Source organism: Heterocephalus glaber, unplaced genomic scaffold (assembly GCF_053883595.1).
Source record: "Heterocephalus glaber isolate CG9 unplaced genomic scaffold, H.glaber_assembly_v1.0 deba00001504, whole genome shotgun sequence".
Taxonomy (NCBI): Eukaryota; Metazoa; Chordata; class Mammalia; order Rodentia; family Bathyergidae; genus Heterocephalus; species Heterocephalus glaber.
Genome location: NW_028258324.1, coordinates 22,534,276 through 22,678,454, shown reverse-complemented (window position 1 = coordinate 22,678,454; position 144,179 = coordinate 22,534,276). Strand labels below are relative to the sequence as shown.

Below are 144,179 nucleotides of genomic sequence, written 5' to 3'. Positions count from 1 at the left end.
ACACCACTTAAACAAAACCAAGTACAAAAACACATAATCATATCAATTTCTGCAGAAAAATCTTTTGACAACATCCAACACCCATTCATGTTAAATACCCTGAAGAAAATAGGTATAGAAGAATTATACCTCAACTTGATAAAAGTCAATTATGACAAACCAACAGCCAACATCATATTAAATGAGGAGAAGCTGAAAGTATTTCTTCTATATCAGGAACAAGACATGTATGTCCACTATCACCACTCTTTCTCAGGGTAGTACAGTAGACCCCCACAATTCATGGGGGTTAGGTTCTTACAGCACTTGAGAATTGTGAAAAACCACAGATTTTAGATATGGTCAGAAAAATGCCTATAAATGCCAGTTTTTATAGTTTAAACCTTATATATGCTGTTTCTTGCTGTTATGTAATTTAATAAAATACTGTATTAATAAAGCTTTAGAAGATGCAGGGCATTGTGGTGTCATAAGAAGGATCTTAGGGCTTTAAGAAAACAAAACTGGAGCCTGCCGCAGACAGGCAGGTCTGTGGACGCCATACCAAGGTCACAAGACGTGTGGAACACGCCGAATCGGCCCGTGCCCTGGCAGCAATCCACTGGACACCCCCACACACACACACTCCTCTGGCCTCTTCTCTGTACAGCCACCTGGTTCCACACTACAAAGACTCAGAGAACACCGGACCACCAGACGACTGTACTGCTGAAGTTGAAGTCATCTTCACCTCCCATCAGGACCAGGACTATCTTCAGGGGAAGGGCAGATGGAAGCTGCAATACAACTCTGCAGAGTTCAACCCTACAGGAGGACAGGGAGCTCAACTTGGAACTTGCAGCCAGAAATCTGCCTGAATCACACGGGTCTGCGACTAGCTTGCTGAGACTCATTGACTTATATCTGCACACTGCTACTCACGTTGTCTATTGTGACAGCAGAGACATACCCTGAAAGAGGCCCTTCATCTTCACTGTTATTTTTTATTCCCAAAATTAGTATTATTAGTTTGGTTTTTTTTCTCTTTTCTTTTCCTTTGCTCCTCTTATCTTTAATTTTTTTTCCTACTCTTTTTGCAAATATTTATTTTTCTGTTTTTTCTTTTCCTTTCTTCTTTCTTCTCTCTTCCCTTTCTCTCTCTCTTACACTCACTCTCTTGCTCTCCCACATTGTTCATCTTCGCTTTTTGTCCCTGTTTTGGTCCTCATTTGCAGTTCTTCTTTATTTTCCTATTATTCTCTTTTTCCTTCTCACCTGTATCCTCTGGCCACACTGCTAACCTTCCCCTATCCTTCTTCCCATCTGTCCCTCCCTCCCCAACCCCTTCTAACTCCACATCCCAAAGGGTAAAGTTGTTATATTGAAGAGTTTATTCACTATATGTTGGGTTGGTCCTCGATCTTGATTTAATTCACACAGCTAAAGCTAATAGATTAATAACTACTACAAAATGTCATTTTCAGAGATGTACTTGATGCAATGGTGTTGCTGATTGTATCACTTGGGCTAAGGTGTTGTTATTGATCTAGTCAATGAACCTTCCTAGTATCAGGAAAATGAGATAGCCTTAGAGTCATTAGAGACTCAAAACTTAAAGACCAGCTATATCTGGAAGACACCTCTGAGAAACAATCATTCCATAAGGGTTCTAGTTACAAGCAACAAAGATACCTACAATAAGCAATTTCAAACTATTAACCCAGGAGTTAAACCAAGGACAGTACCAAAAACAAAAATGAGAAGACATTTAAGCAAGCCACAAACTCAGACTTCCACCCCACCAAGGGTAAATCCTGGGGGAAATGAGGTGGAAAAGTCCCATAACCAACCACCTGGATACCCTGAACTGATAGCACAGGAAGTAACAAAACAGATGAATGAGGCTCTAGAAAAATTCAAAGCAGAAATAATCTCCCAGATATCTACAGAGATGGTGAGCAGAGTGAAAGACATGATTAGAGGATCAAGAACAGAAACAGATAAAAAAATTGATGAGCTCAGAAACATGCTGGAAGCCATGAATACCCAGCATAAGAAAGAAATGGAAACTATGATTGCCCAACATAAGAAAGAAATGGAATCCATGAAACAGATTCAAACAGATATTCAGGAGATCAAAAACTCCATTGAAAGTATTCACAGCAGATTAAGGAAATCTGAAGATAGAATATCAGATATAGAAGACAGGATCACAGTTAGAGACCATGAAAATAGAGATTTCTTAAAAATAGTAAGGCACCACGAGAAATCAATCCAACAACTGCTAGACGATGCAAAGAATAACATAAGACTGATAGAAGTCCATGAAAAAAACAGGAGAAAGCACAATTGACATAAAAAAACTGTTCACAGAAGCAATAGTGGAAAACTTCCCAGACAGAGGTAGAGAATTGGACATACAGATAAGTGAGGCATATAGAACTCCAACTAGCTATGATCAGAAAAAATCTACATCTAGACATATAACAGTTAAGATCCCAGAATCCCAACAGAAAAACAAAATCCTACAAGCAGGTAGAGAAAAGAAACAAATCACTTACAAAGGAAAGCCCATCAGAATCACAGCAGACTTCTCAACATGAACCCTCAAATCAAGGAGAGCCTGGACTGAAGTATTTCAAGGCCCAAAAGAAAATAACTTCTGACCTAGACTGTTGTCTCCTGCAAAATTATCTCTCAAAATCGATGGGGAAGTTAGATACTTCCACGACAAAGAACACCTGAGAAATTTCATGAACACCAAACCAGCACTACAAGCAATTCTAAACAATAGCCTAGAAAAAAGTAATGAAGGCCACAACTCCATGAGGCCCAACAGAGGGAAGCCACCAGGCAAGGTAAGACACTAAAGGGAAAGGGGGAAAAAATAAATAAAAGAGTCAACAAAAGTAAAACATCATGACAAGGATAAATCAATATCTATCAATTATAATCATCAATGTGAATGGCCTCAAGACACCAATCCTAAGAAACAGACTGGCAGAATGGATTCAAAAGGAAAATGCAACAATATGCTGTATACAAGAAACAGACCTAACTCAAAAAGAAACTCACACACTGAAAGTAAAAGGATGGAAAACAGTTCTCCTCGCCACAGGAACCCAGAAGGAAGCAGGGGTAGCAATCTTATTTGCAGACAAAGTAGATTTCAAACCAAAACTAATTAAGAGAGACAAAGATGGTCACTACATCCGTGTGAAGGGAACAATCCAAGAGGAAGAGATGACAATCCTAAATATATATGCACCAAATACGAATGCCCCCAACTATACAAAACAAATATTGACAGACATGAAAAACCAAATAAACACTAACCCAATTGTAGTGGGGGACCTCAATATACCCCACTATCACAAATAGACAGATCATCTAGACAAAAAGTTAACAAGGAAATTCTAGAACTGAACCAAGCTATTGAATAAATGGACTTAATAGATGTTTACAGAGTGTTCCACCCCACAAAATCGGAATACACATTCTTTTTGGCTGCACACGGGTCATTCTCCGGAATAGACCACATGCTAGCTCACAGGACATGTCTAAGTAAATGTAAAAGAACAGAAGTTAACCCCTGTATATTGTCAGACCATACTGCAATAAAATTGGAGATCAATAACATAAGAAACCGCAAAACCTCAACACGCACATGAAAACTGAATAACACCCTCTTGAACAACCAATGGGTCACAGAAGTAATTAAAGAAGAAATTAAACAGTTTCTCCAAGTAAATGAAAATGCCAGTACAACATACAGGAATCTATGGGACACAATGAAAGCAGTTCTACACAGGAAATTCATAGCAGTGAATGCCCATATTAGGAAAACAGAGAAAACTCAGATAAATAACCTAATGCTGAACCTCAAGCTCCTAGAAAAAGAAGAGCATAATGAATCTGAAGCTCATACAAGAGAGGAAATTATAAAGATCAGGGCAGAAATCAATGCAATGGAGACTAAGAGAACAATACAAAAAAATCAATGAATCAAAGAGTTTTTTGAAAGAATAAATAAAATTGATAAACCTTTAGCCAACCTTATCAAAAAAAGGAAAGAAAAGGCTCAAATATATGCAATTAAGAATGAAAAAGGTGAAGTCACAACACATCCAACAGAAATCCAGAGGATCATCAATACCTACTTCGAAAACCTCTACTCCAATAAAATGGAAAATACAGAAGAAATGGGCAGATTCCTAGATACATACGAATTACCAAAGTTAAATAAAGAAGACATAGAAATTCTAAACACCCCAATTACAATGAGTGAAATTGAAAATGTAATAAACTATTTACCAACAAAGAAAAACCCAGGTGCTGATGGCTTCACTGCTGAATTTTACAAGACATTTAAAGAAGAACTAACACCATTACTCTTTAAGCTCATCAAGGAAATTGAAAGGGAAGCAATACTTACAAATTCATTCCTGGAAGTAAGCATGACTTCGATTCCAAAACCAGGGAAAGACCCAACCCAAACAGAGAACTACAGGCCAATCTCCCTAATGAACATAGATGCAAAAATCCTCAACAAGATACTGGCAAACAGAATACAGAGGGTCATCAAGAAGATCATACACCCTGACCAAGTCAGATTTATCCCAGGGATGCAAGGATGGTTCAACATTTGTAAATCAATAAATGTAATACACCATATTAACAGAGTCAAGGACAAAAACCATATGATCATCTCAATAGATGCAGAAAAAGCATTCGACAAAATCCAGCACCCATTCATGATACAAACCCTACAGAAAATTGGAATAGAAGGTCTTTATCTTAACCTGATAAAGCTATCTATGAAAAACCAACAGCCAACAACATACTAAATGGTCAAAAATGGAAAACTTTCACACTAAAATCAGGAACAAGACAAGGATGCTCACTATCACCACTCCTGTTCAATACAGTTCTGGAAACATTAGCCACAGCAATTAGAAAAGAGAAAGAAATAAAAGGAATAAAGATAGGAAAAGAAGAAGTTAAACTGTCAGTATTTGCTGACAACATGATACTTTACATAGAAGACCCAAAAAACTCCGCCAAAAGACTTCTAGACTTAATTGACAGATTCAGTAGAGTAGCTGGATACAAGGTCAACACTCAAAAAACAATAGCCTTCTTGTACACAAATAACAGACTCACTGAGAGAGAAATTAGGGAAACAATTCCTTTTACAATGGCATCCAAAAAAATGAAATATCTAGGAATCAATCTAACAAAGGAAGCAAAAGACCTCTACATTGAAAACTACAGCACTCTGAAAAAAGAGATCGAAGAGGATAAAAGAAAATGGAAAGACATCCCTTGCTCCTGGGTAGGAAGAACCAATATAGTGAAAATGGCCATACTTCCAAACCTACTATATAGATTCAATGCAATGCCAATTGAAATTCCAACAATATAGTTCACAGAACTAGAGAAAACAATCCAAAAATTCATTTGGAACCATAAGAGATCTAGAAGAGCTGAAGCAATTCTAAGCAACAGAGATATGGTTGGGGGTATCACAATCCCCAACTTGAAACTATACTACAAAGCTACTGTGGTAAAATCAGCATGGTACTGGCAAAGGAAAAGACCTGAGGATCAGTGGAATAGATTTGAAGATGTAGAAACAACTCCAGACATGCTCAGCCACCTCATCTTTGACAAAGGAGCCAATCACCATCATTGGAGGAAAGATAGCCTATTTAATAAATGGTGTTGGACAAACTGGATCTCAACCTGCCAAAGATTAAAACTAGACCCATACTTATCACCATGGACTAAACTAAGATCAAAGTGGATAAAAGGTATAAATATTAAGACAGAAACACGAAACTTGCTGGAAGATAAGTTAGGTAGAACTCTTGACTTTGGCATAGGAAAAGACTTCATGAACAAAACCTCAGCAGCATGGGAACTAGCAGAAAGAATCAACAACTGGGATCTCATCTTACTAAAAAGCTTCTGCACTGCAAAAGAAACCACCAACAGAGCTAACAGACAACCTACAATATGGGAAAAAAATTTTAGCAGCTGTACCTCAAAGGACTACTATCTAGAATATATAAAGAACTGAAAAAATCAGACCCCCCAAATTCAAAGACCCAATTCAAAAATGGGCATCTGAAATGAACAGACATTTCTCAGACAAAGAAGTAAAAGCAGCAAACAAATATATGAAGAAATGTTCAACATCACTCATCATTTGAGAAATGCAGATGAAAACAACACTGAGATTCCACCTCACCCAAGAAAGAATGGCTGCTATCAAGAAATCAACAAATAACAAATGCTGGCAGCGTTGTGGGGAGAAAGGAGCTCTTCTACATTGTTGGTGGGAGTGCAGACTGGTGCAACCACTGTGGAAGTCAGTGTGGAGATACCTCAAAGAACTAGGACTAGAGGTCCCATTTGACCCAGCTATTCCCCTGCTGGGTATCTTCCCAAAAGAATTAAAAGAATCATACCACAGTGACATATGTGCACCCATGTTCATAGCAGCACAGTTTGTAATAGCTAAAGCTTGGAAGCAGCCCAAGTGCCCATCAACTGGAAACTGGATAAAGAAAATGTGGGGTATTTTTATAAAATGGAGTACTACTCAGCTACAAAGAACAAAAAACTACAGTCATTTATAGCTAAATAGATGCATATCGAAGCCATACTCTTAAGTGAAATAAATAGGACACACATGTGTAAATACCAAATGGTTTCTCTAGTGTGAGAAACTGATAGTGTAATCAAGGGTTAAAATGATTAAAATGAATAATTCATAATTGAAATAGGAAAAAAGGTCCAAAGATGAAGGAGTGTAGGGAGGGGAAGAGGAAAGGAAAAAAGGGAAAGGAAAAACTATGAGAAAAGAAAAAAAAATGGAAATGATATCTATGCAAATAGGGAAGGGTGGAGGGGGTGAAGGGTGCACAGGTAATGGGGAAAAAAATAAGAACCAAGATATATCATGTAGAGCTACAAACACCCAATGATAAATGTAAATGGATTGTATATCTAAAATGTACCAATAAAAGAACTAAAAATAAATAAATAAATAAATAAATAAATTTTAAAAATTAAAATTTAAAAAAAAGAAAACAAAACTGGGAATACTAGAGATAGCTACATGTGGTACAGAAACTGTTATGATGAGGGAATGCTAGTGCATCTGTAGGAGATGAGTTACAGGGCAGCAGCTAATCAGCAGCAAGGAGAACTGAATAACTCTCTCAGATTGGCTATTTGCAAATCTTCCAACAACAATAACAAAAAATTGCAGAGGATATTTGCTGTTTTCATGAAATTGTGGGGTTTTCTGGGAACAAATATTAGCTTCCAAGGAAAACTCTGCAAATGACTGAGGCTGAGAACTCTCAAGTGCAGCTCCGTGGGGGTATACTGTACTTGAAACATTGTATATCATATCAGGCAAGAGAAAGAAATAAATGGGATAAAAGTAGGAAAGAAAGAAATGAAATTATCATTTACAGAAGACATGATCCTTTACATAAGACTAAAAATATTCCACCAAAAGTCTTCTAGAATTATATTCAAATTCAGCAATGTAGCAGAATACAAAGTTAACATGCAAAAATCAATAGTGTTTCTGTGCAATAATAATGAATTCACCAAGAAAGAAATGAGGAAAACAATACCATTCTCAATAGCGCCAAGAAAAATTAAATACTTAGGAATTAACCAAACCAAGGAAGTGAAAGAGTTTTACAACAAATACTGTAGTACTGTAACAAGAGAGATCAAAGAGATTATTACAAGATAGAAAGATGTCTCCTGTTCCTGGATAGGCAGAACCAATATTGACAAAATGGCTATATTTCCAAAACTGATGTAGATTTGATGAAATCCCTATCAATACCAGTAACATTCCTCACAGAACAAGAGAATTCTAAAATTCATAGAAAAAGACTCAGAATAGCAAAAGGAATTCTGGGCAACAAGAGCAAAGCAGAATGCATCACAATCCTGGATGTTAAGTTGTAGTACAAAGCTACAACGAGAAAAACAGCATAGTACTGGCAGAAAAACAGACGCATGGATCAGTGGAACAGAACAGTGAATGCAGAAACAATCCCAAACACATTTAGCCACCTGATTTTGCAAAGGGGTCAAAAACATATGTTGGAGGAAAAAATAACCTCTTTAGCACATTCTGCTGGGAAATCTGCTATACATATCAGAATTCTGAAGCTAGACCCCCATGTCTCAAGATGTACTAAACTAAAATCAAAATGGATCAAAGACTTAAGAGTAAAACAAAAACATGTAATATGCTGGAAGATAAAGTAGACTTTTGAAATCTTAGTCATAGGCAAGGACTTTCTGAACAGAACTCCAGTGGCACAGAAAATAATAGCAAGAGCCCAAAAAGTAAAATCCCTTTGTGCAGCAAAGGAAACAACCAACATAGTGAGGAGACAACCTACAGAATGGGAAAAATTTTGCCAAATATATGTCAGGCAAAGGATTAATATCTAGAAAATATAAAGAACTCAAATAAATTAGACCCCCTCAAATAAAAGACAATCAAAAAATAGACAATTGCAATGAACAAACACTTCTCAGAAGAAGAAATACAAATAGCCAGTAAATTCATGAAAAACTGTTCAATATTGCTAGCCATTAGAGAAATTCAAATTAAAACAACACTGGTAGGTCATCTTCCCCCAAGGAGAACAGAAATCATTAAGAAATCAAATAATAAATGCTGGCAAGCCTATGGTGAAAAAGGAACCCTTCTACATTGCTGACTGGAATATAAACTTCTACAACTATTATGGAAATCAATATGGAGATTCCTCAAAAGACTAAAAATAGAAATTCCATTCAACTAGCTATTCTCTTTCTAAGTATTTTCCCAGAAGAGTTAAAGACATATTATTAGAGTGATATATGTCTACCAATGTTTATAGTAGGACAATTTACAATAGTTAAATCTCAGAAGCAGCTCATATGTCCATCAACAGACAATTGAATAAAGAAAAAGTAGTATCTATACATAATGGAGTACTACTTGGCAATAAAGAAGAATAGATTTGAGTCATTTGTAGAAAAATGAATGGAACTGGAAAACATAATGTGAAGTATAATAAATTAGACACAAGCTTAAATACTGCATAGTTTCTGTCATGTAGAAATTTAAAATATAAATAAAGAGCAAGATGAGAGAGAGACAAAAAGAATCAAGAAGATAGATCTTTTGCAAATGCAAAAGAGACCAAGATGGGTTGCATGTTGAAGAAGGAGGGGAAGTGGATATAAAAAATTAAGATGTGTCATGTGCATGTACTCACTATGTACTATGAATGTAATCATTATGTGTTGTGAATGTGAAGTAAAAAATAAAAAGTGAAAATGGAGGAAAAGAATCTAGAGATGGAAGTGGGGAGCAGTAAGAGGAATGGAAAGAGAACAAAAGGAATTAAGATGCGTTAAGTACATGTACCTAGTCCCTAGCATGAATGTAAACATGATATAATCCAGATATGTACTAACTAAAAAATTATAAAATAAAAAAGAAATGTTTACTTTCTTTGAGTCTCTATCTGCATCTAAGCTCAATAATGAAGTTTACCTCATTACACATATGCTTTTCTAAGGTGTAAACAATGACCAGATTTCATTTAAAAATATATCCAAGCATAGATAAATTATTTAGATATAATAACCTAATTGATTCTAAAGGTTTTTGTATGCAGGGCCTATTCCTGTCAGTGTATAAACACACCTACTTCTCTGCAAGTGCCATCTTAAAATTTGGCAGATTGCTAAACTTGACTATATATAGGAAGGGGACAGGAAGTTCCCCATCCTTCCATTTGTTTCTTTTCCTCTGGCTCTCTGTATGACTCTCTCTCTCTCTCTCTCTCTCACACACACACACACACACACACACACCCTCCCTATTTGAACATTCAGTGACCTTGAATTTACAGTCCTCCTGACTCAACATTCTCAGTGCTGGGATTACAACTATACACTCAGTTTCTCTCTGTTGATTCTCAATTGTACCAATACTTTCCACTCATTTTTTTCCCGAAAAGGAAGGGAGCCTGTAAAACATTGTGATTAGGCCCTATCTCAGTAAAGCAACAGAGTCATTTTGCTCTTGAGTGATTCAAGATGTATGATTGAAGAAATTCTATTTAAAATTCATTTATCTTTTTCCAATTTAATCTTTCATCTACTTGCTTTTTCCACTAACATAAACTGTCCCTAGTTCAGAACACAATGCTGTATCAAAAACTCAAAATGTTGTAGAGCCCTGACAATCAACACAATGAGAGAATTGGGATGATCAGCCACTATAGCAAACTCGAGAGCACACATGGCATCAAAAAGGAAGCTGGTATTTAGTACCAGTAGATTTTCCCTTTCAAGCATGTGGAACTTAAATATATAGATTTCCAGTCAGGATAGGCTAAGATACGTGGTGGTAACAAACAATACCAATGTCTTAGTGACCTATAAGAACAAAGATTTGCTTTCTCCTTCTACTATATGTCTGGTACAGGACATGAGGACAAGTCTGTTGAACACATCCTAGTCCCCATAATGGGAAAGACTCCATCATAACTCATTTTCACAAGTGTAAGGCAGAGAAAAGTGGACAGCACAGCTCTCAGATTTACTCTTAAATTTTCTGCCCAGAAGAAATGTATCTTATCTCTAGTTATAATTTATTAGCCAATGTAAATGTAAACCAAGAGCTGCCAATAACATCAAATGACAAGGTGTGACATTATGTTCCTGGAAGGAGAGATAAAATAACTTGTAAATAATATTAATGTTTACTTCATGTATGTTGAGTTTGGGGGGATACTAATTACCTTCTAAAAACATATTCACAGGAAAATAGTTTCCACTTTCTCATTTATTATTTCATATTTACCAATTTAAATTTACAATTTGTTTGGCAGTGAATAACAGCAAAGACAGGTCTGAGAGTTAATGGGAGAAAGATAATTAAAATAAACACAGGTAAGTTGAAAGATATACAGCATTATTCCTTCTTATGTTTCATGAGACAGCCACAGACATTTTTACATACCATAACATGTAAATGACTGTCAACCTAAGTGTTAGTGAGGATGTAAAGCAACTAAAAACATCATCAACTTCTTTAGAAAACCATATGAAAATATTTATTAAAACTAAATATACTCTTAATATATGATACAATAATCCCACTCATAGGTGTATATACAAGAGAAGTGTTTCTATTTACCAAAAATGAGCCTTAATATTATAGCTGTTGTATTAGTAATAGCCCAAAAATGCAATTAAAGATTATCTTGAATGAAACAAGCTCAAGTGAACAACATACACACTGGATGACTCCATTTATAAAAAGCTCAAGATCAGAAAAAGCTAATCTATATTGATACAAGTCAAAATAGTGATTACTTCTTTGGGAAATATTAACTGAGATGAGATGACAGGAAGAGAACATTGTGGGAGTAATAGAAATCCACATGTATCTGTTTGTGTACATGTGAGTGTGTGTATAATATTGCAAAAATAATTGACCTGCTCACTTAAGATTTGTTCACCTACTGTAGTTAATTCTTAATTAGAAATGTTAAATATAATTTGCCTATTTATTGATATTAAAGATGGATCTGGAGTTCAAGTGGATTTATTATACTAGTCTGAATAATTGGGCTAATGTTTGAAACATATAGTCAGTGAAAATATAATATGATTGGCAGAGGAAACACATAAATCAAAGGTTTTAACAGTGGATTTTCCTGAAAAGTAGTATTCAAGGCATCGATATTTATTTTAGATGCTTTTGCATTGGTTGAATTTATAAGAATATTAATTTCATAACTAAAAATATTAAAGATAAACTTTTAAAAGTTTCCTATTCCTGAAAATACTTTAGGATGCTATCTCAAAGCTGGAATTTAGGGCTCCTTTCCCCTGCAAGAATACTAAAGTTTATTGAAAGCTTTTTAGAACATCAATACAATTGTCTTTCCCTTGAATATTGATTTTATTGTTCTGGGATGGGATCCAGGCATGAGTGTTATCTAACGTTCTCTGAGTGTTACGTTTAATTCAGGTTATGAACCATTGAGCATCAGTCACCAGTTTCTTGCTATTACACATGAAAGTCACCTGGCATCCTCTTCAAAAACCCTGTACCATGGCCAAATCCTGGGGCAACTGCACCAACATCCAGAGATCCTCAGACAAACTTAATATACAGCCAAAGTTTGGAATATCTCTGTCAATACCTGACAACCTCCAGAAAACTTTTCCCCAATTTACATGTAAGCCAATGAAATAGATTATCTTGTTCTTTAAAAATCTATATTAACCAAGTTGCTATATTAAGTAAAAGATGTTTGGTTAAATGTCAGTTTTAGAAATCAATTTTTAGTAAAAGTGTGTCCCATAAAATATTGGAGATTAAGTTACATTCAAAATAAAATATTCACGGCTTATCTGAACATCCCCAAAGAAAATACAATTTAATTGGGAGGCCTCCTATATTTTTATAGTATTTTTATTTATGAAACCTGACAACTCTATAGACAAAATGCAATGGTATTCTAAACATTATTGGGGGCAATGTGAATTTTTTCTAAAAAAAGCACTAAGGATATTGAATATTTGAGGATAAAGCAAAGAAAAATTATTTAATGTACACTTTCCCCTCTGAAAAGTCTTTATTCATATCTCTTCCCCAGTAGTCTTAAACTTTATAACTGGCTCAATGTCTATGCCTGATTCTTTACCCATTTCAGTAAACAAGGAAATAACTTCCAAATTCCACTCCAATCATTTCTACTCCACCCTCAATTCTTCCTTTTTTTTTTTTTTTAACACCAATTAAGGCTATTTGGGTTATTATTAGCCTACTTTTCTAAAGTCACACAAAAAAGTTTCTAAAGACAATAACAGATGGGATACCCAAGTGCTTGTGTGTGTAGAGCTATGTGTGTATATAGAACTATGGAGATTAGCGCATGGCAAACTGGCTGAGAAAGTGGGAGTGACCTGCTGTTCACAAAGTTTCAGTACATATGTATTATGGGATGGGTCTGAGGGTCCCCAAGGCTGAAATAAGGAACTTAACCCACCCTTTTAACATTTAAGTATGCAGGTTCACTGACTACCATCAGGGAAAAAGAATATTCAGGATACATAAATAAAAGAGACATGAGAAGGATTTATTAAAGGTAGACATAGGATGTACTCAAGAGCAGAGTGCAGGTGCTCCTAGAAATGGGGCACAATACAGTTGGGAACTGGGCATCTTTTATGTGGTTTTGGAGGTGGAAATCTGTGTAATTCACTAATCTGTAATCTTCTCAGTCTCACTCTCAGTCTCACAGGGTAGGAGAGGATGGCCCACTCTTAGTGAGTGTTTCCTACAGGAAATGCCACAAGGGTGGTCCCTCTTACATGAGTGAAAGAGGTCCATTTGCAAGTAAAATAGAGCAGACCTGTTTGCAGCTGAAAGGGAGTTGCCCAGGTTTGCTATTTTGGGAGAAGAAAAAAAGTAAATAAAATGGGCTTGTTTTCTGAAGCTGCAGTCTTTTCTTTAAAATACAATTTTTAAATTTTTTATTTTTTTTCTTTCTATTTAACTTTATTTCTTCTATCCTACCTCACATGCACAAACACTTCCAAAGGCCTGCTCTTGGAACCAGTCACTATCTTCAATACTTCTAGCAAACTCCTGACATCAGCCTAAGGAGTAAGAGATGGCCATCATTGAGTTCTTGGCCACTGTACTCTCAGCCACTGTAGTCAGTCTTTCAGTGGTCTGCTCTCACTCTGTAGAGAGTTCTTCTTTTGCTACTTTTAGTTGTCCTGAACTTGCTCTGCAGCACACGCTTCTTTTCATAATTTTAATAAATGTAAAACTTCAATGCCACTCATGCTTGTATTGACCAATTCTTTGTTTAGGAGAGAAAGAACCTAGAAACCAACTCTAGGAAACTCCAGTACACTAAAACCTGATAACACTATAAGGACATTTCTTCATTGTATTTTCCTGCTGTTATTCATATGGAAATGAAAGCTTCTGAGTATAGTTAGCACTGTTTTGCTAGGAATTCAGATAAGTTTACCTCCTGGCTGCTACTTTCAGTATCAGTTTCACATATAACCACATTGTCTCCTTTTAAATGGCCAATTAAAGAGAATGGCCTATTGAAGAAAAAGGACTATTATCACAGCCAACTGGTAAACTCCATTTTCTTGAAATTTCTACTAACTCCACAAATTGCTATTACAGGTAACAAACATGATAAGAAAATAACAAATGCTTACACTGTTACAGTGTCTAATTTTCAGTTGGGAATGTATATATCTAGTAAGTATTTGAAGTTTAGTAGAGTCACTGTGAAACATTAAAAAGAGTGTATTACAGTTTGCAGGGACTAGATACTGGCTTAAAGCCAGACCTTCCTAAGTGACTTTAGGCAAGATGTGAAGCTCTACTCTTCCACTACTGCATCTATAAAGTTAAAGCCATCCTGCCTGAACTGTTTTGACAATAGTGCTATTGTGACAATTTGAATAAATTTATGAATGTAGATAAGATTGGATTTTGCAAACCTCAACTTAGTCATCTAGATAAAAGAAACAAAGGACATTTAGCAACTGGGGTTGCTTTTCTCTATATAAGATAACTTAGCCAGGCTCTTGTACAGTCTCTGATGAGCTATCAAAGCAAACTGACCCAAAAATACCCTCAAGGGATAAAAGAAATGCCTAGTTAGCAGGCTGACTGTAAGTACTGATTTTTTTTTTAAGGAAAAGAAAAGATGAAAAGTGCCAAGCCACAAGATTAGACTCCTTTTAGGCTCCTGGCATCCTAACTGGGGATCATGGATTTGTTAAATAATCATGTTCCTCTCCTTTGATTAAATGAAAGCATTAAGTCATCTGAAACTAAAGCTGAGTCACAGACAAACTTACGGAAATATCCTCAAAGTCTGAGTGGTAAGTGAAATGGGGAAAAAATGTGTAGTTACCATATTCCCACATGTCTAGTGTAACTAGTTTTATGTTCTCTTTATGAACTAGAACCTATTTATATTTTTTTGAGTTCAAGGATACTTTGGGCTAGTCTAAATATGTGACCATATGGGCAAGCTCCAATCACAAAAACACTATTACAATTTTCATAAAGAATTTTTTAAACAGATAATAAAACAAAATTTAAACATCCAAAAAGTAATGTGGGTAATCATGTTACTATAGACAACTAAGTTAGACAGAAATTAATAGGCAGTCAGACAGGGGTGCGCCCTCACAGGAGTCAGTGAAAGCCAGAGACCATTTCTGAGTGTGAACAACCACCTGGAAACTGCTGTAACTCATAGAAGACTTAAAGTTCTTGTTCAAAAAGAAATTGGCACCTCCAGATAAGTAATCTAACATGTTATCCTTAGCCCTTTTACTAATTATTTTCACAACAGTTGGAGGAAAGTCCAGTTGCTTTCTATGTGGGCACAGTAATATGCAGAGTCATTACAACAAACATCTTATTGAATATGTGGACTGCTCCACTTGTCCAGAGCATCAGGACAATTTGGTGGGTATCCCCATTCAAGGAGATGACTGGAATAAGTTACAAGACTCCATTCATGAGACATGAGAAAGCTCAGCAGTTCATAGTACAGCCCATCATTACAAGGTAATTGAGTATCCTATAAATTCCACTCTTCATAACCCTAGACATAATTAGATTTTTTCTAACAGTGTCACTGAAGCCTCTCTATGGGCTGCAGCAGAACCCCTATTTAAAGTAAAGAACCTGTGATGAGAGTCAAAAAATCATAGATATAAAAATGGCTACTTTCACATATGGGATGACTATATGTAGTTTACTAGCATTGCAGGATGTCTTAGTAGGCCCTCTATGTTGGGGGCAAAGAAATTCCTTTTACTCCTATTGGCCTAGTTCTATTAAATACTTGAGTGGACACTGTAAACAACGTACAAATATAGTAACTTTGCAGGTTGAGGACTTGCTTGCAACAGACTGGTTTAATCACCCTGGAATTAGATGGGGAGCCCCAATTAGATTGGTTCCTGCAGAATCAATCTATGGCCCTGTCTATCCCCTAGGTGGATAGGGAGATGCATGCTGGGATTTGCATGACTACAAGGAAGGAATATCAAAAATATCAAGTCTCAAATTTACTCCATCTTCAACATTAATGGTTTAGGAATGTGTTTCACTAGTATGATCATTTGGCTATTATCATTGTCCCTTCTCTGAAATTAGAGGATATCATGCGACACACTGAGGGCTTGACTAACTATACTCAATGAGCCGTAAATGAAATCTTGACTGGAATGTCTCTTCTAAATGAACAAGTCCCATTAATGAGAGCTGTCCTCCAAAATTGGATGGCTTTAGACATCTTAACAGCAGCACAAGGTGGAACCTGTGCAATAAAAAACTGAATGCTGTGTGTAAATTCCTGATCCTTCTGCTAATATCTCAGTGGCTATTCAAGATGTTAGATGGAAGGTAATGTCATGTCAGATTGTGAAGCCCCTGAACTTTTTTCTTACCCTGTTTGTAGGAAGTCATCACTGGCTCTTCCCAGTAGAAACATTTGTTGGCCATATTAGTAATACTTATTGATCTTATAATCTGGCCTATGCATACTTAACTGGTTTTCTGGTTTTGGAGGATTTTTAAAATCTCCTCTAGATTTAAAGCTATACATCTACCCAAGATGAGAGTGTCTGATATCAATTGAGGGCCTCTATATAGACCCTAAGAGGAGTATTGCTGACTGCCAACTATGACTACGACCCTCTCCAGCTGGAAGTAGCCAAAATGTTCTTTGTCAATTATGCCCTAATGGCAGTTAGGGATACCTCTTCAGAGGGGAGAATATTATAGATAGCTAAGCTAGATAGAAATTAACAGGCAGTCAGACAGGGATGGGCCCCCAAGGGAGTCAGTCCAGAAGATGAGAACAGATTAAAACTGTGGCTGGAGGTGCATCTGAAGAAGGTTAGTCCTCAAGATGAACACACAGTAGTCAGGCTTGCATGCTTCCCTAATGGTAACAGCAATTTGAGATTATATTGTACTTAGAATCACCTGATCCAGTAAATCCAGATAGGCATCAGACATCCAGGTGGATGACTAGAACATTTGGACCCATCCTTCTCCAAAACTGTTTTTGTTCTGTGTTATAAGTTGTAGATAAGCTAAAATTAATGATACTAGCCATATACACTTGCTCTGTGCCTTACTTTTCCATTAGATCATTATTAGCTAAGTGTCTATATTTGTAATCTTATTGGTTGATTGTACTTTGACCCATATTCTGTCCACATTGTGATTTTGCTCTATAAAACATTCTTGGAGAAGTAGCCTCTGTGGCAATCCCTTTTGGGATGCCTCTCGTCCCTCTCAGGAGCTTTCTCTCAATAAACCTTTCCTACTTGTAACAACCATTGTCCCTTGGAATTAATTCTTTGGTATTCAGGCTATACAAACTTGGCACATATGACATCTAGCAGGTTGGAAGTTATTTTTTTTTTCCATCACAATGCTATCTATGGATAAGTCACATATTCAGTTTTTAGACATCATAAATCATTAACAAACATAACTGCCCTTTTAAATCATTTTCAAACATGTACTGGAAATTGAACCCCAGGCCTTCACAATGAACTACATCCCTAGCACCTCACCCATTTTTAGACAAGATCTGTTTAAGTCATCTAGACTGGGCTTGAACTTGTAGTCCTCCTTCTTTGGCCTTTCAGAGTGTTAAGATTACAGATATGCGTCACCACACCTGTCTGCATATTCATTTTTAACAAGATATTTACTTATGGAAAGAACTCAATAGTGGTGAGACTGGTGAGAGTATGACCTGCATGGCAAAGTGAGACTTTAGAAATTAGGTTTCTTTTTACAAATAAGCAATTTCTCCAAACTTCCTCTTGCTAAGTACATAAAAAATACCTCCTCCTCTCCTCAACCTAGATGAAGTAACAGAATACGCGGGTGCTGGCCCCAGGAGGTTGGGGCCCAGTTTCCTTTCCACAGGAAAGGAAGAGTGTTAGATGGCTAGAAGCCATAAAACAAGCTTAGAGATGTATATTATTCATAGTGATCTTCCTCTTCTCCATTTTTTACTATAAATAATATAGTATAATGGGTTTGAGACAAAGTCTCTCTCAGAACAAGCTTTTAATAAAGCTTTCTACTTTTCTACAAAATAAATGAGCCCCTTTGATTTGGTCAGTGGTGAACATATAAATCTGAATGGCTGGCAGTAAGATGGATTTCCCACAACCTCTTTTGCTAATATAGTTTTGGAAATCATCTTTTAGGAATGTATCCCCACTCCTTAAACTGCAAAACTCAGTTTATACAAGAAACTCTATGACTCATTTGGAAGACTCACCACACTCACCCACTTATCTGAAATCCACTTACAGGGTTTTACGAAATTAAGTTGATTCCCCTTGAAAATTCCAGTGGCTTTCCATTTACCCTCATGCATTAAACAAGCTGTTTCCCTAAAGGGCCCTAGATTATTCTTCCCCTATTTTAAGATAGCTTACTTCTTCAAAGGTCACCTCCTCAAAGAGGTGCCATGGTCCCTCTATGTAAAATATTTTCATACACGTATGAGACAGAACATGGAGTATTTGTCTTTCTGTGTCTAATTTATTTCACTCAATGTTCTCTAGTTGTGTTACTGGCTAGCATGGGTCCTTGCTTTAGAAGAAATAGAAACTAAAACTAAAGCACAAATTTATAGACAAAAAGCTTTAATTGAAAAGTTGGAGAAAAGATAGGAAAGAATTCCAGTTTAAGTAGCTGGAGGGAGGCACACTGATCAGAGGTTTAGGCTGGCTCACCTGAAAAGGTGGGAAGCCAACTTATTATCTGATGGGCTTGGATTAAGTTAATCATTATCTGAGTCCTGGTGTTGTAGCTCTGAAATTCTCATGGCTGGGAGATGGTTCCATTTCCAGGGAAGAACTGTCTCTGTGGTGGCTTCAGTCATGTGAGGTTCTCCCTTTCCTGGAATTTGGTTATCACAGTTTTAGGACAATGGCTGGAGACTTCTGGGTGCAGTTGAATGTCCCTGAAAACCTCTTATCTTGGTGTTCTCAATTTTGAAAGGAGATGAGATCATATAAATATGGGACTAATAAACCCTTTCTGGCCAGCTCCTAGATAGAGGGCCCTTCCTAAATGATCAGCATTTCCCTATGTACAGCTGAGAAGAGACCTGGCCTAAGATTTACAGTAAAAAGGGTACAAAATGAAGGTTGAGCTTTGTTTTACTTTTAGTTTTCTATTGGGCATCTGTAGGTCTAAGTGCAGAGTCATGGTTCATAGTGAAAAGAGCTTTTAAGTCCCTGACTGTTTCAGAAGAAAACACAAATCATGTTGTTAATGAGTAGCAGGTAAGGGTCCAGGGTTCTGCCTGTTCCCCATCTCTATGGATGTCCCTATGTCATGGCTGTGAATTCCTCCATTTTGCAGCAAATGATAACATATCATTTTTGATATCCAGCTATTGCTGGATACTTTGTTATATATTTTGTTATTTCTTCATTCATCCATTGATGGGTATCTAGGTTGATTCTATATCTTAGTTATGCATAGTGCAGCAATAAATATGAGCATAAAGGTTTTGAAAGCACTGATTTCATATGGTATGTTGATTCTCTGATATGCTGAGATCTCTTTTGACATATGCCCAGAAGTCGCACATGTGTGTACCAAAAAACATTGATCTAAAGGTGGAATAGTGACTGCTAGAAGTTAAATACAGTGAGGGATGAAAGTAGAAGGAGGTTTCATAACTGACACCAAAATATAGTTAGATAGAAGTATTAAGTTCTAGTATTCTATAGTAGTCTTTACATATTTTTTTAATAACTAGAAGAACCTTCAAAATACACAAAGTAATGATACATTAATTAACCTGGTAGAAACATTAATTACCCAAATTTCATTAATACATATTGAACACATGCACTGAAATATCCTACTGTACTTCATCAATATGTACAATTACTGTACTATGTGTTAGTCCAAAATTTTTAAAATGTAGGAAATAGAAGTATTAGCCACCTGATTTGATCATCACACATTGTATACATTCATATCAAATTATCACACTATACAATGGACAACTTCCCTTCCACTCACCTGAACCTGGGCAACCAGGATCAAGTGTCATTACCCCCTTCCCCTTTGTCCTGAGGCCCATTCTCTGGAGGCAGGGATGAGAAAAACAAAGACCCCGGAGGCTGCCCTAAAAAAATCCCCAAATCCCTAACCAGGACACATTTCTGCCAAATCCTCCTGCATGGCCTACAGAAACCTTTCTTCACCTGGAATGCCTTGAAGATTCATGCATATTGAAGGACCGTATTTCACACATCCAATTATAACAGAGTGAATTATGGGATAGGACACACACAGTAAATACAAGTTGACATGACTCAGCACCCTATCACATTGTCAGTCGTGCTCTGGAAGCCCTGATAAGAGACTTCCAAAGACTGGTACAACACTTTAAATTCCTAAACCCAATGCCTTCAATGCGCATGCCATTTTCCTTTCCCTGGTGCAAATCTGCTCATTCAACATACTGTTCTCTGATAGTGCGGCTTTTCTACAAAATTTGATACTGTTTTCACAACTCCTTAATCTCTTTTGAAATGAGGGATTCCTCTGCCTTTTTGTCCTTCTCCTCTGCAGACGAGATCACTCCATAACCTCTGTTGGGAGAGGATCACTCCATAACCTCTGTTGGGATAAAGGGAGGGAGAAAGAGAGAGAATATGAGGTGTGGGGGGGAAGAGGCATTGGATGTTATGATCATGTGATATTCTTATATGGCAGGACCTTGTTCATTTATCAAATTAAAATTTATTAGAAATGCTTGCACACCTTGCAGAACACTCACAGAACAAGTTACTTACGTCCAAGGTTTTACTGTATCTAGTTTCAATTCTTGCTCTTTGGCTCTTCTCATCCTTTCAGTAAAAGTCAATTCTTGGCTAAAGTTTTTTTCAGGCAGTACAAATCTGGGAAGAATTTTTCTCCTAAACAAGCTGCTCTGCAGAGCCTTCCTGCTTTTGGAAGCTGGAACTAGGAATCTAACAGGTGTCTCAGTAGTAGTCAGGAACTCAGAGAGCTGTTAGTTGGCCTGTTCTATCTTGTGACAATTGGATATTAGTGAGAGCAGGAATCTATTACATGGATTTCAGGTTATTTGTCCCAAACAGAAACCCAGAAGTGACCTAGGTTGTGAAGTGGGCAACTTAGTACCATCTTAACAGTTTCTGCAAGGGATGATTGATAATTACTGTGCTGATAGCAAATTTTCCTTATCTTCCTTGCTGTTGTTGTTGTACTAGGATTGTGCCTTGGTGGAAGATGGCAGGATCTGGTTTTATAGAGTAGAGGTTTTGTTGTATTTGAGGCTTTGGCTTTTAGGTTTATGGACAGGAGCAGACAGTGGATTATGGCTTGTATCTAAATGTCCCCCCAAACCCTCATGTACTCATAGGTGGGGCTTTTCAGAACTGGCTGGATCTAGGGTGTGTGATGCTGGAATTATGTGTGTGGTACTAAATTAGTCCTTTGATTGGTTTAACATAGTTCTGTGTGTGGATAGTGGGAAGGCTCATCCTGGGTGTTGGTGGCACCACCCAAGAGGCTGGTAGACTGGCTAGAATAAAAGGGAAAGGAGGCTTGCTTCACTTTTGCTGTCCTCTGCCTGCAGTAAACTGTTTCTCCTCTGCGATGCCCCTCTGCCATGCCACCCTGCCTTGGAGTCAGCCAACTATGGACTGAAACCTCTACAAACTGTGAGCTACAATAAACCTTCCTTTAATTTGCGGTGTAGGTTATTTTGTCCCAATAACCAGAAAAGTAGCTAATATACTGTGACTTTGTATCTTTGTGAGCTGGAAAGTCCTTTCACAAGGTAAAGTTGAAAGAAATAACAACAAAATTTGAATGGCAGGCTTCTGGCAGGGGTCTGATAAACTTAGGCACAAGAGATCTCTATCAAGACTAACTTAACTGACTTCAGAAGAAAATATAGATGAAATGTAAATTCCTTTAGAGAATAATGCCCATGAGAAGTAGGCTAATTCTTGAATTGGAAGTTGTGACAGAAAACTGATTCTATGTACAACCACAGTGTTAATTTATATGCATGGTTTCACAGACATACTACATACAAATGAATCATAAAAAAATCACTTACATAGTGCAGGTACAGCACTAAAAGGAGCCTATCAAAATGTAAATTCCAGGGTCAGGGATTTAGCTCAATGGTTTCAACCACCTGCCTCACAGGTGCAAGGTCCTGAGTTCGATTCCTGATACCAAAAATAAATAAATAAATAAATAAATAAGTAAATTAAAAAATGTAAACTGTAGTTACTTGCTGTTGTTGGATTATGTGATTTTATTTTCTTTACTTCTAGTATATGTTCTCATTTTCCTTACCAGTCTTCCTCATTGAATGTCTTCATACCCACCTCTTCTATCAAAGACCTCTTGAGCTTTCTGAAGCCCAACCAGGCTAAGCCTCAACTTGTCCAATTTTCCTTGTGATTCTTTGAGCTCTGAAGCCTTTTGCTGCTTCTGCTTGTTTCCCATCTCTGGGTCTCAGCCAGCTGACAGGATTACACTGTTCTTTCCCTTAAGGTACAGAGTTTCCTTTTCTAACAAATGGACACAAAATTCTGAGTATTCCTATCAAGAGGTAGTGTATGGGCTGGGGATTTAGCTCAGTGGCACCGAGCCTGCCTCAAAAGCACAAGGTCATGAATTTGATCCCAGGTACCAAAAAAAAAAAAGAGGTAGTATCTATGCCTCTTTCCTTGTGATTGTGACAGTGTCAAGAAGCTGAGTAAAGGAGCAACACTGTGTAGCTTATGAAGCTAAGACATGAAAGGTGATGCCATTTCTAGGTTGTTTCTAGGTGTTTTCTGAAACACTCTAGCTTGGAGCTCTAAGTGACATGTAAGGCCAGTCTAGGAAGCCTGCTATGTTGTGCATTAGCTCACGCCCTGTAGAACCTATATGTAGCCACTGAACCCAACAGGAGCATGAAGAAGCCTTCAGATGACTCCAGCTCTGTTGATTCCTCTCAGTCTTTGAACCTTCCCACTGGGGACCCTCTACATGGAGAAGAATCAAGCTATTTGTAGTGTGTGTGCCCTGTCTGACTTTCTGATGTCAGAGTCTGTGTGCTTAGTAAAATGAGTATGGTAAACTGCACTGACAAATTTAGGGTAATTTGCTACACACCAACAGTAACCAAAACAGAAAATTTGAACCAAATTTTAAAAAGACTTTTTACAAAATGCTGAAGGCAGCTATTTTTTTGTATTGACTTAGAGCCAAGTACAATCATTTTTCAGGCTGAAATATGTAATACTTTTTCTTTTGTTTTTTTTTTTTTTTGGTACCGGAGATTGAACACGGGTCCTTGGGCTTACGCAGCAGGCGGCAAAATCACTGAGCTAAATCCCTGGCCCTGAAATATGCAATACTTTTTCCCGTATTGCAACAACTCAAGCATCCTGAAGGAAAAACTACTTCCTGTTACAGAGATGCTCAGGGAGGCTCTTGGAATACTTAAGTGATTGCTCAGGTTTAGTCACAGCCTTTCCTTAATAAGTCATATCCATCACCTAGGAAACTTGGATTCCTGGGATTAAGGAACTCATTTACACTGCCTCCCAAGTTGTACAAACTATCACTTCCTATAAAAGCATGAATTAGCTTATCTCTTGGTCCTCTAATTTGGACTTAGCTGTAGATCCTATCTGGAAGCTTTTCTTCAGTCAGGACCTAAAGCCACAATTTCCCTGAATTTCAGAAGCCAGAAGAGGACACACAGTATAAAGAACATGGATATAAGTTGAAAACACAAAGAGGAAATTAAAAACTAAAGGAAATGTAAAAAGCAACTCTCATTGGTCATTCACTGCATGTATGTTCCATGTATTATGCCATTTCACTACCAGTATGTTACATGCATTATTATGCATTACTGCATATATGCATTATTATATTTTAGTATGACAACAACCCCAGTGATGTATTTTTTAAGCATGAGAAATGGAGGCAAATATTTTTCTCAAGGTGGGAAGAGCTGGTAAGATTCATACTAGTCTGAGATAAGATCTTCCTCCCTTAATCACCCAACTACACTGGAAAAAATCAGACCTATTTTTATAATAATATTAAAGCATCCTTTATCTTTTTTCACTCACCTCATGAGTGTGCAATGGAATTTTCCACTGTACATTTCAAAGAGGTACATAATTCAACGAGCCTATTTATCTCAAACTCTCAATTCACAATGCCACAAAATCATAGATGGGTAGAACATCTTTTCAAAATACAAAAGTGGATTTTAACATAACACAGGATCCAATACTCATTGACATCGTTTCAGATTGAGCATAACTAAGCTTCCAGTAACTGCCACTTTTTGAATTTTGATATGTCATCATCCAAGATAATTATATTATCTGCGTTATTAAAATCATTTTTTCTGCTATGTATTTAAATGAGCCTTGACTTTCTTTACATAATTAATCCATAAAGTGAAAACATCATAATATATTGAATGGAGATGTAAGTATAGTGATATCCTATTAAGCTAAATATTAAAGAATTCTGTCATTTTTTTCATTACTTTTATCAAAAATATAGATATTTTCATAAAATTTCATTTATGTTGACATTATTTTAAACTGAATGTATATTAAATTTCTTTTTTTTTGAGCGTGTGTGTGTGCCATGGATCAAACCCAGAGCCTCATACGTGTTAGGCAAATACTCTTCTCGCTGAACTACATAGATGGCCATCTAAAATGTCTGTTTTAACTTTAAATATGATAAATATCACTGAATATAATGCACACAAATAAAACATCTTTGGAACTTTTAAATAACAGTATATGACATACTTTTTTTTTTTTTGGTACCAGGGATCGAACTCAGGATTTTAAGCTTGCTAGGCAGGTGCCGGAACCTATGACATGTACTTTTAAAGTATGTAAGTGTTCCTAAAACAAGAAAGTTTGAAAATCCCTGGCCTACACCTTACTTGAATGGGTATGTACGACCAAGAGTAGATCTTTTACTTTCTCCTACAATAAAGTCTGTACTGTATTTAAATACTTCTAAAAATCTGCAAGTAGGGAGAAGTGCTGAGGTTATAGAAGAGAGGGCTATTGATAGAAGTGTATGGAATGAAGCTGAAAGTACTATATCCAGAACACAGGTGGAGAAACCCACCAGTTAGAGTCAGTAACGGCTATTAAATAAAGGAACATCTATACCTGGAATAACAGCAGTAGGGAGAGAAGGTAGCTCAAAACCTTTATATGCATGACTTCCACTTTTCCTATTAAGTAGGAGACAGTTTTTTTTTTTTTTTTTTTTTTGAGATTATTGCTTGCATCTTGAGTAGAAAACTAAAGAACTGCACAAGCCAATATAGTAATGAGAGAAAGCTTCTCGGTAGCACAGTCTTGTTAGCAAATGATGATTTCAATTCCTGACCCTTCTCATGGAAGAACTTAATGGTTTGTTGTTGTTATTGTTGCTGAGTACTGTTCATTAAGATCGTACTTAGCATGCCAGGGATTTAGCTCAGTGGCTCCTCTGCCTGCCTCACAAGTGCAAGGACCTGAGTTCGATCCTCAGTACCAAAAAAAAAAAAAAAGAAGAATACATTAAAAAAAAAAAAGATGTAGTTAGCTCACATGAAGAGAAAATAATCGGGAAAAGGTTGTCTTACAAAAATAAAAATAACTTGGAGTTCAATAAGTGAATCTCACACTAAACAGAAATTAATATTTTAGTCTAGGAAAGTAACTATATTCTTCATTTCTACTACAGATTACAAGCATTCTATTTCTAATATAATTTTTCCTGAAAGCTATGCAATAATTTGAATTGTTCAAAATTCACACTTCATTAAAAATCTTTCCTTCAAACTAATTCCTTGATATAAAGTTCTCTGAGACAGAATTGCACTGATGTAACTTTAAAAATATGTATTGTGCTTTAGCCTGCTTCTGTCTCACACAAAGTTTTCATAACCTGCCCAAGCAATTTTATGAAAATGTCAAATAATGTTATACCAACCTAATATACTGTTCAGTTTAATAAAAATGTTTTAATGAGGCAGGTGAAAGGCCTTGGGATAGACTGGGTTCCCAAATGTGAAGGGGCCAGAAGGTGCAAGGAGGCACTTTCTTATGAGAATTCACTGGAGAAGAAGATCCGAAGGCATAAAAAGTGATTTCACACATCATTATGGGATCATCTTACTTTTAACCTGTTACATCCCTATAAGAGACTATCAGTGTTTTGTTGCTGAAAGGTATGAAGTGATTAGTGACATCAATGATGTAAATTACATTAGCAGAATCTTGTGTTAGTTCAGTGAAATTTAAAACCCACACCTAACATTCCACAACTTCTTCATGATATGATGAAGCCAAAACAGAACTTTATTCAAATGATACAGCAAAAAGTCATATAAGATTTCTTTTATAGATGGCCATTTGAAAGTTTCATTAACACCTGACACAAGTAAAATATTGACTTGAATTGCCTTGATGGTGATTGTAAGTACCTGGCTCTAGTATTCTGGATCATCTACCAATTTATTGTACAATTGGAACATTGATTTCTTAAACTTGAAAATTGTACTTTTTTCAATTTTTAGAATGTATCTTCTCATAATGCAAAGAGCAAACTTAGGTCAGCTCTAAACAAATAACAAGCTATGTGTGGACCTTCTCACCTGCATCAGCTATTAAAATCACTCCAGGAATAACTCCGGATTGAGTTTAAACAAAGGAAAAATCGCCGCCTGCCTTGCAAGCGGAAAGATCCAGGTTCGATCCCCGGTACAAAAACAAAAACAAAAACAAAAACAAAACAAAGGAAAAACTGATTTCTGTTTATTGTAAAGATCATATATTTTGAGAAATAGCTTTTGTTAAAACTGATATTGAATTTGAACCACTACTGTGGTTAAAACTTTTGATTCCAGTAAAAACTTTTGATTTAAAGCTAAATAAAATTTATGTTAAAATAATGTAAATATACTCTACAGGTTTCAGAATATTTGAGTATAGTTACAAATCATGGATGTCTAGAGTTGTTTAGTCTTATTTTATATAACTGGATTTCAAGTTGTGGTGATGTCTTTATATTAACACAGTATGTATATAGTTTATGATCCTATTTCACCCATCACAAAACTAACCAGGAAACAATGCCAGTCTTCAGAGTTCTGTACTTCTCACTGTCTGGAGATTGATAATACATTATTAATTGCCCATGGACTACTACTGCCCTTAATATTAAGCTGTGGGGACTTTAAAAACTTGAAGGTTTCATATTACTTCTTTATGAGAAATTTTTGAAAAGATTTATTTTCTATTCAAGCTTTAAAATTTTATATTATAGAAATTTTAAATTTAAATTTTATTAAGAACACTTTTAACGAAGCTATCATTTAACTTAAAATGTTCCCTCTAGTTTTTATGTGCATAAAACTTATTTGTACTCCATTTATAAAATCTTGTGCTTTCAAGAAGACTGTGGCTTTTTCATAATGCATGCTTTGTACTACTTTATTATCTGTGAATCTCCTTGGCATTATGTGAGCAAATTATTTTAAGTATACATAGAAACATGTTTTATGCTATAAAATCCTTTTTTTAGTGAAGATATTTTTTGTAAAATGCAAATACAGGATGCATTCTTTTTTTTTTGGTACCCAGGATCAAACTCAGGACTTGCACTTGCGAAGCAGGCGGCAGAATCACTGAGCTAAATCCCCGGCCCTAGGATGCACTTTTATTAAAAAATTAAGGCACTGTTATCTGAATACTGAATGTGAAACTTTAATTGAAAACACATGGCACTTGGTAATATTTTATTTCCAAAGTTGGATGCTTCCCTGCATTATTCTCAATAGGTTTTTATATATCACACATAAAATTGATTCACAATATTTATAGATACATTTTCATTCTCTCCAATTATGACAATGGGCAGCTCAGGAACATTATATAAATATACTTTCACAATTAAGCAGCTATTTCTAAATATTTTAGACATTTTGTACCAGTACAGCTAAGGGTGTCTAAATTGACTCTCTGGCATTCCTTGTCTTGACTATATATAAAACCTTCTTGCTGTGAGGAGAAATTGTAACAACTATTGAAATAGAATTATTTCTTAAAATTATTTTCTACCATAACAAAAATAAACAAAATTTTATTTGATTATTTTTTATGGAAAAAAATAAAAGGAATGAGTTTTTGCTCTCCTTGGACTGTATCCAAAAGTTAGTTATCAAAGGAGGAACCAGAGAGGGGGAGGGAGAAAGGATGAAAAGAAAAAGAAAAAAATGAGAAAATAAGGAAAAAATGGAAACAGGGCTTTTGTAAATAAGGAAGGGGAAGAGGGGTTGAAAGGAGGGGAATGGAATGGGGAAAAAAGGAACCAAGATACATCATGTAAAGGTACAAATTCTCTATGATGACCATGATCATTATGTAAGTCTAAACTGTACCAATACAATTAAAAATTAAAAAAATTGAAATGTGTTATGTACCAATTCCTACAGTGAATGTAATCATTCTGCACTCCAAACACTTATTAAATAAAACTAAGGATAAAAAACCAACCAAAAAACAAAAGTCTCTGATTCACTCTTTATATGGGAGATGGAAGATTATCTTTCAAAAGCAAATCTAGTCATGTCCCTCTCTTCAAATTGTTCAATGATTTTCAATTTACATTGCTATAAAGGCCAAATCTCCTCTGCCAATCACAATTCCAGCTCCACTCCACCCCATTTCCATTCACTTTGTACTCTGCTCATTAGAATCAGCAATGAGTACTTGTTCTCCTGCTTTATGACCTTCTAATGCCTGAAATACCTTCCCCCTAACTTCTTTATCTAGCTAATTTACTTGCACTTCAGATCTTTGTTTAAACATTTTCTTATCAAAATCTTCCCTAAGTTTATCCTCCATACCTACCTACATCCAGGCAAGTTGTCCTTCTTTTCATCATATTTACCATGCATGGGACTCTTTTATCACCCTTTTCTTCTCTCATACATTCCAGGAATGACCATATGTGCTTCTGTTTAGGTCAACATACTCTATCCTGAGTACTTAGGATACAGACAGTGACCAAAACGTAACAAATTAAGTAATGCATTTGTTATTTAATAAACTATTAAAATGACTTGATGAAAAACAGTCATCTAGTTCCTAAGAGTTCATGTACTGGTTTAAAACTCAGCACACTGCATGTCTTCAAAAGGTAATCATGAACAAAGTAGGATAGTTTAACTGGAACCATAAATATGTCCTTATTAGGACATAGACTATCTACAAAGATTTCTTTAAAAATATTTTCCCCAGATCACCACCTTCTCACAAATTGAGTTTAAATTTTATCTTGGTATAAATACATCGATACATTAAAATGAACAGATCTTACATGTGATCAAAAGTATATACTTACATTAACAGCACACCAAATTAGGATTCAGACATTTCATCCTCACAGAGAAATCCCTCTTATTCCTTTTCAGGTAATTCTTCTTTTATCCTAGAAATAGCTACTCTTCTGATTTCAATTCCCAGGGGACTATTACTCAACAACACAAAAGAAAAAGCTGTTGATACAGGGAGTCATTTGGATGAATGTCAAAAATGTTATGTTGAGTGAAAGTGGATGGACATGAAAGAGCATGTACTAGGATTACATTTCTATGATTACCAAATTTTAAAATGGTTTCTAGGGCCAGGGATTTAGCTCAGTGGTTCCGCCGCCTGCCTTGCAAGTGCAAGGATCAGAGTTCGATCCCCAGCACCAAAATAAATAAATAAATAAATAAATAAAATGCTTTCTCAGTGCAACTTTGACTGTCACCCTGTGTTGATAAGGGTCTCTTCTGCTTCTAACAGACACAGGAAATTATAGTTATACAGGCTTGGAGACAGGAAGTCTTAAAATTTCAAATGCATTATTTTAAAAATATAAACAAGATGGAGAATTTTAAATTTTATTCATCAGATTGTAATTATTTTGGGCCAGGGGTTTAGCTCAGTGGTGCCGCTCCTGCCTCACAAGTTCAAAGTCTTGAATTCAATCGCTGTTCCCAAAAATAAAATTGTAATTATTCTTTCAAATTTTATCCAACATAATACTTCTTTTAAGATTTTTCTAGTTGTATGAATACAATTACTCATATTATCATGTGTGTGTGTGATGCACACAAAATCTACTTATCTACAACAAAAGGAAGCCAAGTAAATGCTTATCTAAATTCCAGGTGCCCCAAGTCAATTTTTATTTAATTCTTCAAAATAAACAAGCTGTTGTCTTATAAAAAAAACCTGACAAATCAAAATCCTAATAAAATGGCACATATTTTGTAATAAGATATACATAAGAAAATGAATGTTTTTTGATGAAATTATATTAATGATGTTCACACAGATTAACTGACTTTACAAAATGTTAATATGTATTTCATTAACATAAAATAAATGGTATTATAAGCTGATTATAGTGTTAAAATTGGTTTTATAGTTGCTATAATTCAATGTCATAAAAATCAAATTCTCTTGTTTTCTATTGACTTCTATTACCAAATAAGAGAGGTACTCTAATAAAAGCATTTTGGTTTCTATTATATACTATTATTTCAAACTAGGTAATACACCAAATTCATTTATTTATTTTTGGTACTGGGGATCGACTCAGGAACTTGTGCTTGCGAGGCAAGTGGTGGAACCACTGAGCTAAATCCCTGGCCCAAATTTATTTTTAAATAACACTTACTAATGTTTTTTTGAGACAGGTTCTTATTATGTAGTCCAGGCTGACCTTAAACTCAGTGATTCTCCTGCCTCAGCCTCCAGGGTGCTGTGATTACAAGTGTGTGGCACCTTGCCTAGCCAAACTAATGCTTTTTTGAAATGTTTAATTATTAATTTGAATAAAATTCACAAGTCACAATATAAAACTGCAAAGTAAAATTAGTTCTCACTTAAAGATTTCAGAGTTGTCAGGAAAAAATGTGGCTCAAATGAACACCTCTCACTGGAATGAAAAGATCTAATATATAGTAGTGACTCTTTTCAAATAATGCCATGTGATGGCATGCAAGACTTTATTATTGGCTCAACACCAACTTTCTAGCATTGGTGACCAAAAAGAAGTGAAGAAGCAGAGATTCTTATATAATGATGCCACAAAGAGAAACAATTTTAAAAAGGGAAATGCAATTAAAACTTTTAGATTAGGAATTGGGGTTCAAAATTACATTAGGAGACTCATTTTTATTGATCATAGTATAGTAAGCAAAATAGGTATGTTTCAACTGCTGAACCCTGGGTAGAAATGACAACCAATGAATTGGGTCTTTGTCTTTGAATACATTTAACCCCACAGAAAAGAGTGGGGTTAAATGTATTCACTCATTCATCACCTAGGCATGCATACCTCCAGTATAAAGACACTCTGCCAAAGCTTTTGGGGAACACAAACATGAAGCAGACATGTTGCTGCCTCAAATTCCTTCTTATGTGAGGAACTACTTGTAGCCTGAGATAGGAAGTGGCATTAAGGGATAAGGATGATGAGCAAGGCAAAGCAAACATTAAGGGATTTTTTGCAACTGCAGAGATCTGAGAACCCTTTTAGTAATAAAATTAACTGTTTTAGTTTTTCTTATAGAATGTCAAACCAACTTTTTTTCTTTGTGACTAAGTTCATTTTGTTACAGTTTTTTAAAAATCTATGTTTAATATGTTGATCTCTCAGGTTTTATATATAGGTTTCAGAAAGCTAAAAGCTGACTACCTACAAATAGACATTCCAGTAAGAAACACAGAAATTCTTTTTTTTTTTTGTACCGGGGATCGAACTTGGGTCCTTGTGCTTGCGTAGCAGGCGTTGAAACCACTGAGCTAAATCCCCAGCTAGAAACATAGAAATTCTTGATAGAAAGTCTATCCCAATGTGAACAAAATACTTTGAAATGTGAGGGTAAATGACAGGGCTACATACCAAAAGATTGGTCTAAAGTCTATGCAGGAAGATGTGTGGGCCTCAGATCTCCTGTCCCACTGGCAAGGCCAGAAAACTCTCTGCTACGGTTTATATCTAGATGTCCCCCCAAAGCCTCTTGCACTCAGAGGTGAGGTTTTTTGGAAAGTGATTGGACCACTGGGAAACTACAGCTAAATGCAATGTTAGGAAATATGGCCTGGTCAGAAGAGGCAGGTCAGTGGAGAGACATGACCTGGATCCTTCCTTGCTCTCTGCTTCCTGGCTGCTATGAAGTGAGCAACTTTTCCTACACTATGTCCCTTTGCCATACCGGTCTGCATTTGAGCTAGCCAAACATGGACTTTATCAGTGAGCCAAAATAAACCTCTCCTCATTTATGTTGTGGGTGTCGGGTATTGTGTCCCAGCCATGGAAAGTTACTAAAACACTCTCCTTCCATTAAATCCACTGCCCAGTAACACAGAGGTTTATTCCTTGTATAATACGGAAGAGAATAATTTGCACTCAGGAACTCACACAAAAATCAATGCAACACACCTCAACATGACAGTTAAGTGAATATGTACACAATGAATAGTAACACCAACATGATTCTTCTACCCTCTTCAGGAACAAGAATACAACAACCAGTCTTAAAGGTCACACCTCTCCTACATTCAGGAGACTGGAAGTTTCAACTATAGAGAAATTAGAATAAGAAGAAAAACTGACACTGACATCTGAAGTTTTTCCCAGACAAAATATTTCAAAATATTTGGTTCCCTCTTTTCATCACTTTACATTGTCCATGGGTTGACAACCCCCCTATGCACATAGAATTCTCTGTGATCTGAGCACTTCACTCACATAGGAACAAAAATTTGAGATAAATCTACACATAAATCTCCACATAAATGTTGTCACCAAAACAAAGAGACTGGAAGAAACAGTGCAGGTATGACATATACAAAAACTACAAAAAATGTATTCATAAGAGTGTTTGTTTAAAGATAAATGTTGAGAAAATAAGATTTCCTAAAATTTAAATTAAGACATCAAAACTTTCAGAGTGGTACATAAACTTAAGGAATTTTTGAGGAAATTAGAATAAAAATGCAAAGAAAATTAAAAACAGGAAGAACAAAAGGAAATTAGAAGATCAGTGTAGGAAAAAAAAATAGACTGGAAAGACTTTCAAAGAAAGGTCATTGAATACATACAGCAAAATATGACAAAAGACTTACCTCAGAATGCATCATGTCACTGTGAATTTTAGATCATTATAAACAAGATGATTTTAGAGCGAGAAAAGAGAGGGAGAGAAAGAAAAGGTTCTAAACACAGGATTGATAAAAAGTCATTGAGAAAATGTGGCCATCAATACAAAATTATGGAGGAAAATGACATCTAATCTAAAATTCTGTTATGAAATTGGCATTTAAAATATGACAGTGGATCGAAGAAAGCTTCAGGCATGCAAAGTTTCAAAAGACCTTTCATGCATCTTCTCACAGGAAATTAATGACTCATAGGAAATTAATGAAATTAATGACTCATAGGAAATTAAAGTGTAGTCCATGAAAACAATGGAATAAACCAAGGGGCTAAGGATCTAATATACCAGCAAGGTTAAGGCATTTTGAAGAGTGTGGTGAACAGGGGAGTAGAATAAAGGTTTTCTCTGGGAGAGTTATCTTTAAAAAAAAGAAAAAGAAGTTGCCTGATGTGATTGACCACACTGATGAAAGTTTTACAGTTCATCCCTCCTAGTGAATAAAGGTGCAGTAATGACATATAGAAACTAAGCAACTTAGCACAGCATGGTGGCACATGCCTATAAAGCCAGCACTTAAAAAGAAGATTCAAGAAGATTAAGAGCTCAAGGCCAGCTTGGGCTACATAGGGAGTTCCAGGTCAACCTCTACTATAATAAAGAATTTAATGATAATTTATTGAATGTTAGGCAAATTATTAGAAATTATTAACTCCAGGAAAAGCAGAAAGCATACAAGAAAAGAAATTAAATTGTAATGAATTATTCAGTTTACATTATTTTTATAGTCATAATCATACAAGCCCTACATATTAATCTAAATAACACTGTACACACACTGGGAGGATTAGAGATACTGTGATATTTATTGTGTGTGTGTAAGAGCACTGGATCCTCCTTAATAGGTAGTTAACAAATCAGTAACGGACTTGGTTACCCAATCACTTATACATTCTTCCAATGTAACCTAAATTGAATTGTCTTTAAGTATCCAGAATAACCTCTCTCCTATCTGATTTGGAGAAGAGAAGGTTGGCCCTGATATACCCCTCCAGAAAAAGTGCTGAATAAGCTGAACGTGACTAACAGGGCCTTCCCCTGGTATAACTGGTTTAGGAATGTCCATGTAACCTAGTTCTGGCCCACAACAAAACAGCAAGTCTTTTGGACATTTTCTGGGCAAAGACAGGACTAAAAGTAGTTCCCATCCTTTTTCTACATAAGTTCCTACTGACATAATGCCAAGAACTGCTACAAGCATGTTAGTACCAGTCCATGAAATATGGGATTGTTTTTGGGTAACTGAAATAGCAAAATTAATTATTTCCTTCATTTGTATTATACTTTTTTTTTGGGGGGTGCTGGAGATCGAACTCTGGACCTTGCACTTGCAAAGCAGGTGGCGGCACCACTGAGCTAAATCCCTGGCCCTAAATTATACTTTTAAAAAAACTGATACTCATATTTAACATGAGCGAAATAAAATGGCACAAAGAACAAATTCAATGATTGTTTACTTGTATACCAATTTCTAATAACCTTATCATAAAAAAGAAATAACAATATTTTAAAGGATAATTTAAATTATTTTATCTAATAAACTGAAATATATTTAACATATTCTACTATCTAAAATTGAGACTATTTTTCTCTAATATTTTAGAATATTGTAAAGAAACAATATGATTTAATATATTACTTAGCAGTGATTTTCTTGTGCAAGAGAGAACTCTAATTCATCTTGGGATCCTGAAAATATCTAGAACATAGCGCCTGTATTTGTTGACTGAACAACCACGGGTGGTATGAAGAGAAAAAGAGATTTTCTAATTCTATGGTTGACTCTTGGGCAATCTTGATACGGGAAAATTAGTCACAACCATTATTTTTGGGGGGTTAGCCAATAATTAATCATTATTGAAAAACTGAATAATTTAAAGGAAGCACAAAAATAATCACTTCCGTTATATTTCCCACTTCTAGAGATTTAAAATTCTTAAGGAAAAACAGTTTTTGTTTAAAAACTTGTATATTTGCCTTTTATAGCATATATGTAAACCTCTTTTTTTTGGTAGATACCTTTTGGTATCTTTTTGGGTAGATACCTTTTGCACTTTTTTTTTATTATTTTGGGATAAAGTTTGTGTTACTATCTCTAAATTGTGATTCTTAGGATTCAGATTAATGGCTGAAAAAATAACAGGACCTGCACACATTTACAAAGTAACAGGACAGCAGTAATTAAGCAAAACACTGTGATAATATCAAAGATAAATTAAAGGGCAGTCTCCAAATATCTACTTTCTGATGCCAATCTGGTGTGATGAAAATGTCAAGAGATCTTTACAAAAAGTGATGCCTCCAGGGAGGTCACTGAACATTTCCCATTTCCCATGAAGTAATTAAAAGGGCTGCATGATCATTATGGCAAACTTCAAAAACATTTAAAATGGTTCTGTCCATTGTGATCTGTGCCTATAATACAGAAAATTACACCTGGCAAAATGTATGCCTTTTGGAAACCTGTAATGGAAAATACTCTAAAGAAGACAACACAAAGCTCTAACGTGTTGTATTCAGACTGGGCAAGGCAAGGCATAGCACACTGGCCAAAGTCATGCTTTTCTGTACTAGCAAACCTTTAAAGTAAATTCTTCTTCCTTTTAGTTCTCCTGAAAAAATATTTTTGTATGCCACAGAATGTGTTACAGTTAAAATATAATATGCCCCTCCAAAACTCATGTATTGAGGGCTTGATCCCCAACAGAGAAGTGTTCAGAGGGGAGGCTTTTGTAAGGTGATTAGATCATGGGGCTGCCATTGATTAGTCCATTGATGAGCTTATAGCCGAATGTGTTGTTAGGAGGTGGGACCATCTGTAGGAAGTCACTGAGTGCGTAACCTGAAAGATACTATTTTTTGTCCCCTACCCCTTCCTCTCCCTCGGGCTCTCTTGATAATTTTATTTCCTGGTTGCCATGAGGTAAACATCTTTGCTCCACCATGCTCTTTGACCATGATGTTTCTGCATTGGCATGAACCGAAACCTTTGAAACTGTGAGCCAAAATAAACATTTTCTCTTTTAATTCGTATGTCAGGTATTTTTCCCAGCAACAGAAACATGAATAACACAGAATGCATATTTCAGATTTTAGGAACGATAAATTAAGGACAGCATTAGTACTTTTATGGCATATATCTGAGTCATATCCACTTTCCAAAGACCAAAACTTTATCATTTTCTATTATTTTATCCTTTTTGTTATTTTTATAACATCTAATATTGTAGTTATTGTCTTAGTCATTTTCTCATCCATGGAACACAATACCTGACACCCAAAACTTAAAAGGACAAGAAGTTTATTTTGGCTTATGTTTTCAGTTCGTGGTTGTCTGGCTCAAAGGCAGAAAAAGGATGGCAGAGCAGCCTGGTGGAGGAAACCAGATGACAAAACGGCAGCCAGGAAGTAAAGAGAGAAAAGAGGAGGCTAATGGATATACCCTTCTAGGATTAATCTAAGGATGAGTGTAGTAAATGTGTTAGGAGGCGGGGCCTGGTTGGAGGCCGTCACTGGGGGTATGATTGAGAAGCGTTTATCTCGCTCTCTGGGTCTTCCTTTCTCTCTCGGCTGTCCTGATGTAAGCAGCTTTACTCTGCCAGGCCCCTCTACCATGCTGTTTCTGCCTTACAGCCAGCTTACCACAGACTGAAAACTCAAGCCAAAATAAACCTCTCCTCCTTTAAAATGCACGTGTCGGGTATTTTGTCCCAGTGACAAGAAAGTGACTAAGGCAGTCGTTTACATTTATATTATATAAAGCATCTCTTATGTTCTTAGGCTATATTTCATTTCAAGTCAGCACCCTTAGAGATTTCACCAAGGGGCAATATAACACAATTATTTGATTCAAACTATTCTGGCTGAATCACACTATTATAATCAGTTCAGGTCTGCTATAACCACTTCTCCCAGAGTAAGGATGTACAGAACTATCAGACTATGGGTCATGGGTCAGGGCACATAAGGAAACACCCAACAGGAGGTGGAATTATTTGTAGGCAGAAGGCCTTGAGGACATTTGGAAGTTCAGAGAAGCCACAGATCTCCAGTCTTTGGAAATTTATGTGGTCAGGAGAGATCTCAGCATGAGATGAACTGAGTTATCAGACAAGGGCCCAAGACAGTGACTACAAAACTTGACCTAAGGTGTAAGGAAGCACTTACTTACAGAAGAATAAAGAAACAATACCATTATTGAAAACTGAATATACCCTATAATTACAGCTGACACAAGAAGGTCCAATTCAATGCTGAAGTCAGGAATTATTAATCAGAGAATCCTTATATTCTCAATACTTATGGAAAAGCTTAGTTGTATATTCAAGGACAAGGGGTCAACCAAAGTAAAGGGATTTATTGTTTATACTACTTTAGAGACAAGGGGTCAACCAAAGTAACGGAGTTTATTGTTTATACTACTTTAGAGATTGTTAAAAATATCATAAGTTATAAACAAATATGGTAAAAAAAAAGTACTTTTTTCGGGAAGTAAAAGAAAATGTGGCAGTGTACTGTATCCATGGAGCTTAGGCTTTTTCTTCCTAACATCCCCATCTTAACATCTCTTCATAAAAGGCCAGGAGTGGTGGTGGATGCCTGTAAACACAGCACTTGGGAGGCTGAGGCAGCAGGATCTCTGAGAGATTAAGGCCAGCCTAGTCTACATAGTGAGTTCAAGGCCAGTCTGAACTACATAGTGAGACCCTGTCTCATAAAACCAAAAAAAAAAAAAAAAAAAAAAAAAGCTTTGACAAATGCTTTCATGACTTTTACTGATTACAACCTACTCTAAACAGGGGTTAGGTGGGGGCCTCTTGTTTATATTATTTTACAGATCTTTAGAAATGTTATGAGTTATAACTATAAAATCAAGTAAAGACACGAGTATTTAGGGTAATAAAAGAAAACCTAACACTTTACTGTATCCCTGGAGTTTAGGCCCTTCCCTTCTAATATCTCTGTAAACAGTTTTTGAGAAATACTTTCTTAAAGATGTCTCCTGACTACAACCTGGTCTAAACCTAGAATACTGTACAGCTCCCAGCTGCTCCTAACACTCACAGGGCTTTCACTGACAGATTAACTTCACACATTTCAGAGAAAATATATCTTTGTGTAGTGCTGAAGCATAAGAATGAGAAACTATAAGATCAGGAAGGCAAAAAGTAGTCATTAGAAACACCCGTTGAACAAGAAAATGTTGACTGAATATTGTGGTTTATCACAATTAATGGCATTCTGGTGTAACCTTTGTCAACAAATACGCTGTAGCATAGCATTTTAGTAAAACATGTGGAAGACTGACTGCAGACGCCACAAGTGTCTGCTGCTGACCATGTAGGGTGACTCACGGACTAGACTGCTCTGTCCCAATCATTTCGACTAGTCATTAAACATCTGCTAGAATCATCTTCAGAACACTTACACATTCTCTGGCTGCCTCTGTCATCCTGGCCTTCTCTTCTTATTTGAACTTGGCTGACTTTAGTTTTACATCTGACATCATTTGGTAGGTCTAAGGATTTCATAAATAATATAACTGAGGCAGGATTCCATATAAGCATGCTAAGATGACAAAAAATAATCAAGGTTAGAAAGGAAAGATATTTAATCTGGAAGTGTTTAATGAGAACCGTAATATTTTTAAAGTAGGTTTTTCCCAAAGACAAGAAACTAGAGAAGTAAAAACTTCATGCCATCCCTGATAAATAACTGGCTTCATTGCTGAAGAAAGTTTGCTTATCATATGTTAAGCAGTTTCTCTTGCTTTTTTTAAAAATGATAGTCAACCTTGAAAAAGTCACCTGGTAAATTATTCTCCTCAAATAATGGCTTAAAGAACTTGAAAACTGGGCTGGGGATTTAGCTCAGTGGTTCTGCCGCCTGGCTCGCAAGCACATGGACCCAAGTTTGATCCCTGGTATCAAAAAAAAGAACTTGGAAACTACTAGAGCCCACGGAATAGTACAAACCTCTTATATATAAAGAGCAGCTTCAGCTTTGTGGCAACTTGTTCAACCTAAAATTAGAAAGGCTGCACCCTGACATCAGTAGGAGAGGGCAGATTTAGACTATGGAGTCAAGTTGTAGCATGAAAATTTGCTTCTTCATGTCCTTGTCACCACTTTCAGTTGTTTTACTATAGTTTCTGCTCCTATTTAAAATTATCATCCTAAATGTGTATCACTAATGTTAAATTCAATGACTTTCTCTCAGGTTTCCTCCTGTTCAAGGAGATAATTATCTCTCTGACTTTATCAGTCTCCTTTGTAGACTCCTTTTTCTTCCCTCCTCAAAAGGGTATGGTTTGAGTTTTAGTTCTTGGCTGTCTGATTGATTTTCCTGTTCATGTATTTCATTTAACTCCCCCCCGCACTGGCCCCCTGTCTACTCCCAGGGTTATGATGTGTTTCCAAATCATTACTTCTCATTCATTCAACAGATATTCATTGAATAAACATTTCCAGATCTTTTTTTCTTACACCCATATTCAAACCATCAAATTGTTTTGGCTGTATAACAGAATTTATCTAGAAACCTATTCTGGTTGACTGTTACCAACCTGGTTAAAACTACCATCATCTTTCCTGGATCACAGCATTAGCCTCAAATTATTCTCCAAGCTTTGTGTTTTATTCTCTCCAGCCCCCTCCCCTAGTTCTTTGTCTAATCTGGCAGCTGCTATATGATGCTTTTTAAATCCTACTTCAAATAGTGTAAACCAAAAACCATTCCAATAATTGTTCAATTCATTCAGAGCGAAGGACAAAGTACACTCATTGTATTTCTGCTCGTTTGCCTCTGCCCTATTTGCCACCTTTTGGGCTTCATTTTGTACTCTTCTTGCCCTGTTACTGAACTCTCATTGCCCTCTTGCCTTTTCACAGTACTCCAGATATGTTCTAAGGTTAGGGTCTCTGCATTTCCTGTTTCTTCTACTTGGAACACAGACTCCCCGTGGCATCCGTATCTCTTTCTTGCCAATTTCAGGTCTTTGTTTAAGTACCATCTTTTCAGTGGAGTTTTCCTAGAACCCTTTACTTAAGGCTTCAAAGAACCCCCTCCTTCTTGGTATTTTCTATTTACCTTTCATTTATTTCCCTGTATCACTTATTACTATTGCATGTTTATTATCTCTTTCTTCACTTGAGAGCAAAAGCTCTACAAAGGAGGGTTTTCAATTGTTATTTAAAAAACTGCTTGATAAAAAAAAAAAAGGTCCAGCAGAGAGGTATGGATAAGGATTTAGCGATCATGGAATAGGGCCACCTACCCTGACTGAGGTTAACAAGGTACTTCAATAGGCTGTTGCAGAGCGTATGGCACCTATACAATAGAAATTAGAAAGGGAGGAATGTAGGGGAATAACATGAACAAAGGCATGGTGACTTAGCTGATGTGATTGATAATTCTCTTATTTCTCCTCACATCTCTTTAACATTTCTAAGCATGCCAACATGACTTCTTGGCATCAGGTTTACATTATTATTGGATGGTGGCCATATCTTTTTGAGCACATGAGAATGGGAATGCCCAGGAATTAACTAGTGTCCCTCAGCCCTCAATTCAGAGACTGATGGATGTTGGGGATATATTTACCTTAGTTCTCTCTTGGCCAGCATATTTATGATAGGCAAATGTACATCAATTTTGTGGACTACACTCCTCACCCACTATGTTAGATATATAAATGCACCTACTACTGGATGTCTTCCCTTTCCTATATCACTTTACATTCACCTACCTTGTTTCAGTGAAATACCTCACAAACTGCTGCTCACTGAATGCTGGTTTAGAGATGGCCTTTGGAGGAACCCAAATGAAGACAAGGATTCCTTTACAAACTCTAGAGAATAAAAAATGTCAAAGTATTTGATCTGCTTTGAGAGATGATACAGTAAACTATATTGGTTGGGTATAGCATATAGAGTTAGTTTAGTTTGATAGCAAAAAATTTTGAATCTAGGTGAAGTAATTTCGATTATTTTCAAACCCTTTATAAAATCTTTGAAGTTTGCGGTTGAAGAAATCAAAATGCTATCTGAGCATCATGATTTTAGTGGTAGTGTACGGCAGTATTGTGTTGGGGCAGGGAAAGTCTATATAGAAGGTGGCCAGTTAGAGACCTGCTCAAATAGCACCATTAGGATATATTCAGGTGTGTGTTACTTGTGAGCTAACAGTGAGAGTGAAAAAGGACATGTGGAGATGAAAAGTGAAGGGAAAAAAAAAAGAGGACAAGATTTGGAAGCCAATTCTGTGAGTTGGCAGGTATGAGGGAAGAAGAAAAGTAAAAAACAAAATTAAAAAAATAAAAGCCCAAAGCCATACAAATTAGAAAGGAGTAGTGTCACTAACACAGATGAAAAGCTGGGAGTGGGAATTAGATTTGATGAGTTAAAGACATGATGCATTTCAGCCAGTGGAACATCTAAGGGGAAATGTTCAGCAGATGTCTGGAAACTAAGAAGGCAAGAAAGATTTGGTTTCAGAATGAGGGCACTTTCAGACTGCAATTGAAGTGTCTGGGTATTTTGAAAATCCCAAAGAAACACTCACTTTATAGAGTCCTAATCTCATGACTCAAAAGAAAAGAAGGACTATCATAGTAACCTGCAATTATTGGTGGACTGCGCAGTTTACTCCTACACACTTGCGATATGGAGAGCCCTACATGTGCATGGGGGAAAGATAGGGGACTGGAGACTAGAAATTCATGCAGATTCTTGAAGATACTGGAGAAGCAAGGAATCAAGTTCAAGGAGTTTGTCAGAGGCAGGTTTGGAATTCTGCCACAAGAATAACTAGGCCTATCAGACTAGTATAACTTTGAAGATTGATGCTGTTTGCTTTTTGCCATTTTACGGAACTGCACTTGCCACCACTGAAAGACGTTATTCAAGAATCCAATTCTTAACCTTTTCTTCTTCAGACTAAATAGACCTTGTTTTAATCTTCTCACAGGTCATACTTCCCACTTCTTTAATATTTCTCGTCTTCTCTGAATTTTCTCCAATTCTCCTTTTCTTTAAAAAAAAAATCGAGACCAAATCTTCAAAACACAGTAATAACTGGCTTAGATCTGGGCACAAGAAATGATTTTTCTAAAATGTCATACCCCAGACGACATTTTTCTCCCTTTTAAAAAATCTTATTATGCAGTGCTTATCATCATGCTAATTTTAGACAAATGTGATCATAATGGAAATCGCTTTTTAATAATTTTAATTTCAAAGGTTCCGAGTTGGATGAGTATTTGCCCAAACACTTTTGTTTTTCGTTGTTATTTCAGGAAGATTTAGATGAAGGATGGCAGAATGCTACTAAGGTTGATTCTCACTTCTTCCATAAAATAATTCACAATATGGAATGTTGGAGGCAAAATTGTTAAACTTCTGGCTTAATTTGAGCTTTTGAGCCTGCTTATTTTAACAGATTAAACCACGGGCTATCTAAGATGTGAGAATATTTAAAAAAAAAAAAAAAAAAAAGGATTTGTTCAGTCAAAACTGGAAGCAGCAAGGGAAGGGCCAAGGAGCCAGAGATGGCTCTGGGTACATCTTCGCGAGTAATTTTCCATGTGGACTGGAGTAAGACCTTGTAAGGCACAGCCTCAGGTTACACATGCTGGGCTCCGATTCCACAGGATTTACAAGCCTCGTTACTGGAAAGTGTACAGCTCTCCCTCCTGGCTGTAGCTGTGGAGGAAGAAATGTTCACTGGACAATAAAAACTTTCTATTTGCATAGTAAAATAAAAATATGGCCTTCCTTTCATAGGGCGATAAAACTTGCCCTCTGAACTAATGCGGGCAGGGGGATCCATTTCCAAGGGTTAAAAGTCTAACTAGACACCATTCAGCCAAGACTGTCACGGAACTGCAGACACTTCTGAAAGGGAGGAGCAGCCCCGGACCGGAGAAGCAGTCTCACTCTCTGGGACAGCGGGGAAGTTCGCGGGGCTCCGGCGGCAGAAAGGATCGGAGAGAGGAGAACCGCCGCCCGCCGGACGCCAGCGGCCCCTCCTCCTGTGCGGGGGCCCTCACCCACCACAAGTAGCTGTCCCAGCCAGAAGCGCTGCGTGAGCCTCCACACGTAGCCGCAGACACTCCTTAAATAGGGGCTGCCGGGAGCAACCTCGGACGTGGGCCCCTGAAGGCTCGCGCAGGCAACCGCCCCGGAGCCGCAGCGGCGTCGGGCCAGCTGGCGGCCAATGGCCAGGGCGCGACCCGCCCTGTCACTCCCCTCGGGGAGGCTTTAAGGCCGCGGCGCCCGCCGCCCCGCTCCGCTCCTCTCCGCACCGCCGACCCTGCCTGGCTCTGTCCGTGCGCCCCGCGTGCGCTGCTAGCTCGCCGGCTCCCTCGCCGTTGTCCCCCGGGACGAACCTGGGGGTCGCCGCGCTCTCGCGAGAAGTGCGCCGCCGCAGGGCAGGGGGTGTCCGAACCCGCTCGGGCCGCCGGGGGCGGAAGACGATGGGGTGGTGCGCGGTGAAGCCCCAGCTGCTGCTCTTGGCGCTCGTCCTGCGCCCCTGGGGCCTTTGCTTGGGCGAGGACGCGGAGAAGCCCGCCGGCTTCCCCACAGGTGAGCGTCCCCGCCGCCCGGGCCGGGCTGGCCAAGTGGGCAGGGCAGGGCCCGGGCCTCTCCGGGACGCCAGGTGAGCGCGGCCGGACTGCTCACCCGGGCTCCGTCCTTGGAACTGCGCCGCGCGTGGTCCCCGGGGAGGTGTGGGTCACCCTCGCTTGGGTTCCCGGAGTTCTCTGTAAACTGAGCGCGCTCAACTCTTCCTTCACAGTAAGTTGGGGATTGTTTTTGATCTTGCAGGTCGCTGGGGACCAGTACTTTTCCTGTAACTCTCCTTCTACTTGGTGGCAGTAGGCATGCTTTATCCGTGATGGACGGGGCAGGATGTTTTCTGTTACCTAAACACAGGCTCAGTGTGGCTTTTGATTAATGGGGACTCATTCCTTCTAGCAGCCCAAGAAGCAGCTCGTAACACCCACCTCTCGCCAAAAGCAGCGCTCCAAAACCTCGGTTGTTTTCTGTGTGGGGGCCTGAGCTTAACACCCCTTTCCTAAATCCCAGCTGTTTCTTGGATCCTGAAGCTGGAACCACAGCAGATAGTCTAGTCAAGATCATGTAAAACAAAGCTTTTTACAGTTAGCCAGATTGAAGAGCCTCACCACATGTTTGTTTAAACACATACTTTGCTGCCATTGGCCACACTTGAGAAATCCTTGGAGTTTTTCAACTTTGTGCCTTTTGTGACCCCTTCTCCGAAATTGGATCTTGGATTTAAATGACTTTCTGATGTATTGTCTTCTTGTTATTGTTAGGGTTATTTGGTACTTTTTTTCTCCCCATTAGTTAACTAAGTGCTTTTCTGCTTGAACTTTACTTAATCCTGACGGCAGACATTTGTACTTCAGGATTAAATTCAAGTGACATTTGCCAAGAGTCCAGCTAATCCATGTAGCATGTTTTATCTTTAAGTGTTTCAGAAAAATTTCAGTGGACTAAACTGCTCATCCTTCTGAATGTCTCTGGAATGGTGCTTGCTTTGTTAGCTTGGGAACCTTCAAATTCAGATGAATTTCTGTCAATTACAGGGTGCTTTTCTTTCTGTAAGGTGTTCTGGTGGTTTAAAAATGGCTGTCTGAACCCTTGTTATTCCTCTAAATTTGAATCGAATTGTGTCATAATTTAAAAATACTTCTTTTAGGATAATACCTAAAAAAATAGACAAGTGCCTTCGGCAAATGAAATTGATATATATCTTCCCCAGAAAAATTTCTTTGTTGAAACACCCAAGGAAACTTTTACTGGGAAGTAAAATAACCTCAAAAGGCTTTGTTAGTTTTAGAGGGACCTCTCCAACCATTGTATATTTTATTCCACTTCATTACCAACACTTTTTACTTTTTTACAGAAGCGTTTTTGGCTGTCCTTAAGTTTATAGTAAAATCAGCCTTTTCCCTGTCTGGTTTATACAGTTCATGGAGTTGAACAGTAAACTTAATGGATTGTGACATCAGAGAAAGGGAATTTCAGAAATGAATGTTTTACTTTCCAAAAGGCCACACAAAACCCACTGTTGAGATCTGGGGATGGGTTACTTTTGGTATGTAGCCATAAGGAGTTCAGTTATGGCTTAAATGTGAGAAAATAATAGATTGTAAAGGGGAACCAGCAGTTGCCAGTTTGATTGCAAACTGCTGCATAGAGTATGAGTTCTTCCAAATTACGTGGTGAGCTAATAAGTGCACAAGGTATGCAGTTTGATAACATGGCCAGCATCATGGACTCCGTTCTATTTTATACCTTAAATATTACAATGAAAGTTGCTGTATAAATATGAAGCTCTTCTTTAGCACTCTTAAGTTGTCTAGATTAAGAGGTTTTTAAGAAGAATGTTAGTCATCTCTGACCTGCTGTATTTGACAGCCTGTCCCAGTTAGTCGCTAAGGAACGGATTAGGATTAGATCAACATCTCTTGACTCTATTGACATTTTGACCCAGAGACTCCTCTGTTGTTGGAAGCTGTCCTGTGCATTGTAGAATGTTAATTAGTACTCTTTACCTCCACCCACTAGATGCCAGAAATACCTGCCTCCAGATTGGGGTGGGGGGTAAAGGAAAAGTGGCCAGATGTTCCCTGAGAGGCATATTGCCCAGACTTGAAAATCGCTGCGTTAGATAAATCTATGTTGGAGGCACTATGTCATTATATTGTTACTGGAAGGACTGTAGCAACTCCCTCCTCCCTCTTTTTCTTTCTTTTTTTTTGAAATGAGTTCTCACTATGCCTCTCAGGCTGATCTTGAACTGTTGAACTCTTGAACTCAAGTAATCCTCTGGCCTCTGTCTGTCTGTCTCTCTTTCTTGAAAATATTTATAGTGATTTTCCATTTTTCCACTATAATAGGGAATGTGATCTGTGAGTCACATTTATCAATATTTGGAGAATAGCTGTTCCCAGCTTTGGTGCTGTGACTAGAGCACCGAAGAGTTTTTCCCAGCTTTGACTAGAGTTGAGGACACTACTTTTTTCTTACATTTACTGAGTTCTGCAGTGAGCTGTGTTTATTTCCTCACTTGCCATTTCATTCTTAGCATGGAGTAAATCTGAACAAGATTTCACTTTGAAAACAATCATTTTCTCTTAGAATCATTTATTGGAGTTTTCACTGAAGATTATGTCCTTATAGGAGCTTTCTCAGACAAAACTGTCATCACTGTCAGAGAGGTTATCACCTTGATTTATCTTTTCTCCACTCTACCTTCCAATTGAGAGCAATAGGGGTTGTATATATTCTTGCCAAGTCTTTACATCCAGGTTTCCAGAGCTAGAACTGTATGTGCTGTCTGAGGCACCTTGAGTATTTTATGATCTAAGTTGGGTAGAAACCAAGTTTTGGGCAAAAATGAGGGAAGTGGTTTCAGATGTTTCTGTCAAGACTAGTATTTTTCAACCATGTTCATTTATAAGCTCTTTAATTTACTGTGGTACATTCAAGGAGAAAGGAAAGGTTTGTCCCTATCTACTGATGCAAACTAGCAATTTACAGGGTGGAGAGGGAAAGAGCAATGTCCCAGAGAAACTGCTGGAAGAGAAATAGGGGTTTGTCTTCTGTGTACTTTCCCTGTCTATCTTTGACATTCACTCACTGTTTTAAGTCTAGCTCCTTGGAATGGTTCCCTTTATTACCTTATTTGGGTCCCAGTTTTTCTAACTTTTTAATGGTTTTGGTCTATACAGATCAATCCTTTTTATCATAGGTGTTTATGTTTAATAAATTCTCTGAAATAAAGGATGGATTTTTGTGTGCTCTTTTGAGTGTCTACTCTGTTTTTATGCCACAAAGAGATTCTCAGCTTATATTTGGTGAGTTAAAAGCCTACTGTGAAAAATTGCATGAAGTAAATGAGACTACTGGTTGCTCCTTTTTCTAGAACTTGAGCTAACTTTGCCACGCTTCCTTTTTCTCCGTGGGACCCATATAGTGCCATAACCTAGCAACTTATAAATGAAAAATGAAAAATCAGCCCATCCTAATTGTAGCTGGAGTCTTCTGTAGAAGTTAAGCTTTTCTTTCCACATATGTGCCTTACTTGATATTAGGTGGCACCTTCACTGTTGCCTTCAGGTGCTTGGGTGTGGTAACCCTCTCTACAAGTGGTGAAATGGAGATTTGGGATGTTACATAACTTTCACAAGATCGCAGCGCTGGAAAGCAACAGAAAAGGAGCTTGTGCCCTTCAGGCTTTTCCCTGTGTCTTTTCTGACTTCATTATTTTGGTGGACTTTTGGGATCTATGGGGAAGAAAGAGACCAGGCATCATGGCTTAGATAAAAAAAGGAATACTTTGCTAAATGGAAAAGCACATCATTTATAGGTTTATGTGGATAGAGTACAGTGTTGGAGGCTGAGGGCAAAGTAGGCTCCAACTGTGTGTCTTTGTCAGCCACAGGCTCACAGTGATTCTGCCATTTTTAAATGGTGGGAAAATATTAAAGGAAAGTTAATATACAGGGACATGTGAAAATTATATGAAATTAAATTTTATTGGCTGATATACACATTCAGTGTCTTAAATATTTAGTCTTTTTCTGTGAGGAAAGCCTTTGCTGCCCCTTGGCCTTAGGAAATGACATTCCCAGTTAAGCTGTGGCTCATGCAAATCTGCTGCCCTGTTGGAAAGAGCCAGATTTTGACAGTAGCAGCTGGCTCTGGCTAAGTCAGAAGCCTGTTTTTCATTTTAGACTTTGCCAGTGATTCCTTGTTGTTCTGAATTCAAACATAGAGTTTCTCAGTTGCATCATTTAAAACACAGCCCTTGGAGCTAGCTAGATATGTTCTTTGGTGTAGTAAAAAATGAATTATGTACTCTGAAGGCCATTTGGAAAGAAGATGCATATTTCAGAGCTTGTGTATATTCTAGATACCTGTTCTAGAAACTTGGTTATGAATTTGTGGCTTAGTGGCTTGGAGGAAATAATTAGTGCATTTGTCAGTCAGCACTTTTATTCTTCTTTAATTGTTTATACTTTGCTAGTGTACATTTACTGTGTGTATTCTTGCCCTCTATAAATTAAATTTTACATAACAAGTTTTTAAAGCTATTGAAATTGTAGTTAACTAAGAAAGTTATTTAGAGTTGTAGAATTATAAGCAGTCCTTTATTTATTGTCCTCAGTTGACTACCTTGAGATATAAATGTTGCCATCTGTGTTTGGTAATGATGCTGCTGAAGATGGTATATGGTGCTACTGAGTTGATTATCATCCTCCTGAAGCATCACTGGGATACTTTTTGTACTACTTATGATTAAAAATATTAACTTCAAATATATTTTAATATTTTTTATTCAAGATAACTTAAAAAATTCAATGTGGAGGGATGCTGTTTTCATACAAAGAGGGAAGACTTCCATGCTGAACAAAATTTTTATTTCTTTTCAATAATGCTAATCTTTGAAACTTGTAGGTATATATAATGATGTTCAACCTCACAAGTAATCAGGAGTATGCAAATTAAAACAACAAGAAATATTTCACCTATCAAATTGGATAAAGGATACCCAGGTTCCGTTTTTCTTTGAAGAAATAGGCACTAGAATGGGAGTGGAAATTGGTACAGCTTTGTAATAAAGTTTTATTAGTACATGTTTGCAGTACATATTGATTACATTCATTGTGGAGACTTGGTACATGTACATAACATAACATGTACATGTTAATTCCTCTTCTCTCCCTCCTCTCTCTTCCCTCTCCCTTCCCTCCATCTCTTGGTGAAAGAGGGAAGGTTTTTATCACCTATTTTATTTTACGTGAAAGAGGGAAATTACTTCTGTTAAAATTTTTAGGTTAGTTTTAAAAAATATAGATCTTGGGCTGGGAATTTAGCTCAGTGGTTCTCCTGTCTGCCTCGCAAGTGCAAGGTCCCGAGTTCGATCCCTGGTACCAAAAATAAATAAATAAAAATACAGATCTTATTTAATTAGGTTAGGACATTTACATATTTAGTTACCTTTCATGCCATGATAGTTTTAGTAACATAGTGTAGCAGTTTTAGGAAAATAATAATCATTTAAAAATTTTATTGACTTACAGATAGGTCCTCTCATCCTTCTTGAATTTTCTTAAGGAAGATATGCTATAAAGAATCTGGTTTAAGGGCCGGGGACTTAGTTCAGTGGTTCCCCAGCCTGCCTCACAAGTGTGTGGTCCTGAGTTCGATCCCTGGTACCAAAAAAAAGAATCTGGTTTAAAATTTAGTTTATATAGCCTTAGAAATAAATTCTGACCAACCAGGGAGAAACCTATGAGTGAATGGATAATCTTTGCTTTTCCCTTTAAGAGCAGTCAGCACTATCTTTACTTTCACTATTCTTTGTTATTGTTACTCTTCCCACAAAAGTATCAGTTTCTATGCAAGTTTATGAGTAACAGGGGCACTCCCAGTTGTGTTACCAAGGCAGGGTGATAGAGGTCTGCTGTATCCCAGTGTTCTCCTTTCCAAGGTCTTCTATTTCTGAAGAACCACTGTGTTTATAATCAAAATCCTCACTGGAAATGAAAAAAATAATAGAATGCAATTGAAAGGACATGATTATTACTGTAAATATACTTCATAAAACTTTTAAGTACAAATAGATCTTTACATGAATATACAGATAAAATGAGTGGCTAGATGAAAGCATGGCCAGACAAACATGGATGAGTTTCTAAAAGAGGCTAGAGTTAAAATTAAATCTCATTTGTTATAACCATTGTTTTAGATTTTTGGGGGACAGGGTCTTGCTGTATATACCATGCTGGCCTTAAACTCACTATATAGTTCAGACTGAACTCAAACTCATAGCGATCCTCCTGCCCCAGGTTCCCAAGTACTACAGGCATATGCCATCATGCCCAGCTCTCTTTAGAGATTTTAATATTATTTTCATTTCTTTGGATATAAAAACATCTTGATGTTTAGTATATTAATTGATACGCTTATTTTCCTTAGCATTGCATTCACAGATTTTTAGGAGGAATGTCCCTATTTGCTTTCCACTTACAGCTAACCTTTTCTGTTCTAAAGACCTGAGAGAAATAGGATTTTCTTTCAATTTAAATGCTGTGGTTCTGCTCCTAGGCTTGAACAAGTAGATTCTTTATGGGACAAAAGATCTTTCAAGCAAATCACTTATTGCTCTTACTACTAACTTTGCTTGATCAGTCCCAAACACCTAAGTACTAATGAAAATGCACCCTATTCTACAGCTTGGCCCTTCCCCTGGCTCACCACCGAGTACAGGTACATGGATCCTGGCAATCTTACCTTCCTGGTTCTAGGATGTCATTCTGGCAGGTAGAGGGAAAGCATGCAGAGCCCCAGCAAATAGTGTTCCATCAGTAAATCTCTGTCATTGATGTCTGTGCTTTAGTTGAAGTCACAGATTTTACTGGGTTTAAGGTTGCTAATTACTTACAGATGCTGCACACAGAGATAACAAGGGAGTAGTTACTTTTTAAAATGAATTCTCTATTAGGTTTTTTAAACATTTAAACCTTCCATCCTGGTTCTAGCAGTATACGAAACATCAGCAGGTATTTCATTTAAAAAATATACAGATGTAGAATTTAAATCATTTCTTGGAGAGAGGAGGAGGAAGAGTTGGAGGAGGAAGAAACTGACTGACAAGTTTGTGGGCAAACTAAAACCTCCCCAGTTCAATCTCCTGGGGAAGTGTTGCAGAGCTGTTATACAAAGGGCAAATTGGTTCATTGATGGGATTTTTCCAGTGCTGCCCAAACCAGCTCTGAGGCCTCCTGTCTTCTGAGGTCCCCTTCTCTGGCCCTAGCTGTGCTGTTCTTTCCTGGCTTCCAGCTGGCACCACAACTGACCAGAATGGCCTGCTTGTCCAGACCCTCCAAAATTCCTGTCAGCCACGTCTGTAGAAGGACAGTTCTCCTTTTCTTCTTAGTTTAGTTTAGACGAGGTTGGAATTTTTTAAACAGTGACTTTACTAGGTAACCAAGAGCAAAACAAAACAAAACCCCAAACTGAAAAATCACCAAAGCAAAGAAATGGACAGACTTACAAAGTAGACAAGAGTTTTTACTCTTCTCAGACTTCAGCATAGTTATAGATTCAGTATAGTTACAGTTATGGCAGTTCATAAAATCTTAGTCCTTGCCCTAGCTTTACTTTCTTTGCTTTTCCACCTCACTCTTCACTTTTCCTTACCACTTTCTTTTGTACAAACAACTTTTCCTCATGGTTGACACCAAGAGGCCCATAAGAGTTAATAAATGGTGTGGGTATATTTTTAGTTTCTTGGGGACATTCACACAAAACTAGCCATTAGGCACTCCGCTTTCTTTAGTAAGTGAAAGTTTTTGTGCATTTTTGCCCATAGTATTTTTGGGGTGCTATTGATTTTTGGTTTTGAGTATAGTAATTTGCATTTGCATTTATAAATATGTATAATTTAATACACATTTTAATAAATACACATTTAATTAAACTGTAAAAATTCTGTGATTTTTTTTCTAGAGGTAATTAACAGTATATTAACTTCTTAGATGTAAATGTATGCCAAAAATAATTTACATTGTGCAATAGTCTGAAGTATGAAAATTAATATTTAAAAATTTGATTTAGGCACAGTGGCTCAGGTCTAATCCCAGCAATTTGGAGACTGAGACAGGAGGATAACAAGTTCAAGTCCTGCCTGGGGATCTTAGTGAGACCCTGTCTTAGAATAAAAAATAGAAAAGGTTGGGTGTGTAGCTCTGCCAGGGAGTGCCCTTGGGTTGAACCCCAAGTACTACCAAAAAAAAAAAATTAAATATTTAATTTTGAGTATTTATTGAATGGCTAGTCAAATAAAAAACACACTGGGAGGGCTGAAAATTTAGCTCAGTGCTGCCGCCACCTGCCTCGCAAGCGCAAGGGTCTAAGTTCGATCCCTGGTACCAAAAAAACACACTGGGTTCAGTTCCTGCTTCATACGGAAATTTTGATTTTTAACAGGAAAATAATGTGTATGTGAAACTGAAGAAATGAAACAGTCTCCTAGCATGAAGCAGGAATCAAAATAAGTCTAGAGGAAGCTTACTATTAATTTATTTGTTAGGCCAAAGAAAGCAGAATCATGGTTGTTTTACATTTTGAATTCTACTTTTGATTCTAGTTATTGTTACAGGATTTGGATTTGGCTAGGATTTGATGTTTTTATTAATTATTAATATTTAATTATTACTATAATTATTAATACTTAATTATTTTTTGATTTAGATGTTAGAAAATAGAGCCAAGGATAACTTATTAAATTTACATTTTAAAATATCCAAGTTTTTATAAGTGAGGAAAAAAAAGTCCTGTGTTTATATAAAGCTATTTTCTATCATCTGAGAGTAATCATATAATCTTTATACATTTAAATATTGTAAGTTGTTTTAAAAGATAACTGCATATTCTTTTGTTTTCCTTATTTAAATTGTATGGATTAAAAATTATGCTGATAACTTCAGAAATTAAAATAAAAGTTTTCATGATATGTACCATTTCAAAGTTGGTGACCTATCTTCACATAGTTACTGAACTATTTATCAAATCTCCTACATGTATCTTTTAGATTTATTAAATATCTTTAAAATAAAATTTAGTGGTTTAAAACCATAGTAAATAAAATCAGTTTATTGGAGAAAAGCTTTTTAGTGCAAATGTGTATGAGGGTGTGTGTGTACAGTGTTTGCTGGCCACAGGGTCTACTATTAAGCTTTCTTCATCTAGGTTTTTCTTCTTTGATATGTTTCTAGGTCATTATCCTAGTTTTATTTGTTCTACATGTGCTTGGACCTCCACAATTTTGGTAAAACTTTAGACCCATTGCTTGGAGGAGATTGTTATGTCTAGTGCTTTTTCCCTTTTTCTGGCTATTTTTCCTGCTATTTCTAGAAGGATTTTATACAAATTGAAGGAAGCAGCTCAAGTAGAACAACTGGAGGGGAAAGATTATAGCTTAATTTTGAGAACATATATAATTGTTACTTTTTCAAATGTAAAATTACAAGAATCCCAGAAGCATTTAGGTTAAATATTGTTGTGGGAATTAACCATTATTCATTGAACAACCAAATAAATAGCAGTTGTTTCTCCTGTACAGTATATTAGGTTAAAGAAAAATTGGTTTATTAAAGTGATAACTAATCTTTATATTACTATTTAATATCATGTGCTTGATATTTTTATGTACCTCAAGCATAAACATGCTTTTATATAGGATATAACATTCTCAACAGCCAAACTGACTTCATCATAGAAGTCATTGAATAAATCTATTTTTATGGCTAAGGGGATTGGCTGACATTAATCAGATTTAGGTAAAAAAACTAAGAAGCCAACTTAAAATCATATACACAAATTTAAGAAATAACCATGACTGATGGTTATACCTTCTTTCTATAACTACATGTTAATTCTTCATAGTGCTTGGGGTGTACCCGATACCCGGCATGTGAAAGGAATGCTCTGGGTTCAGTCCCCAACATCACACATGTGTATACACATATGCACAGACAAATTCATTAGAGATGAAAAGTAAGAATTTTTCCTAATTGTTAGAATAGCTCACTTGTGAGTAAATTGAAAAGCATATTTGGATTGTAGGAAATCCTTTTGAGTCATGTGAGAAAGTGATGTAAGATAGAGGGAAAGTGGAAAAGAGGAGAGGAAATTGATTCCAGGTGTGGAAGAAAATTGCAAAATATGTAGTTGAATGGATTAAAACAACTAAGAAAAATCTGAATTAGAAGTAACTGGGTTTGGTGGTACACTTCTGAAATCCCAGCACTTGGGAAGCTGAGGTAGGAGGATTGCATGTTCCAGCCCGGATTGGGCAACCTGTCTCAAAAAAAAAAAAAAGGCTGAATGTAGCTCAGCACAAAGGCCCAAAATTCAATCCCCAGTACAGCTACTACCACCACTAACAAAAAAAAAGGAACTGTCAAGTGTTGGAAAAGGAGACTTTTGCGTATAATTGAACACCTAATTTTGCCCTGTTCAGAAATATGTTTTGTCTAGTTTCATCATACAGATTTGTTTATCTAGGTTATGGTTAACCATACCAAATGGAATATCCCAGCTGCTCTTGCCTTCCCATGACATTCAGCCTGTGGTTCAGGGTGGGTGAACCCTGGCCTGACATTTACACTGAGATAGTGTGTAATACTGAATTTACTTTTCATTTTCATTTACTTGCAGGAAATCACTGGTTGCTTTAGTAATCTGTAGAGGTTCAGAAACATACATACTGTGGAATCCATGCATGCATAGATGAGTTCTGTAGTGGATAAGGGCACTTAATATTCCTTGGTGTTTCTGATAAATTGATGTACAAGTCTGTTGTACTTTGAGTTATCTGGAGAGCTATGTTGGGTCCACTTCCATTCTGATTAAACATATTACAAAAAATTTAAGAGTCATATTAGGATGAATGCAGAAGCAATACAGAGGACAATATTTTTTGGATATACCAGAGTGGGTTACTGTAAAGGACTTGAGACTAGAAACCTCTAAATGTGAGTTAAAAGTACAAGATCTTGCCTGGATTACTGGTACATGATTTATTTTAAGGGGAAATGCTAATAAACTGTTTGGATGCTAGTTATGAAAGATACACCGTGGGAGACAAATTTTAGAACCAGTCTGAATTTAAATCTCATCTCTACCACTTGGAAAATGTTACTTAAGCTCTCTGAATTATTGATTCTTTATAATAGTAATAGCTTCCCAAAGTTGATTTGAGCATTAAATGTGATAATGCCTACAAAATCTTAACACAATACCTGTAAACATAAGTTGTTTGATACGTGCTATTCTTGCTATCATTTTAAACAATAAAATTCTAATTAGCACTGTTTTAAAGTGGAACCTAAATGAGTGGAATTAATTCCTCTGTTCTGGGCATGGGAAGAAAAATATAGACCATCGATAAATTCTAGAAAACGTTTGTAACAAGTTAAGTTATAAAGACACTATTTCCGGGGAACTCAAAGGAAATAAATAATCAGTGGATTCATGCAGATGTAATCTCTCTGGTGATAATGTTCTTTGCTTACTCAAATTCAGAATTCAGAGCAATTTTTTTCTCGTACACATAAATGTACATTCATATATATATATATATATAATATTAAATATGTTGAACAGGTAAGGACATCTTAAAAATATAACACTGTTATTTCACTTAATGGAGATTACTTATTGTCATCTAGTACCTATTCACATTGACTTTTGCAGTCATTTTTCTTTTATATATATTTTCTATTCCAAGAGGTACGAATTCAGTCATACTGTACAACTTCAAATAAATACCAGCCTTATATTTTTTAAAATTAATTTTATTGGTATATTTTATTGGTACATTTTAGGTATACAATTCATTTACATTTATCATTGGATGTTTGTACCTGTACATGATATATCTTGGTTCTTATTTTTTTCCCATTACCTGTGCGCCCTTCACCCCCTCCACCCTTCCCTATTTACATAGATTTCATTTCCATTTTTTTTTTTCTTTTCTCATAGTTTTTCCTTTCCCTCTTTTCCTTTCCCCTTCCCCCTCCCTTCACTCCTTCGTCTTTGGACCTTTTTTCCTATTTCAAATTATCAATTATTCATTTGAATCATTTTTACCCTTGTTTACACTATCAGTTTCTCACACTAGAGAAACTATTCATTATTTACACATCTGTGTCCTATTTATTTCACTTAAGAGAATGGCCTCGATATGCATCCATTTAGCTATAAATGACTGTAGTTTTTTGTTGTTTATGGCTGAGTAGTACTCCATTTTATAAAAAACACCACATTTTCTTTATCCAGTTTCCAGTTGATGGGCACTTGGGCTGATTCCAAGCTTTAGCTATTGCAAACCGTGCCGCTATGAACATGGGTGCACATATATCGCTGTGGTATGATTCTTTTAATTCTTTTGGGAAGATACCCAGCAGGGGAATAGCTGGGTCAAATGGGACCTCTAGTCCTAGTTCTTTGAGGTATCTCCATGCAGACTTCCACAGTGGTTGCACCAGTCTGCACTCCCACCAACAATGGAGAAGGGTTCCTTTCTCCCCACACCCCCGCCAGCATTTGTTATTGGTTGATTTCTTGATAGCAGCCATTCTTTCAGGGGTGAGGTGGAATCTCAGTGTTGTTTTCATCTGCATCTCTCGAATGACCAGTGATGTTGAACATTTCTTCATATATTTGTTTGCTGCTTTTACTTCTTTGTCTGAGAAATGTCTGTTCACTTCAGATGCCCATTTTTGAATTGAGTCTTTGAATTTGGGGGGTCTGATTTTTTTAATTCTTTATATATTCTAGATATAGTAGTCCTTTGTCTGAGGTACAGCTGCTAAAATTTTTTTCCCATATTGTAGGTTGTCTGTTAGCTCTGTTGGTGGTTTCTTTTGCAGTGCAGAAGCTTTTTAGTAAGATGAGATCCCAGTTGTTGAATCTTTCTGCTAGTTCCCATGCTGCTGAGGTTTTGTTCATGAAGTCTTTTCCTATGCCAATGTCAAGAGTTCTACCTAACTTATCTTCCAGCAAGTTTAGTGTTTCTGTTTTAATATTTATACCTTTTATCCACTTTGATCTTAGTTTAGTGCATGGTGATAAGTATGGGTCTAGTTTTAATCTTTGGCAGGTTGAGATCCAGTTTTTCCAACACCATTTATTAAATAGGCTATCTTTCCTCCAATGATGGTGGTTGGCTCCTTTGTCAAAGATGAGGTGGCTGAGCATGTCTGGAGTTGTTTCTGCATCTTCTAATCTATTCCACTGATCCTCAGGTCTATTCCTTTGCCAGTACCATGCTGATTTTACCACGATAGCTTTGTAGTATAGTTTCAAGTTGGGGATTGTGATACCCCCAGCCATGTCTCTGTTGCTTAGAATTGCTTTAGCTATTCTAGGTCTCTTACGGTTCCAAATGAATTTTTGGAATGTTTTTGATAGTTCTGTGAAGTATATTGTTGGAATTTCAGTTGGCATTGAATCTATATGGTAGTTTTGGAAGTATGGCCATTTTCAGTATATTGGTTCCATTTTCTTGTATCCTCTTCGATCTCTTTTTTCAGAGTGCTGTAGTTTTCAGTGTAGAGGTCTTTTGCTTCCTTTGTTAGATTGATTGCTAGATAGTTCATTTTTTTGGATGCTACTGTAAAAGGAATTGTTTCCCTAGTTTCTCTCTCGGTGAGTCTGTTATTTGTGTACAAGAAGGCTATTGTTTTTTGAGTGTTGACCTTGTATCCAGCTACTCTACTGAATCTGTCAATTAAGTCTAGAAGTCTTTTGGCGGAGTTTTTTGGGTCTTCTATGTAAAGTATCATGTTGTCAGCAAATACTGACAGTTTAACTTCTTCTTTTCCTATCTTTATTCCTTTTATTTCTTTCTCTTTTCTAATTGCTGTGGCTAATGTTTCCAGAACTGTATTGAACAGGAGTGGTGATAGTGAGCATCCTTGTCTTGTTCCTGATTTTAGAGTGAAAGTTTTCCATTTTTGACCAGTTAGTATGTTGTTGGCTGTTGGTTTTTCATAGATAGCTTAATCAGGTTAAGATAAAGACCTTCTATTCCAATTTTCTGTAGGGTTTGTATCATGAATGGGTGCTGAATTTTGTTGAATACCTTTTCTGCATCTATTGAGATGATCATATGGTTTTTGTCCTTGACTCTGTTAATATGGTGTATTACATTTATTGATTTACAAATGTTGAACCATCCTTGCATCCCTGGGATAAATCCGACTTGGTCAGGGTGTATGATCTTCTTGATGACCCTTTGTAGTCTGTTTGCCAGTATCTTGTTGAGGATTTTTGCATCTATGTTCATTAGGGAGATTGGCCTGTAGTTCTCTGTTTGGGTTGGGTCTTTCCCTGGTTTTGGAATCGAAGTCACGCTTGCTTCCAGGAATGAATTTGTAAGTATTGCTTCCCTTTCAATTTCCTTGATGAGTTTAAAGAGTAATGGTGTTAGTTCTTCTTTAAATGTCTTGTAAAATTCAGCAGTGAAGCCATCAGCACCTGGGTTTTTCTTTGTTGGTAAATAGTTTATTACATTTTCAATTTCACTCATTGTAATTGGGGTGTTTAGAATTTCTATGTCTTCTTCATTTATCTTTGGCAATTCGTATGTATCTAGGAATCTGCCCATTTCTTGTGTGTTTTCCATTTTATTGGAGTAGAGGTTTTCGAAGTAGGTATTGATGATCCTCTGGATTTCTGTTGGATGTGTTGTGACTTCACCTTTTTCATTCTTAATTGCATATATTTGAGCCTTTTCTTTCCTTTTTTTGATAAGGTTGGCTAAAGGTTTATCAATTTTATTTATTCTTTCAAAAAACTAACTCTTTGATTCATTGATTTTTTTGTATTGTTCTCTTAGTCTCCATTGCATTGTTTTCTGCCCCGATCTTTATAATTTCCTCTCGTGTACGAGCTTCACATTCATTATGCTCTTCTTTTTCTAGGAACTTGAGGTTCTGCATTAGGTTATTTATCTGAGTTTTCTCTGTTTTCCTAATATGGGCATTCACTGCTATGAATTTCCTGCATAGAACTGCTTTCATTGTGCCCCATAGATTCCTGTATGCATTTTCATTTACTTGTAGAAACTGTTTAATTTCTTCTTTAATTACTTCTGTGACCCATTGGTTGTTCAAGAGGGTGTTATTCAGTTTCCGTGTGTGTGTTGGGGTTTTGTGGTTTCTTATGTTATTGATCTCCAATTTTATTGCACTATGGTCTGATAATATACAGGGAGTAACTTCTGTTCTTTTACATTTACTTAGACATGTCGTATGAGCTAGCATGTGGTCTATTCTGGAGAATGACCCGTGTGCAGCCAAAAAAAATGTGTATTCCGATTTTGTGGGGTGCAACACTGTAAACCTCTATTAAGTCCATTTGTTCAATAGTCCATTCAGTTCTAGAATTTCCTTGTTAACTTTTTGTCTAGATGATCTGTCTATTTGTGATAGTGGGGTATATTGAGGTCCCCCACTACAATTGGGTTAGTGTTTATTTGGTTTTTCATGTCTGTCAATATTTGTTTTGTATAGTTGGGGGCATTCGTATTTGGTGCATATATATTTAGGATTGTCATCTCTTCCTCTTGGATTGTTCCCTTCACACGGATGTAGTGACCATCTTTGTCTCTCTTAATTAGTTTTGGTTTGAAATCTACTTTGTCTGCAAATAAGATTGTTACCCCTGCTTCCTTCTGGGTTCCTGTGGCGAGGAGAACTGTTTTCCATCCTTTTACTTTCAGTGTGTGAGTTTCTTTTTGAGTTAGGTCTGTTTCTTGTATACAGCATATTGTTGCATTTTCCTTTTGAATCCATTCTGCCAGTCTGTTTCTTAGGATTGGTGTCTTGAGGCCATTCACATTGATGATTATAATTGATAGATATTGATTTATCCTTGTCATGATGTTTTACTTTTGTTGACTCTTTTATTTATTTTTTCCCCCTTTCCCTTTAGTGTCTTACCTTGCCTGGTGGCTTCCCTCTGTTGGGCCTCATGGAGTTGTGGCCTTCATTACTTTTTTCTAGGCTATTGTTTAGAATTGCTTGTAGTGCTGGTTTGGTGTTCATGAAATTTCTCAGGTGTTCTTTGTCGTGGAAGTATCTAACTTCCCCATCGATTTTGAGAGATAATTTTGCAGGAGACAACAGTCTAGGTCAGAAGTTATTTTCTTTTGGGCCTTGAAATACTTCAGTCCAGGCTCTCCTTGATTTGAGGGTTTATGTTGAGAAGTCTGCTGTGATTCTGATGGGCTTTCCTTTGTAGGTGATTTGTTTCTTTTCTCTACCTGCTTGTAGGATTTTGTTTTTCTGTTGGGTTTCTGGGATCTTAACTATTATATGTCTAGATGTAGATTCTTTTTTATCATGGCTAGTTGGAGTTCTACATGCCTCACTTATCTGTATGTCCAATTCTCTACCTCTGTCTGGGAAGTTTTCCACTATTGCTTCTGTGAACAGTTTTTTTATGTCAATTGTGCTTTCTCCTGTTTTTTCGTGGACTCCTATCAGTCTTATGTTAGTCTTCTTTGCATCGTCTAGCAGTTGTTGGATTGATTTCTCGTGGTGCCTTACTATTTTTAAGAACTCTCTATTTTCATGGTTTCTAACTATAATTCTGTCTTCTATATCTGATATTCTATCTTCAGATTTCCTTAATCTGCTGTGAATACTTTCAATGGAGTTTTTGATCTCCTGAATATCTGTTTGAATCTGTTTCATGGATTCCATTTCTTTCTTATGTTGGGCAATCATAGTTTCCATTTCTTTCTTATGCTGGGTATTCATGGCTTCCAGCATGTTTCTGAGCTCATCAATTTTTTTATCTGTTTCTGTTCTTGATCCTCTAATCATGTCTTTCACTCTGCTCACCACCATCTCTGTAGATATCTGGGAGATTATTTCTGCGTTGAATTTTTCTGGTGCTTCATTCATCTGTTTTGTTACTTCCTGTGCTATCAGTTCAGGGTATCCAGGTGGTTGGTTATGGGACTTTTCCACCTCATTTCCCCAGGATTTACCCTTGGTGGGGTGGAAGTCTGAGTTTGTGGCTTGCTTAAATGTCTTCTCATTTTTGTTTTTGGTACTGTCCTTGGTTTAACTCCTGGGTTAATAGTTTGAAATTGCTTATTGTAGGTATCTTTGTTGCTTATAATTAGAACCCTTATGGAATGATTGCTTCTCAGAGGCGTCTTCTAGATGTAGTTATTTTTATTTTTCTTTAAATGCAGAAGGTTAACTCTGACAATCTAAGTGGACCTAAGTTTATGAGAAAGTGCTAAACCAATTGATTTCTGACTAGCATTGATTGGGTCAGCATGAAAACTCGCTTATTCACTTTAGCATGCTCCTCACAGTATATGTACTGTACTTTACTGAAAAATTTTAACTTCAGTTTTAAATAATAAAAAGTAAAACTCAAACCAACTGCAAAGATAATGTGCAACTATGTTATGCATAGCACATTGCCTGTTCTAAGGGGAAGCATGTGAGCATCTCAGTTTATACAAAAAGCAGAATGTAACTATATAGTTCTCAGTGCATCCTGGTGAAGGCAATTTTTACCTTCAGCGTTTTTGAAAATTTATTATAAACTAGATGCTAATCAGAAAATATTTTGTATTTTTAAAATTTCTTTCATACTTTTAAAGACCTGTTTTATTATTTCCCCAAATAGTGATTTAAGCATCATACAAAGTTAAATTTCAGTAGCATACAGATATCTATGTTTTTTGTATGAAAAATGTAAGGAAATTTGTTCAAAACCTATGGTTATACTCATTTTTCTTTTCTACCACAAACACATTTATAAATGGCAGCCAGTAAGTCAAATATAGTCTGCTTACTATATTTCAAAAAAACTCAACTTAATTCTTATGCTTTTAAAATCAGAAAATTTTGCTTGAAAATCTGTTCATTTTCTTTTGGTTGAAAAAAAAGGAGGGCCTGGAAACCCTGGACTTGCCTTTCCAAATGGCAACAAGAGGTGGCTGACTCTGAGGACTCTGCTTGTGAATGGTGCTTGTGCTCTCCAGTTCATTTGTGGTCACTGTAGCTCCCTCCTAGCCTCTTCAGTAATGTCCATCTGCAGTCCCTGGTTTTGGTGTACATCACTGAATTAGATAATCACAATGCTTCTCTTGGGCCATCTCTTTTGAGTCAAATGGCTCTTGACTAGGGCTGAGCCTTCTCCTTCCCACCCAAGGGGTATTTAGTAACATCTGGAGACTGCTTATTTGGTTGTGAGTCATGGGCCCTACTGGAAGAGGCCAGGCTTTCTGCTAAAATATCCTAAACTACACAGCATGCCCCCACACTCCAAGAAAGAATAACCTGCCTCATGTGTTAGTAGTGCTGAGGTTGAGAAACTGTTCCAGTCTGATTTCACTGCCTGGTTTTCCATGCCTTCTCTATTTCCAAATGTTTTTTGTTGTTTCTGAATTTGATATTGATACTGAATTTATGTTCATACTGAATTCCTTGTGTTCCAGCTAAGATTTTATCCTTTTACCCATTTTCTCCCTCCCTTTTGGTCATATATTAGGTCCACTAACTGTCAGGATCCTTAAGGCCTCCGTTTAGTCCATTTATGAAACAAGTTTTGATAATATGTTATCACTCTGTTATTCTCAGAGAATCATTGTATTAGAATGAAAAGTCACTCTTCCCCCTTTCTGCAAGCATGGGGATCAAATCTAGGACTTCACCTGTGCTAGACAAGTGCTGTGCCACTGAGCTACAGGAGGTGGAACATTTTTTAAGGATCTATTTTAACACTTTAGGTTCACTACAATCTCCAGTCTTTGCTTCTCTGATCTCAGAAAGTGAATCTAGGGCCAAGGATTTAGCTCAGTGGCGCTGAACCCTGCCTCACAAGTGCAAGGTCCTGAGTTTGATTCCTATACCAAAGAAAGAAGAAAGTGAGTCTAAAGACATTAATTGATATATACAAGGTTTTTCTTTTTCTGGGTTTTTTCCTCCTCCATGCTGAACTCTTGCAATATTATTTGCTAATATATGATTTGTCTTTTACGTTGTGAGTTATTCTGTCTTCTTTGGGTGAGTTATCATCACATTCTTAGCTGGATTTTAGCCTGCAAGAGGGCAGAAACAGTATCTTCTGTTGTTGGACATGAAATACGTGAATTGTTACACTTCAAAACTCTTAAGTCTCTGGAAGCGTTTTTGGCCACTAACTTTACAGAGAGGCAGTCAGGTCACCCCAGCCATAAATAAGGAAAGGAGTGGGCGCCTGTATTGGTCATGATTCCATTCAGGAAAGAGAATCTTTTTTGGATATTTTGAGCCAAGGGACATAACAAAACTATGAGCTTGCACCATTATTGGAAAGGCTGTAGGAGTGCACTTTAGAGTGAATTTCTCACAGTGATTTCTAGAACAGCAGAGAGCTGATAGCAGTGTGTGTGTGTGTGTGGGGGCTCACTACTTCTGTTTCAGTTGGAGATCAGCAGGCTGCCAAGAACTGTACAGCTCACAGGTATGCTGCCATAAATACAATCCTGGTTAGAAAGTGTCTCCTTTGGCTCTTTATGTCCCTTCAGCTGGTGACTGGACTCAAAGTGCAGATTTTACCATTACTTCTACTGTTTATCTGTCTGTGCATCTGACTCTTCTTTCTTGCTCTGTCTGTTCTGCCATCTTCTCAACTCTCAAAAAGTTGGAAGCTGACGCTGGAACACTGATGTGAGGCAAACTTTACCTTTTTGAGCATGTTTATCAAAACAGATGGCCAGCAGTACTGGGGTAAAAACCATTTGTCTTCCGATCTCATAGGAATAGATCTGAAAGGTGGGAATAATTTTCATCCATACACTTGACTCCAAAGGAATTGAGGAAATGCATCTTTAATATTTGATTTTCTTTAGCAGTTGTTCTTCCTTGAAAAATGACAAGTCTTTGAATAATTTTAGAATTGTATGGGTAAGTCTTTTGACAGTAGGGACCGGACCCAAGTATAGTCTCAGTATTACATGAAATACATGCTTTGCTTATTAACACAATGGTTTATTTTAAAGCAATAGGATTATTTAATGCTTTGTCAAATTTTTAGATACAGAATTATCTACTGATGAAAGTCAATTACTGAAAATTGAGAAAGAAGACCTAGAGAATGGGGGGGGCAGGATGGTGAGGAGGGGAAGGAAATTTAAAAAATCAAGATATGTTAAGTATATGTGCTTGTTCCCTAAGATGAATGTTAACTTCATGTACTATAAAGGTGTACTAATAAAATAAAAAATATAAGATAAAAATAATTAAGTGATAGGAATTTATGTCTCACCATTCTCCCTTTTTTAGGCCTATAGATCATAACTTATGTGAGGGAGAGTGTGACAAAACTTATCTCTAATAAATTTTTATCGTGTTTGGCTTACTTTGAGCTATTTATTCATCTTTTTATTTCCTAGTGTTTCCATCTTACACAGCACCCTATTCACTTTCAGTAAACACTTAGCTGACTAAAGTTACTTTGCTGAGATGAAACAACTGGGACTTGCTCAAGGTTTGTGGAATTTGAGAAGGTCAAGAGATAATGAAAAATTCTGATTCATTTAGAAAGGAAGGATTTAATTTGACTCAGCCTCTTAAGTATTCATGAATGCAAAAGTACAAAAGAAAACTTTGAGTGCTACTACAACTCTGCTTTGTAATTACAGACTTATTTTTAACGATTTTATTTGTAAATTTAGTTTTAATGTAACTGCTTTGTACTTTCATAGTTTCTTTGCTCATGGCAAAAATTATAAATGAGCATGTGATTTCCCATTACAGTGATAATCTGTGGGGGAGGATCTTGCATGCAAGTAGAATGTTGATCTTCCTCACATTATTTGGAGTTGGGACATGCAAGTGTTACTTAGTTTGACTTGACTTTATGAGGTTTCCCAAAATATTGGTAGCGTTTACTTACTTTAAAATTTAATTTGCTTTATTGTTTATGAAAATTTCAAGTGATAAGTACATACACTTAAATGTTGAAGTGAACAAATGAACAAAACTAAATTAGGAATGGACAGTTTAGGTTGATATGACTATATAGGTTTAAACATTTTTAAAATTTATATTTAACTGATATAAAATCTATAAAAATTGGACACATTATTGGGGCCCCATATAGTCTTTTGATGCATGTATGTGTTAAAAATCAGGTTAAACATATGTATTTTCTCAAATTTGCCATTTCTTTATGATGAAAACTTTCAAAATCCTGTCCTTTAGCATTTTTAAATGTAGGCTATTTCTTATGTATAACCACCAGAACTATTTGTTGGCACACCAGAACTACTTGTTCCTGTTCAAGTATTGAATAGTATCCTTTGATCAACCTTTTCTTATCCTTCCACTCCCACCCCCCTGCCCTGTCTCTGTACTCAACTTCTATGAGATCAACATTTTTTCACTTTTTATTTTTTGTAGTGCTGGGGATTAAACCCAGGCCCTTGTGCTGTCTAGGCAAACATTCTTTCTACTAAGCTATATCCCCTGCCTGAAGATCAGCTTTCTTAGATTCATATATAATGAGGTACTCATCTTAATATACGATTTATTTTACTTAACATGATATCCAGTTCCATCCATGGTATTGAAAATTACACGATTTCATTCTTTTTTATAGCTGAATATTCTTTTCTTATGTGTGCCAAATTTTCCTCTATCTACTTAAAATATACTAAAGATTTAAATGTAAGGCCTGTGTACATTTAATAAACTATGGCACTTTTAGTTTTGTGATTTTTGTATGTGTATACGCATGTGCATGTGTATATGTATGTGAGTTTAAGATTATACATATTAATTATTTTATTTTGATAAAGGTAAAAATAAATCTTTGGAGAATCTAGATTTATACTGATGACACATGCAGAATGTGTCTAGTATACAGGGTTTTCATCTGAGATTATCCTGAAAGCTCTAGTAAGAAATGACAGAGCTCTGAAGAAATGTTTAAGTACCAGTGGGAATTAATAAAAACTAGAATATAACACATTTAATGAAGATGGTATAACTATTTAAAATTATGTTTTTGGTTGCAATGAAAATATTTATAACTGAATATAAAAACAGTAAATTTGTCATCTAATAGTGTAAAACATTATGATAGTATTTTTCCTGTCTATATATTTTCTTTCTAAGAAAATATTTTTCTTTGTAAGATCAGGATACACATACAGATTGGCAAGCATATGACATAACTTTATACTCTGCTTTATTTTTAAAACATTTTAAGCATTTCTTACAATATTTAGTGCTTTTCAAGTCATGATTTGTAAGCAATACTCTGGTATCTGTCGTAGTATTATACCACAATTTTTGTAGCCATTACTTTACTGTTGAATATATGGATTTCTTTCTATGTTGTACTAATAGAAATGTTATTGTAGAGATAGTTTCAATTTTTACTTATTTTTATAGGGTTGTGTCAAGAAAAATTATTTAAATGAAGGGGAATGAACTAGAGATAGAAAAAAGTTCATTCCCCTTTATCTTTGGTTTTGTATTATTCAGTTGCTTTCCAAAAAGGTTATATAGATTGTCATCTCCCCACAGTGTACAAGATGCTCTATTGTGCAGAATTTGGGGCAGCCTTAAATTTTAAGACTGTTGCAGTTTTTGGAGGAATATAGGATCTGATTTTCTTTCTCCTTTTTATTCCCCCACTGTTGTTTCTTCTGTGATTTGCATCTTCATTTCAATGGAATATATCTTTTATCAGAGTGAGAAAGCTCAATAAAGAAATGTATCTGATGAATATATATTGTAAGACAAAGCAAACTTGATGAACAGCAGAGTGATGAAGTTAGGAAATGCCATTTTATGTACTCTTTCCAGGGAAAATGTTACATATTTAGTAAGCTTTTTATATTTGGTTGCTTTTGAGCAGAGACTCTAAGGAAGGGATTGTTTCTAGGAGAGACAGGTTAACGTCAGCAGAAACCACGTGTGAATGCCCTGAACCTAGGATGTGTTGCTCCACCTGTGGAAAGGCAGGGAGGGGTAGTGGAAAAGAGAACAGATTGACAGGAATAAATCACTTAGGGACTTGTTGACTGGGCAAAGGTATAAGGATTTTATTGAGACAAGAGGAAAACCATTGAAAAATTTGGGGAGAAAAGAAAATATTGTTATGAATTAGAATATTACATTCTCCGGACATAGGATGATGCATGTTGTACAGGTTTGATCTCAGCCTGTGCTTTCCTGAGTCTTCTGCTAGGCAGCTTTGTGCAGTACAATTGTTACATGATACACATTTGGCCCTAAGTTGATATAGTTACAGTCTTATCAGTTTGGTTGTGGTGTAAAGAATAGACTGATAAAGGGCCAGGGGTAAATGCAGGGAGATCCTAGGAAACATTTTCAGTAGTTCAGGGAGGAGATGATGGTGTCTAGCTTTAGACCAGTCACCTTCTAAGAGAGAGGTTGAATTCTGTAATACTGATAGGATTTGGATACACCTTGGCTGCGGAATTCAAGAATAACACGGGAGTAAAGAATAACTCCAAATTTTATACATAAAAAGTATGTTAAAAGTTTAAAGTTGGCAGTCTTCACCGCCTAGAAATACGCTCATATTTATATGGATTGGAACTGTTTTGAGGGACTTTGGCTGTTATTTTACTGTTACTTTGATAGTCACTGTGATTAACATTTGTATTATTTTGTCTATAATGTTATCCAAGTTGTTATTCAGTAAAGTGTTAGTGTTGAATAACAGATCTCTAAAACAATTTTCGCAAGAGAAGCTGGAGTGTTAAATTCTAGGAAAAAGGCCAAAACTGTTGCTGTGATTCACTGAGCTGTGAGTTTGGGAGACAGCACTCTGCAAAATGTTAGTTATAGTGCTGAAAAATTATAGAGCCTCTTGAAACAAACTTTTTAAATTTGTAGAAATTTTCATATAATCAAAGCAAGGAAGATGAAAACAAATGGAAATCTGGCTGCATAACTCTTGAGATCAGTACTGCTGCAAAGCCCCTGAGTCAGCTATGGTTTGTACCAAAGCATCAAGTGTATGTGATTTGACAAGAGGTTGGAATGTGCTGATGATGCCCCCTCATAATCTGATGCAGTACAGTCATTCAAATGCTTTGTTTTGAATTTACCTTTTATTATATGTTATTTATTATGGTTTAATTATGTTTAAAGACAAGCAGTAGAAAATTTATATGCTTAAATTTTGTATAAGTGCAAACACTGGGAGACTTAGGTGCCCAGAAAATATTCCCCTTCTAACTATCCATTTAGTTTAGCTATAAGATTACAACTAATTTTGTAATATATGAGGTTAGGTTTTTGTAGTATGTTAACTGACTATCCTTTGCATAAAAGTGCAGCTAACTACACTTGTAAAAGGATCTCTAGTGATTTTGATATGTGTGTTAACCTTTGTTGTCAGGAATTGATGAAAAGGAAAAAAATGAAAAGGAGGCTGAGAATGAATAGGCAGAGAGATGGAAAAAATAGTAGAGGGAAGCATTATGAGGAAATAGGTTAGTACAGCTGGACAATTAATTTGGCACTAAATTTTGTTAATTTAAGGGAATTTTGTTGGATTACATAATTTTCAGTTTACTGAAAAGAAAAAACTTCATACTGATTTAGGAAATATTTTTCTCGACAAAAATGTGTATGGAAAAAAATTGATTCCTTTTGTAAAAGTGATATAGGGGGAAAATGTACCTCTCTCACTGCTAGGAATCAGATACACCTAGTTCATGTTCTCCAAAATTGAACAATGAATTCTAACATTGGAGGTTAAGAGGAGGAAACGTTTCTTAAAAGTAGATAGCTCCTGAGAGAGGAGGGGCAAAATCATGAGATGGATACAACGTGGGTCAAAACTATGATCAACCAGTAAGATTACAAGTATAGCTGTTTAGGTAATATTGATTCAGTGGGGAAGCAGGTCACATAGCAAGTGTACATGGAAAGAACAAAGACCTTTAGGAAGGGATGGATCAGGGGTCTTGGTCACCCACCAGGGTGACTGATGTCTATATAGACGTTATTGGACTAGGTGATACCAATTATCTCATCCCCTGGGGTGGCATGTAGGCCTGGTCATTCCATCTTTATCTTGAGGCCTGGCTTTCTTTTAAGATTAGCCATCTTAAATAATTTGAAGCCCTTCGTTCTTCTTTCTCACAAACCTTATTTACTATCAGTTAACCCTGTTTTATCTAATTCAAACCATCCAGGAGATTGAGGCAGGAGACTTGCAAGTTTGAGCCCAGCCTGGGTAATTTGGTTACTTTAGGGAGATCCTGTCTCAAAACAAAATTTAAGGGCTGGGGTTTTAGCTTAGTGACATTGCGCCTGCCTGGCAAACGTAAGGTCCTGAGTTTGATCTCTGGTACCAAAAAACTCCAAAAAACAAAACAAAAAACCCCCAAAATTTAAAGGGCTGATATGTAGCTCAGTGTGAGGACCCTGGATTCAATTTCCAATACCAGAAAAACAAAACAAAACAACTCCCTCCAAAAAACCAGCCTGATGCTCCATGTTATAACTTTGGGGTCTCATTACAGCCCCTAGCTGCAGTGTCACAGCTGCACACATTGCCCTCTAAAGGAATTCATGAAGGAACCCTGACCCAGCTGCATACTCCCTGGCCTCCCAGGCTTTTCTCTGAAATCTTTTTTTTTTTTTTTTTTTTGCGATACCAAGGATCAAACTCAGGACCTTACACTTGCAAGGCAGTTGCAGTGCCGCTGAGCTAAATCCCCGAACCACTTCTCTGAAATCTTGGTAGAAGCTTCTCTGACCCCATAATTCCTGCACGTGCATGCATGCAAAACCTGCATCATGTGGACAGTGCCTGCATCTGCCACAGGTTTGAGAAGTAGCCATGTCCTCTTGGACCATGAGAGAGACTGAATACCTAGGTAGCTGCACAAGCTGAAACAAATCCTGGTGAAAGAAGTTTCTAGGTAGCCTGGTGGGAGCAGGGTGCCCTGACACTCTCTTCTCAAGTGAAATATTTATATTTTTATACCTTTGAGCCTGGCAGGGATAGTGTCTTGCTGATTCCTGAGATGAAGTCATGTTTACCCCGCGCGGATTACTTGGCTTCTGTTTAATTGTGCTAATCTCTTTGACAAGGACACCATTCTTTTTTTTTTTTAAGGACACCATTCTTGACTGCAACTTTACACAAGCTTCTTTTCTGGTCAAACTGCTAGTCTTTTTAAAATTCTTGACAATCTGATTTTTGCTCTCACTGTAAATGTGGCTAAATGCTGTGAGCAATACTCATGCCACTGCGTGAATAGTGTGTTAACCTGACATTTCTTCCAAATTTCCTTAAACTTCCATTATCCTTAAACTCAGTCTCAGTTCCAGTCTCAGTGCATGAGCAAAATATAGACACGTTCACTGCTGTGAATGGCCTCTAGTCTAGTTACCGATAGAATCTTCATTTCCATCTGAAATCTCATCAGTACAGTCTTTCTATCCAGATTCCTATAAGCATTCTATTTTTCTGAGCTCCTACCAGAATTTCCTTTAACATTCTTTTGCAACATTCTAAGTTTTTCTACCCTGCTTCAGAATTTTCCAAATTCCTCCTACAAGGACTAATGAACCATATGATCAGGTATAGTCATAACAACATTTCCACTTCTTGGTACCAGTTTTACGTGTTAGACAGCTTTCTGTCACTGTGATAAAATACCTGAGAAAAACAATTAGGGGAAAGATGTGTTTTATGGTTCATGGTCTCACAGGTTTTAGTGCATGATTTACCTGTCTATTCTGTTTCTGGGCCTGTGGTGAGTCAACATCATCATGGTGGGAAGTGCATGGTGGAGCAGAGCTGCTCACCTTGTGGCAGCTGGAGTGGGCTGGGGGGAGACTGATACTAGATACACCTTTCAAGGGTGTACCCTGAATGATCTGCTTCCTCCGATTAGGCCTTACCTACTAACATTTCTACCACTCCCAGTAACTATCAGCTGGGGACCAAGCCCTCAAAACATGAGCTTTTGATGGATATTTAAGATCCAAATCAGAACAGAAAGAAACTAAAATAGAGGAGGACTAGAGGTACAATATTCTAAGAAAGAATAATAAAATTTCTCTGAAATGTATCAGATATTGGAAGATATGTCTACAGTTAGGGAAATGGAAATCTGTTAGTTGATGCTTAAGTCTGTGATTCAGCCTTCTTTAAAGTTTGGATATTAGATGGTTAGCAGAAATCTTGGAAATTGTGAGGATTAGCAATGGGCAAATCATGAGAAAGACTAAAGTAAGCAAACATGGCCTCTTTTGAGTGGTGAGTGTTTGGGGTACTGTCTTGTATCAGTCATTGCTTTCTAGAGAATCAGGTTAATGCAAGATACACAAATATATAAGGATTTACAAGATAGGCTTATTGTGGCCAACCTTGAAGTCAGGTTTGGAAGAGTGCAGAAGGGCTGTCTGCATGCTGGAGATAGAAAGGATCCAGTTTACCGAGGATTTACCACAGTGGTTCCGTCGCCTGCCTCACAAGCACAAGGTCCCGAGTTCAATCCCCAGTACCAAAAAAAAAAAAAAAAAAAAAAAAAGGATCCAGTTGAAGATGTGGAACTTACTTTAGTGTCCCATGAGAGTCTATATCAGGAGGCTGTGATGTAAGGCTGAAGGATCTGTGCTGGAAGCAGGGGACAATGTCCAAGGTGAAGATGAAGACTGGAGTGCCTCTGAAGAAACAGAAGTGAGCCTTTCTTCTTGTTTCCCTTTTATTCCGCTCAGGCAACAAACCTATTAGTTGGTGCCACTCGCACTCAGGATGGGTCTTCTTCTTCAGTAAATCCTTTCAGCCGTAACCAGAACTATGCTGATCCAGTTTTATAGGCCATTTGTTACTCAAGTTGACATAATCAGTTAACTTTCACACAGCTCTAGTACTGGATTATGACAAAAGTACTAAATACTGAAATAAAAATTAACAAAACCAGAATCTACTCATCTCTTCAAAGAATGTCATGATAGGGACCTAACCATTGATGGAAGAGAGTAAAGGGTACTGAGTTATGACAAAAGGGCTATGTGTCTGCAGAAGAGCTTGGAATTGGAAGCACTCATATAGCGAGGATAGGGTTTAAGGTTGGTTTCTTGAATAAGGTTAAGTGGCCTCAGATGATCAGAGTCTTAGGAGGGCAAGTTGTACATAAATCATTAAGGTCCACAAAGTTAATTTTGGGAGCTGCACACAAATTATATAAAATAATTTACTGGAAGACAAGTCATGTACATTTTACATCTTTCTGCCTCCTCAATGCCTGAGGAGTAAGTAGAATTGAAATTAAATGCTTTTAATAACTTATTATTTATGCATAGTCATTGTAATCATACATATAGAATTTGTTTACTATGTGGTATTAACCTCTTTCATTCTCCTCTCCCTAGTTTATAACTTGAATATACTATACTTCTGTGCTCTGATGCTGTTCCTCAAGCTTTGAGAGTTGCAGATTGAGCTGCATTTTTACCTAAACCACTCCATCTCCACCTCATTGAATTAGCTTAGTTCTGGGAACAAGGTCCAGCATTATGAGGCTGATGAAACATGGCTAGGGTGACTAAGACTGTTCTGAGTTATGGGATGCCTTTCCCAGTGTTTTGAGGTTAATTACACACAGACCAGACTTTTTTCAGTAATAACTTGACTGTAGTGCAGGTATGACTTTTATCGTAGGACCTGGATCAGAATTCAAGGCAGTCACTTTTGAAAATTGAGGGAAGAAATAGGAAAATTAGGCATTTAGAATCAGGAGTCACTACATCTTAGGGGAGATTTGTTGTGTTTTCATATATGTTGCAGATAGAGCTTTTTATTTAATCAAAATAGTGTTATAAAGCCATTTAGGAAAAAACAAATGATGAAGCTTTATTATCTTCTCTTTTATTTAGTCTTTCAGACTTTATATACTGGAAAAATAAAATAACCTATGGCTAATTTTGTTTTTTAAAACCAGAGGTTATGTTGCAATCACAATTATAATAAAGAAATATTTTTTATTCAGACATTACAGTATTAATTCTTCATAGATTTGGTAATTCAGGATTGATCTTTAGAACTTACCTGTTTGGAATAATATGGAATAAAGCCTCAGTAGTTTCAGCATTTCATTTATTGAAGACCAGCATGAGATAAAAGATACATGTGTAAAAAAATGAAACTAAAATATGAGAGGAAATATGAAAGAATTATTTTATAATTGCAGCATGTTGAAGACCTTTTTAGAATGTAGACTGTGAGACACAAAACCCAAAGATATAAGAATTAATGGCAGATAAAAACAATGTCATAGAAAAAAGAAAATTCTGTCTGGCAAAAATCTTACAATTGGAACAAAATCTAAAGTTAATTGATAAATAGGAAGATATTCAGCCTAGAAAATTTATTTGGAATTTATAAGACATTATTTCTGAATATAATTTCAATTGTATTTTAAAAATTATATATAATGATTAAAAATAGCTTAAACATTAGCGTGTTAATGAAATTATGGCTTAGCCATACAACAGAACACTGTGCTGCTGTCTTTACATTTGAAAATATCTCAAAGATATGTAAAATTTTAAAAAAGAATGAAAATACAGATTGGATTGTAGAATATATTTATGTATGAGGTATAAAATATTCACTTGTATATGCAGAACCAGTGCATTTGCATCTTCTGAGGAGAAGCCAGCCAGATGCTTGGAAATAAATACCATTTTCTACTCTATCACCTAGTTCAAAATTTAAGTTACAAGCAAGGAAATATCTGTCATGTATACAAATCTGTTTTTTAAACTTCTAACATGGAACAGTGAATGCTAGAATATTTCTTATATTTTCTGGTATATCCTCCAAAAGAGGTAAAACATCTTACATAATTTGCAATAAGAATACTTGACTATATCAAATCATTTGCATGTACATTTATACCCCTAAATTATCTAATATGCTGTTATGGCTTGAATCTAGATAACCCTGTAAAGCCTCAAGCATTCATAGGAGCTTTTCAGAGGTGGCTGGAACTAGGGTGTGTGAATGTGGATGAAGTGTGTGATACTGGGATTAAGGGTGTATGCTACTAAATTAGTCCACTGATTAGAATTAGCATAGTTCTGGGCATGAATAACAGAAGTCTCACACTGGCTGTGGGTGACACCAATCAATAGGTTTATCACCTGGTTGGAATATAGAGGGAGAGAGGAAAGGCAGGCTTGCTGCTGCTGCTTGCTGCCTTCTGCCTGCCATGCCATGGACTGTTTATCCTCGGCAGTGCCCCTCTGCCATGCCACCCTGCTTTGGAACTGCTGGCTGTGGGCTGAAACTTTTACAAACTGAGCTAAGATAAACTTTTCCACCTTTAACTTTGAGTGTCAGGTATTTTGTCTCGGCAGTAAGAAAGTAACTAAGACATATGCCAATTCAGGGTTTTAGTAATCTCATATAGTAACTACTTTCTGAATGATGTGGAGAACTAACTAGCAAGTTGCCAAGGGGAGATTTTGTGCTGCCAAAGTAACTGCCATAAAACTTTCAAGACAAGGTGAGGATGGGCTGCTACTAAGTTTAAATGTATTCATTTTAGGCAAGGCAGATATGATGAACAATGTCACATTTTAAAAATAATTTTATAATGTGTTTATAGCAATGTGGAGTAGAAAGAGCAAATGTTTCACTATAACTGAATAAATGAATGTTAGAACTTTTCTTTCATCCTTATTGCAGGCAGACCATAATTTTTCATGGTCTCTTAATTTGCCTCCCAGATTTATTCCTTCAGGTTAGGCAGACTTGTATAAAAGATTAATTTTTCATTATGGAAAAGTAAAAGTTATCTTGGTTCAGGCACCTTACCTTGGAACTTTCTCTTAGAAGCCACTTGCGTAAGTACAGGTGCAATTGAAAGTGACCTCTGTTCCCATTGTTACTCCTTAATTAACAGGAACATGTACGTATTATCTTGTATTATCTTAGGCTCTGCTATTTTGTGCTGGTTGCTAACTTTACTTTGCTACCAGATTTCTGGCAGGCAATTCATAGTCTGATAAAACATGTGGACAGCAGATGGAGTATGTCACCTCATTCCAAGGAAGATCTCATTACTGTACATCTTTCCATTTGCTTAGTCTTTGAACTCATGAAATTCAACATATGAAAATGCATTTTTTTAATGAAGGGGCAGATTTTCCTTTGACATTAAAATTATATTTAGTATATAAATTCCATAGAATTTTGAAGGATAATACATGCTTTCCATGTCATAAACTCTGGAAAATGATCTTATATACTTTGTTTTAATATTAATAAAGAATGCTTTTCCAAAATAGCCCGTTCATTGTGGATGTCATTTATTGTATTTGATGTCAATACAAAATCTACCTTCTCTCAATTAGTTCCCCTCCCAATATCCCATTCAGTTCTCTCCTCCAAAACAATATAGAGGAAATCAAATTTTCTTCTCTTCAAATATGAGTTGTGGGAAAGTGGTGAGTTTTTTCTTTTCAGAAAGGCTGAAGAATTCTTATTCCCTCAACTGTTCACTATATGATATAATTTTCAGACTTCTAGTAATACTGACCAAAATCTGTGTTGTCAGAATTTCCCTTAATATAGTACACCAAGAGCCTTGTAATTTTCACTTATGGACTGTATAGAATGCAGTGGAATCATCACCTCTCTTGTTAAGATTGCTTTTGCTTTTTTTGGCCAGCTTTCTCCTATTTTCCTTTATTTTGAGCTTGTGTTTAATGCAAATAGAATTTTTTTTCTTTTTTTAAACTTTTAACTCAGGTTTTACTTACTCTGATTAAAGCTTGCTTTAGCATGATCATGCTTTTGTGTTTGAATTTTATTTTCCTCTTCTGACTTTGAGAGTAATTTGCTGGATGTCATTATATAGTTTTTGGCTGCAGTCCAGTCCTTGCATTTTTGTCTCCATGTTTCTGGGAAGGGACTGATAGGATGTGGAGGAGTGGGTTTCTTTTCTTGTGTTTTTTACTGTTTATCATGTTTAGTTACATTCTTAACATTTAAGCACTGGGGAGTTGTTGAAAAGCAGAACTTGGGATTTGTAGGGGTGACAAAGGAGAGCGGGATATTACTGAAAAAACCGATTATGAAGTCATTCCAAATAAAACATTTTTTTACAGATTAAATGATATGATCATATATATAAATATATGGATATTGTTACGATTAGGAGAATACAAGTTTATTTAAATGTGTGACTATTATATCAAGGTTTTCTCAATATAGTTTTCATCAGTGATTTCTGTAATTGATATGGTTATGAAATGGCTATATATTTTATATTAAAAATTGTACCTCATACCAGGAAAGATTGTTTCTTTAATTTTCAGTCTTTGCCTAATAATTAAGTTTCATTGATGATAAATATATTATTTTTGATGTATTTTGTGATATAATGATTTGCTTGAATTATTTTTCTTAAATGTCTTTAACTTTAATAGCACTGTGAATGTTACTAGCTACTGGGAAATCTTGATTTTAATAATATGTTTGTACTTGGAATTTGTTTTCCATTCATTATTAGATTATTAAAAAGACAAACTAAAAAGTGCACGTAAGTTAAGATGTATTATGCACATGTACACGTCCACATGGTGCATGTAATTATGTCCTGCAAATGTATACTAATAAAAATTTTAAAAATCAAAATACATATGTAAATATGCACAAAAAGCACATATATCACCAAGAAAACATGGATTCCCAAAGGAAAATCAGAAAATCTTTAAAAAGTTCTTAATTTTTGCATGTGTTCAATTTTTATTTGAAATAAAAATTTTTAAAGGTATGTTGTGGTTTGAAGTATGCAGGAAGGATGGAGATGGTCACAGTAATCTTTTCCATATCTGTTACTTCTGGAAGTCCTAATCAGGTCTGCTTTGCTTATTATCTGATATTGACCTTTAGGTTCCAAAAGAGTTTATCCGCAGTGCCACCTAAGAAAGATCATTTGTTGTGAAGCCCTTCTTTAAATAACTGGCAATATTTGCCCATTCTAGTCCCACACTGTATATGCTTTTATGTTTACAAACTCATCTTGGCTTGTCAAGGTCTTGCTGTTTTAAGTCTGAAAGCCCATTTTCTGGGAACCTCCTCAGCCCTGGGTGGACTGGGGTCATCTGCATAAATCCCCACTTCTTAGCATGTTGCTTACTTTCTGTTTCTGTGTATGTTGTCAGGGTTGGCTATGGAGATCTAGGCACCTATCTGGATGCTAATGTGTGAAGATACCCTGTGTGTAGCATTAGTGGTTAGAAGTTTCTTGTTAAAAGATTCATTTTTCTTACCCCTTTCTTAAAAAAAAAAAAAGTTAGGGAATCTGCTGATGTCCCTTTGATACATCCTTTTTAGGATTTTGTCCTTATTGAAATTATGACATACATTGCTCTTGAGGACTTTTTGTCTTGAATGTCTTTCAACAATTGCACAAAATAAAATTGTTCTCTTTCCTCCTAGACTGTGTGGCTTTTATTTCTTAGACTCTTCGGGTGACTCAATATTTAATAAGGTAGTAAAATTGTACAAAAAGATCTAGAAAAAATTTTTTTGAAAAATTGTAAATCCCAAGTTTATTCCTGAATTGGTTACCACCTAACTGCAAAATCCAGGATAAGTCTTATTTTTCCTTTACATCTTTGTTTCATCCTTTATAGGGTTTTTAGCCTGTCACTGAGGTAGTATTATTAATTTGCATTAAAGTGAAAAGATTATCAGTAGAGGAGCAAAGTATTAATGCTTTCTGTGTCAGATACTCCTTTTCTGAAGTTTAGCTGAAGTCTCTTCATTGTCTGTAGTCTGGCTCTAGAGCCCAGAATCTGTACCTAACCACCTATCACATAGGTAACCAACTAGCACTATGGTGCCTCTTTCAGATGAAGACTTGCTGCCTGTAGCTAGAAAAATATGTCAGACCTGCTTCAAATAAACCTATGTTGAGTGACTCACTAGGACTGACAGGATTCATTATGAGTTGTAATTATGTCTTTTATTTATTGGAATGGAAGGATACAAAGCAAAGTCAGGAAGTGGAAAAGGGACCTAGGGGAAGTCTGAGAAAATCTGGCACAAATTCTAACAGCCTTTTTCCCTGTGGAATGATACATAATGTACATAATTCCCTGAATTCTTGGCTGTGACAACACATGTGAGGTATTGTCTATCGGATAGAAACCCAGTGTCCACAGATTTTATTGAGCACTTGTCACACAGGCAACCTCTACTATTTCAGCTGCCCAGAAGGAAAGCACATGTTCAGCATAAGCCGCATTGTTTGTACAGTTTGAACAATTTAGGCACAGTAAGCCCTTCTTATCTTGGAGTGAGGAATTTTTTTTTTCATGGAAAACTATCTGGAAATGTCTGGGATCCAGCTTTACAGATTCCAGCTAAAGGCCAAACCTGCAAGCAGTATTTCTGAAGATAGAAGTTTCAGGCGTCCTGTCTTTACTGCACACAGAATAAATCTCAAAAGTTTATTTCTAGATCCCTAACGTTTGCCATTATGTGAGGCCATGCATTTTAAATATTGGAAAAAATGCAGATTAAATTGTGGGTTTTTTAGGAACTTGTGAGTTGTCTTTGGCTAAATTGCACAACCTGTTAAAATCTTATTCTTCATCTGTAAATTTGAGATAATGCTAAAAATATGTAGGGATTTTGCTGAAAATAAATTATTTTATACACCCATACATATGAGATGTATAATATCACTTCTCCCTGAATTCACTCATTCAAAAATATTTAAATATTACACAATGTATACATGTATCGAAACATTGTACACAGAGTGCCATTAATGTGTATAATTTTTTTGCTTTTATGTATCAGTTAAAAAATTAAAACAAAATGCTTATTTAGAACTTACTATGTACTAATGCTGTAATAAGCCTTGAACATCTTATAGTGAGCAGAATGACATCTTGCCTTTCTGCTATTAGTATTCCTTTTGGAGAGAGAGACTTTAATCTCAAATATTGTTTATGTTAATATGTTACCTACAATTTATGGTCAGTACTCTGAAAGAGTGCAGCAAAAGTGCATAGTAAATACTATCTAGTAAATCAGAAAGACCTGTTCTGAGTAAGTGGCATGTCTATGAAACTCTCGAATTTGCCTTGCTACATCAGGAGAACAGGGACAGACATTAGATCGGCTCTTTCCTGTGGGTGGGAAGAGGCAGGCAATGTTGGGGGCAGGGGAAAGGTCAGTGAGCTTGGAGCAGAATGACCAAAGGTGAGAGATGAAGTGGATGAGATTGGAGAGGAGGGAGGTAGTTAAGAATAACTTCCTGGTAATGGAGTTTGAGGCTTAATGGTGTTAGCAGTGGGTAGCATGATCAGATATCCTAAGTGTTTTGAATAGATCGCTAAGAGATGTGACTAACGTTGGCAAAATGGCCTTGGTTAGCTGTGGCAGAAGCCTAGGCAAGTGGTATTTATAACTTGAGTTAGAATAATAGCTTGCATTGAGATGGAGAGATGCAAAACTTGAGAAGGACTTAACTATAACTATTTGCTGAATTATTTAAATGAATAGCTTCAAGACTATTTTTACATTTTTAAAGAAAATAACCTTAAAAGCATTTGTGGTAGAGGAAGAGATTGAATTACAATGTGCTGAGATTTATATATCAACTACAACCCATCTCACCCATGCAACTTTATAATAGAAATTATAGATACTGTGTAACACACGTGTGATTTTGAATGTCAACCATTTTACATTCACTTAACCCTGAAAAGAAACTATCAAGAAGTGCTATTATTTATATTAGAAACAAATAAAACACAGAGTTTAAGTATCTGACCCATTTGAAACAAATGATAAATGTTAAAGTTAGGATTTGAAAGAAATAATTTGTCATCAGACCCGTGTGACCAACCATATCAGCAAAATATAACCTATAGGCCAAGTCTGGCTCAAGCTGTTTTTGTACAGCCAGCCAGAGAACTAGGGATTTTTTTATTTATTTAAAAGGGCTGTAAAAATTAAAAAAAAAAAAAAAAAAGAAGAGAGGGAGAATGGGAAAGAGAGGAGGGAGGTGAAACTGACTGAATGTATGTGATCCACAAAGTCTAAAATAGTTACTTGTCCTTTAATAGTAAAGCTTGCTGATCCGAGCTCTGTGCTAATCATCACTAAGAAAACTTGTTCCTTCAGTAGATAATTAAGAACCACCAGTTGCTGCAGATGAAGGAGCTGTCTGGTCATAAAAATGAGTTAGTTGCACAGTGAAAACAGTCTACTCAGAACTCCTTTGGTAATTTCTTTCCTTGATTTTTGCAAATTTAAAATTAAGAACTATGAGCTAATTTATTTGGGAAGATTTAAGTACCAAAACCAGCCAGATTACTGCTAAGTTACTTACTGTGATACTGTCATTAAGACAATGGATTTCAGATGGATTTTATGTGCAGCGTGACTATTTGGTGACAGGATATATTAGCAAAATGACTTTTGGTATTAAACCCATGGTTTTTGGAAAGGGAAATTAAAATTAGGTCATCAGTGAATGTTCTTGCTCAGGTAATAAGAATTATTTGGAGGGGGAAAAGAACTATGATTCTAATAGTACATCTTCTATCACAACCAATGGAACACTAGCCATAAAAGGATTAATAACTGTTACTTTAGTCATGTTGGGGGAACTATATAATGTTGATTACAGAGGTTTGCTTTTGCTTTTTGTGATGAAGTTGATATAGGAAATGATATCAGGACCTCTAAATATGATATGAGAAATATTATAACTCCCAATCTGTTAGATGTCTGATACGCCAAGTTTGTGTTTTCTAAAATTGAAGAATGCTAGGACCAACAGAGGTTAAGAGAAGGAAATGTTTATTGAGAGTATAGCTCCTGAGAGGCAGGAGGAGTCCAAAATGGGTAGCCAAGGACCTTACTTTACAGGGAAGTTTTATAGAGCAAAAACCATGTGGATATAATGTGAGTTAAAGCTCTGAACAATCAATAAGGTTACAAGTATAGTTGCTTAGGTAACTGATCCAATGGGGGAATAAGTCATGTAACAAGTGTGCATGGAAAGAACAAAGACTTTCTAGAAAATGATGGGTCCTGAGGTCTTGGTCACCCACTGCGGTGACTGATGTCTATCCAGACTTCATTAGGCCATGTGTTACCCCTTATCTTGTCTTTTGGGGAAGTATGCAGCCCTAGTCATTTTATCTGTCTTGAGGCCTGGTCTCCGAAAGATGCTTCTCCAGCCACAGTTGTAAAGTATTTTCAGTTTTTGCACTGATTCTGTTGAGGGCCCAGCCCTAGCTGACTGCCTATAATATTTCTACCTAACTTAGCTGTCTATAGTAAAGTAACTTTTATTTGATAAGTGGTTGTTCAAATCCACTACACTGTATAGATGTATTATATATTTCATATTCATCTTTCCTCAGAGTCAAAAGCTGGAGAAAGAGGTTAATTTGGTTACAGTTGAGCTTCTATTTGTCTATTCTTTGACATCATAGTGCTAGACATCTGGCTGAAACACAGAAAATGATGAGGTATTGTTGCTGTAGATTAGTAGATACTGTTACTAGAGATTAGTAGTTGGGGAGTGACTATTACTGAAGCCTATTTCCTCAGACATCTCACTTTATTATACTATTTTATAAAAGGTGGATTGGGTAAGGTAGTAACTATAGTTATGTAAATTATAATACTGTTTGGTTAAAACCTCTCCTTTTTATTGTATGTGCTGCCGAAGCGAGCACAAACCTCTCCTTTTTATATTTTGTCTTTTCTTTTACTGAGATGATTGAGAGTGTTAACAATAGACTAAGTAATTTTCTATCATTCTAATGATTGAAAGATTGTAAATTTTGCATAAAACAGAACTCTCTTAATTATAGGAATTTTCAAACACATATAATCTAGTTTCAGCAATTATATATGGCAGCCTTGTTTAATCTTTTTCATTGCTTTCTGTCTACCACAAATATGTTTAAAACAAATTTCAGATCTATATTATTCTTTGGGTAAATATTTCAATATGTATCTTTCAAATGTGACTATTAAAAATATGTTAATGTTGTTACCATGTTAAAAATAATTTTAAGATAGCAATAAATAGTGTTTAAATTGCTCTAGTTTTCTCATAAGTGCCTTTTTGTACTTGTTTTTTCAGATCAGAATCCAATTAAGATCATCATTTACGATGGCCGAAGCCTACCTTAATAATCAGTTAATATGCTATAAGTTTCCCTTTCCATTTTTCCCTTTTGCTTTTGACTATTTAGGTCTTTGTCCAGTAGAATTTCTCATATTCTGGTCTTTTTTGATAGCATGCTTTTTTTTGTCTCTTTTCAGGTTTTATCCTTTCATTTCTAGTAAACTTGTTGTGTACGTTATGTTGAAAATAAGTATGTGCCAGTTTAGGTTAAGTTTTAATACTTTAAAAACACTTTATAAATAAGAAAATTAGGTTTTTGAATTGAGTGATAACAGCTTGTACATGTCAGTACTTTTTTCTTTAAGATTTCTCATCAGAACAATGATGCTGAGCTGTTTACATGAAATGTTATAAAGCATACTTTTCTTTAACAGAATTGCATAATTTATTACAATTTTTTATAATCAGCAACAATACAGAAAAAAATCAGGAGTCCTTATTTGGCATAGGAATGCTAGATATTATGAGACTACACATTTTTTAAGCTTTGTCTTCTGAGTCATTGAACTGGGTAATATTTTTGTCTACTTAATGATCTGGCTGACATTATTTTTCCTATTAAGGATGATGACACCCTTGCTGTTAATTTTATCCTGGAAATGGTAAATGTAAAAATTCATCCACTCTAAAAATCTAAACGTATAGAGGAAGTACAAAAGATCAATATGCAATATGCATGTATACAAATTCCCCAAGATGAATGTGTTACATAATGTGTATCACAAACATATACTAATAAAAGAGGAAAAAGAAAAAAAACTTATAGTTAATTCTTCGGACTTATATAGAAAAAAAAATCAAGAAAAGTTACCTTTAAGTAGAGTCAGTTTATTGCAGAGAAAAGAGGCATTGGAAAGTATAGAATACACTACTCAAAATCTAAGACTATGTTTGGTGATTGTCTCTGGTAAGGCCTATTTTGAAATTTATTATGAATGGTAACATCAAATTTTTAAAATAGCTAATGGTTGAAACTATATATAGGGAATTTTGTTAAAAGGAATCATTAAAAATATTAAAATGTTTACTCAGTCTTTTACAACTTTAATCAAGATGACTTTATTTTACCTAGAATATTTATTTCCTGTGGTGAAATTTATGCTTGACATACCTCTTTCCTGAAAGAAATCTACAAATGTTGATATTTATCTTCATGGAAATGTTTTCCTTTTTTTGTTTGACTAATGAATGATTCAATTTATTATTTTCTTATGTAAATTACATTTATATTTACATGTTATATTTTTTCTTAGTAATTTTCAAAATTTGGCAAAGAATTATCTTGTTTAATGTGAAATTATTTTTAACTGATTCCTATAATGCATTAATGCTATGTCTGATCTTTGTCTCCTGCTTCAGAGACTTCTAAGACCTGGTTTTTTTCATACTAATAGCAGTTTGAAGGAGAATCAAATGATGTAACTTAGTGCTCAGAATGTTTCCAAGATGTTAGTTGTGCTTTCTTAGTCCATGGATCACCATAAATCTTACAGCTGAAAAGAAATGTTGCAGCCCCTTTGGCATTTGCTGATTCATTTCTTTAATGTGTTTTTCTGACAAACATCGTGTGTTTACTAGCTTATATAGTCATTTTTGAAATAGCTCCTTAAATCTACCTGTGTTTGCTAAGAGGAGATTTTATGTTAGATCAAAAATAATAATAATCCATTAAAAAGGGTAAAAGCTATGTATTTACTAATGCTGATATTAGAAATGCTGATTTGGGTTCCAGTTATTCTTTAAAGAAAAGCAACACAAAAAATGAATGATATAAATGTTATGATTTTTAGGACATTTTCAAATAAAAAGTAGAAATATGAAAATATTAGATTTTTTTTCTAAGTAGTTACTACTAGTTTGCCACACTTTATTTTAGAGATTAAGATCATTCTTTTTTTTTCTTTCTTGGTACCGAGGATCAAACTCAGGACCTTGTGCTTGTGAGGCAGGCTCAGTGCCACTGAGCTAAATCCCTGGCCCTAAGATCATTCTTATGATTAGATCTTTCCTTGTTTTGCACATCAGTATTTTTATGACTGTAATGTGCTACACGACCTCATTGATACGTATTATAGATCTGGGTTGATTTCAGGTGAAAATGAAGCAAGTTGATTTAAGAATTGTAATCATTTTATGGAAGCTTTTCTCTTAATGTTGAGATACTTTATTGAGGATCTTTTCTTTAAACATGAAAAACATTTTTTAACCATTGAAATAATTTACTTGATGTGTTCATCATTTAATAGTAATCAACCAATTTTAATTGCCAATTGTTTAGTAGCTCTTTGTTTAGTCTGGTGTAAATTAAACTAGAACATTCCTATAGGTTTAATGAAGTCTCTAATCACCCTAGTGAACTGTAAAGTGTTAGCATTTAACCTCTTGGTAAACTTCCTTATGTTATTATTTTTTGTCTTTGCAGATAAATTATTAGTCATAACTGTAGCTACAAAAGAAAGTGATGGATATTACCGATTTATGCAGTCAGCCAAATACTTCAATTACACTGTAAAGGTATGGTATATCTTTTAATCTATAGAGATGTTGGAATATGTGTCTAAAGTTCTTTTTTATAGAAACCACAACATCAACACAATTTATAATCATCCAGAAAGATGAAATTTGGTTACATAATTGCTGTTAGTTTATATAGTTTTTTTAATCTTTTTTTTTTTTTGGTACCAGGGATCAAACTTGGGTCCTTGTGCTTACACAGCAGGCAGCGAAACTACTAAGCTAAATCCCCGGCCCTAGTTTATATAGTTTTAAAGATATAGTTTAGCCCATTCAGTAATTTCTTATAATTTTCTAATGGTTCATATATGTTCTATAAACAACAGAAAAATATGAAATTATATATATATGTTACATCATTTCTTTTGGAGTGTTGTGTAAAAACACAATATAATTAAGATTTGACAGTAGGGTTTTTTTATCGGCTTTGAATAATCTTTTAATAATTACTGTTGGTTATGCTCTGTGTGTGTGTGTGTGTGTGTGTGTGTGTGTGTGTGTGTGTGTGTGACCTTTTCTATTAGTTAGAATTGTCTTTGTTGTTTTGCTTTTTTGGTTGTTCTAGAGAAATTTAGTAACATTGTAAAAATTTAGTTGCTTTTGTTGGTATTTTTCTGTTTTTCTGTTTTTTTTTTTTTTGTACCAGGGATTGAACTTGGGTCCTTCTGCTTGCGAGGCAAGTGGTAGAACCACTGAGCTAAATCCCTGGCCCTTATATTTTAAGAAAACATTTCCAGGGGATATTTCACTAACATACAATCTGAGGAGACTGGGGAAGTTGATAGAACTGTTAAACTGTTCTGTATGGGGTCTGCTATTTTTATTTTCTTATTTATTTTTTAAGAGAAAAAATCTGTCAATGGGGTTGCAACATTGTCAAAATGGCCATACTCTTAAAACTGATATATAGATTTAATGCATTCCCAGTTTAAAAAACCAACACATTCCTTATAGAACTAGAAAAAACATTGAACCAGAAAAGGCCGAGAATAGCAAATGAAATCCTCAGTAACAAGAACAAAGCAGGAGGCATCACAGTCATGGATTTGAAGTTATATTACAAAGCTACAGTGATAAAAACAGCATAGTACTGGCACAAAACAGACATGTGGAGCAATGGAATAGAATAAAGCATGCAGAAACAACATCACACACATTCAATCACCTGATGTTTGACAAAGGGACCAAAAACATAAACTGGAGGAACGATAACCTTTTTAGCAAATGGTGCTGGGAAAACTGGCTATTTATAAACAGAAGACTGAAGCTAGACCCATATCTCTCATCATATAGTTCTATACGTAAATCAAGTGATTAAAAAAACTAAATGTTAGAACAGGAACACCTAACCTCCTGGAAGATAATAAAGGTAAAAGTCTTGAAGTTATAGGCAAAGCCCCTTTGAACAGACTCCCAATTACCCAAAGAAATAATACCAGGAATCAGAAAATGGAATTATATCAAATTAAAAAGCTTCTGGACAGCAAAGAGAATAACAGAGTGGGGAGACAGCCTGTGTAATGAGAAAATATTTTTGCCAGCTACACTTTGAACAGAGGAGTAATGTCTAGAACATACAAAGAACTTGATTAGGTGCTCTAAAATAAAAGACTCAGTCAAACAAATGGGCAACTAAAATGAATAGACACTTCTTAGAAGAAGTACAAATGGCCAAGAGGCTTCCTTCTTTCCCTTTTTAATCCCTTTTATTCCAGGCTACAAGTCTATTGGTTGGTTCTACCGATACCCAGGGTTCTACCCACATCCCTTCCTTTTTTAGTAAGTCAATCATCCAGATACCCTCAGAATTATGTTAAACCAATCAGGCATTTCTTATTCAAGTTGACACCAAAGTTAACTATTGCATATGCATGCCCACATGTGTAGCAGCACAATTCATAATAGGTAACTCATGGAAGTGGGCTATATGTTCATCAACTGTTGGATGGGTGAAGAAAATGTGGTATTTATTCACCAGAGTCCTACTCTGCTATAAAAAAGATAAGTTTATAGGAAAATGGGTGTACTTTGAATCCATAATATTAAGTGAAATTAATCAGACCCATAAGCTTAAAAATCAGATTGATTTTTCTATATGAGAAAACCAAAGTATAAATACAGAACAAATAAAAGACAGTGAGAAATAGGGAGATAGATCTTTGCCATATGGGAAGAGGACTAAGGGAGGGGGAGGGAAGGAGAGAAGGGGATATAAAAACAATCAAGATGTGTCATGTACATGTACTGACTCCTCACAATGAATGTATTCATTAAGTACCACAAACATAGACTAATTATAACAAAGAATATCAAAGAGGCTAAATATTGCTGATAATGCCTTTTATACTTTTTTATAGAACTGTTATAATTTGAGCTTTGCTCAAAGATGAAATGTTGATTTCATTTATAGGTTCTTGGTCAAGGAGAAGAGTGGAGAGGTGGTGATGGTCTTAATAGTATTGGAGGGGGCCAAAAAGTAAGATTAATGAAAGAAGTCATGGAACATTATGCCAACCAGGAAGATATGGTTATCTTGTTTACTGAATGGTAAGAGAAATACCTAATGGATTTTTCAGACTATATTATTTTTTAAAAATTAAAATTTTTATCTGTAGATTATACTGTATATTAAATTATCTTGATTACTAGGAATCACTTTACAAACTAGATTTTATTCATAGTTGTAAAATCATTGTCTAACATAATCATATAATATGATCAAAGTTGGCGAGTTACTACAAACACTAATGAGAAAACATGGTATAAACTAACATTTTTATGAAATTTATGTTTTAATATTGAGTTAAAGGTAAAGTATGAGTACATTGAACTTACATTTTGAGAAGTGTAACCCAGTCGATTTTGGTTATGAAAATACCTACTTAAAGAATACAATATAGAGCCAGATGTGGTGGTGCATGCCTTGTAATCCCAGCACTTGGGAGGCTGAGAGGAGGATTGCCATGAGTTTGAGGCCAGCCTGGATGACATAGTAAGACTCTGTCTCAAAAAGCAAACAAAAACTAAAAAAGAATTCAGTATATAGAAACTGGTAAGTTTACTGATGTATTTGTTTAAACAATTAGATTTTGAGATAAGATAAAAAAATTGGCAATTGCCAACTAAGAGTAGTAAGGAGGAATAAACTTAAAAAAAAAAAACCTATGATGTTAGTCATAGCTGTACTGCAAGAGCTGATATATACAATTAAATAAACAAGTGAAATTATTATCTCAGAAGTTTTCCAGATGATTGTGTTCTGGGAGATTGGCCTAAGATAAATAAATACTGGCTAGAAATGGACGAATAATCTAATCACACAAACCTCTGCTGTTCACTAGTGTGCCTAAGTACTTTGGTTGTACTGTATGACTGAATTTAGTTTTCATGTGTTCCATATGGTGCAGCTTCGTACTATGAATTATTTACATGTTTTCAGGGGACACAATAGCAAGGAACTCATCAATGTTGGGTAATGGGTAATGGTGAATTGCATCAAAAAAGACCTTGCAAGAAGAAGAAATATGGTGAATACTTTGAAATTATTTTTAAAGACTTTTTTATTGTTCATTTTAAGAAATGAATTCTAAAAGCAGGAAACCATCCAAATGTTTGAATCTTAAAGAATTAAAATTACTAAACAATGGAGTTTGAATGAGAAATTATGAATATGACAGTATTCCCTCTTATCTGTATCAACCAATGTTTGTTTCTTTTGGCTTGTCAGTGCACATTATTTTTTACTGGAAAAGTAGGATCAGTGAGCAAGTTTTTCATTTTGTGTTCAATATGTGTGTATTGAGCTCAAAATATGATTCAGGTTTTGAATATAACACTGTAGAAAAAATATAAATAGATCTAATCTTCAAGGAATTCTCATGTATAATCTAATTCTACAAACAAAACTAAACCTAATATGGAAGAAGAATGCATGTTTTCTTAAAAAACAAACCCCTGAATGTTGACATAATTTCTTTAGCATTATTTACTTTTACAAAAAATATAGTGAAAGATTATTTTACTGGTCACTTTGCTAATTGTTTGTGAAAATATCATTTTTCTGAGTTTGTTGGTATAGTTAAATGTAACTCACATGTATTATTCTGAGGACAGCCAGACCTTATTTGTATTCTATGAAATAAATATTTCTAAAGCCTTGTAATTCAGGTTATTGGTACATACTCAACTATGCTTGCCTTTTATGTTGTCTCACATCGTTTATACAAAAGACAGTAAAAATTTTCTGAAAATGGAGCTTTTCAAATACTGTGTCTATAATTTGAACTAAGAATGGCAGGTTTATTTGATGGACTCGCCCTGCCTGGCAGTGATGACAGTTTAAGTGTGCAGACACAAAGAACATGGTCATTAATGATGGACAACATTTCATTATATTACTATGAAGGAAAGCCAAAACACATAATTGTTTCTTGTTTCTATACTGTTTCTTTTTTTTCTGAAGGAAAAATGAAAATCATTAGCTGTCACTTAAATATATTTCACTGCCAATATTTCATCTAGAACAGTGTAAAATATGTTTAGGAATTAGATAGGAAATAAGTGATTTTAAAAAAATTGTTCACATGTTCTCGTTAATGTTTCCTGAGTTTTGAGTGGGCATATTAGTACATGTGTTTGAGGATGAAGCAGTCAATACACAAAAGGAGGGTTTGGTGATCATGTTCGTGTGTTTGATTTTCTCTGAGTATGCTCATGTTTGCTTACTTTGTGTGACTCTTATGTGTGCATGTATTCCTAAACCAGTTTCTCTATTCCTTGATTTTTTCCCCTTATTTAACATGCACTAAGCATGTATTACATGTAAAATATGGTAATAGCTTGCTGTGGTGGAGCAGCTGACAGGGACAGAAATCCTAGCTCTGGAATTGCTTCAAGTATGTTGTTTCTGGGACATTTAACCTATGTTACAATAGATGTTGAGTATTTTATAAGTATCGCGCTCTAACTGATTGCGCTACTGGAGCTCCAATGTTGAGTATTTTTTAAAAAAGATTTATTTCTCTGTTGGTTCACTGGACACTTATTATGCACTAAATATGTGTTAGACTTTAAAAGTTCTAATGTTTCTGCTGCCTGCCTCGCAAGCGTAAGGTCCCAAGTTCAATCTCCGGTACCAAAAAAAAAAAGTTCCAATGTCTCAAAAGTAATCTGAACTTTTATTTTGAAACTAGAGAGAGATTGTCATTTATCTTATAATTTTATAAATAGTCTTCCAGAAACATGGGGATACTCAGCTTCACAGACAGCAGTGGGGCCCATGGCTTGCTGTTTTGTCACTGTTCTGTCCCTCTGTGCGAAGTGTTGTTCCAGTGCTGGACCAGTCTCTGAAAATGGCCTGGAGAAATGTTCTCCCAGCTTGGGAGTGTCTTCATTGACTCTGCCCCTGCCAGCCTTAGTAAGGGTTTCATATTCAGCAAATGAAATTACATAGCATTTTAAGGAAAATTCACTAAGGCTTATTTGGGTTCTAAAATAATACTCATTTTACACCAGGTATGAAATAGTGTATGAAATAGTACTCATTTTACACCAATTTTCCTCTCTTCAGAACTCTTAAAATTTATATAATTTTCCACATTGCAATTTTATCATTTATTTTGCAAGTTCTTTTGAATGGATATTTTCAGCTAGGGTGTGTGTGTGTTTGTGTGTACATACACACAGGGATTTTAAAGCATAGTTACAGAGAATTAGTCTGTAATGATAATTATCTCTGGAAATAAAAAGGTGAAGATGTGATAAATGATGTAATTATCTGGTATTGTGCTACTTCTTGCTTCTGTTTCATTAGACTTCAGGCTTTTAGACATTAACTACTAGTAAGTAGTTTAGATGATCATAAACTTTTGTTTAAATTTATGCCAGCAATGCCCCAACAAATGGGGTTAGGGAACACATTAATTGCTTTCTTTTCTGGCTGTCTAGTAGCTCTTGCTTCTTGTTGAGACATGGGATGTTTCATTCATTCATTCATTCACTTGTTCATCAAATATTTACCGACCACCTTCACAATCCAAGGCTACGGGTATATGCATATGAAGGGAAGATCTGGTTTGGTATAAGATAGACTCTTAGAATTAAGAGCAGAAAATAAAACATTTGATAAAAGGGGAGAGGAAAAGAACTGTGAGAGCTAAGTGGAAGGAAAAAAATGTTTTCCAGTAAAGTGGCCAAGGAATGGCCACTTTACTGGCCATTCCTTGGCCAGAAGTGGCATTGGAAGGCAAGGGATTTAGCTCAGTGGTTCTGCTACCTGCCTCAAAAGCTCAAGGTCCTGAGTTTAATCCCCAGTACCAAAAAAAAAAAAAAAAAAGTGGCATTGGAAATGTTCCATGAAGGTGGACAGTTTGGACCAAATTGGGAAAATGTGTCTTATAAGGGGAGGGAGGGTGACATCAGTAGGAAATTCATAGATGACAGATCAAATAATTCAGTTTGACCTCAGAATAGTTTATTTAAAAGAAGATTATTAATATGATGCGGATTCATTTAGATTTTATTCTGTACGTCAGAGGTCAGTAAACTGTGCTCCAGCCGATTGGCTGTTTTTGTAGAAAGTTTTTTTGGAACACCGCTATGCACGTATGTTTCCATATCGACTATAGTGACTTCTGCACAACAGGTACAGAATTCAGTCTTGACAGAGCCCATATGACCTCTAACTTTAAATGATTTTCTGTAAAAGGCTAGGGAATAAATATCTTCTGACTCCTGCTTTAGGCCATACTCAAAAAATACCGAGTTAGTCTGGTATCTGGCACCTTCAGGAGTTTATCAGATAGTCCTGTTTAGAAATGAGGAGGACTTGGGTAATGGGGAGGCCTATAGTATTTTTCATTAATCTAGGCCTGTGCCTTCTAGTGATACTGTATTGCAGAGGATTGGAATGCTAAATAGATTAAGTAGATGGAATCAATAGGATTTGGTAAAAGATTTGATGAGAGGGGCCATGAAGAAGGAGTCTGGGCTGAATGAAAGATTTTTAGTCTGGGTGACTGTGTGGTGGATGGTATTGCAGAAACGGAAAACAGAAGGGCAAACACTTGTAAAAATCTCAATGACCTGTTGGAGACAGAACGCTGACATAGCAAGGTGGGCTCTTATGATTTTTGCAGGACTCAGGAGTTAAATGTGGAAAGTTGTATTTTATTCTTCATATTTAAATAGAATGAGCTCCCATGAGAATTATTTTTATAACCTTTGTGCATTCTTTTGTTTTTAAAAGGTTTTTGACTTTGAGTTTTTGTGGCCCGAATAATTCTAAGTAGAAAAAGTTTTGTTACCTTTTTGAGCCATTTTTAAATACATTCAAATATTTTTCTGAAGTACTGAAACACAGAAATAACAATGCTGCTAGAATGAATTGGGGAAAGTTTGAGCAACTTTATATTTCTATTCAAAGTTGAACTCACATATGCATTATGTGAAAATAATTTCCCTTCCCTTTTGCTTTGAGACAATTGCACACTAATTGAAAAGTAATACATGCTTATAAAATACTAAGTTATTAAAATAAGTTACCATAATTCTTCTATTGTAAGCCACTGACTTTCTCTGTCCATCACTAGGGCTTTAAAGATGGAAAACGATCATTTTCCTAAGTTGGATTTATAACAATTTTTTCTGGTACTGGTGATTCAACCTAAGTGTGAAAAGCCTTGGGAACATGAATATTTTGCTTCTCACTTGCTAGTTAAGTGCTCTACCATTGAGCACGCCACCCCCCACAGTTTGTTTTTATAACTTTTAAATATGTGACACTACCTGCAAAATTTTTAAGTCAGTTTGGCCTAAGCTCCCAATCATGATTCTCTGACATACATGTGGTATATTTTTTCCACTTCCAAAAAGGATTTTGGGTTTCTATATAATTCTCATGGCAGTGTCTGTCTCAGAGAATTTATCTCACTTCTCATGACTCACTTACCCATAAAAACTAGACTTCTTTCCTAATATACAATAAAAATATCAGTAATTGGGGAAATACTTCTATTGAAGATATAAGGTTGATGAAGTCAGTTATATGTAGAAGAAAAAGGGAAACTTGCGTTTTATAAAGTCAGATTAATTCAGCTATTTTAAAAATAAATAGGCATGGAAAGGTTGATTTGAGGTTTTATTGTAACAGTTTTATTCTGATCTAACATTTTATTTTAGAAATTTGTCTCAGGTTAAGAATAAAATTATTTTAATTTACATATTGGTAGAAACTTAAAAATGAGTTATGCTCTTCCCTTCCCTTCATACTATCCCCTTTCCTTTAGAATCTTTTTGCTAACTTTATTGAGTGTTTACAATATATTACCTATTGTTCATTTTTAATTAAAATTTCACAATTACTTGGCTCCATAAATACTTTTGCCTGTTTGATAAGAAACTAAAGCTTAAATACTTTCAATAACTTGCCTGTGAATTACTCTGATAGCAAGTGACAGAGCTGGGATTGAAAATCTATATGACAAACTTCAAATATATGACTATGAGTGACTATCATTATGCTATTAATAGTTTTACCAACTTCTTGTCTATTGATCCTGGAAATTAAAAAAAAATTAAAAAACCCAAAATCAGTTTGCATCAATACCTGTCTACCAATCTAAATGTAAATATACAGATATTTTAATTTTACAGTGTTATTTTTTATGACTAAAATAAGTGATAAAAGTTAATTCCTATAAAACAATTTGAAATGAAATTATCTATCTCTCTGACAACCACTCAGTATTACTCTATGATTTAAAAATTAGTGTAGCAAATTTATAAATTTCATTTGTGTATCTCAAAATTTTAATTTAATTTAATTGTCTCAAAATTTTAATTTTCTTTAACTGTGAGGATAGGACTATATGATGAGGGTGTATGTGCCCAATATTTTTCACTTGTACAGTTTCACAGTGAAGGGAAAGAGAGGAAATAGAGAATAGGCAGCTTAGTATTTAAAGGACAGAACTTGGAGGTTACAGAAGTTAGCTCGGCTCATGTTTTTCTGGACAGAATTCGTCATACTGCCACATCTAGCTTCACAGTAGTTTCTGAGCATAATGGCTATGTACCCAACTTATGCTTGGGGATTACATTACCAAAATAAAAGCATGAGACAGATTTGGGGGTGAGTTGTCATCTCTGCCACAAGTCTAAACAGTGATCTATAAAAACACAGTGTTTTTGCTTATATATTTAAATGGAAAAAATTTATTGGAGTTTTACTTTGAGAAAGATAAAAACAGTGTGTTTTTATTTTGATAAAGTAATTCATATATGCTAAATCATAAATTAGTAAATCTAACCTGAATTGTAACTTATCCTAGCATATTAGCCAATTTCTTGAGCTTAAATCTCACTGAAAAAGTCATATGGAAAAGCTTTATTGTTCCTCTGATCAGATATGACAGTAGTGGATTCAGAATAACAGCTAATAGCTGTTAACTTCCTAATAGGAAGTTTTTGTGCTGAATCCAGAATATCGGTTTTCTCTTGTTGTTTGCCACCTGAAATAAGTCATTAAGTTATCATCTTTGGAAATATTTGGCCTTGAGGCACACTGATGTAAAAAACTGCAGAATAATTTGAGGTTGCAATGAATAGAGAATTTACTGCATAGAGGAAATATTTTACATAGCAGCTTTTACACTTAATATCAGGTTAAGTCGTTGTAATTTTGTGAATTAACTGCAAGAAATAAAAGATGAACAAATCAATGAAATTCTGACATTAAATTTATTTTTACATTTTTAGATTTTTTAGATTTATTATCTTTAAAAAGATGTAGTTGTCTGAACACATTTACAGATTTCAGGCTACATAATGACTCAAATGTATATTAATGATATCTAATATTTAAGTCTTTGTGAAAGGTAATGAATTCTTCAGAAATGATAGAGGATTATTAGGAATTGAATGCAAATATTAGGCAGTTTAATGGTGACTTTTTTCCATATACTACCTATTAAATTTATTAAAAATTGTAGTAAACATAATAAACTAGTCCTCCAAATGTATGCTGTTCAGGTGGAAAACACTACAAGAGAAGACATAATAGAGACTGCCCTGCAATAAAAAGTACAAATTTCTTCTACAGAGACAGAGAAATAAAAGGACAAATCTAGGTGTCTAAAAGACAATTCACTGTACATATTTTATTTACAGTTTTGTACAGTCTTAATATGAACGGGACCGCTTTTCTACTTGAGCCATTTTTAACCAAAGCAAAATAACCTAAGTAATACAAAGTTTTAAAATACAGCATGAACTCGCAAGCTCAAGGACCCAAGTTCGATCCCTGGTACCAAAATAACCCCCCAAAAACCCAAACAAACAAAAAAACAAAAACTAAGTCTAAAATACAGCATAAAGATACAAAAACAGACATACTAATTCTAGTTAGGAATGTAATTATGATGTTATATTATAATCCACAGTCGTGTTTAGGTAATCACACAAACATAGATCACTGATTTGAATAAAATGCATAAATTTGTAGCAAAGCTTTGTAGTTACAAAAAAATTACCAAAGTATGCACAAAATTAATGTTTATTCCACCCTCATGTCATATTCCTGGATCCTTTACCAATGTCACATAAAGAAAAAACAAAACCAAAACAAATGAAAAACTGAAATCAGAATCACTAATGTTATCAAGTAGGGAAACAAATAAATTAAAATCTAGCAGCCATCAGCAAGAGTACAGCAAAGATAATGCTGTCAAAAGAAACAAAGAAAATTGCTAGAGAACTGTATGCATCATACTCTTTCAAACCAGCAAAATATGCTCCTGCATACAATGGAACATAATGATTGTTTTCCTGTTACAATACAGAAATACAAGCTCTTTTTTGAATATTGTAAATGGGTAAAATGTGTTTATAATGGTAATTCTACTAAGCTATTACAGAGTGGACCAGGAACACATTTATGGATTCTAGGGATGCTGAGTACTATAATTCTTTGATTGGGATGGTGGATACTCTAGCAAAAATTAAAAAACAAAGCAAAACAAAAACCACAGAAGTACAAGACAAAAGACGAATGAGACTTCTCTCATATCTTAGCAACATTTAGATGGAATCAAATTTAAATGCAGTCCACTCTGCTTTTGAAGAGCCTTTGGTTCACCTCCCAAATCTCCATTGCTTGACGCAGTCTCCTATGAGAATACTCAGAAGGTGTCTTCTTAAACAACAAACCTATTTTTAGTGGTGGAGCCGCTCTTAGTAGCTGTGTCAACATGGGACTGATAACCAATCACTATCTTTGGAGGAAGTCCTAACCTTTCCTTGTATACTCTCCCTGTATGTTGAACAGCCTCTCTGTTCTCGCATTCAGTAGTCCATATTGCTATCTTATCATCTTTAGCTCTAACATTAACAGTAGCTCCACACACATCATCACTGTAGTCATCAAATGATTCTCCAATAAGGCACAGCAGTGTCTCTATCCAAAAGCGATCGAGGTCACTTCATCTCTGGTGTTTGTTCAGTGTGATTAGCCATTGTCCTCGCGTTTATTTTTCTCATCTTCCCACATAGCCTCAATACCATCCTTAAAAAGTGAGTAGTCACAGCCAGACATTAAATTACTAGACAATTGGATATAGTTGTACAGACTGTTCTGACGAGGATGTTTAATATAGTGTTCTGGGTTAGAAACCTCCTGGTTAGATTCTCTTTTCTCCTCTTCTGCAGGTGGGGGATTAGGAGTAGGGGTGATTTCTGGTTCCACAGTCACCATCTTAGATAGATATCTAATGGTGACTTTTGTAAAAGATTATATCTGAATTATTCATTTATATAATATTATTTAGTAACTATTTCTAACATTTCAACACTTTCAGAATTTTGATTTGTAGGCAGTTATTGAAAAAGTATTAACATCACTGCAAAAAATCTTTATTTTGACTTTTATTTGCCTAACATACAATCTATATAATATAAATTTGGGAAAATTTTTTGATGTCCTCTGTAAATAGCTAGTACTAATCTTATGTGGGATTCTAAATTCTGACTTTTGTTAGGGATCTTCTGTTGATTTATATGTCTAAATTCCAACCTACATATCTTAAAACTTGCTTTTCCTTCGCTAAACAGCTTTGATGTTATATTTGCTGGTGGTCCAGAAGAAGTTCTAAAGAAGTTCCAAAAGACAAACCACAAAGTAGTCTTTGCAGCAGATGGAATTCTGTGGCCAGATAAAAGACTGGCAGACAAGTATCCCATTGTGCACATTGGGAAACGCTACCTGAATTCAGGAGGTGGGTAAGATATGGAAAGAAAGGTTTAGTCTTAGTAAATTTTCAATACTGCTGAAGCAACTTTTAAAAAAATGTAGTAACTGTAGATGTGAAGTTTTAAATAACCATTATCAAATTATGCTATCAAACGATCAGTCTAAAATTTACCACCACACAGTTTAAAGGTGACAAAAGATTTCCCCATATTTTATGTTATTTGATTCTCCTGAGAGACTAGGCAATGTAGATGCTATAATTTTCACATTATAATAGCGGAAACTCATGTTGCTCAAATTTAAGTGACTTCTAAAGACTTTGAGATTTTCCAGGAAAAGTATCATGCAACCAAGTATGTTGAGTACTGTGTATAGCTTTAGTGAGAATTTTCCAAGTATAATAGGTATAGTAAGTTTCTGTCTTAAGTAAAAGTCCATTTTCAGTCTCTAATTATGTGACTTAAAAAAGTCAATGGTTAATTTGATCTAACTTGAAATACATTTGAGTAAATGAGTTATTTATTTTGAAATCAGTAGTTATATTTTACATTGAGTGTCTACATATACTGAAAGCATTAAAGTACCTATGCCATCATGGATTAAAAAACAAATTATTGCCTCACCCTTTTAAAAATAAAGTTTGATATTGGACATTGCTATGACTCCAAAGTGTTTCTCTTAGACGGAGATTGATTAATGTAAACATGACTAGAAGATACACCAAATAGGATGAAGGATGTTAGAGAAGATAGTTGGATGTAGATTGCAAGCCACATTGGGAAAGTGGATTTTTTTTGGGTACGCTACACATATATAACTGATACTGTTTAAGCTAATTAAAATTAATGATATTTCAAGTAGCAGTGTATCTGCATTCTAGACTTTTTTTAGCCACTTATGGTAAATAAATCCTTAGCAAGTAATTTAATTTCTCTGTGATTCCTCATATTCATCTCTTTTCACCCATACTATATTTTATCAACCCATTTCCAAAGTTATATTTTGGAATTTGTCAGCCCATACATATACTGAACTTCTGAAACCTTACATTCCAAATTTCACTGCTTAGTTTTAGCTTCCTTTTTTCCTCATCTTAGTACAGAAATGGTTTATCCAAAAACTCTTTTGACTATTTTTTTTCCCAATCTACAACCTTTAGATTTTACTTTGATGTTCAAGTCAAAATCTAGGGTTTATTGTATCAGTTACTCTATTCTTGGCACTCCTTCCCTCTTGGATTTCCAGCTGTGAACCTTCAAAGCTTCTACCTAGGGGCTCCCACTGTCACTCCTCTGCCTGAGCACCCTGCACTTGGGTTGGTTCTGCTTCCATGTCATGGCCTCTGAACTGCCAAAACCTCAGAAACAACACGTGTTAATCTCGCAATTTATCTCATGTCCTATGTAGTTTGAAACGTAGTTTTTTTAAAGGAAAAGTTAAGCTATTGAACTTTGAGAATTTTTATTTTATATTTATTAATTTTTTCCAAAAATGGCACACGTAGTGAAATCTCATGTAAATTCAACTAGATAGTGATATATCAACTCAGATGGCTGAATCTCAGACAGATTTATGATGTTGAGGAAACAGCAAATATCAGCAAATAAGTGCCATTAAGAAAAAGTATAAATGGGAAAGGGATTATACAAGGATATCAAAGCACCAACTTTATCCTTTCTGTAATCAGAATTATTAGAGATGGTAGAATGCATAAATATTTTCAGTAAAAGTTTGTGGCATTTCATGGGTGATATGTTGAGAATTAGTTACTTGAGAGACATATAGATCATGTAAACTATGTATTAAGTACTATAAAAATAGATGTAATTCTTTTTTATATATTTGAGGACATTTAGGTTTATGAAAAGCATAAGGAAACTTAATTTTTGGTAACCACTATTATAAACCAATTGAAAAATGTGATATAGAACTACTTAGTATATTTTGATCACAAAAGATTATTCAGAGGAATTAAAAATATATTATTCAGTGTGTTGGGATTTTTTATTTGCTAAAAATAACAAAACAGCAATTATTGACTGGCTTTTGTCATCTTTTCCTTTTGTCTTGTTTTCTCTAGGTAACAGTAATATTCTTAGATCTCTTTCTTCTAATTCTATTATTCCTATGAGAAAATTTTATTTTTAATGTAAAAACTTAGGTTTTATTTGAATTAATAGGAATAACATTGGTCCCTTTTTTTTTCTTTTGGTACTGCGGATCAAACTCGGGACCTTGCACTTGGGAGGCAGGCGTCAGCACCACTGAGCTAAATCCCCAGCCTGGGTCCCTTTTAAAAATTGTTGCATGTTAGTGAAACATAACAGCTTGGCTACCTTTCTGAAATTTAGAGGAGGACTCAATGGGAAAAACGATTCTGTTGTCTGTTATGTCTAACATAGACGAATGTTATTGGTATAGTTAATGCTTTTGCTCTAAGACCAAAGGGAACAGTCTAATTTTAGACTTCCTTTTTCCAGACAGTGACATAAAACTTAGCCAGAAAATTCTAAAAAAAAAAAAAAATTCTCCAAATGTCCTAGATATAAAATATTTCTGAGATTTTTGTAGTTTGTGAGAAATCCAACATGCTTTTGATTGCATTAGCATCTCTGGCACTGATACTAAAACCACTGTAGTGGAGATTTTCTTCTTTCAGAAACTGTGAATCCTTTGCAAGAGATCCAAGAAGAACATTTTAGAAGGTCAAAGAAAATTCTTCTGTCTTACTGTATTCCTTTCCTAGTCATTTTCCTTTAGTAGCTTTGGAAAATACGAGTTTTCCTTTTTTGTCAGTTAACTTTGGGAATGAGTTTAATTAAAAGAGTCTTTGATTATTTTGTTTTCTAATTGATAGTAACACTGTGTCATAGTTTATATATGAAACAAATTCAATATTTTTTTCATCATGAACTATGAACTTCCAACCTAATGGTTAGGTCTCATGGCATCATATTTTTGTGCAGTGATTTAATGGATTTAACATAGATCAAGGTTTGTTCTTTGAATTCTATATTCTATACTTCACTTCTGCTTTGTTGCAGGATTTATTGGCTATGCGCCGTATATCAACCGTATAGTTCAACAATGGAATCTCCAGGATAATGATGATGATCAACTATTTTATACTAAAATTTACATTGATCCACTACAAAGAGTAATAGCATGCATTTTTCCCTTTTATTGTTTTGTTAATTATATCATATTAATATGGAGTGGTCAGAAACAGATGATTTTATTATTAATGTGGGAATTGGAAAACTGAATTGCAAAATATTCTTGTCAATAACATACTTTAATAGAAGCCAGTGAAATACACAAAGAGTGAGTAGATGAGGTGAGTTTCTCACCTCTGACTGGGGATTGACACTCGTTTAATGAGTCCACACACTTCCTTTTGGTGCTCAAGTCAGCAACCTTAACAAATATGGGTGAGTCAGAGAGAAGAAAAGTAATGATGCAAGGCCAGGCTTTTTCCCAATAGTTATGTATATTGAAACTTATATTGAAACAATTTGATAGAAAAACGGAATGGGATCTCTCACTCCAGAGTTATAACCACACTACTGCTGTGTACCCATTTCCAGGCTGCCTCACAATAAAAGACAAATTACATCACTAAAACTTTTGAGGCTGGAGATTTTTAAAGAGTCAGTGATGAAGTCCCAGTTGAGTCTAGAGCAGTGATGGCAAGGCTTTTAGAGCTTTTAATGGTGACAGACAGCTTGCTGTGGCATGAATGACATAGGTTCACCACCACTGGTCTAGAGAATGATTTTTGTCAAATCTTAGAACAGATAGCTATCATTTCTTAAGACAAAAAATATAAGATATGTGTGTTCTTTTATTCCCTCTGTCTTGCAGTTATAATGTTTTTCACAAAAACTATTCTGCAGCTATTTGATACCATATACTTTTATAGTTTTAAAATACTTAGTGTATTTTCATTTTCATTCATAATCCTTTTAACCTTGCAAAGGCTTTTATATCTTTCTGAGCTTCTTTGATCCTATATAGGTGAGAGGCCAGACTCCATATCTATTCCTTGCCACAAAAACAAAACAACCCAAGGCCACATAGTAACATTTTACATAGTAACATTTTAGGGAGTGGATTCTAGGTTCTCTGAATACCAAAATCAGAATTTTCCCCATTTTTTCCTCCATTTCATACAATAGTGACACCAACTTGGTGTGTTCACCCAACTGCATTTGTAAAACACATTTTTGAAATGATAGGAATAAGCCTTTTTAATTTTAACATTACCTGTGACACCTTGAAACATGACTGATGGTCTAGGGAAAACACTGAAGACAAAAGCTCTGCTATATGTCCATATGTATTGTTCCAATTTTAGTATATGTGCTGCCAAAGCGAGCACTGTATGTCCATTTGGTTGCTGACCCAGATGGGATATTGGTTGTGGTTACTGTAGATGGAGTATAATCCTTAGATGGAATCCCAGGGAATAGCCAATTGGAGAATTTAGAATTTATGGGTATATAGATCCAGGAGTAAAGAGATGATGAATTTCCCCAAAAAATTAAGGCTTAAGGATTCTCAGGGCTGGTATACACACAGAACCTTATCCCCTTTATGAGTTAAGAATACTGCAACTCTTAAAATAGAACAGTGCAAAATAACAGCAGTCTAAAATAAGATAGATATTTTACCTACGTATTTATTTTTTCCTCTATCATTAAAAAATTAAGAAATAAGGAGTGCAAGGCTATTAGGGTGACTTTATGGTATCAAGAGGGAAAGATAGCTCTTTGCTATTTGACCATGGGTCTGTAGTTCATATTTTTAGTGTAACTTTCTTGTTCAAGACGACTACTATATCACCAGCCATGGTATCTGTATTCTGAGCAGCAAAAAGGCAGAATAATAAAAATTGGGCCATCTCAGTTTCATCACGTTTCTTTAAGTAGCCTTTCTAGACATCTCACAGGATTTTTTTCTGATATTTTTCTGTGACCAGAATATGTTTATGTGGCCACACATAACACATAAATGAAATTTTGTTTTTATTTCAAGTACATGTAACTGAAAATTTGAGTTCTTTTATTAAAGGGGAGAATGTTTGAAACAATAAACAATTTACTATGGGCCTAGAGAAAACATTCCTGAAGTGAAATTTTGGAGAAAAGTAAACTAATTTGAAACTATTTTTATAGTCATTCAAATAATATAAGTTGATGTTTTTAAAATTTTCTACATAAAGGAGATAACAATTCTAAAATTTTCTTAAATTTGTATATTTGTGTGTATCATCATTTGGAAGCATGATTTGTTTTAAATGTATTTTACAATAAATTGTACTTAACAGCTATCTCTGTCTTAGCTAAATATTTCAATCATCTAAATATTTTCATTCAACTTAACATAAGACTTTTAAGCTATAAATTCCCCCAGATAACAAATTATATTACTATGATGGTGGTGTTTGCTATCTTTTCCAATATTTTCTCTATTCTTATATTTTAGCAAGCTTTAAACATCACATTGGATCACAAATGCAAAATTTTCCAGGCCTTAAATGGAGCTACTGGTATGTTTTGTAAATCCTGTATTGCTTCTGTATACAAATGAACAACTATGTTTTCAACTATCTTTCCTTTGTTATATCCATTTTGGAGCTGTGACTAAGATTTACAATATATGTAATCTATCGTACAATATATGTAAATACATTGCAACCTTAAAAATTATTGAACTTTAACTTAAATCAGGTATAGTTCAGTACATTCAGTTAAAATTATTCCTCAAAAATAATGTGAAAAAGATAAGCTTCTGGCTTTAGGTAACTTAAAATTTAATCTATTAAGATCTGGGTATTTTAGATATATTTTTGAATTAATTATATCTCATTATTACACATTTTTCAATCCAATTTCCTTGTATCGTGCATTATCCAGAAGTATTACAATAGCTCTTTTTGACTCAGCTGAAAGGTAGCTCGTGACAAGTGTGAAAGACTTTGTACGTGTGTGTTCATGTTGTCTGTAAAGACTCATGTGTATACTGTCTTTTGTCTGTATGCATATATACCTGTACATTACTCCAGAGATACATATATCCTCATGAAAATATATTAATACATAGGAATAATCAATATATTAAAAATCAAAATGCCTCAATTCATTAATTCAGCACTGCATTAAAAAATTTAAATTATATAGCAGACATACAATTCTGCAATATATAGATCAGAAGGCATTCAGTTTGGAGTGCTAAGGAAATGTGAAGAAAGGAACTAGAAAACAAAAACCAGCTTCTGTTCTTGACTTGTATATTTCTGTATTTTATTGCATTTTATTTTTAAGAACTAGAAATCCTATAAATAGATGACAGTTACAAAAACTTGCTTATGCCAGGTAGTATTCTATTCACTGTACATATTTTGTTACTGTCTTCATAATTACCCTACAATGCCATGGATCGTATTCTACAGATGAATAAATTGAGTCAAAGAATTTAAGTAGACTGGGTGTAGTGGTGCATGCTTGCAATTCCACCACTCTGAGAGCCTGTGCCTGCCAGTTTAGCGATTTAGTGAGAGCCTATCTCAAGATAAAAATAAAAAAGGTTCTGTGGATGTAGCTTAGTGTGAAGACCGTGTATTCAGTTCCTAGTGTCACACACATCAAAATTTAAAGCAAAACAACAAAAAAAGAAGAAAATTAACTTGAGTGACATTACAGTATCATCAAGGGGTCAAGGCAAGATTGAAAAATGTTTTCTTTTTACTGGACAGCTCAGTGGGTTAACACCTCAGTTCTTTTGCTGGTTCAAAGGTGGAGGGAGGGAGGTGTGCTGGAACTGTTATCAACATATGTATCAGTATCATCCTGCGTTTTGAGTGTCTGCCGACTTGGTGTAGGCAGTTTCTAATTATTACACAATATGGGTATTAATTCTAAGAAATTTTATAATGCACATGCACACACAAACACATACGTTTTAAATTACTAAAACCTACTTTCTCTTTTTAACTCAGATGAAGTTGTTTTAAAATTTGAAAATGGCAAAACCAGAGCTAAGAATACATTTTATGAAACATTACCAGTGGCAATTAATGGAAATGGACCCACCAAGGTGAGTCACAGTGACTTTTATCTTGCTCTCTTTTTTGTAGAGGTAGACTATGGAATAATAGTTAGAATGTCATCTTCTTAAAAAGATTCTTTTACAAACTTCATTTTGATGTGAATAGTTTAGTGACTTCATTTTTTATACATTGTATCTTCTGATTTAATATTAATCAACCAAACTAAAGATTTTTATGTAGCAGGATAACTTTTCATTTTATCTGTAACACATTTCATTTGAGTGTTTTATTTAATACTGTAGTACCATATTTGAGAAGGAGTCACACTTCTCTAATCTCAGTGTTGTCTCTGAATAGGTATTGTTCAGGTCTTTAAGGGATCATCTATTTACCACTTTGTAAGGGATTACATGGTTTACCCCTTTAAGAGAACAATAATGTTAACAATCAAGGCATAACTGTGTGGCTGGAAAAATTTTCTTTTATGCTAATGCAAATGACAAAGACATAATTTGATTATGAAATTTGAAATTTTGGATGCTTTTCTGTTTCCAATACAGTGTACATCCATTAATGAAAGCTTTTGTTTGCAAACAATTTGGTTTGCAAACAGCACCATTTGGCAGAATTTTGTTTTTGTTTGCAAACTCTTCATAGGGTGACAAACATGGCCATGGCCATCTTTCCCACACAAACACAAAGATGGCCATCTTTTCCAAAATCATACAACAAATTAAGTTCATGAATGTATATATGAAAATTTTGCATTGCATGTATCCAGTCAGAATGGAACATAAATTGCAGTGACAAAATACACGTTTCAACATTGTTCAAAACAAGGTTCTGACATGCTGAGATGCCTGGTTTACTCATAAGTACCTATTAACAGGTAGATTTGCATCGAGGGAAGAGAAGATGAGGGATGTAATCTACTTCAGTGAAGTGATTAATTTAAATTTGAATAGAAGCTATGTGCATGGGAAGAAATTTTCCCTCCATCAAAATGGAAGAAGTAGATTCCCCTTGTCTAATCATTCCACCTTATTTTTCTTCCTATGGAGCAATCTTTCCCATATGCTCTCCTTCTCTATTTTGTAATCAAGCTTTTAAGCTCAGTTTTCAATTTCATATCAGTACTTTAAAGATCCTCAAGTCTTTCCCATTCTATAAACAAAACAAAAAACAAGTTAAAGTAAAACATCCTTGTCAGTTCATATTGTTTTCCTGCTCCTCTCTTTTTTCCTTTTTAAAGCAGACAAGTCAGTGCCCCCACTACTGCCCTTTCCATCAGAAAATGATTCAATTTATGTCTACTATGACACTCTTGCTGACTGTTCAGCACTACTGTGACAGTATATACCAGATACTGGGCAGGAAATGGTGTTTTCCTTTCCCTCTTACTCATTGAGCCTTTAGCTTAGGAATTATGGAAATAATATCTAGCATTCACTTTTGTTTCCCCAAGGCTCAGCACACTTGTAACATATACTAGGTTTTTAAGAAATCTCAGTTGAATGTCAGAGTCTATAAACAATCTAATGATGCAGCGTTATTCTTGGCCCTGATTAGACAGATTGTTTATTCTCATAGGGCAAGAATGCCATAAAATTACTCTGAGTCACTAAAGCTGTCTACTGTATATACAAGCTTGTTAAATGTACAGTTTGTTTTATGAAATCCTTTACTGTGTGGGCAGTTTCTGTTTTATCTTTGCTTGCAATACTTGCATTGCCAGCTAGGTAAGAGCTGGTATGGCTCAGCATCTTCCATGACTAAATATAGCACATTGTTTCTTCTTTTTGAAAAAATATTTTAACCAGATTTAAATATTCTGGGGTTTTTTTTGTATTTGGCATCAAACTCAGGACCTTGTGCTTGTGAGGCAGGTGGCAGAACCACTGAGCTAAATCCCCAGCCCTGTTCTGTTTTTTTAAAAATGTTATGGTTCTGCTGGTCTGTGCCAATAGGGCACTCACAGCAGTATGGTTTTATTTTTTTGGTACAACTGATGGAAAAATTACCACCAAATTGAAAGTTATTAAAATATAAACGTGAAAAGTAATGAGATTTAAATATTCTTAAAGAGTGAGCTTGGTCCTGAGAGTTCAGATATTTTGGGTAAGACCTAATGGTCAGTAACTATCAATTACTTTAGAATTTCTAGGATAATGCTGACAGGAGCTTTAAAAAGAGACTAAAGGACTTAGCATAAGAAAAAGAGCATACTACCCCTTAAGCATTTAGAGAAACATATGTGTACTATAAAAATTTAAATATTCTAGGAAACATTTTAGTTTGGACAATAATTGTTTTTGGCATTTCAAGCTGTATGATAATCCTGTTATATTTTCTGTGATTTGATCCTACCTAGTACATTCTGATTCTAGTTGACCACAAAAATGAAGTAGTTTTCATTATAAAAGTTATGTTTAGTCCCCTTCTCATTTGCAGAAGATTTATCTCCCTATTTCCTATTATGTTTTATTTTACTTTTCATTTAAATTTTGAGTTTTTCATATAGAGAAACCATGCTGAAGTATGCAATGATGAATTTATTTTTTACTTCCTCTAAATCTGATATTAGAACTTTTAAATTCAAAGTACTTTTAAAAATTACTTATAACCTTTGACCTACTAATATTGTTTTCATGTATGGCTGCTTTCAGTTTTTATGCCCTAAGTGTATGTCTTTGAACACTCCTCTTTTCATAATTGTATATAAACAATTTTTTAAATCTTGCATTTTATTTGAAACAAATTTCTGTATTATAAATAATTATTTACAAACTTGTCTTAATGCATTCTATTATAAATTTTTTTGTAGAATCTATGGGGTCTGGTTTGAAGCTTTCCTTTTTAATTCTTTTTATTTTTAATAATATATCATAAGATGCCTTATTTATTTATTTTTGATTTTGGGGATGCAGCCCAAGGGCCTTACACTTGCTAGACAAGCACTCTACTAAAGAACATTCCAAGCCTTTAAGATTTTTATTTTAATGTGTAGACTTTGTAAATATTAGACAAAGGTAATTATTATGAAATTGGTGATACAGTTAATACAGAAAATTTAAAATGGACAATAACTGTCCTGTTTTGCATATTAAATTATCATTTCTGCAACTAATTTGATTTATAATAAACATACTGACCTTAATTTTATGTATGAAAACCACAGTGGTAGGATCACTGTGACTAAATAAAACATGATTTAAGAAGAAAGAAAGAATTTGGCTGGAAAAGTTTCTTTGCCAATGAAATAACATCATACTTGGAAATATTTATGTATTGTGAAAGAATTGGGAAAATACTACTACCTCGTTGTAGATGAAGCGTTCCCAGGGCAGTCTAACTACACAAACAGTTTTCTGTACTTTCTAAAGCTGCCAGCAGAAATATCTGCAGGTTTTATGAAGAGATCAGATGTAAATAGAGGTGGCCGTGGTGGATGTGACCTCTCCCTGTGTGGTGAAATATCTCTCATCAATAGGAATGTTTCTAGGGGCTGGGGATTTAGCTCAGTGGTTTCGCCACCTGCTGCGCAAGCGCAAGGACCTGAGTTCGATCCCCGGTGCCAAAAAAAAAAAAATAGGAATGTTTCTAAAAGTCTTGAAAAAAAAGTCTTAATTACTTATGAAACAAAGTAAATAGCAGAAAGTGGAAAAGTTACAAAATTAAATTTTAATTCTTAAAATAAAAGTAATATTTTTCATACTTAGAATCTTAAATCTGTTGGTTAACTTAATATTCATGTAGGATTCTATTAGATTGATCAATAATGTACAAAATTAATATTACATTTTATGAGATTTCTGACATGGAGAAAGTGTCAGTCATTATAATGTGATGGGGATTCTTAAATATGACCAAGTATTTGAGGAAATTGTCTTTCCATTAGAAAAACTTTTCCTAAGTATATTAATAAAAACTATGTATTTTATATTTGCATTTTCCATCTCTTTAAAAATAACTCTTAATGAGAGACCCATTTTCAAATAAATCTATATTTTTCTTCAAAACTAACATTTTACAGAACATGAGTGATTAAATTAATGTTTGCATTCATCATTTGTCAATCAATAGTACACTTTTTACTTTTGGTAGACTTATTAAAATAGACTACATTGTCTATTGAAATGCTATTAGTGAATCTCATGAGTACCTATTTTATTCCTTGCAGTTTCTTGAATTGTCATAGAATCTAAAAGAAATGTAAATGAGTTACTGGTCCATATCATCTGATTTTGCTGTAATTAAATGTAGCTATATCTTCAATATCTGCATAACACAAAGCTTTTCTCATTTTAATTCATAGTGTACTTATTTCAGCAACATTTATTTCAAAAAGTCAGTACAGTAGAAGTATTTGAACAGAATCCCAGATATTTAGGAAGGAACTGTTAAAATGGCACTAGACTAGTTCTTTATCTGGGATCTTTTTTGAAGCTAAAAGCTTAGGAAGCTAGAAAAATTGACTTGATATTTCTATATATTTTTTAACTTCCATATTTAATATATATATATCAATTCTATCTTATGATTTCATCTCACTTTTCAAGTGAAAAATTGATTATATAAATATAATGAGGATTTTAGATGCTTTTTTAAAGCATTAGTATGAAATTCCAGCCAAAACTGTTTTGAAGCTTCACTGTCTTGAGGCAAAATGTGGAAAGAATGCAAAACCAAAAATCTACAAATGTACCTATCACCACTAGATAAAAAGATTGCAGAAGGTGTTGTAACTTTATGTATTATTTGTATATAATTTAGAATTTCTCTTAATATGTTCAGACTTTAGAGATACTGAAGATTTGTTGAGGAGTCCGAGAAAATCTTAATGTGCTTAACTCTATCTTCACTTACGGTCCCCACAAATAAACAAAATTCACTAGATTTTACAGATAAAATTAATACTAATAGATGTTTAGAGAGAGACAAGATAAGTAAAAAACAGATCCTCTGAGAGATATCAAAGGATTGGATGGGAAACCAGTATTATACTTTATTGTTGATAGGACTTGTTGGTAGGATCTGTCTTAGTCTACAAGTTATCTTTTCTTAAATCCAGAAACCTAGTTATAGTAGGATAGTTTCTAGGAAGAATTTAGTGCCTTTTAATGGTACAATTTACTCAGTGTTTGTTTTGTATGGTGATGTGTTGGTAAGAAGTCACTTTACCACTGCTCCATTTGCTATAGGTGTCTATGCTGGACATTTAAATACATTTATCTTACTACTAAATTATGATTCACTTTTTGTCTTTGCCAGTAAGTCTCACTTGGTTATTTAAAACTGTTTCATTGTTTAATGTATATTTAAAGTTGTCTTTTCCAGTATTACTTATTATATGAAATAAAGTGACCTTTAGGCTTAATCACACATTTTGACTTTGCCAGACATAGTTTATCTGCTTAATGATTTATAATCTGAAGAAAATTTTGTTCAGTGTATACCTCTAAGTGATATAAATGAATGTACCTAGTGCCAAAGACATGCTTTCAAGAAAACTAGGTGATTATAGAATGAAAATGTATTGCTGGAAGAGGCTTATTTTTGTTCATACAATTTTCCCTTCATTTACTAGATTCTCCTGAATTATTTTGGAAACTATGTACCTAATTCATGGACACAGGATAATGGCTGTGCTCTTTGTGAATTTGATACAATTGACTTGTCTGCGGTAGATGTAAGTGGCATCGAATATTGAATATGTGTGAAATGTAATAGAAAATACATGGTCCTAAAATGCAGTAATTCATAGGAGAAAAAGGCACATTCTTTTATATTTTAATTGTATGGTAGATAATGGATTTATAGTGTTAAAATAATGATTTAGAAAATTGCTAGATTTGTGTGTTTCTAAACTTTGAAAGCAAAACTAATAATGGAACTCAGTAAAAGAGGCCTGGGTGTTAACAGTTTGATATGATTGGGTGATCTTGTGTTATTTTAGTCTTCGCTTGGTCAAAACATTGAGAAAAATGGTTATATTGCTTCAGTATTTTTATTGATTAATGTTATTTGTGCTTGATTTTCAAATTTGATGACTTAAGAATAATACTGTATGATTAAATACTGTTGTTAGTGTTGTAAGGAAGCTGGCCCTGACACCATGAGGCCTTTACATCACAAGGAGCCAGCAGTACTACACTTTGATTCTTTGTGTCATTTATAAAAGCTTTCAGACAAGACACATAGGCCGATGTATAGAGCATAGGTAGAGTTTATTGCAAAATGATAGGTTTTTCAAAGTGACTGAGAGAGAATACACCTTCAAGCTTGAAGTGGGCAAGACTAAGGTGATAGTTGCAGTGAATGAGATCTCAGGTTACATTTACATTATTCCCTGGGCCTTTCAAGGAATATCCTTTTCTTCCTCTGAGGTCATTGTTCTTTTACAAGGAAAATGGTCTGTTGACCTTCTTCAGAGAGAAGAAGGTTCTTGTTTACTCTCTGGGTACCTTGAAGTTTTTTTTTTCAACCCCTCAGCCATAGTGTGAACTTTGTATAGGCCCTGGACCTTATCAGCATGCTCAGAGAATGTTACATTCACTTGGGCTAAAGTTTAAAACCACAAGCTTATGTGGATTTTATCTGTAGCTAATGATTAAGAAAATGGAGAAAAATGTAATAAAAACATATGTTCTTTGCTTTTCATGAAGCCCAAACTGCCTGCCTGCATACTTGTTAATATCTAACTTAGCTGCCTAACACTGAATTCTTTATGAACTAACTCATTTCAGCATCACAAAACTTCTAAAGTACGTAGTACTGTTGACTCGATTTTATAGATGAGAAGATGTAGGTACCTAAAGTTAAGTCACTTGCTCAAGGCCACACAATGTTTAGTCTTTGGAGTAGAGATTTGAATTTAGTTAATCTAGCTCCAGACCCTATGTTCTTGATCACTGCAATTTTACCTTGATGGCATGTGCGTATTAATGCCACACATGGTGCTACATAGTATATTTTATAGAGAAATAAAACTATCATTTATACTCTGAAGGTGAATGACCAGTAGGAATGATTGTTGTTTAGCCATGAAACATTTTTTGGTTCCTTGTTCTGTCATCTGACAGCAGTTTTACAATATCCCATAGCAATATTATTCTTTCATAAAATTGTTCCTGTAATTTGGTAACTATTATGACTATGTTAAATGAGATTCCAAGGAGTGATTTTGTCAGCGAAGCTAATTTTCCCCCTCATTGACCATAGGCTTGTTGAGCACCTACAGCATGCCAGATAAGCAAAAGCAATATTGACATATATAAAACTCCAGGTACTGTAGTTCTGTTAACTCCTGGAACCATACACGTGCAAAATATTTAAGTGTAATTCACTCAAACTCCCAAATTAAATATTTTCTATTTTTTGCTATATCACTGTCTGAAGAGAAGTTAAAAAGTGACTTGTCTATATTTAGGAGCTTCTGAATAAAGCCCTATATTACTTAAAAATAAGACTTTCTGGCAAGTCTTTCAAATAACAAACTGAATGTTTCCTATCTGGAAAGAATGCCAAAATGTTTCTGAATGAAATTGCAGGATGAAGATATTTAAAAATTCCTCTTAATATTTTTTTATAGACACTAATGTTGTTTCTCTGGAGAGAGAATTAATACTTTTCATTTGTTTTGTTTCTTTTTATATAAACTTTTTAGTCCGAAGATAGAAAAAAAATTTGTATTAAAATATTTATTTATTTGTATTTGAAGTAAATCACTTGATTCTTAATAATTGCCTGTTAAAATATTCTAGGTGGTTCAATCCCTGGTACCAAACATTTTATATATATGTATATGTATATGTATATATATATATATATATATATATATATATATATATGCTAGGTGAGACCCATTCAGTCTTAAAATGCAAAATAAAATTCTGTGTTTTTTGTGTATTTAGTGGCTATGCAATAGGGATATAAAAATTAAAATTGTATGGGTAGTTAAATTCCCATGAGTATTGTCTCAGTTACTTTATCTCATTGCTGAGACAAAATACCTGACACCCAAAGTTAAAGGAGGAAAGATTTTATTTTTCTCACAGTTTGTAGAGGTTTCAGTTCATAGTTGGGTGGCTCTAACACAGGGTGGCATGGCAGAGTGGCATTGCAGAGAAGAAACAGTTCATAGTGGGCAGAAGACAGCAAAGTAGCAAAGCACCAGAAAGCAAAGGAAGCAGCCCTCTTTTTGTCCCTTATATTCTATCCAGGCTATCCACATTGCACAATTAGTCCCAGTACCACGTCTTTAATCCTATAATCACACACTAGGTCCAGCCACCTTCAAAAAGCCCCACCTATGATTCCAGTGAGGCTTTGGGGGAACATCTAGATATAAACCATACCAAAAAGCATAATTTAAATGTGGGCTGTAGACAATTTCTTTATACGTAAAAATAGTACTGGCCATCTCAGAAGATTGCAGAAAGGGTTACATGAAATTTTACACATACAAACACACACACACACCCTAAATATTATATGTATATATTAATATTATGTATGAGGGACACAGATAAAATGATCATTTCATATATATGTACTTTATATAGATTTTAGTATTTAACAAGTATGAACTGCTATATTATTATCATTATTATAAAAATAACCTTAAATTAATAATGGAGATGTAGTAAGTAAAAGCCCAGTTCTTTGTTGACCAATTTATATATTCTGTATTACTCTAAGTCCCATTTTCCATATGTGTTAATTTGGAATAATAAAAAACCTGTAAGCATTTAAGAAATGTAATTGAAATGCAAAAAAGATAATATGACCTACTTTTAATAAGGTAAGGCTGTGATCTGTTTCTTACTCATTTCTTATATTAAATTGAGAACTCCTAGTGTGGGTATTTTGTTTTTACTTGTTTGCATTTGTTTATTTATTTAATAGCAAATATGTGAGTGAGTGAATGAATTGATAAAGAAGTACAAGAGTGTACCAAAAATACTTCTATGCAAACAAATACTGATAAACTTCAGACAGTGGAGGGATGTGTGAAGTACCATGTTTGAAAAGATGGAAACGATCCCTAATTCAGTACTTAACATATATAGTATTTTTTTCTTTAAAAATTGTATTCTTTGGGCTTTGGTTACAGTTCAAGGGCAGAACCCCTGCCTAGTTGGGGTTAGACCATGGATTTGATCTCCATTATCACAAAAAATAGGAAAAATTTTAAAAAGAAATTTACAGTCCTTAGGTGCAGACTTTCAGGCATGTTCTGTAAAAGACAGTGTAAGGAAGTCTTCATATAATTCAGATATTAACAGTGTTATGTGGTAGTTTGCTTGTGTTTCTGTTTTCACATCCAATCTTTTCAGACCAGGTACTTTAATTTCTTGAGCTGAATGTTGACCATCACAAGGACTGACATATATAATGTTCATAAGTTTTCATATAACTAATGAAAAATAAACTCCACACTAAAACACATCTCAGGAGGATTAAAAAATATATAAAAATAGATACAATACATTAAAACTTGTTAGTGGAAGAAGATAGCTTTCATTGTACATAATGTCATAATGAAGAACAGTAAAAAAACTATCAGTAAAATGAGATTAAAGGGAACATTCAAGATTAGAAATAAAGGCTCAAGTCCTTCATGATTGCTCTACTTGAGCAACATATTATGTTAATAATTTCAAGCCATGAAAACACACCTTTCTTGTCTCTTTGATGAAGATTTCAAAATAGCATTGTGATCTGAAGAAAATTTTAAGGGCTATTATGAAGGAAGAATTAACTAGAAGACTAAGCTGTATCCATAATTATATCCATATAATATAATGAATATGATAGTGAGTTTCCTCATTAAACTTAATACCAACACTCAAGTCACTTTGGCAGAGTCCATAAACTTTATTTCCAGGGTTAGAGAACTGTCATAGGGCAATCCCGGTTTAGTAGATTATGTTAAAACTGAGATTCCAGTATTTTTTTCTGTTGTATAGATTAAGATTTGAATACAATTTGAAATGAAACCACACTAATGATAATGTGTTTTTCTGTTTGCTATAAAACAAAGGTCTATCCAAATGTAACAATAGGTGTTTTTATTGAGCAACCAACCCCTTTCCTACCTCGATTTCTGGACATACTGCTGGCACTGGATTACCCAAAAGAAGCACTTAAGCTCTTCATTCATAACAAAGTAAGTATTTGAGAAATAAATATTTTATGTGAAAACTAATTTTGGTGGGGTTTTTATTTGGGGTGGACTACTTGTTTATAAAAAATCTATTGGTCTAAACTCATTGGAGGAGTTTTGGAGTAATTATTGCCTTACCTTTTGGGAACAAGGGTTTTGGAGTCTAGAAAGTATCATCATAATATTAGCATGAAACACATGAGCCACCAACGTTTATATATCAAAAATCACTAAATATTAGCCATTTGCAGGTAGTTCAGTTTTTAATGAGGGCTATGTCAAAGAGCTTTATGTTTCTTTGTGTTTGTGTTAGTTTGGTACTTTCTTTTACAGAGCTGGTATTTATAGTTTTTGTTATTTGTGATAATACAGTAACATCAGAACTTGAAACAGCTTCCAGATAGAGTATTGTTTTGATTAATCTCACAATGGCATGATCGTTCCCAAAGAAATTTGATATTGTCGTTACCTTGAAAAATTATTAGAGCCTCCTAAGTACTTCCCACATATAATTTAAACATGAAGACATTTTTTGTCAATATTTTTCCATTTATTTATCTCTGTTTTTTAAAATTAAGTAATTAATTTAGTTTTGGTACTGGGGATCAAACTCAGGATCTTTATAAGTTGATATTTTAACACCATGTTGAAAAAACTCAAGAACTATGAAACATCTCATCTCTCTTTTGTCCTAATACTTTTTATATACCATCGTTCTTTCTTCCTAATGTACATGCCAACTAGTCACTGACTTTCTCCAGAAAATATTTTAAAGTTTTAGAAAAGTAGCCTAAATAAGTTTGGAAGAGTAAAATGGTAAATATTTGCTTTGTAAAATATATCATTATGTATCTGTTTACAGGAAAGTTTTATTTTTGTGCATTTTGGCTTTTATTGTTATTTTCTCTATCTTCATAGGGCCTTGATAGTGAGAGATTTTAATATTGACTTTTTAAAATGGTAAATATTTGCTTTGTAAAATATATCATTATGTATCTGTTTACAGGAAAGTTTTATTTTTGTGCATTTTGGCTTTTATTGTTATTTTCTCTATCTTCATAGGGCCTTGATAGTGAGAGATTTTAATATTGACTTTTTAAGATTATCTCTATCACCTTTTTCATAAGTAATTTTTTTTTTGGTATGGGGGAATCGAACTTGGGTCCTTGGGCTTGAGCAGCAGGTGGTGAAACCACTGAGCTAAATCCCGGGCCCGTCATAAGTAATTTTCACAAGCTGTGAATAAAATGAGCTTTTTAGAAAATTTAGTGAGAATACATAAAAAGTTCTGAAATGCTCTAGTGATGAAGCAAGATATATTTGTCTTAGTTTTAGCATAGTTGAACACTGAATTGATAACATTATCCCTGATTTTCTCATTTTTCTGTCAGTAACACTTGGTTAATTTTTCCCCTTTTTACTATGACAAATTTTTTATGTGATCATTCGTTCCCTCTGGCTTCAAATAATACTGTAACATTTTATTTTATAAAATGTGATAACTCGTAACTTAGAAATCTGTTAGATTTAATTGACATTTTTCTGTATATTTTAGAACACACATGTCTGAAATTCTCAGGCTTCAAGCCATTTTTTTCCCTTTGAGATAGGAATGTTTTTTAATACCCAGGATTTAAGTATTAATGCAAGGAGCTGTGGAGGGCTTATATATTTATGTAAGAACTTGTCTAGCAGTAGATGTTGAAATAATTTTGAGGTATCTTCTAAAAATGTTGATGTATATGTAGTTTAAATTCTTCATATGATTGTTAAATGATATTTACTTATAAAATATTTCATATGGTTATTTTTGTCTAATTGAATATGCGAGTTGTGGAATTCACAACTTTGAATGTAATACACTTTAAATATAAATACTTCATTCACCTTATTGTCTTATTTTCTCATTTTTTTCTTTAAAAATATGTTACAGGAAGTTTATCATGAAAAAGACATCAAGGTGTTTTTTGATAAAGCTAAACATGAGATCAGTACTATAAAAATAGTTGGACCAGAAGAAAATCTAAGCCAAGCTGAAGCCAGAAACATGGGAATGTATGTTTTAACAAATGTAAATTAATTAACTTATCCTACTTAAGAGCAAGCAAACTTTTCTCCTCCAAAATAGTTTGCTGAACTTGACTGTTTCTACTGTGTGTGTGCGTGTGTGCATGTGTGTGTGCGTGTGTGCATGCACCCATTTACCTGCTCTGTGGATATACAGTAGCAAGAGTCTTCTGTAGACTGTATTTATTTGTATCTGCCTGTGAAGGGCCCTGAAGGTTTTTTGACAGCCTTTCTTTAAATAAAGACTTGACATATTTAATTAAGCTATGAATCGAATTTCACATCAAGAAGGAAAAAAAACTCAGGAATTTAACATTTAAGTCCACTGTCTTCAGGTTGTATGGATAAAACCATGCATTTTAGACTGTAGGGTGGAAGGAGTGCTCCTACTTTCTTGTTGCCTGCTGAGGTAGATAACAAGGTAGTTCTCACAACAGATATTTTAGGTTCTTTGTTTAGCTCCTTTAATACTTTAGACTACTAAGGAAACTTTGGTAACAGTAAAAACAATCATTTATTCAATGAACATTAATTGAATATTACAGACAGTGTTTGAAAAGCTCTAGGTAAAAAGTAGGACATAGGGTGCCTTCTGATCAGGAAATTTTCTTGTCTACTACTGACGCTAATGCCTTGTGCTGTGGAAGCTTAAGGATAAAGTAGTGAATGCTGCCTGGGATGGGGCTGTTGGGATGGTCAGAAACATAGGCCTCTGAGAAACCTAAGAGACGAAGAATTCCTGGGGTCCACATTCAAAATGCATTTTCTTTAATTTTTGGCATAATTGTAACAAGTTTTTCTATCTAGTACGTTGTTTGCCAGTGGTTTAGGAAAAAATGTAGTGTGGAAATACACAGTGACAAGAGCAGAAAGTGATAAGTGGGACCAGCAGTGAGGGAAAGGTGCTCAGAACTAAGAGAGAGATAACCCCAAGCCGTAACATGTGGACTGTTTCACAGGGATGGTGGTATCAGCAGTGACTCACTCATTCCTTGATATTCCTGCTGCTAATGCTCTTCTTCTGGGAGAAGCAGACACCCTACTCACTGGCCCCTGCTGAGCCAAGCAAATCAAGTTTAAAAAATATTAGTACATAAAGTCACACATTTTGTTTTTCTAAAAGTCACTTAGAACTGAGCTGTTCACAGTACATTATTTCATATTTGGTCTATGTATTTATATTTCTATGCAAAATATTTTGATTTGTGAGTAAAAGGATAAAAGGAATAAATGATTTGAGGTAAAGTATTTTCCACTTTCAAAAGCATCAGCTACTAACTGACAAATTACTATTCTATTTTATGCTTTGAAATATTTCGTGGCTTAAAATATGTTTTTCTTGGCCTAAGTTTTAGTGTTTCTCTGTCTATGAACATATGTTGGTAAGTTGACCATTTTGAAATGCAGTCTTAATTGGACAATATTTTAGAGAAACCTATTTTACATGTAAATTTTATGTTAACATTCTCAACTGAGAGATACTTATTTTATCTAATTCTTATTCATTTTTTTCAATGTTAGGGACTTTTGCCGTCAGGATGAAAAGTGTGATTATTATTTTAGTCTGGATGCAGATGTTGTTTTGACAAACTCAAGAACTTTAAAAATTTTGATTGAACAAAACAGGTATTGTCTAAGATTTGATAAAAATTTATTATTTCCACATTAATTTTCACTGTACATATTTATGCTTAGTAAATTTAGGCAGGTTACATTAAATTATTTTTTACAGCTTGTTAATTTTTAATTTTAATTAGTTTTCATTCAGAGGAGTCAAATAGATAAGAATCTTAAGATAGAAGCATATAATATTCAGTTGCAAATGTGGTTTATTGATTATTTTGGTGTATTTCTGTATAAAGCAAGTGAAATTCTAATAAATCTGATACTGGTGTAATTTGAAGTATTTTTATTTTTTGTAGATTTTTACTTCATAAAACTTCTGACTGAAAAAGTTAGTGTAAAGAGTTGTAGTTCTAAGAATCTGAAAGAAATTTCAGATGTAGAAACCATTCCATGGCAAAATTTGTAATTTCATTTACTATTGAGCTAATTATCAATGGGCACTGAGTGTTTGAATTGAATTGAAATGGGATAAAATCACCATGTATAACCACTTATAATATTAATCTGCATTTATTAATATTACTGCTACTACTAGTAATGCTGTTATTGTTACTATTACTAATAACACATTTAATGAATATTATTTAAGTGCCAAATATTTTTAAATATGTCTACATATATTTACACAATTAAGTAATAGAATATTTAATGGATGAAATGTTACAAGGAATAGCAGGTGGGACAACCTATAGATATGGAGTATAGTTTGTAACTCTTAAAATCTGTTAGAATTCAGTGATGTTCTCTGGCATTTGCATTGTCAGTTCTCTTACTTTGAATGAAATGCAGTAATGCATTTAATAATATTTATAATTTTTTATTTTATGATACTTAGGAACTTAATAGTTATTTTCTTAGCTATTTAATGAATATACCTGTATAATAAATTCCTGTATTTAACATATATTCCCATTAATTTTATTGTTTTAAACCTTTTGAAGAATAAAATTTCTTTCATAAGGAAACTATCTTGGTCCTTGCCTCTTGAAGAGCCAGTAAGACAGTTTGTGTCTCCAGTACGTTAGTTACCAAAGGTTCAAGTTTGTGTGATATACATGGTGCTTATTTCCGTAGCTGAGCTTATAGTGTCCACAGAAATTTACACATAATGAAATGTTGTTAGTTATAGAAGACTTAACTGAAGGTTAGAGGGACTGAGACTGTGATGTATTTTTAGCATGTGGCTTTTCAGCACTTCATTGGCTCCCTTTTCCTTCTCTTTCCATCTCTGGACACTTACTGACTTGCTCCAAATTTTACTCTTTGAATTACATAATACTATTTATTCTCTACCAGCCGCTAACCTTACATTTCATTCTCAAAAACACTAAGACACACAGGTAGATTTTGGTTCTCCAAGTTTCTTGATCCATCCTTTTTAGAAGGCAGCTGAAACTAAAAATAATAAGATATTTTTTCTATTTGGTCTCATAAGTTATTTGTTGAATTAGCATTCCCTAAATTAATACATATGTATATTAATATTCTAAACAATACACAGTGTGTTTCTGGCTAATATTTTAATAGGAAATAGGAAAAATAAACTGAAAATTTTTTTATTGTGCATTATTTATTTGACTTCACTTTTATTTATATAAAAGAAACAGCCCAGCTGATCTTCCCAAGATTAGTGTATTGCAAAATAGGTTTTTTATGAAGAATATTTGGTCCATAGACTTCTTGGAGGAGTTGTGTAAGCTTTTCTTAAAACTTGTGTGGCACTGGTCATTCAAGAGATGCAAATGAAAACAACGCTGAGATTCCACTTCACTCCAGAAAGAATGGCTGCTATCATGAAATCAACTAATAACAAATGCTGGTGGGGCTGTGGGGAAAGAGGAACACTGCTCCACTGCTGGTGGGAGTGTAGACTGGTGCAACCACTGTGGAAATCAGTATGGAGATACCTCAAAGAACTAGGACTGGAAATCCCATTTGACCCTGCTATTCCACTGCTGGGGATCTTCCCCAAAGAATTAAAAGAATCATACCACAGTGATATATGTGCACCCATGTTCATAGCAGCGCAGTTTGTAATAGCTAAAACTTGGAAACAGCCCAAATGCCCATCAACTGGTGACTGGATAAAGAAAATGTGGTTTTTTTTATAAAATGGAGTACTACTCAGCCATAAAAAATGAGAAATTAGAGACATTTATAGCTAAGTGGATGCACATTGAGGCAATACTCTTAAGTGAAATAAATAGGACACAGATGTGTAAATACCGAATAGTTTCTCTGGTGTGAGAAACTGAAAGTGTAAATAAGGACTAAATGTATATAGGTCATGTGAAATAGGAAGAAAAGGGGCAAAGGAGAAGGAAGTGGGAGGGCTAGGGGAAAGGATAGAAGGGAATGGGATTAATATGAGAAAATGGAAAAATAGGAACAAAATTTTTGTAAATAGGGAGGCATGGAGGGGTTGAAGGGAGGGCTGGGCAAGGGTGAAAAATAAGAACCAAGAGAGACTATGTAAAGGTGCAAATTTCCAATGATGAATGTCATTATATTGTATACCTAAAATGTACCAATTATTAGAATGAATAATCGATAATGTAAAATAGGAAGAAAAGGTCCGAAGGGGTAGGGGTAGTGGGAGGCACAGGGGAAAGGAAAGAAGGGAAAGGAAAAAATGATGAGAAATGGAAAAAATGGAAATAAAATCTTTGTAAATAGGGAAGGGTGGAGAGGGTGAAGGGAGGGCTAGGAATGGGGAAAAAACAAGAACCAAGATGCATTATGTAAAGGTACAATTCCCAATGAGAAATGTAATTGTGTTGCATACCTACAATGTACCAATAAAAGAATTTAATACAAAAAAAACACAAAAGGAACTTGTGTGGCATCACTGAGTTTTAATATAATGCCAGAGGGACCTCAGATTTTCTTTTCTCATTGGGAAAATGGTGACATTAATTAGAGTTCTATAGGGAAAAGTCTGGCATGTTTTAAATTTTTAATCCGTGCTTGTGTTGTACTGGTCACTTCTCTGGTAAGACAGGAACTGTGGCGGTCATAAAATACCGCAGACTGGGTAATTATAAACAATGAAAGTTTATTCAGCTTACAGTCCTGGGGCTCAGAAGTTCAGGATCCAGTGGCTATATCTGATGAGGGCCTTCTTGCTACTTTAGAGAGGAGCTAAGAAGGAGAAAAAGAAAAGAAACCAACCTCCTGAGATGAGGACCTTAATTCTTTCATTAGGGTGATGTCCACATGACTTAATCATCTCTTGAAAGTTCTACCCCTCAGTGCTATCACAGTGACAATTAAGTTTCAGTTAAAATGTAGGGGACTCTCAGAGAGTTTTCAGACAGTTACCCACTTATTTTTTTTTTCTAACATGAAGGACCAGAAAATTGTTTAATATTGCCAGGCCTAATTTTTTGTTGTGGTACTGAGGCTTGAACTCAGGACTTTCTAACTGAACTACACCAACCCTTCTAACTTTCTACTTTGAGATGGGATCTCATTAAATTTCCCAGACTGGGCTCAAACTTGCAATCCTCTGCCACAGCTTCCTGGAGTGCAAGTATTTCATGCATATACCACTGTGACTAAGATGAATGTATGACAACCACAATGCATTTTAAAAGTCCTAAAAAATGAAAATATTTTAAAGTAGTTTGGAACTTAATTTTAGGAAAACTGTTCTATTTATAAATCTCTCAGTTCATCTTCATTTTTTTATTCATTCAATAAATTCTTATTGGTTACTTTAATGTACCAAGGCCAGTTCTGTCTACTCACTAATAAAATATTTTATTCATTTTATAATTCTGAAACAGTTGAATAAAATTTAAATATAATGTTATAATTAAAGAATTTTCCCTATTTTGGATGCCAGTTTCATCTCCTTATATTTTCACCAGCATTTTCAACAATTTTTTCCTTTTAGTTTCTTTTTTTTTTAAAAAAATGGAAAATTAGCAGTGTACCATTCTGAGAAAAGATGTTGTAAAATAATTTCTCATTTTATTTTAATTTTTAGATAGCCGTATGTATGCTAAATGAACCTTATTAGTGAGGGGTCATGCTGAGTCTCAAAACAATAAAAGCTCTATAGTAATTTTAAAATAAATAATGACATGGATTTCTATCTGTAGAAAGATCATTGCTCCTCTTGTAACTCGTCATGGAAAGCTGTGGTCCAATTTCTGGGGAGCACTGAGTCCTGATGGATATTATGCTCGATCTGAAGATTATGTGGATATTGTTCAAGGGAATAGAGTGTAAGTTACGTGATTTCATCTTTGAATGTAAAATACCATAATCAAAAAGATCTAATCTTACTAATTTTACTTGACATTTTTTATTTGTCTCCTGTATATCTGAAGGCAGTTTCAGTACCTGGAAACCACTTGGAATCCTGAAATACTAACATAAAGCTAATATTTAAAAAATATTGTTTATTAATTTCTAAATTTTTAAAGTAACAAAATTATTGTGGGAAATACTAAGAGATGATATGTTGTTGCCAGGTGCACCTATCTTACAATTGGCGGAAGAGCAATACTCTTTAGTTAAAACTTTGGACAAGGAGTTTATTTTAGCTAACTTACTTAAGAACTATGATAAATAGCTGTTTTGTTAGCTTTTAGAATAAATAAAATAATACAGAAAAAACAATTATCACATGAGTTTTCTTAATGTGCAATAGCTCATCTTTTGATTTAAAGATAAGTGTTTTCACCAATATCTGATCTCCAGTTCTAGTTACTGGGAAAAACACACACGCTACGAAGTGAGTGCATGAGTGATAGTTCTTTCAGAGACAATAATTTTTTTTGTTTTTTAAAACTGAAAAATAGTCATATTGAAATAGTTTTGCTAATACCAGGGAAGAGTATGGTAGATGGTGGATCAGAGTGACTGAGTCATTATGTTCTTTCCCTTGGTTTTCAAACATGTCAGCCCAGTTGAAAAAGGGAAGCAGTTCATACCTAAAAGGATGTTCCCTTAAACTTACCAAAAAATCACACATTTTCTTTAAGTAGATAAAAAATGTTTTCCTTATGAAAATAATAATTTGTATGGAAACTTTAAATATAAATGTTGTAAATATAATAAATATATTTGTAAGTTGTAAGTAAATAATATGATAGTTAAAGACACATTATTAAGACAGAATTTCACATTTCAAAGAACTTTTATTAATTCTGAGATGAGACCATAAGTGATATAATCTGTGGTCACAACAGGTTTATAAATGTAGGATAGAAACTGGAGAATTCATGTTTGGAAATATACATAACCCTATGATAAAGTGTTTTGACAACTTTACAAACTTAGAATAGACTTATAGTTGTATGTTATTAATTTTGCTTTAGGAATGGGTGAATTTCTGTTTTCCTGTCAGTTTTGTCTAAAGAATAAAGGAAATATAGTAGAGGCCTTTGATCTAGTAATTAATATAGTAATCATATTTCATGTCCAAAAGCTGTGAGAAGAAATGACATCTTAAGACCTATTGATGTGTATATGCATTTTTTTCCCTTCAGAAATTTAAATGCCACATATACCACCAGCAACTGCTTTCTGGATTCAGCATGTTCCATAGTTCTAGAGGTCATTTTCTTTTAGGCTGATCTAATAAGACAAAGTGATACCCTATTTCTCTTAATGTCTGATACATTTAGTTGGTAAAGATCTTCCCTTTCTGTTCTCTCAAAGTGATAGGCACGCTCCATCGTACATAACTTTCTTATGCCATTCTCAGGAAATGAGTCATGTTCAGAGGAAGAGGTAGGTATGGGAAAAATGAAGGATAAATGTCTCCCAACACTCAAGTACTTCCAGCTATATTTCTTCATATCTTACTTTATCTACAAAATATTTGATATGATTTAATTAATTTTAAAAGAATATAATTTAGGGGAATTTTATGCCAAATTCCTTGGTGTACTAGTAACAGCTGGCTCCTGAGAATAGGGAAATGCCTTGACTTACAGTGTTTACCACTGTCTGTGGAAAGTTTCCCTTGTGGACTTGGAACCTAAGTATGACTCAGCACTTGCTGTCAGCTCTAGGGAGCCCTGTGAGCTACCTCTAGCACACCACTGGCTGTATGTTGTTATTGTTGCTATCAAAATTTTAATCTTAAATGGGAACATATTCTGTGTACTCCAGTATTAGGCTCTAACTGCAACTGTGACATGATAGTCAAATATGATAAGCACAAGCCAACTCTATATTGAATTTGATCAACAGAGATAATGGTTAGTCTCTTAAATCACATGTATCAAATAATCTCATATGTCAAATATTATTAAATGCCTGTTCTGATTCAATGATATATATAAAACATATCTAATTTAAACACATACAATGTATTTTTTAAAAACAATTTAAATTTTTATATTTCTATTATTTTGGAATGTCTTTTTTATTTTCAGAGGCATATGGAATGTCCCATACATAGCTAATGTGTATTTAATTAAAGGAAAAATGCTCCGTTCAGAGATGAATGAGAGGAACTATTTTGTTCGTGACAAATTGGATCCTGATATGGCTCTTTGCCGAAATGCTAGAGAAATGGTAAGCCATATATTGGGGGCTTGCTTAAATGTTTTTTTTAAAGATGGCTTACTTTACCAATTGATATGTCATTGTGTTTTAATGCCTTTTTTTCTAATTTGAAAGTACTAGCCAATTTTTTTGGTTCTATGTTGAAAAATTTGGAACAGTTTTGCTGAATAATTTGTCAACATTTACTGGTAGAAATGATTTGAAGTTAGGATGACTCATAGCAGTATAGTAGATTTGAATAATAAAGGTGGCATTGTTACAAATCAGCTTACTCTTTTAAGAAGACATTTTACTTCCCTTTGAAATTTTATGGTGAAAATTCATCCTAATTAAAATCACTTAAAATGTGGGTGAAATGATCATGACACATTAAAGAAGAACACATTTTTGTTCTGAAATCAATATCCATATTTTCTCTAAGTGTGTCTTATAATATAATTAACCTGGCATTCTTAAAAAGCCAGGTTTCCTTACTACAAAACTAAGAGAAAAGTTGAGATATGTAGTTTATTTAGTTTATGTGAAAAAGTAATGATACATTCCTATTCTACAAATATACTTCCAGTATAAAATATAATTGACTGCAGAAAATAATTTGTTTTCTAAATGTATAAATATGTTTCTTAAAGCATATTTATATGACTTTTTTGGTTTATAAATGATTGAGGTATATTATTTTTTAAATTTATATAAGCAATTGTGGTTTTAGTTGAAATCAGAAAAGTTGGCAAGTATTTTCTTCTGAGTTTAACAAGGCATGTGTTCTTTAAATATGTTTGTTTTTCCAACAAATCTGTGTGCACTGTTATTATTGAATATCCTCAGTGCCTATGATTGTATTTTGTGCTCATGTTTGACTAATTTCACTCAACAGCACCTCCTGGAATGGCCTGTCTTACTCATTTTTTTTCTTTGTCTTAATTATCTGTCTAATGGTTTGCTAAGGAATGAGCTTGTTGTGTTTGACCTGGCCCTCTCCCCACCCCACCCCAACCCTGCCAAAAAAAAAAGGGGAAAAAAAGGCTGAAAGGGCTGGAGATGTTTCTTTGTGTGCGCTATAAGCTTTGCTTGTTCTGCATGCTGTCCATGAAGGGCATTTTACAATGTCAGCTTTTCACCAAGATCTGCTTTTTTTTTTAACCGAAGAATACCTGAGAAAATGGGTGCACAGGTCAACTTACCCAGTGCTTCTCTTCATTTTAGACTTTACAAAGGGAAAAAGACTCCCCCACTCCGGAAACATTCCAAATGCTCATCCCCCCAAAGGTGTTATTTTTATTTATTTTTATTTATTTTTGCTTATGTAATTAATACTAGATATGGTATATTGCCTAACCTAATGTATTTTTAGGAGTCTTTGCATTTAGCTTGGTAAAATGGTGGTATTCATAGGTTAATAATCTGTATATGTTCCAGTCTTTTCTATGTGATTTTGGAGGGGGAACATTTATCTACTCTTGGATCATGAAGCTGATTTACATTTTAGGATTGACAAGGGAAGTTAAACCTAAGTCACTTTCATTTATATATATAGTTGTTTTTGGAGTGGAAGGGAGAAAAGACAAGGGTAGGTATAAAGTATATCTGTATATCTTGTTTAAAGAAGTGACGTTTAGACCTGGTGACTAAGGGGTGGAGAAAGTGAAGCAGGAACATTGTGAGTTCCAGGCATCTTGGGCAATACAATTGAGTCCTTGTCTCAGAATAAAAATAAAAGAGGCCCTTGGTTCAATCCCTACTCCCCTACTTCCACAAACATACACACACACACACACACACACACACACACACACACACACACGACGGAGTGGGTGAGAGAACAGAAAGAAAGAGGGAGAAAAAGTCAAAGATAGAGGAGAGGTTTGAGTACTTCATTTTGTTTATTAACTCTTTACCATTAAAACAGGTATGAGAAACCTTCTTGGCTCAATTCCCCCCCCCCCCCCCCCCCCACAGATAGTGAAAGAGAGAGACAAGGGGAACCAAGGTTAAGACATAAAGAGATTTGGGTACTGTTCTTTATTTTACTTTTTAACTTTTTTACCATTAAAACAGGTACAAGAAACATTCTTGCTTCAGTTTTGTTTGTCACATTTACTTTTTTTGGATTAAAGATATGAGACTGGTTTTTCTCTTTTAGCTGACTTTAAAATGTGTGACTAATTTCTGTGCTTAGTGTTTAAACCATAGAGCAATAAAAAGATGAAGTATACTGATGAAATAAAACATTTTGGATTCTTGTTTTAAAAAAATATGTTGTCTTCTTTGAAAGGAAAAGAAGCCAAAAGAAAGTATAATTCATTGCACTGTGGTGTCTCAAAAATATTTCTGCTTTCAAACAGGAATTTTTTTTTTCGAGAATTCCACATCTAGGATCAGTGAAAAAGGGACAAAAACAATCTATTCTTCCTCTTCTGTTTTTCAGTTGAGTGTCAGTGGCATCTATTAATATTGTGTGGTATCAGAATTTATAATAAAAATTTTTTTAAACTTGTAATCAACTATGTTTTATACAAAAATAAAAATGCATGTTCATAAATGAAATATAAAAGTTGAAATTAATATACTTTCCTATGGCTACATTTATTTGTTACACTGTCCTGTAAGAGTAATACTATTATTTTTTGGCATATAGGGTGTGTTTATGTACATTTCTAATAGACATGAATTTGGACGACTATTATCAACTGCTAATTACAATACGTCTCATTATAACAATGACCTCTGGCAGATATTTGAAAACCCTGTGGTATGTGTTTTATGTTCAACTTCATTTGTTAATTATTTTTCTGTAATTGTAAGGATATAAATCAGTTGAGTAGTAACATGAAAATGAGATTAGAGGCTTTCAAAAATCACAGTTGTACTTCATGATGGATAGAGTAGATCTGAACTTGCCTAAAATGATTTGTATTTAAGACATATATTAGGTATGAAGAAGTAAATTATTAGTTTCTTCAGTTTCTCCCAATATTTTTGTCTAATATATTCAAAAATAACATCCTAATTTTCATCATAATTTGAAAAGTATATTTACAAATAGCTCATATATGATGATATTTTGATTTCATGAGGAAAATTCAAGCAGTTAGGAAAATATCACTACACATTTTTTTCTTTTTTTCAATTATATGAAAATAGAGAAAATTTCAGAGTAAACTTAATTCAGAATAAAAAAATTTTAAAGCACCTACTGGGTTTTTAAAAAAATTTGAGCCGCATACTAATTAGCTCCTTTTTCTTTTGCAGAGGTGTGTTTTCTTTAGTAAAGTTGGCATCTACAGAAGGGAAAATGCTATTTTAAATAATGTTACACTGCTACTTAAGAGTTTCCCCTGCCAACAGTAAAAATTTTAAGTTACAAAGAGTCGATTCACCTGATGAGACTTGTCTTTTAGTTTACAGGAGCAGCATGATCCCAAAATAGTAAAGTTAGTAGTCTGAAAACTCTTGATGAATAGAAAAAGGCTCACTGTTGATATTTTAGTATTTAAAAAGTATTCCAGTCCCATTTTATCTGTATATCTTCATGTTGCACAGGAATAGAATTAAAAGGAAGATTTTGGTGGCCAAAATAGAATTACATATTTTACTTGAGCACTGAACTTCTTCCTATTCTGAGGAATAGAATTATTTGGCTTCTTGAATAATATCAGGTTCCTGGCAAGATGTCCTAAATTATATTCTGAGCTGTAGACACTTATGGAAATATTCAAGTCTTTAAAGTCAAGAATAATGAGATAAAAACAAGAATTGAGTAGGAATTACTTTCTTTCCATGGCTTTGAGAAATTAGTTCTTCAATAAATTAGTCTGATCTATATTCTGATGGATGTCTCATTCCAAAATACATAGCAATTTTCCCAGTGTCAAAATTGTTAAGGTATTTGTTAAGTCACAGTTTGCTTAGTGACTTAAAAGGAAGTGTAAAATGAAAAAGTTAATATTAATGCTCTAATGTGAAATCATAGAAACTTCTTTAACGTCAAAAAAAAGTTCATAGGAAAAAATAGTATTTAACGAGTAAATGTTATGGATAAGTATTTAGTTTTTTTTTCTCATTTTAGAATAAAAACTAATAAACTAGAGAAAATAATGAAATAACACAGAAATTTAATCCTCATAATTATATACTGTGTATAAATGATACTCTTTAAAGAATCTGAAGATAGTTTTGGTTTTTCCACGTAATAGACTTCAGTGGCTGAGAATGTGACTTAGTGGCACAGTGTTTGCTTAGCATTAATTGTTTGTGTCCACAACACTAAAAAATTATATAATCATGTAAATCTAAACATATAAATTAAAATGCTATAAATCATCAGCCCTCTGAAATCCAGCCTCAAAGATTTATTTCAGACAAGTGTCTTTTGAAGCATATTTGGATTGGGGTTATTTTGAGTCTGTGGCTCAACTCTTTGCTTTTGGCTTCCTAGGTTTTCTAATTATAAAGAAAAAATTAATAATTTGTTAAACATACTAAATAAATTTTCTTAAAAAGATATCGGAGGTTGTTTAAATTACTCCAAATTTTACTATATGCCTTCTTAATACGGGGTTTAAATAAAGCATTTGATCCAGAAAAAGAATTTCTTAGTTAATATTGAGAAAAAAATGAGACATTTTCATCTGTGGTTTATGAGTCAGATAATTGGTCAGAGGGAACAAGATTCATAAATTAAAATGATGAGGAACTATTTTCAACATAAGGCCCTAATCTTTAATTTTGTTTACTAATAAATGTGACCCCAGGTTAGTAAATCTAACCCCAGCATGAAGCTTTGATAAATATTAAAAATTAAAGAGAAGACAGAAATTTTAAATTAATTTAAAAAATAAAGTTTTTTAGTATGTCACTAGAGAAGTATAAACATGGCCCTAGTTTATTAATTCACTTATTATTTTTACTATTACTTGTTGGTAGGATTTTGATCCTTATTTTTCACTTTCAAACATCTGTACTTAATTACTCTTCAGTAATGCATAAAATGAAGCAGGCAGATGCAGTCATTATAAGATGGTTCAAGTTATAATACTCTGAGGCATAAAATGTTACACATAAAAATTTTGTGAGTCTTAGAGGTGCAGCTCAATGGTAGAGTACTGAAAAAAAAATGTTTCCTAGAATGATGTGAGTATACGAATCAGGCAAAGAGTAAAATATAAACTAGTTTACAAAATTCCTATTTTGTCTACTACATAGTCAATTGTTTAGTTTCTAAAATGTATATACTTCATGTTTGCCAGTATTTATTAGAATATATTTGCTTTAATATATACAACTCTTTCTTTGGTAGGACTGGAAGGAAAAGTACATAAACCGTGATTATTCAAAGATTTTCACTGAAAATATAGTTGAGCAGGTTTGTATTAATAATTAAGTTCTGTTGGGCATTTTTGTTTGATTTTTCAGAAGAAAATATTATTCAATACTACTTTAGTGGAAAATGTTGTGAAATTAGAGAAACTATGCAGGTAAAATTTGTGTGGGTTACTTGCCAATTATATGGCCTTAAGCTTACACAGTTATAAAAATGAAGAATAACAATTATTTTAAGATCATACTTTTCTTAAAAACTTGCTCCTGTCATAGTTTTCTAAAAGCAGTAAAGGAGACATTGTCAGATTTCTGATGTAGATCTCTTTTCAGAGTAAGTATATCTTTGAGATATGGGCTCTTTGGGAAACAATGTTTTCTTAGACCTTTTAAAAAAATGAACTCTTAGATAAGTTTTCAAAACTGTTGCCATACTCTGTTCTCAAAAATGTAAGGTATCTTCAATTCTAAGGTCCACATTTTTTATGTACCATTAGAAAGAAAAAATACTCCCAATTAAACTGTGATAATATTCATTTGAAATTTTCATATATATCAAAATTATTTTAAACTATGACACAGATGTTATTATGTCTTCTCGTGGCGGCACTGTGTTTTATAGCCCTGTCCAGATGTCTTTTGGTTTCCTATATTTTCTGAAAAAGCCTGTGATGAACTGGTGGAAGAAATGGAGCATTATGGCCAATGGTCTGGGGGAAAACATCATGTAAGTTGTAATTTCACACATAGGACTAAAATGTGTGTGTGCGTGTGTGTGTGTGTGTGTGTGTGTGTGTGTGTGTGTATGTACTTCAGGCGGGTAGGGGTGGCTATTCAGAGAATTCAGAAAGGATGTCTTTTTGTCACACATCTGAGTCCTTCACCTAACTGAATTGGCTGCCCAAGGCTATCAGTCTAATTTTATTGCTAGTTTTTAATGCTTAACTCAGTTATCTGTCTGGACCCTAGTTTCATTTATGTATGCATTTATACCATGTGGTACCTAAATGCCAGTGTCCTGTGGTTGGAGTTAGGTAAAACCTGTCTTTCCTGCTCTTCTTCAAGCCACTTTATTTTCTACATTTTTACAGTAAGCTGTAGTGAAAATACTAAGACAAACTTTATCTGATTGACTGTCAGAACTTTTTTGTGTAAGGATAGGAAAGAGGGATCTGTTTAGAATGACTTTGATGTAATTCTGTTTTGCTTTTGCATTCTGTTGCAAAGACATGGCAGGAAGTATTGCTGCTGTTGGTTCCATGTGTTTGTTTTCCTCTGAGCCCATAGATGCCAGCTCCTTAACAAAACCACGGAGTTTTAGTGAAATACTCAGGAATATTGATGCAGGATACCCAATTAATTACCACTACCCCATGCTAGTTAGTTGATCTGAGAAAGAGAAGTTCAAAGTACGAAGAAGAACATGAAGACAGTATGTTGCAGGATAATGAAAAAAAAAATCTTTGAAAGATTTTGGTTTTCAAAGAATAATAGTGAGGAACATCACAGGGAAAGCTTGTTATCAGTAGTTGATTATTCAAAGGACAAATAAGTGGAGTCTATGCTCACCAAACACCTAGGACCAGAGTCATGTTTTAAAAAACATTCTGTAGGTAAGTGAGAGGTAAGAGCTTAAAAAGTCAGTTTTATTTACTTTAAAGTTAAAACTCCTATATATGTTTAAGAAGTAAAGGAGCCCACTGACTCTGCAACACTTTGTGTCCTCCTTGATAATTTGCAAAGCTGTGTTATCTATTTTGATCATTTTATAATAAAGCAGATGGTATACCATAATTGAACAACAGTTATTTTTATTGTCTATTATGAGCTGTGGTTGAAAAAATGCCAGTTAATGTAAATGAATTACACAGGACTAGATTTTATGATGCATTAATGCTGTTTCTAGGACAGCCGTATATCCGGTGGTTATGAAAATGTCCCAACTGATGATATCCACATGAAGCAAATTGATCTGGAGAATGTATGGCTTCATTTTATACGGGAGTTTATTGCACCGGTTACGCTGAAGGTCTTTGCAGGCTATTATACAAAGGTAGTTATACTCCCCTCACCACTCCTCCCTACTTCTACCAATTTCTACAAATATATAGAGGTTTTAAGCAAATGTACTGGCTTACTTTTTAAATTTTTTTAGGGGTTTGCATTGTTGAATTTTGTAGTAAAGTACTCTCCTGAGAGGCAAAGGTCACTTCGTCCTCATCACGATGCTTCCACATTTACCATCAACATTGCCCTCAACAATGTGGGAGAAGATTTTCAGGTAATTACGACTCATATGTTTAGATTTTTCAGAAGAAATATGATATGATTAAAAGGGCTTTGCCTAGTCTCCTTTTTAGATTCTGCTTAGATTTAAATTTTGTTGCTGATTAAAAATTGAAAATAGTGAGCTGATACATTTGTTTGTTTTAATATTTTAGGGAGGTGGATGTAAATTTCTAAGGTACAATTGCTCTATTGAGTCGCCAAGAAAAGGCTGGAGCTTCATGCATCCTGGGAGACTTACACATTTGCATGAAGGACTTCCTGTTAAAAATGGAACAAGATACATTGCAGTGTCATTTATAGATCCCTAAGTTATTAACTTTTCATTGAATTGAATTTTCTTTTGGAATGGATGACTGACATGAGCATGTCTTTGAAGTTGTGCTCAAGAAGATGAGAGGAATATTTAAATAACTTCAACAGAACAGAACAACTTAACTTTGGACCAAACTTTTGAAAACTTTTTATAAAAAATTGTTTGATGTTTCTTAATGTGTGCTCTGAGCCTTAAAACAGTTTGAAGAAGAAAAGAAAGAAAAAAGTACAAGAAAATATTTATTTCTATGCTTTACTGTCTCTAAGAATAGTGATAGTTTTCTGAGTTTGTGTTTCAAATTGATAAAATATTCAGGTACAAATATACAAGTAATTAGCCTAATAATATTTTCTTATTTAAGAAAACCTGAGAAGAATTTTATTTATCAGCATATAAGGTAAATGTAGAAAGATGGATATAAATGAAAACTGGCAAGTTTTAAATGCTTGGAAATCTGATTCTAACTGAATTTGTATGTAATTATGTCACTACCACCTATGCAGTCCCTTTTGTAGTAGTTACTAAGGGAACATAAAGAAAAGATTATATTATGCAATATTTTTCCCCAAGAAATGTAGTATAAATACGATCAAGGATCTATATCATTGGAAGCATTTTTGGCTAGAGTGTTAGATGATTTTTTTGTTTGTCGTAGATAGTAAACATTATGTTCCTTCAGATGAACCTTTCAAAGTGAATTACACTAAGTTATATTACATGTAGGAAAGCTTACCATCCTTTTTTGTTTTCCAGTGCAAGTGTCCTTAAGTCAAAACAGGGTTTTTGTTTCTTTGATTTCTTTTTTATTTAATTATAGAATTGGAGAAAAGAAAAATTTCGTTGAGACTAGTAGTGTATTTTATAACTTTGAAAAGACCTTTTAAGTACTTGAATTTTATATCAGGAAAATAAAGTTTTTGAGCCTTGTTTTTTCCTTTTTTCTTTGTCTGTTTTCTTTTTGTGGGAGGGTTATTCAGTTACTCATTTTTTTTCTCTTCTGGGAATATCTCTGTTTTATCCTTTGTAGGCTCTTTATTGTTTTTCCTCTATCCTGCTTTAAAAAAAAACTCCCCACCAAAAAAAAATTGTTGACTTCATTTTTTACCATCTCTCTGAGTGAGATCTAAATGTCCTTATTGTAGCTACTGTTTTTAATTTAAAGGTTAAACTTGAAGTTCTTAATCATGGTGCCGTAATTCATTTTTCTAACACTATGTGTTAAAAATTTTTGATAAATAAAATAATTTAAAAATTAAAAATTGTCATTTGCTTTACTAATAATTTATTTTTAGAGGTAAATATATAATGGAATTGCTGAAGGAGATCTGATTTTTTTCATTTTGCTTATTATATTAATATAACAAATGCTATTAAATTATAAATTTAATTATAAATTTATAGTGACTAGAGATTTGATCTAACTCATTTTACAAGTGAAGAAATAGAGGCCACAGATTTCTTTATTACATATATGTACTGTACATTTCTTTAGTGGTGCTTTTTGTGTCTCTACTATGGCTATTGTTCCAGGTACTGAGGATGTAGTGATGAAAAAAATCTCACATCACTGGGAGATGGAGTTATGTATAAGGAAGTTGAGTTCTATTTCTTCTCTCTTTGGTGCGCTTAATATTCAGAGTAAATTTCCACCCATCAACTTGGTTGAGGGAACCTTTTAGTAAAGATTTGTGAGTTATATTATTGTACTTGAAGGATAGCATTCAAAATATGTTGCAACTGGTATGGCCTGGATGCCAAGCCAACACAAGTTCTGGGTGTAAAGCAGGTGGAGTTCTTCCAGTGCAAGCCAGCTCAATGTCCCTTGTGGTGTAGTTCGGATGAAAAATATCTACCAGATACTAGTTCTTAGTTGTGGTGTGAGAGGTGTGCTGGAAAGATGGTGAATATTTTAATTTTTAAAAATTATACTAAAAAACACATTGCCATTAATGTCTCTCTAAATACTCCCCCTTTCTTCTATCGTGCTTATCCCATTGTTCTTGTCACCTTCTGAAGCAGTTCTTCAAGTCTGCTTTCATGTGTTTCTTTATTTGCTCTGCACTGGCTCCTTCAGTGTCCCAAATCAGTTCAAAATGTTTAACTTTCATGGTTATTTTGACTTTGTGGAAAAGCCAAATGTCACGTGGTGGCTGATCCCTTGAATAAGGTAGATGAGGATATACAGTAATGTTTTTACAAGTGGCATTGTTGGATGGCAACTACAGTCACCATAGTTTTGATTACACCTCATAATGACACTATAGAGGACTACCAGAACTGCCAGAAAGTGGCAAGAACAATGGGGAAAGTGTTTGATATGAAGGGGAGTACTTTGAAGGGGATTAATCACAATGTATCTTACTGTAATAAATTTATTTCAACTTCTAACACACACGGTACTTTGATCACACCTCGTACACAGGTGGTCACCTATTGTATCTTTTAAAATAGTGCTTTCTTTCTAGAAATTGGATTAAGGCACTCAGCTAAGCACAATTTTCTGTCTTCCATTGTATCTCAGATTCCGGAATAATATATATACCCTTTTAAAAAGAAAGATTCATAATTAGTGAGGAAAACTCCCATAAGTTTATTAGAAAATTGGAAACATGGAAAACAAATAGAATTGGATGGATAGAGAAAACTGCAGCTTGAAGCAGGCTCAGGAGCCTGATCGAGGAACCACTTTTATGGTGTGATTTTCATTTATTTGTTATGGAATATCAAAAAGCTTTGCAAATGAATTATGCATATAGAACCAACACTGGATATCTGCATGAGAGACTAACTTGAAAAAATAAAAGTCACTTTATTTAGATTATGATATCATATGCTGCATACTAAAGCAGAGCTACATATGTGTGATACATTTACAGAGAATTTTCTAGAAAAGAACATCCTCTAGTGGTGTGAAATTGAGCAATGAATGGAATTTATGCATTTTATATTTTATACTTTGATATTATTGAAATTTTTACTTTGGAAACATTTGGTTATTTAAAAAAGAAAACAAAGAGGAGGGTTCCCTTAGGTAATTTAATTTGAGTAAATGAAAGTTTGTTGAGCTCAGCACTAACCATTTATGTGTATGTATGTGTGTGTGTGTGCATGTGTATTATTAGAGGACTTTAAAGGGCTTTAAATTCTCATAGTAATATATTTTCTATTTCTATTTTGGGTGCTGGAGATTGAACCCAGGGGCTCCCACATGCTAAAGACATGATTACCACTGAGCTCCTGTTTTTCCTCATTACTAATGTACATCAAATTCTCTTCACTTGATCTTAGCCAAAAGGCCGAGAAGTGATACATCAAATTCTCTTAATGTGAATATTTCCCCATCATATATACTTTAATAATAGTCCAATTTTTAATATCCATTCTGCTTCATCTTGAAAAACACTAATAATTTACCTGTATTGGTAATTTATTTGGGAAGTACATACCCCTCTTTGTATGAATAAAATACACGAATTGAGTGGCCCAACTTAGTGATACAATCACTTCATATATTCTTCATATTTCTCGGTCTGTATGTGTACTTTTAAATATACCTGCTTATTTAACAATAAAGCCAGTTTTACATAATATTTTTAAGACCTCTTAGTCATCCAGAATATGGAGTAATTTATACAACAGCTTTCTTCAAGTTGCTGAAATAATCTAACAAAATTTTAAAATTCTACTCATAATTCAGAGACTATATAAATAAATTTCTTTACATGTTGACTGTTATGGAAAATTAAAATCTTTAAGACTTCATGAGAGCAGGCTTTGTCAAACAGCACTTCTATGATCTAGAAAATATCAGGTACAGACTTCTCTAAGAAAAGCTATTGGAGTGGAAAATAGAGGGAAATGTATGAAGCTATTTTAAAGGAAACAGTTTTGGATTACGATTAAGAAATAGATAATGAAGAGACTCAAAACTACATGTGGGTATGCTTAAAATGCAAAGTATTATATAAAAAGTTATTTTGATAAAAGGAATTAGAAAAATTGTGAAAGTAAAAGTACAAATTTGAGACTTCCACATTTCATAAAACTTTTATTTCCTTGGTAGCTTTTTCTTTAATTTCATGAGTTTACTTTTTGGTTATTATTTATTATAGTTTTTATTCTTGATGTATGTAATTGATAAGAAAACATTCATTTGTAAAAATGATTTTTTTGCTGATAAAAATTATTGAGATAATATTAATTTTTATTTGATGAGTCAAGAAATAATCATTAGTTTGGCATGCTGTTTTGTCATCACTGATAAATGGTTGACTAAAAAAACTCAATATTGATACTCTAAAGTTAGGAAGGCCTCTGCCCGTTTAATAATATAATACACAGTCAACTTTAAATTAACATATGAAGTGGAAAAGAATATATATGCCATAAAGAAGTTGTATGGTTCCTTTTAAATCCGCATCCTAAAGTAAATGTAGAATTAGGGCATAGAGGCGGAGAAAAATTTTTCTGTACATTTACAGTGGGTAATGCATTACTCTGCTTAAATGTAACATATTATAATTTTAAAAGCTTTAAAGACATCCTTAACACTAGTTTAAAGTTCAGTAAATTCCTTTAGCAATGAAATGGGAAATGTTAGATTCCCTAAAGAAATTATATAGTGATACATAATTGTGGCCCTACTCAGGATAATTCTGCATTTGACAAAGCTCAGTAACTTCTACATGAGAGTTGGACAGGTTAAAGCAATATTTTTCTGCTGAGCATTAATGGTTAGATAATTGATTAACAAAATAATATTTGAAAAATGAAAGTATATTAAGCTTTGTTTTATTATGTTTACATAATTTACGTTTTATAAATATTTCCAAATCATGACATCACAGCCCCACCTTGTGGTCAAAACTGTTAATAAAGTCTAAATTTTAAGCAAAAATCCAGGAGCAGTCTGTTAGTTGTGCTTCAAAATGTTCTGGAAAGCTAATACATATAAAAATGATAGTGATTTGATTACTTTTAGAAATTCCTTTTCAATTTTTGTTGCATGGGACAATATAAGTGTTAAATGGAATTGTTACACTTCAGAGAAGAGCAGATAATTCCAGTTAATACTGATGAAGTGATTTTTTTTCTATTCATATCTATTCTGTAAACTTTTACCATATGTCTAGTAGGGAAAGTGTATATGAATTAATTAAATCAGTATAAAAGGAGACTGAATTACAACAATAAAGTAATAAGGTTGGAGTAGACAAAATAACTAACAAGAATAAATCCATATGGTTGTATTGCAAAAACTTAAGTTTTTATGTCAGAAAAAAATAAATGGAAATTTTTATTGGTAATGCATAGGGTTGACATTGGTAATTCAACACAAAAGACAAAGATTCCTGTGGTAAGGTAAAAAGTTGGGGATGATTCAAAAACTGAAAATAAGAATTTCTTCTTTCTTTTATTAATGGTAGATTTTATCTATACAATATAATGACATTCATCATTGGAAATTTGTACCTTTACATAATCTCTCTTGGTTCTTACTTTTTCCCCATTCCCCTGCCTTCCCCTCAACTCCTCCATCCCTCCCTATTTACAAAAACTTTGTTTCCATTTTTTCATTTTCTCATATTAATTTCATTCCCTTCTTTCCTTTCCCCACCCTTCTTACTTCCCCTTCCTCTTTGCCCCTTTTTGTCCTATTTCACATTATCTATTATACCTTTTACTCCCTAGTTACACTTCCAGTTTCTCACACTACAGAAACTATTCGGTGTTTATACATGTGTGTCCTATTTATTTCACTTAAGAGTATCACCTCAATGTGCATCCATTTAGCTATAAATGTCTCTAATTTCTCATTTTTGATGGCTGAGTAGTACTCCATTTTATTAAAAAAAACACATTTTCTTTATCCCGTCTCCAGTTGATGGGCAATTGGGCTGCTTCCAAGTTTTAGCTATTACAAATTGTGCTGCTATGAACGTGGGTGGACATATATCACTGTGGTATGATTCTTTCAATTCTTTGGGGAAGATACTCAGCAGGGGAATAGCTGGGTCAAATGGGACTTCCAGTCCTAGTTCTTTGAGATATCTCCATACTAATTTCCACAGTAGTTGCCACCAGTCTATACTCCCACCAGCAGTGGAGCAATGTTCCTCTCCCCACAGCCCCACTAGCATTTGTTACTGGTTGATTTCATGATAGCAGCCATTCTGGGGTGAGGTCGAATCTCAGAGTTGTTTTCATTTGCATCTCTCGACCAATGATGTTGAATGTTTTTTCATATGCTTATTTGCTATTTCTACTTCTTTTAGAAATGTCTGTTCATTTCAGATGCCCATTTTTGGATTGGTTCTTTAAATTTGGGAGGTCTGATATTTTTAAGTTCTTAACAGATTCTAGATAGTAGACCTTTGTCTAAGAAACAGCAGGTGAAATGTTTGCCCACATTCTGGGTTGTCTCTTCATACTCTTGGTGGTTTCTTTTGCTGTGCAGAAGCTTTTTAATAAGAAGAGATCCCACTCGTTGATAGATTGTGCTAGTTCACAGGCAACTGAGGTTTTGTTCATAAAATATTTTCCTACACCAGTGTCTTCAAGAGTTCTGCCTAACCTCTGTTCCAGATGGTTCAGTGTTTCTGTTTTAGTATTTAGATCTTTAATCCATTTCGATTTTAGTTTAGTTCATGGTGAGAAATATAGGTCTAGTTTTAATCTTCGGCAAGTTAAAACCCAATTTTTTCAGCACCATTTATTAAAGAGGCTATCTTTCCTTGAGTGAGGGTGTTTGGCTCCTTTGTTGAAGATAAAGTGTCTGAGTGTGTCTAGAGTTGTTTCTGCATCTTCTAATCTGTCCCACTGGTCCTCAGGTCTGTTTCTGTGCCAGTAGCATGCTGTTTTTATCACAGTAGCTTTGTAGTATAGTTTCAAATTGGGGATTGTGATACCCCCTACCTTGTCTTTACTGCCTTGTATTGCTTTTGGTATCCTAGGTCTCTTCTTGTTAAAATGAAGTTTTGGATTGTTTTCTCAAGGTCTGTGAAGTATGCTGCTGGGATTTCATTTGGGATTGCATTGAATCTATATAGCAGTTTTGGAAGTATAGCCATTTTCACTATGTTGATCCTTCCTAACCAGAAGCAAAGGATGTCTTTCCATTTTCTGATATCCTCTTCAATCACTTTTTTCAGAGTGCTATAGCTTTCAGAGAAGAGATCTTTGATTTCTTTTGTTATGTTGATTCCTAGATATTTCAATTTTTTGGATGCTATTCTGAAAGGAATTGATTGCCTCATTTCTCTCTCAGTGAGTCTGATTTTTGTGTACAGAAAAGCTAATGATTTTTGTGTGTTGACCTTGTATCCAGCTACTTTACTGAATTTGGTTATAAAGTCTAGAAGACTTTTGGTGGAGTTCTTGGGGTCTTCTACATGAGTATCATGTCATCTGCAAATAATGACACTTTAACTTCTTTTTTTGTTTTGGTACTGGGGATCGAACTCCGGTCCTTGCACTTGTGCAGCAGGTGGTGAAACCACTGAGCTAAATCCCCAGCGACTTCTTCATTTCCTATCTTTATTTCTTTTATTTCTTTATCTTGTCTAATTTCTGTAACTAATGTTTCCAAGACTATATTGAATAGGAGTGGGAATAGTGGACATCCTTGTCTTGTTCCTGACTTTAGTGTGAAGGATTTCAGTTTTTGACCATTTAATATGATATGGGCTGTTGGTTTTTCATAGATGGCTTTTATCAGATTAAGGTAGAGACCGTCTATTCCAATTTTTTGCAGGGTTTTTATCATAAATGCATGTTGGATTTTGTCAAATGCTTTTTCTGCATCTATGGAGATAATCATATGGTTTTTGTCCTTGGCTCTATTTATACAGCGTATTACATTTATTGATTTGCAGATATTACATACTGGGATAAATCTCATGTATTCAGGCTGTATGATCTTCTGCATTCTATTTTTCAGTATCTTATTAAGGAATTTTGCATCTATGTTCATTGGTGACATTGGCCTATAGTTCTCTTTTTCAATTGGGTCTTTCTCTGCTTTGGGGATCAAGGTAATGCTTGCTTCCAGGAATGAATTCAGGAGTATTGCTTCTCTTTCAATTTCATTGAAGAGTTTAAAACAGTAGTGTCAGTAGTTCCACTCTAAATGTCCTGTAGAATTCAACAGTGAAGCCATCAGGACCCAGACTTTTCTTAGATGGTAAATTTTTAATTACGTTTTCAATTTTATTAATTGATATTGGGTTGTTTAAAATTGTTAGGTCTTCTTTCAACTTTGTTAATTCATACGTATCTAAGAACCTGTCCATTTCATCTGTGTTTTCCATCTTATTGACATATAGGTTCTTGAAATAGGTATTCATGATCCTCTGGATTTCTGCTGGGTCCATTGTAATTTCATCCTTTTCATTCCTAATTGCATGAATTGGGTCTTTGCTTTTTCTGATAAGGTTGGCTAAGGGTGTATCAATTTTGTTTATTCTTTCGAAGAACCAACTCTTGGCTTCATTGATTTTTTTGTATTGTTCTCTTAGTCTCCATTGCATTGATTTCTGCTCTGATCTTTATAATTTCCTCCCTTGTATGAGCTTTGGTTTGTCCTGGTCTTCTCTTTCTAGAGGGTTGAGGTTTAGCATCAAGTTGCTTAATTGGGCTTGCTCTGTTTTCCTAATATGAATATTCACTGCTATGAATTTCCCTCTAAGACTGCTTTCATTGTGAATCCCATAGATTCCGATATGTTGTATTGTCATTTAATTGTAGGAACTGTCTGATTTCTTCTTTAATTTCCTCTGTGACCCATTGGTTATTCAGAAGTGTGTTCTGTGTTTATGAAATTCTTGTGGTTTCTTTTGCTGTTGATCTCCAATTTCATTGCACTATGGCCTGATAATATACAGGGGATAACTTCAATTCCTTTGCACTTAAATGTGTTCCATGAGTGAGTATATGGTCTGTTTTGGAGAACATCCTGTGTATAGCTGAAAAGCATGTATATGCTGATTTTGTGAGGTGGAACACTCTGTAAACATCTGTTCAGTTCATTTGTTCAGGAGTTTGATTGAGTTCTAGTATTTCATTGCTTAATTTTTGTCTAGTTGATCTATCTTTTTTGTGAGTGGGGTATTAAGCTACCCTATTAGTACAGTATTAGTGCTTATATCATTTTTTATGTCAGTTAGTGTTTGTTTTATATAGTTGGGAGCACTAGTGTTTGGTGCATATATATTAATGATTGTCATCGTTCCTCTTGGATTCTTCCCTTTACAAGGATGTAGTGTCCTTTTTTTGTATCTTTTAATCAGCGTTTGTTTGAAATCCACTTGATCTGCAAAGAGGATAGCTACTACTGCTTTTTTGGGGGGTTCCTGTCACATGGAGTATTGTTTGCCACCCTTTAACTTTCAGTCTGTGAGTTTCTTTTTGAATTAAGTGTGTTTCTTGTATGCAGCATATTGTTGGATCTTCTTGACCCATTCTGTCAGTTTATTTCTTTTGATTGGTGAATTGAGACCATTAACATTGATGGTTATAATCGATACATATTGAGTTATCATTGTCATGACTTTTTCTTTCTGTTGGTTTCTCCCCCTTTGCATTTAATTTCTTGTCATGCCTGACAGATTTATTCTGCTTGGCTTCCTGGGGTTGTGATCCCTGTTGTCTTTCCTAGGACATTGTTTAAAATTTTTTGGAGTGCTGATTTGGTATTCATGAAGTTCCTAAGGTGCTCTTTGTCATGAAAGTATCTTTTTTCTCCATCAATTTTGAAAGATAGTTTTGCAGGGTACATTAGTCTGTGTTGGAGGCCCTTTTCCTTTAGGGCTTGAAATACATCACTCCAAGCCCTTCTTGCCTTGAGGGTTTGTGTTGAGAAGTCTGCTGTGATTCTGAGTTGAGAAGTCTGCTGTGATTCTGATGGGCTTTCCTTTGTATGTGAGTTGTTTCTTTTCTCTCACTGCTTATAGAATTTTGTTCTTTTGGGTTTCTGGAATCTTTAACTATTATATGCCTATGTGTAGATTTTTTTTTTTTTTGATCAAGGCTAGTTAGAGTCCTATATGTCTTACTTATCTGTATGTCAAGTTCTTTTCCTCTGCTTGGGAAGTTTTCTGCCATCACTTCTGTGAACAGTTGTTTTATGTCATCTGCACACTCTCCTGTTTCTTCATTGACTCTGATCAGTCTTATGTTATTCTTCTTTGCATCATCTACCAGCTGCTGGATTGATTTCTCATGCTCCCATTCTGTTTTAAAGCAATTTTTCTTTTCCTGGTCACTAATTGCTATCTTACCTTCTATATCTGAAATTCTGTCCTCACATTGGCTCATTCTGCTGTGTAAACTTTCAGTGGAGTTTTTAATCTCCTGGAAATCTGTTTGCATCTGTTTTATGGATTCCGTTTGTTTCCTATGTTGGGATTTCATCATGTTATTCAGCTCCTCTATTTTTTTTATCTGTGTCCTCTCTAGATTTATTGATCATGTCTTGCACTATGAGCACAATCTTTGCTGTTATCTGAGAAATTATTTCTGATTTCATTTTTTCCAGATCCTCTTAATTTGCCAGTTTGGGGTATCCAGGTGTTTGGGTATCAAATTGTTCCATCTTGTTTCCCTTTGGGGTTGCTTTAGGTGATCTGGGAGTCTGGTTTTGAGACTTAAGTGTCTTCTCATTTCAAATGGGGGGCTGGTTGAGGGGGATGTGTGCTGATGGCACCCGCATGGCTCACCTCTTCGGTGCTGGGGGTGGTGGTACAGTGGCCCAGAAGGTTCACCTCCTCTGTGCTGGGGCCAGCTCTGCTATTATAATGTGGGATTTCAGACAAACACTACTTTTTTCTTCAATAAAGGGATGGATGTGTAGGTTGCCCTGAGTTGGATAGAGATGAGTTAAAACTATAAGAAGAAACTGCTGTTATTTTCATCATTTTATTCAATTTATGAGTAACCTCCTCAGTGGTTGTATGTGTATTAGACTTTAAATAAGTATTTTGAATTAAAGGAATTAGCTTTAGTCATCTTAAAACAGTTTTTTAAAATGTATTTCAAAATTGTTATGTCTGTATACTGACCTTAAAACTTTATATTTTATCTCCTGTTTTTTTAAAAAAATTCTAAAACACTAACATGAGAAGCCTTGATTTCGAATGCCTAGGAGAATGTAGTCTTGATACATATTTACACTGAAACTACTGTCACTACCCTGTTGACAAATTGTATTGCTCACTGGGTTTGTCCTGTTCCTTTTTCAAGAGTAGTGGAAGTGGTCTTAAGAGTAAGCAGTCCAAGCTCCATCCTCCTAACCCTCCCCCTAAACAAATCCCCTTTCAAGCTTCCCTGGTTGTTGACCATCTGGAAATTACTTTGCAACTTCTGTTAGTGAGTGTTGTGTGTTTGTTACATGTTCATCAGTGTACTTGAAATTACAGGCTTGACTTACAACACCATCATGCATTACAATCCAATCACAGGCAAACAGCAAACTTTTTTGTAACTTGAAATCTGACTTTTGTAACTTCTTAAGGTTTATTTTTGTTCATTTAGGAATGATATAAAAGAAACACTTTTTAATATAGGCTTATTAATTATTTGACAGTAGAAGCCACAACCATTTCTTCCTTTCCTTCTATCCCCTCTCTTATTTTTTCCACAGTTAAACACATCTGATTCTTCAGTAGTCCTTGTATGACTCCCTTTGGAGGCTCTTCCCTGCTGAATGTACCTTCCTGATTTTATGAAGTGTTAATATCAGTTCAGGCATGATTCTTTACAGACTTGGAAAGCTTTCTTCATGAAGGTGTGGTCAGATCTGAATTCAATATGCTAGA

At 34.7% G+C, this 144,179-nt stretch overlaps 1 protein-coding gene and 1 pseudogene across 3 annotated transcripts; one reads left to right on the top strand and one right to left on the bottom strand.

Annotated features, from left to right (window-relative positions):
- Positions 1-43,591: 43,591 nt before the first annotated feature.
- On the top strand, positions 43,592-133,599 carry Plod2 (procollagen-lysine,2-oxoglutarate 5-dioxygenase 2). Of its 3 annotated transcripts, none has more exons than XM_004834396.3 (20): positions 43,683-44,026; positions 84,673-84,764; positions 87,175-87,311; positions 96,870-97,033; positions 100,053-100,165; positions 102,496-102,559; positions 104,009-104,106; positions 109,647-109,748; positions 114,105-114,230; positions 116,161-116,282; positions 117,816-117,920; positions 122,027-122,152; positions 124,316-124,457; positions 125,652-125,714; positions 127,084-127,197; positions 129,745-129,810; positions 130,387-130,491; positions 131,671-131,817; positions 131,920-132,045; positions 132,206-133,298. In XM_004834396.3, the coding sequence occupies exons 1-20, from the start codon at positions 43,918-43,920 to the stop codon at positions 132,359-132,361; spliced, it is 2,277 nt and encodes a 758-aa protein (XP_004834453.1). In that variant the 5' UTR covers positions 43,683-43,917; the 3' UTR covers positions 132,362-133,298. The 3 variants fall into 3 exon arrangements, with proteins under 3 accessions (XP_004834454.1, XP_004834453.1, XP_087042427.1); XM_087186301.1 differs by lacking the exon at positions 43,683-44,026 and adding an exon at positions 44,151-44,236 and having other exon boundaries at positions 132,206-132,547; XM_004834397.3 differs by lacking the exon at positions 125,652-125,714 and having other exon boundaries at positions 43,592-44,026; positions 132,206-133,599.
- On the bottom strand, positions 95,855-96,513 carry LOC110347698 (eukaryotic translation initiation factor 4E pseudogene; annotated as a pseudogene).
- Positions 133,600-144,179: the final 10,580 nt, after the last annotated feature.

What these genes read in the sequence shown, in the direction of transcription:
- Plod2 (XM_004834396.3), top strand. Translation starts at nt 43,918, where the DNA reads ATGGGGTGGTGCGCGGTGAAGCCCCAGCTGCTGCTCTTGGCGCTCGTC. An exon ending in ATTGTTCAAGGGAATAGAGT is followed by an intron (nt 122,153 to 124,315) that starts GTAAGTTACGTG and finishes TTTTATTTTCAG; the next exon opens with AGGCATATGGAATGTCCCAT. An exon ending in CTGAAAATATAGTTGAGCAG is followed by an intron (nt 129,811 to 130,386) that starts GTTTGTATTAAT and finishes TGTGTTTTATAG; the next exon opens with CCCTGTCCAGATGTCTTTTG.